Here is a 142,953-nt window from a genome sequence, read left to right as displayed (position 1 = left end):
CAGATGTAACACTTTCCATAATGCCCAGCACACTTAATTAACATTTTCCCATTGTTCTCTTAAGCCTAGGTACTCTAAAAAGCATAAATCAAGCCCTGAACACAGCATTCGCCCATTTCTATGGTGTAAATAATCTCCCCGGGGCTGATTTCAGGCTGGAGCGCCCCGCAGCGTAACCACCACTGTGCGGGTCCTGGCAGGTCCATTAGGACGTGGTCAGCTTTGACCACTATTGCCTCTGCTTTCAGTACAAGCTTAATTGTAGGCTTGCCTGCGTTTATTTATTTATTTTAATGGCCGTGTTTAACAGCTGGCTCATAGATTTGCTGGAAGCTCATCAGGGTGCTCTCCCAAGCCAGGGCAGGCAGCTCCAGCCCACCCAGCCAGCGCCACCTTGGGGGGTGGGCTGAAGAGGCAGGGACAGGAGGACTGAGAAGAAAGGCCAGAGAAGAGACAGAAGAGAAGCCGGCTGGGCCCTGGGGGCACTATGAAGCTTCCAGCCTTGGGAGCCGTGGCCACCCCTCTGGTTGCTGCACGGTCTGCCCAGCACCCCGGAGCTCCCTGAGAGCGGCGCCCGGGAGGGGTGGGACAAAGGGGCCAGAGTCCAAGTGTCCGAGGGTGCCAGCCCTGCAGAGGGCCGGAGCAGGAGCGACACCAGCCCGCTCAGCCGCCTTCCTGCTCAGCCCTGGAAGGGTCGGAAGGGGTCTGAGAACGGGGTCGTGATTCTGCCCAGACACGCAGCGCGGCCTCTCAGGCTGGAGAAGCTGCCCTGGGCTGCTCTCCCTCCAGGGTAGCAGAGCAGAGAGTCAGCCTGGGCCGGGGCCAGCCCACGCCTCTTGGTCTGACCTGGGTGGTCCGCACCTGGCAAGTGGACAGCCAGGAGTCGGGCAGAGCCTGCGGAAGGAGGAGGTCCCGGCCGTGCTCTGGAATGTTCCAGCACGCAGATTAGCTCCCTCCTGTGCCTTCTCAGTCCGAGCTGGCAGAAGCAGCCACCTGTTCCCCACCTCCCCGCCCCCAAGAGACCACAAAGGAAGGAGAAGGGATTCCCAGCCCTGGCATCCTCGGGGCCCTTCCAAGCTCTCCTCGCGGGGGCCATGGCCGGCAGGGGCCCTTCTGGAAGCCGCACCCTCCCGGCCAGTGCGGGCGGGGGCTGCCCTGCGCCGCCCTGCTGTCCGCGGGGACCTGCTCTCCGCCACCGTCCGCAGGGCGGGTGGGCAGCCGAGCCGGGGCTCCTGCGGCGCGGGCGGGGAGGACAGAGCCGGAGCCGGAGCCGACAGAGCCACGGGGAAGGACAGGGCGCTGGAGCGGACGGAGCCGCCCCAGCCGGAGCAGGTGAGCGCTCCCCGGGGCTGGGAACCAGCCCAGCCACCGAGGGCCGGGCAGGAGGGAGGGACTGCTGCTGGGGCCGGGCGGTGACCTTGGCTCCGACCTCTCCCATTCAAAGCCGGCCTCTGGAACGAAGGCTTCTGGGGGGGAGGTGGAGGAGAAGGGCCAGGATCTGAACTGATTGGACCTGCCGCCAGGGGGGTGTGGTGAGGGTCTCCTTTCCAGGGGCGGCAGGCCAGAAGGGCACCTGGCCAGGCTCCCCTTCCCCGGGGCAGGGCTGGGAGGCCCAACACTCCTTGTCCTGGGCACAGGTGCTCACCCCTAGGGAGCTAAAGCACGGGAGAGTGCACTGGGGGTGGGGGTCAGAGGCCCTGGACCCTGGGGGAGCGGCCCAGGGAGAGCAGGGAGGGCCGCAGGGAGCACAGGGAAGTGTTTGCTGAGCGCCCACTCGGTACTTCTCACCCGCTATCGCACTTAGCAGTCTCAGTTTATCCATCCATCCATCCATCCACCCACCCACCCACCCGGGCCCTCTGCCGAGCTGTGGCCTCAGGGGAGGGAGCCGGTGTCTGCCAACTCTCACCCTGCAGTTCGGAGGGAATGGGGAAGAGGTTGTGCTGTTTCTCCTTCCTGTCCCCAGTGATCAGAATTAAACTAGCAATATGCTACCGGATCAGAGAGAGATCCCCGAGCCCCACCGTCCGCACTCCAAGGGCCCCTTCTGTACGCACAGCGCGTGCACGCCAGTCATAACAAGGACGCCTCCTAGTCTCCTTGCAGGTTTTAGTTTGGAATCACCTCTTCCAGGTAGGCTACCAGGACTGCACCCTTGTAGATTGGTGCTTTTGTACTCTGGGCTCCCAAGGCGTGGCCCCTCCCTGGCCATTAGCCTTCAATAGTAGTGGTTATCAGTATTGTCATAGCTGCCTTTGGGGGGGGGGTACTGGGGACTGAGCCTAGGAGCTATTTTCTATGTATGTATGTATGTATGTATGTATGTGCAGTACTGGGGATGGAACCCAGAGGCACTCTACCTCCAAGCTACAATCCCAGCCCTATTTTTTCTTCTTTATTTTGAAACCGAGTCTTACTAGTTGCTGAGAGCCTCACTAAGTAGCTGAGGCTGGCCGCGAACCGCGATCCTCCTGTCTCAGCCTCCCAAGTACTGGGATTTACAGGTGTGCGCCACTGTGCCTGGCTTCACTGCTGTCTTTATCGTGGACTTTCCTTCTACATCAGCTTCAAAACCCTCAGGCACTCAAGTTCCATTTCTATTATGCGCGTGTCTTTCTTTGAGTGTTGTACTTTGGAGACTGGATTACTGCAGACCCTCTATTCTGGGACTAGAAATTTGCAATTCATGGCCATCCGGCACTATTTTCAGATCCCTCGTGCACCTCAAGGACACCTGGCCGGTCTGTCACTTCCTGGGCACTTTGGGTCCAAACCCTATTACCTCAGATGGACTCCAGGCGCCCCCAACTGAGGACAAAGAGGGGCTGGGCTCCGGCTCTAAAGACAGCAGCCCACTCCTGCCCCCTAGAGAAGCTCCTGCCTCCAGCCCTCCCGTCCCCTCCACTCTGGCGTGGGAGAGGGCGGGATGGGGCCTGGCCGGTGTGGGTGGAGGTCCTGGGAGGGGTCAGGCACCACTCTGCTTTTCATTTTCACCTGGACCCCGGTGGTCACATCCAGGGCACAAAAAAACAAACTGTTCTACTACAGTGCAATCCATGATTTTGTAAAGGAATTTGTGTTTCACTCCCCAAAATGGAAAATCAGTTTCCCTGTCACAAAAGGTAGACAAATAAAAACAAGGAAATCAGCTGAGCGTGGGGATTGGGAGGCTGAGACCGGAGGCTCACAGGTTTGAGGCCAGCCTTACAGAACAATTTAGAAAGACCCTTGGCAACTTAGTGAGACCCTGTTTTGAAATAAAAATAAATAAAAAAGGACTGGGAGTTGTAACTGGGAGGTAGAATGCCCTTGGATTCAATTCAAAGCAAGTAACCAAACAAAAACAGAAGCAAAAAAATAGGGGAAGCCAAGCAGTGCCAGTGAGCGTTAGCACGGTGGCCTGCGAGCTCGTGGAGGCCGGCTTTCGAGGTTACAGAGCGGGGAGAGCCCCAGTTCCAGTGGTGTCAAAGACGTGCTCGCCCCCAACCACGACCTTCTCTAGTGTAAGAAGATGAGGGGAGACTTGCTCAGGGAATCGTGCAAACAGCCCCTGAACGCCTTCAGTCAGCCCCCACGGAGCAGAGCGCGGCACAGAGCCCGGGGCGGAGGGAAAACAAACCTTCCGTCCATCCTGTGGGCGCCGGGGGCGGGCGGCTGCTCCTCCAGGAAGCCCACCTGGATGTGCCCGTGTCCCCTTGACAAGCTGGACCGCTCACGCGGCGCACTTTTTATAATGATGAATTGTCTTCTATCCAGAGAGTAAATTTATTTTATTATTTATTTATTTGTGGATCTGGGGATGGAACCCAGGGGCATTCGACCTCCGAGCTATACCCCAGCCCTATTTTTTATTCTTTATTTTGAAACAGGGTCTCACTGAGTTGCTGGAGGGGGGTCCTCGCTAAGTAGCTGAGGCTGTCCACGAACCGCGATCCTCAGGTCTCAGCCTTCCAAATGCTGGGATTACAAGCCCAGCTCAGAGAGTAAATTTAATAATAATAATAATAATAATAATAATAATAATAATAATAAAAAATTCCTGCATTTGCTTTGCTGGCCTCGCCCCCGCCCAGGGCCCGGAGCACCAATGTTCCAGGGGAGGTTAATGGAAACCTGGGTGAGTCTCCTTACCCTGGGCCTCACTGGCCCCTTGCAGAAAGCCTTTCTTCCCTTCTCTCGCCCTCCCCGCTCTCATGCACATCCCACACCAGCGATCCTTCCGCCCTACGGAGGGGCCGGCTTCTCCAGGAAGCCTTTTGCAACCACCCGGCCCACCCGAGCGCTCCTGCCTCCCAAATTTTAATCCCCGGCAAGGCCCATGTCTAGGGGACATTCAGTCCCATGGTCAGGGCTCCCTGCATTTCCGGAGGGCAAGGAGATGAGCAACATGTATACCACAGGTGCCCAATAAGTGCTGTGGAGTAACGGGACCGTTCCACTCGGTGTACCCTTCGAGGCGCAGGCGGGGTGTAGCTCAGTGGTGGAGTGCTGGCCCGCACCCGGAGGCCCTGGGCTCCTCCCGCAACACCATAAAAGCGCGACGTGGGGCCCGCAGCAGAGTCCCACAGAGGTGCTGACTTGAAGCAACGCAGGTTAACGAGGGGAGGATCCTGGCGGCCAGAAATGGGTCTTGGTGCTAAAACTCAACGTGTGGACAAGGGCTGGGTTCTGTGTGAAGGCTCGAGGAGGCTGCGTTTCGCCACCTTTTCCAGCATAGAGACGTGGCCCGCACCTGTTGGCTACTAGTCCCTTTCCACAGAGTGTGTGTGTGTGTGTGTGTGTGTGTGTGTGTGTGTGTGCGCGCGCGCGTGTGTTGCTGGGAATTGAATCCAGAGGCACTCTACCCTCAAGCTACACCCCCAACCCTATTTTATTTTATTTATTTATTTATTTACTTTTTGCAGTACTGGGGATGAAACCCAGGGGCATTCTACCTCCAAGCTATACCCCTGCCCTATTTTTTATTCTTTATTTTGAAACGGGGTCTCACTAAGTTGCAAGGGACCTCACTAAGTAGCTGAGGCTGTCCGCGAACCGCGATCCTCCTATCTCAGCTTCCCGAATGCTGGGATTACAAGTGTGCACCACCACACTTAGCTCTATTTTCTTTTGTATGTATGTATGTATGTATGTATGTATGTATGTATTTATTTGGTGGTACTGGGGTTCCTGGAAACCCTTCTACCTCTGGCCTACACTCCCGGACACCTATTTTTTATATTTTTATTTGGAAACAGAGTCTCTTAAGCCAGTGAGGCTGGCTTCGAACCTGTGCAATCCTCCTGTCTCTGCCTCCCAACAGCGGAGATTACAAGTGTGTGCCACCACGCCTGGCTCTTTTCTTTTTTTAAATAAAAAGTTTAGTGAAGCAGGGCCTCGCTAAGTTGTGGAGGGCCTTGCTAAGTTGCCGAGGCTGGCTGCGAGCCTGCGATCCTCCTGTCTCAGCCTCCCAAGTACTAGGATCACGAGTGTGTGCACCACCACGCCCAGCTCCCCTCCCACCTTTGAAATCAGCAGTGGTTGGTCCAGTCTGTCCATCACTGTACCACTCTGACATCCTCCCTTCCCTGCCTCCTTCTTGGGCTCCTGTGATTACATCGGGTCCACTAGGATGATCCAAGGTGACTTCCCCACCTCAAAATCCCTAACGCAATCCACACCTAAGTCCCCGTTACCACGTATGGTGGCATGGTCACAGGTTCGAGGCATTTGGCGACTTTGGGGTCACTATCTGTGTAGGACAGCTGTCCCCAGCAGCACATTGGCTGGGGGTGTGTTAACAGTGGTGGACGTTTACCGGGCCCTTGGCATGACCGGGAACTGTTGGCTGCCTTCCATTTTTCTATATTTTAGAGGAGCCGCCAAGAGGGTGATGCACTCAGCCAGCGGCAGGGCTGGGATTGGGGCCCCTGCAGCCTGGCTCCCAGCAGCAGCAGCCTGACATCCAGGCGGCCCTGCCCTCTGGTACCATCACTGCTCGCAAGCCACCAGCTGGCCACCTGGGAACAGGCCAGGCAAGGGCCAAAGCCCTGCTCCAGGCCGGGGGAGGGGGCTTCCCCAGGAGGTCTACGTACAAATTCTCTGCTGGCCCTCCCCGTTTCCATCCTTTCCCGCCGCTCTACGCCCCTTAGGGGCACCTAAGCCATTATCCCAGAGGCTGGAGGGGGACTTCCAATGGTCCAGGCACTGAAATCTAGAAAAGGCCCTGTGTGCCCCAGACCCCCCAGATCCATCCCTGTTCTCTCCGGTCTCCGTGTACCAAAGTCATCGGAGACCCAGAGAGAAAAATCTTATGCAGGAAATCAAGGAAGATCAGAGGCCACAGGCTCGGCTCAGTCACAAAGGCGCCTTCTACATGTGAAGCCGCGCAGAACACACAGGCCTCTGTAGGCCCTGGACGAAGGCGGGATTGCTCGCCATGGCCGGAGCACTTCCGGGGGGAACGTATTTCCAAGAGCGTTAGGCTTATTAAGTCACTTGGTACAAGTGTACAATGGCCTGTTGTACTAGCACCCCATTTTACAAATAAGGTAATAGAGGCACAGAAAGTCTTCTTACTTGCCCAAGGCCACATGGCCAGTAAGTGCGGGAGCCAGGATTTCACCCACTTTCCATAAGCAGAGAACCCAGGCTGAGGCTGGCGAGGCTGGCTGCTCAGGCAGCAGAGCTCCCTTTGTGCCTTTCCCATCCAACCTGCTCTCTTTGAACCTGCCAGACAGGGCTTCTGGTTCCTAAGTCAATCAGATTTCAGGAGGGCGCCTTTATATCTCATACATGTGATCCTCCTGTCTCAGCCTCCCAAGTACTGGGATTCTAAGCTTGTGCCATCAGGTCTGGCTGATTTATATTTTATATTTGATTCTAATGCTCAACTTTATAGTGACCCCAATTATTATTATTATTATTATTATTATTATTAATTTTGGCACTGAGGATTGAACCCAAGGGCATTCTATCTCTGAGTGACAGCCCTAGCCTTTTTATTTTAATTTTGAAATGGGGTCTCAATACGTTACTGAGGGTCTTACTAAATTGATGAGACTGTCCTCAAACCTGCAATCCTCCTGTCTCAGCCTCCCAAGTCCTGGGATTACAGGAGTGTGCCGCCATGCCTAACTTACTAACCCACTTTTACAGAAGAACTTTTTCAGCCCTCCATAACTTTTTCGGCTAGCAAACAACAGATCTGATACTTCAGATCTGTTCAGATGCTAAAGTCCCCTAACACCTCCTCCTCCCAAACCAGCTCAGCCTGAGAAAACCCAGCCTGCAGGCTCCCTCTAGGAGTCCCAAGTACATCCAGGGCTGTGACAGGCCCTCGCCGCCCCAGGATGGGTGCACTTCCACTGTGCCTGCACCTGAGCCGGCTCCCCACAGGCCTCGGAGCTTCCTGCCTTGGGTGTCCCCATTAGTCACCATCCGTCTGGGAGCCCCTGGATTATCTGAGTGGGAACAGAAACAACCGTGTGGTGTTCGTCAGGTCTTACTATTAATCAGCTCAGGCCCCAGCCTGCTGGAGTGCGGCTGCTGCCAGGGATAATTCCCAGAACAACCAGCCTCCAGCTGCCCGAGATGCTCCCAGGAGGGAGGGACTGACTCAGCAAGGGCGAGTGTTTCTCAGAAGGAAAGCTGTCCACCTGTGTGCGCAGCCGGTGACAGGAGGCCCGGGCAGCACGAGAGGCTTGGGCCGCGCAGGGACAGAGATGAGTTGGTGCTGGAGTCCGGGAGGAAGCAGGGACTCATTGTATTGTCTGGAGAAGAAGAGAGAGATTTTTTCTGAGGCTGGCCAGCTGCGTTAAATGGAAAAGCAGCAGTGTCTGTAAAAAACAATCGTCTGCACATTCTTAATTCCCGCTCACGCCTGCAATCGTGCAAGTTTGCGGCGAAGCTGCACTGGCTTCTGTGTCCATCAGTCTTGCCGGGAAGTGGGGGTTTTTGGGGAGTTTTGCATGCAGGTGTGGACGGGGTTAAGGACACTGGCAGGCGAGGCCAGCTCTTGGGACTAGCAAGTCTGGCAAGCTGGGAAGACCCCCTGGACCTGCAGGAGGACGGGAGAGAGGACTGCAGGAGGGAGATGCGGCCGGCGCTGCCAGCCAAGGGCACAGCCCACTTGAAGCCAGCCTGGCAGAGGTCCACACCCCTCCCATCCTCTGGCCTTCCTTTAGCGGTTCTTGCTGGCCAACGGCAGCACTGGCCAGAGAGCGGGCTGGCACAGTCCTAGGGTGCGGGATAGAGAGTGGATGTGGATAGGCAAAAAGAAATCCGCAGCAGCTCCCAGCGCCCCGCCCCCTTCCCACATCCCTTTGGCCACCGTTTTCCGGACACCTGCAGGGTGTCATCCTGAGTCTGACAGTGGGAACACGCAGTAAGCCAGTCCTCAAGCTCAGCTCAAGACGCTGCCTGTAGGCAAAATGCCAAGACAAAACAACCCACAGGCGACTGCAGAAGAAATGGATGCGAACGTCACTTCTACCAGGAGCGGAGAATCTCTGACCACGTCTCTGGAGCCCAGCCCAGGGTGGGAGAGGAGCTCTGTGGGCAAGAAAGACAGTTATTAGTGCAGCGTTTCAGATCAGCGTTCCAAGAGCATGGGCCATAATTTACCGTTCTCTAGGCCCTGGAAGGTTCTGGAATGCACGCTTCCTTTTTAACTCAGCCGTTTGTTGTTTATAAGGCTGATGCCAGGTTTTATAGACAAAACAACAAATTCCGCTACCCCTGCCAAAGACTGGACATCCTGACACCAAGAACCAGAGCGGAGCCCAGCAAAAGACAGCAGAAACGGCACTGCGGTGTGTTTCTTTGCTTTTCTGATTCCAGAAGTTTCTTAGGGAGAGTAGTCAGAAATGCCAAGCCTGTGTTCCACCAGCCAGTTTCACATCTTTAAGTAACTAGAATAAGGGCTGCGCTGTTCGGTCTCTGAGAAGTAGAGTATGGAAGCGAAAGTAACTTGATTTAAGGGCATCTGGGCAGTGAAAGGTACTGGATGGATGTGTGCGAGCCTTTGCAAACAGAGGTAGCGAAAGAGGGTAGTGAAATAGAAAAAGAGACGCAGACTGGGCGTGGGGTGCACGCCTGTGATCTCAGTACTTGGGAGGCTGAGACAGGAGAATCACTGGTTCAAGGCCAGCCTCAGCAACTTAGCAAGGCCCTCAGCAACTTAGCTGGACCCTGTTTCAAAATAAAAAATAGAGCTGGGGATGTGGCTCCATGGTAGAAAGCTTGCCTAGCATGCGCAAGACCCTAGCTTCAGATCCTCAGAACTACAAAATTTAAAAAATAATAACAAAAATGAGGAGAGAAAGATCAGTTCACGGCACTGTGCCTGGCGGGGGCCCCACAGGATTCACTTGTAGTGTGTGTGTGTGTGTGTGTGTGTGTGTGTGTGTGTGCGCGTTGCTGGGGGTGGAACCCATTGGCATTCTACCTCCGAGCTCCACCCCCAGCCCTATTGTTTATTCTTTATTTTGAAACAGAGTCTCACTAAATTGCAGAGGGCACCACTAAGTAGCTGAGGCTGGCCTCCAACCCGGATCCTCCTGTCTCAGCCTCCCAAGTACTGGGATTACAAGTGTGCGCCACCACGCCCGGCTTGTAGTAAACTTCTTAAAGAGTATGTGCTGGACTCGAGAGTCAGAATTCTGGATCTGGCAACTTGACAGTGGGCGTAAGGGACAGGACCAGGAAGAACATAAAAACCGTGAGAAGCAGCTTCGGGGACGGAGCTCCACTCGAGTCCTGGCGAAGTCCCTTGAGCACCGAGAGGCTGTAGGCAATTCGTGGAGCCTCGGCTTCCTGATGTGGGAAATGGAGGTGGCGCTGCCTGTGGTTGGGATGGAAAGAGGTCATGCGTGAGCACCGAGGGCGCAGTGGGCGTCCGAATACCTAGGGTATTTGGAGAGGACGAGGGTAACGATGACCGCAGCTAATATCCGTGAGCCCTGCTATGTGCTGGGGGATGCGCTAAGGGCTGGGGTTGACTTAACTCGCGGACTCAGCCCCTTCTCCATGCGCTGTCCCCCTTTGGTCGACAAGGAGATAGGCACTGGGAGGCTAGGGGACTTGTCCGAGGTCACCCTGCAAGTAAGCAGCAGAGCGGGGACTCAGAGAACCTGTGGCTTGGCTTGCAAAGCCCAACTCTTAACCGTATTTAGTGTGGCAATTAAAAAAAAAAAGCACATACACACGCACATTTTCGGGCATGAACTGTGTCCATCCGGAAGACTCCACTGGGAAATTTAGCAAGAAGGAGGGATTTTGAAATGGGGTCCAGCAGAGGGCCCCGACCCAACCTCTGAAAGTGCCTGTTGGGAGTTTGCCAGGCTAGTGCTCGGCAAGAAAGTACCCCCACCCACCGCTCCTCTGGCCCTGCTCCCCCCAGGCTCACCTAGGGAGCAGGGCCCGGAGCCGCCCTAAGGGCTGGTCTCCCTCCCTCCCTTAGCAGCCTCTCTTCCCTTCCCCTACAACTCCACTCCCAGCCAGCTGTCCCGAGCCCACCAAGCTTGCCCCGCAGCCCTGCGCAGAAATGGGGGCGCCCTGCTCTGGGCAGGGCACTGGGTCCAGGACAAGGGCCTTGCAGACAGAGAGCTGTGGGCCTTGATCCTGGCAGGCGGTGCAGGGAATGCTGGGGAGGGCGCCGTGGGGGTACAGGGGGTCCTCATTCTCTTGTCCACTGGGACAACCAAGAAGGCGCCCTAGGAGAGGTGGCTTTTGTGTAACCTGGGGCAGGGCTCAGCAGCCGGCACCCAGGAGGCCTTCTGAGAGGAGAGAGCTCCAGGGTGTGGAGGAGCAGACGGTGCTGCGGGAAGAGGAAGGGGCTGCGGGTAGGATGCAGGGTGATGCGGGCTCTGCCCCTCACTGCCTGGATCCCGGTCCCCACCCCTTCATCTCACACCGGTGTGACCTGGTGTGACCTGACCTCTCTGAGCCTCGTGCCTCCGTGTGTGAAATGGAAGTAATAGCAATATCTTTCCTATAGGGGATCAAGAGAACCTAGGCATTGAAGTGCACGGAACCTTGCCGTGCACACGGCAGGTGCTCCGTGCATGCCGAGGTGTGGCTACTGTTACTCTAGCATCTGTGTGGCAGGAGGCACTAAGGCCCCTGGACTTCTCAGCCGGGGTGGGCACCGAGGCCACTCCGCCTGCCCTCCCGGCTGGCTCAGGCTGCGGACCCAGGTCGCCGGTGTGCGGGGTGGGGGCGGTGCTGCACCCCCCCCCCCCTGCCTTCCTGGCAGGCGCCTGCCTGTGGCCTGCGGTCGGTGTGAACGGCAGGGCGTGCACTCGCAGGTCTGGGTGTGCCCGCCGGCGTTGGGGGCCGGAGGAATCGGAACAGAGCGAGGGCCCGGCTTCCCGAGGAGGAGGCAGGGCCCCCGGCGGCCCCAGGCCACTCCTGCCGGCCGCGTTAAGGCTCCGGCTCCCGATGTCGCCGCGCAGGTACGTGTCCCGCGGGCCCGGCCTTGCAGCCAGCTGCGATCGCCGTCCCCGCGGCCCCGGCCGGGTCCGGGGCTCCGCGCGGTCCCGCAGGCGCCACGAGGATGCGTGCACGCGCGGGCCGGTGCGGGAGCAGCCGCGCGTGCGCGTGCGCTTGGCGGGGGGCGGGCGGGCTGCAGGCCCGAGACCACCCGGGGGCCGTCCCCGCGCCCGGAGTCCGCGTCTCGCTCCTGGGTGGGGTGTCTCCGCTTGTGGTCGCCGCCAGGTTTAGCTGCCGCCCCCTCGGCTGGCCACCTGGTAATTACGCCCTCCACCCCCCAAAAAACCCTAAGACCGCCAGCCCTTTTCCCATTGCTGGGCTGCACGGTTGACCCAAACACCCCTTTCAAAGGAGGCTTTTCCTTTCTGCATCTGCGTGGTCAGCTCGCTGCTGTCGTGCCCAGCGGCACCCCTGACATCAAGGGAGGGGAAGCCCACTCTTCAATCAAGTAGCGCAGCTGCCCCGGTGGTCCTCAGGCAGGACGGGGCTGCGGTGGCCAGAGCAGGGAGCAGGCCCCGGGATTTAGTAGTGGGCAGGGGAGGGCAGACAGCCGAGGTGTGCGGCCTTGGGCAGGCCGCTGGCTTGCGGCTTAAAACCCAGATAAGAAATATGAGAAATACTAACCCTGGCCACCTCACGGGTTGTGAGCAGAAAGATGAGAGACTGGGTTGAAAAGACCCAAGAGAGAAGATAGCGTGGTGGCCTCAACCCCCCCCCCAAAGCCCAGGACAGCTTCCAGGAGGAGGTGAGTTCCTGAGCGTGGCGGCAGTGGACAGCAATGCCGTCCACCCTATCGACTAGAGGATTCGCAGTCCAGAGCAGAGTTCTAGAACCAGATGGCCTGCATTCAAATCTCACCTCTTCCCGTTAGAGCTTCCGCCTTGGCTAAGCCATCTCTTTTCTTTTTGTGGTACTGGGGATTGAACCCTGGGGTGCTCTAGGACGGGGCTACTTTTGATTTTGAAACAGGGTCTCACTAACTTGCTGAGACTGGTCTCACACTTATAATCCTCCTGTCTCAGCCTCCCAAGTACTGGGATGCCATCATCTCAGCCACTATTTATCCCTCCCTTCTCTCTCTCTCTCTCTCTCTCTCCCCCCTCTCTCCTCTCTTCTCTCTCTCCTCTCTCCTCTTTCTCTCCTTTCTTTCTCTCCTCTTCTCTTCTCTCTCTCCCCTGCTCCCCCGCTAAGTAAGGATGGAGCCCAGGGACCCCTGCATGCTAAGCGCCCACTCTTCTATTGAGCTACAACCCAGCACAAATCACCTCTTTTCCAGTCTTAGTTTCTCCTAGGAAATGTTCACACCGGTAGAATTTGCCTCCCTAAGGTGGCTGTGAGATCAGGCCAAGTTCTTGCCTGGAAAGCCTCACTGTGCCTCTGGGTGTCAGCTCTGAGGATTCTGGGTTTGACTGTGGTATTGCACCCTTCCAGGTAAGGCCTGTGGCAGGGAGAGAAGACTCCCCTAACAGAAGAGGCTGGAGGAGGGCGCCCTTCACGCCAGCACAGGAGGGTGGTGGAGAGTGTGAGTTTTACCATCACACCTCCCGTGTTGGCCTCAGAGGAGGGACTTTCTTACCCTTCTGAGCTTTCATAGCCCAGAGGGGAAATGGAGATAATTATAGCCACCTCATAGAATTGTTATAAAAATTAAAGTCAGATAACTATACGAATGAATCCCACACATGATAGGCCCTAAAGTGATTTAGGGTAAAAATGATATTCTAGTTATTCATTGCTGCATAACAAACCACTTTAATTTTATTTATTTATTTATTTATTTATTTATTTTGCGGTACTGGGGATGGAACCCAGAGTCATCATACCTCCAAGAGACACCCCCAGCCCTATTTTTTATTCTGGATTTTGAAACAGGGTCTCACTGAGTTGCAAAGGGCCTCACTAAGTAGCTGAGGCTGTCCTCAAACCGCGATCCTTCTGTCTCAGCCTCCCAAATGCTGAGGTTACAAGCATGAACCACCACACCCGGATAACAAACCACTTTAAAAGACATTCACTTAGGCTGGGCGTGGTGGCGCACACTTGTAATCTCCGCAGTTGGGAGGCTGCGACAGGAGGATCGTGATATGAGGACAGCCTCAGCTACTACTTAGTGAGGCCCTTTGCAACTCAGTGAGACCCTGTTTCAAAATAAAGAATAAAAAAATAGGGCTGGAGGTGTTGCCCAGAGGTAGAATGCCCCTGGGTTCCATCCCCAGTACTTAAAAAAAAAAAAAAAAAAAAAAGACATTCACTTAAAAAAATGCTCATTTAGCTGGGCGTGGTGGCGCATGCTTATAATCCCAGCATGCAGGATACTGAGACCTGGAGGATCGCGGTTCGCGGACAGCCTCAGCTACTTAGTGAGGCCCTATGCAATTCAGTGAGACTCGGTTTCAAAATAAAAGAATAAAAAATAGGGCAGAGGGTGTGGCTCGGAGGTCGAATGCCCCTGGGTTCCATCCCCAGACCCGAAAAAAAAAAAAAAATGCTCCTTTAGCTGGGCATGGTAGTGCACACCTGTAATCCCAGTCCTTGGAAGACTGAGACAGGAGGATTGCAATTTTGAGGACAGCTTCAGCAGATAGACTCTCAGCAACTTAGTGAGACCTTGTCTCAAAATAAAATAAATAAATAAATAAAATAGGTCTGGGGTGTAGCTCAAAGGCAGAATGCTCCTGGGTTCAATCCCCAGTACCACCAAGCAAAAGAAAGAAAGAGAAAGAAGAAAGAAAGAAAGAAAGAAAGAAAGAAAGAAAGAAAGAAGAAAGGAGGAAAGAAAGAGAAGGCTCATTTCTTCTGCTCACAAGCCTGTGGTTGGAGTAGGGCTGGGTGGGGATGCCTGCCCTCTGCTCCTTGGTAGCCTCAGCTGAGCTGACCCTCCAGGGGTGGAGGCCCTCTCCCATGACCACCCACTACGGGAGGCGGTTGGCCCTGGCTTGCAGTTGGGAGCCCAGCTGGGGCTGTGAGCCAGGGTGTTGGTTTCTCCTGTGCTGCCTCATGGCTTGGCACTTAGGTTTCAAGAGCAGCTATCCCAAGAGACAGAGAGTGGGAGCTGCGGGTCTCTTCAGGCCTGGACTCGGGATCTGGGTCTGTTACATTCTGCTGGTCACACCCTCACAGAGCCTAGCTCCATTCAAGAGGAGGGGACTTAGATCCCTCTGTCAACGAGATGAGTGCCAAATACTTTACAACCATCTTGGATCCCCTATGACTTGGAAGTCTTCCCTTTTATTCTTCCTTGTTTCTTTTTCTGAGAGCCACAAATGGGCTCATCTTCTTGCAAAGACACAGGGCTTCTTCCAGCAGAGATACGGGTGTCCATGTCAAGGCCCTTATCACAGAACCAGTGTCTCTGGTCCTGACTCAGGGCTGAGGGAGCAGGTGTCCTTCATGGGCTGCTTCCAGGGAGCCTCTCAGGCTTTGGTCCCCATCTCTGCCAGCGTCATGCCTTCAGCACAAGAAAGAGAAGCCAGGGAGAGAGTAATTTGGCCTTGGGCTGTTAGCGTCTACCGGGTGGCTGGGGCCCAATGTCCTGAGCATCCTTCCCTGGACAAGTCTGCTTATTTTCAAGAGAGTGGCTGTCTGGTGGTTCCACAGTGATTGATGTGATACATTATTAGGTTATTAATTGACGGAGTGGAGCAGTCTGGGTGGGCAGACAGGAGGCGGGAGTGGTGGGCCCCGGGTTGCCATGGCAACCCCGAGGCCTGTGGCTGGGAGCCAGAAGGGTGCCTCAGGCAGCTCTGACCTGCTCAGACCACAGTCCTTCCCGCCGGGCAGCAGGCTTCCGTGGTGATGTGTTTCTGCACAGGGCCAGCCACCCACACCCTTTGAGTCAATTTCCACCGTCTTCCTGTTGCCTCGTTCATATCCTGTCTGTCTCCCCCAGGTCACAGGCTTCTAACTTCGGCTTCAGCCATGCTGGCAGAAATGGAACTTAGATCCTCTTTTTCACTCCAACAGTGGACATGCTGGTGTGCATTTCCCTTGGGAACAAAACAGGCCCAGCTCCTCCTTCCTCAGGAAACTCACTGGGTGAAGGGGGAGATGGCGTTCACACGAGGCGTCACACGCTGCACGCTGTGAATCCCGTATCACCACCAGCACCACCATTAGCATTGCTATTGGTACTGAGGACTGAACCCAAGGGCACCCTGCCTCCAAGCTCTACCCCCAGCTCTTTTTTGTTTTGAAACAGGGCCTTTTTCAAGTTGCTGAGGGCCTTACTAAATTGCCGAGGCTGGTCTCCAACATCATCCTCCTGCCTCAGCCTCCCAATACTGGGATTACAGGTGTGCACCACCACTGCCCGCTCACATTCATTATTCAGATGCACCGAGCTCAGAGCTCGAGGCGAATCCAATGCTTCCGCTTGCCAGCCGCGTGGCCCTGCGTCTCTCTTCTGTGGTAAAGCTGGGTGATCAGTTTTGCCTGGCAGGGTTGCAGTGGGACATTTTCTAAGTAGTCTGGGAGAAGCCTGGCACCTGGCACATGGTGGTAAGTCCAGGCATGGAAGTACCCACCCTGCATCCCTTTGCCCAGTCCCCACCTGTCATTTGGAACTCCTGGCCACTCTCCTTCTGAGTGAGGAGCCCTGGCCCAGCTCTCCAGCCACAGTGAGAAAACACCCAGGATGGAAAGGAGCCAGAAGGGACAGGGTCCATGCCGTGGTGTGGACGGGACAGAGGCTCAATTGGCGTCAGGGAACGCTATGTGAGGAGGTGGTGCTGGGTCTGGGCCTTAAAGCGTCCATGTGCGTCAGAAGCCCTGGGGGATTGCTACAGATGCAGCCTCCTGGGCCTCAGCCTTAAGAGATCCCGACTCAGTGAGTCCAGGGCCGGGCCTGGGAATCTGCATCGGGTTGGGGAGAATACTGATACAGTTGGCCCAGGCTCACCTGAAAAAGGGTGCTTTGAGGATTTGGGGGGTGGGGTCTGACCTTAAAGGTTGGGAAGCCTCTGGAAGCTGGAAAAGGCAGGGGAACGAATTCCTCCGGACTCCCCGGAAGGAGCAGGGCCCTGCCGACACTCTGACTTTAGCCCGGTTACGACCCACCTCAGACTTCCGACTGCCAGGACTGTAAGATAAGACTGGTTTTAAGCCGCCGAGTGTGTGGCGATTTGCCACAGCAGCCGTCCACCATAAGTGCGGTGTCTGTGTGTGGCGTCGAGCAGCCCTGGGTGCAAATCGCTGCACTTCTGTGCCAGTTGCACGTGGTCTCTAGTCTCATGTGCCTTGCCTATAACACAGGAACAATCCCTGCCATGTAGAGTTGAGGCGAAGATGAAAGCGGGGAGAGGCCAGAAGGCTCTCAGTACAGTGCCCGGCCCCAGCATGCGCTCAGGAAGATGATCCAGGAGGCACTCAGTGAAGTGCTTGGTCTCAGCACTCGCTCAGGAATGGTGCTGGCTGCTCTGCTCTGAGCTGCTCCGGGCCCTTCTCTAGCGCTGGAGGTCCTGGAGTCTGGCGCCTTGGTAAATTCTCTTCTCTTCCTCCTCTTGGCCCCTGACCCTTCCCGCCGCGCCATCCTTAACTCTGACTTGCCCCCTTTTGGACTTGCAACAATGCAGCACCGCCAGGTGTCCAGGCGACCTCTGCAGAGACTCCCGGATCTGAGTGCGCGCTAAAGTGTAGGTAGGGCTGCAGTCTGGGGACACAAGCGCCCCGAGCCAAACTGCAGATGGCTAATTATAGGCATTGTTTATAATTGTCGGAGCCCCTGGGGAGCCTCCCAGCCCTTGCTTCTCAAGTCAGCTGTCATTTGAGCACCTCAGAACCCTCCTGGGGAATAAGGAGGTGGTCCCAAGCCAATGCCTGACCAGCTGGGCCTCCAAGGAATCAGACGGTGGGGCAGGATGGCCATCCTCGTGGTCCTTACGGCCATCTGCACCACCGGCGGCATGCATCCTCACTAACTCGCTCCCAGGGGGCGTGTGATTCTCACGGTTCCTGAGTGGGGAGGTGGCAACGCCCCTATTTCAGCTGTAGGGCTGGGCCAGAGCTTCTGGTCTTAACCTCCATCCTGGGCTGGCCTCCAGGTGACCAGGGTCTGCCTCCTGCGTTGCAGGCCTTGCTTGGTGCCACCCACGCGGAGCAGACGGAGGCCCTCTCTAAGCTGACTCCCAGCTGCCTAGACCTCTGGGGAGGCCAGCGGGGGAGCCCTGGGGCTCTCGAAGCAGCTTCCAGGTCAGCAGAGAAAGTCTACAGCCCTCCGGAGCCAGCCCCCTGAGATGTTTGTGCTGGAGCACGATGGGACATCCAGGGCTCAGTCCAACCTTCTGGGGCTGCCACCTGGGGGGGCCGTGGTGCTTCATGACTGCCATCACTGGGGTGGAAGGGGAGAATGAGCGAGCGGGGGCAAATGGCTACCTGGCCAGACCCAGGCACTTCCGGGACCCGGAGCCGCAGGGGGCGTGGCCCTGTAGGTGGGCGAGGTCACGGATGTGGGCGGGGTGCGGGTCTCAGGCGCCGGCTCCTTCCCAGGTCCTCACCTGTGGTCAGTGGTTTCTCAAATTCTGCCACTTCGGGCTGAAGGGAAGAAACCTAAAGGTGGGGAGTAGGGCAGAACATCCAGGGAAGGACGGGACACAGCGCCATCAGTGTTTCCGCAGGTGTAGACAGTGAGGTACAGATGGCCCACATCCCTGTGTCCTGTTAGGCCAGAGGAGTGAGCTGGGGGTAGCCAGGCAGTCACCATGGGTCCTGCACTCCCATGCCCCAGCCCTCCCGTGTGACATCAGGGAGAGTCAAGCACACCCCGCCACTCGGGAGCAGCCCCTGTGTCTAAGCTGGGCCCGCTGTGCTAGAATAGGCGGCCGCCTCGCCTGTAGCTGGAGACGGCTAACGTGGGGGACGCTTGAGAAGACCTTCCACAGGGCTGCCCTTGCTTGAGGGGATCCCACCAATACCACCCTGACCGGACGTGAGCAGGTCATTCTTGGTGGTAGTGGGCATTGAACCCAGGGGCGCTCTACCCCAGACCTTGTGGATTGGGTTCTTTCTTTTTAATTTTGAGACAGGGCCTTACTAAGTTGCTGAGGCTGGCCGTGAACCTGTAATCCTCCTGTGGCAGCCTCCTGAGTACTGGGATTACGGTGTGCATCACTACACCTGGCTAGCAATTCGCTCTTTGGAGATGATGGGTTCCACAGATCTCTTGTCAGAGCAGGAGAACTTGTGTCCTCCAGGACCCCAAGCATGGCGTGTGTTGTCTTCCTGGCTCAGGGCACTCTCCAAGGGGCCAAAGGAACAAGCCCCCGATGGACTGGATCATTCGTGTCAGGTCCTGGTCCAGAGCCTCCGCCCTCAGAGCCTGGTTTTCCCCACCTGTAAAACAGGGTCGGGAGGCTCCAGTGGTTCTTGCAAGTCCTGTACTGCCATTGATAAGGAGGGTCAGTGGGTGCTCCTGAGAGCTGAGAAGCCCGCCAGGCTCAGCCCTGAGCTCGCTCCCTGCTCTGTCTGGTCCACAGTTTAAAATACTCATGTTCCGTGACCCCTGCCTGGACCCTTAACTCCACTGCGCCCCGCTTGCAGAGCAGATCTGATCAGCCTTGGGCCAGAGTGGTAATTTCCTGCCCCGATAGCACTTACAGTCATTAGGGAGTTTTGAAAAACATCTGGGAAGGCACAATTTAATTAGCTTGGGGTGCCTGGACATTTGTGTTCTATATGGGCTCTGGGGTATTTTCTAAGCCTTATGACCAGGGCCAAGACCCACTGACCCAGATGTTGGCTGCTGGGCACAAGGGTAAAGCGAGAACAGTCACCTTCCTGTCGTCCCTTTGTCCTTGTGTGTGTCCACATTGGACCACTAAGCAGCACAGACTCTAGGTACCTGGGCGAGGGCCGGAGTTGCTCCAGGAAAGACCTGAAAGAGGGGCTCCATATCCTGGCTCTCCTCGTATCCAGCAGGTGCCCGGAGGTGTTTCCATGGATAGGATAATTGCAGCTGTCTCCCTTTTGGCACCCCCTACACCCCCAGGGCACCTGTCCCCAGCTGGGGTCTTAGCGTTCTGGCAGGGTTGCTCCCTGGGCCATGAGGAAGGAGGGTGGAGAGTGCCTGGAGCAAGTCGCTCTGCCCGCCGCCCTCAGCCCTCATCCTCCTGCTGGCGTGTGGTTCCTCGGCAACGGCCCAGCCTGACACCAGATGGAGTTCACATGATTCTGCCTCAGCTCAGGAATGGGCAGCCGCCAGCTGGGGACTTTCTACAAGGAGCTAGGAGGTTGGGTCTGCGGGAAATCGCAGGAGAGCTCATCTGGGCTGCAGGCTTGCCCGGGCTCTGCGGAGCCACAGCTGGAGCCCAGCTGTGGAGGTTGGAGGGCAGAGCCCAGCTGGGCGGGGAATCAGAGCAGATTCATCCCGGATCGGCCCTCCAGAAGACCCCATCCTGATTCCAGGAGCTGCCTGCTCCCTGCCAGCTCCTCGCCTTGACTGCAGAGACCACGCTGCCTTCCTGGGAGCAGAGGCTCCAGGGGAGTCGGGGCAGTGCCGGCAGGAGACCATCCTGCTGTTTCTAACCTGACCCATTGGTGGATCAATTTAGTAGTAGCTCATGACCTGATTTATAAAGAAATGAAATAAAATAGACAGCGTCAGCATGCACGGCCAGGAGCGGGTAAGTGTTGCTTGCAGAAAGTTTGACGTGTGTGTATCTGTCTCTCCGTGATGGATCATAAAGCTAATAGTATCTTTTCCTATGATTTGTGGTCAACAAAGCTTAAAGGCAGCAGACCTGCTGCATGGGCCACTGGGTTCTGTATTCTGATCCATCCTAACTGTACTGTGTGAGCTTAAACAGCTGGTTTGTCCTCTCTGGGCTACAGGTTCTGTGAAGTGGGTTAAGAATTCCAGCTCTGCCCACTCACAGGGACATTGTGAGCCCCAATGAGACTGAGTTTTAAGGTGGTTATAAAGGAAGCCGGGCGCGGTGGCACACCTTTGTAACCCCAGCATTTGGGAGGCTGAGACTGGAGGATCATGGTTTGTGGACAGCCTCGGCTACTTAGTGAGACCCTTTGCAACTCAGCGAGACCCTGTTTCAAAATAAAGACTAAAAAATAGGGCTGGGGGGGGGTGTAGCTCGGAGGTAGAATGCCCCTGGGTTTTATCCCCCGTGCTTAAAAAAAAAAAAAAAATGTTACAAGGGCTTTAGAACCGAGACTGTGGTCCTTGTCATTGCAGAAGGGTGGCTATTTGGCAGAAGGATGGGCGCCAAAACGCAGCCTGATTTCTACACCTTCTTACATGGAAGCAGCCTCTGATATTAGCTCTTTTAGGAGAGGAAACGGTCCTGTGTGAGATGTGGAGAGGATTGGTCAGCTTGAGGGACGGGAAGCTGGGCCCACAGGAAAGTCCCCAGCTTGTGGGCCGGGGCGCCCGAGCAGTCCCTGGCGCTGTGAGTAACTGCCTGCGTGCCCGAGTGCACCGCACAGGAGAAAGGGGCGGTGAGCTAGATTGCTGTGTCTGTGCCAGCTGCAGTCCAGGGCCTGGGCTCCTCCATCCCCTCACCTGGAACCTGCAAAACACCCTTAGCTGAGCTCAAACAAATGCTTCCTTCCTGTCGAGGGCTCAATTTCTCTTAGTCGTTAGAGTCCAGGGAAATGTCAATGTCGACCGAAGATGTGCTTCTAGGCATGGAGTCACTTTCTGGGCAGTTTTCTCAATTTCTTAGCTGGATGACACAATGTCATTTTCAATTTTGTTCCACAACCCCCTCCGCCCGGGGAGACCACAGACCAAGTGCACAATAGGTTTTCTTTTCTCAGCGGGTGTGGCAGAAATAGTTGAGCATCCTCCAGGTGCAGGAGGCTGGTCCAGGATGGAGGCTGCTGGCCCTTGCAGGGCGTCTCGAGGCTTGGAGGTCAGAGAGTGAGGTGTACTGGAGAGCGGGGGCTAGCTGGAGTCAAAACCTGGCTTCCACGTCCCAACAGTGGAATCATGAGCAGGTTGGCTCACCGTTTTGAGCCTTAATTTTTTTTTTTATCTGTAAAGTGGGGGGCAGTGAGTGTATTGCCAAAAGGGAGAACAAACGTATAGAAACGAGCGTGGTGAGTGGAGGGCTCTGGACAGATGAGGCTTGGTCTTTCCATCGCATCTGTCTTCCACTTACAGAACACTTCTGTGTCCATTGTGGTCTTTGCTTTCTGAGGATTGAGTTCATTCCAAAGTCCAGGTAGAGAAGGGCACTCCTGGCAAGGTGTACTTTCCATCTGAGGGGGGGGGTGTCTGTCCTCAGGAGTGGTAGAGGGGTGCGCTGGCTGTGACAAAGGCTGGGTGAAAAATCAGCACCCTCTGCCCCATTCACGTGCCTAAGCAGAGAGGAGGCCGTGGAATTTCTTCCTCCTCACTGTCCTGTTTCTACCTACGACATCTTTGCTCCAGCACCCAGCCTCCAAACCCCATCCACCACCTAGCCACTCTCCCACCTCGGCTCACCCATCTGCCCACCCATTCACTCATCCGTCTACCCCTCACTCATCAGCTCATCCACCAATCTCCACACCCACTTAGCTACACACCCTTTCACCTCCCACGTATTCATCTATCCACCTACTCACTCATCTGTTTGTCTGTCTACCCCACACCCATCAGTGTACCCACCCACCCACCTCTCTCCCCATCCATTCATCCACCAAGTAACTCTTAAAGGAGCCAGGCGTGGTGGCGCACGCTTGTAATCCCCGCGCTTGGGAGGCTGAGACAGGAGGATCGCGCAGGTTCGAAGCCAGCCTCAGCTACTGAGTGAGGCTCTCAGCAACTTAGTGAGACCCTGTTTCCAAATAAAGTATAAAATAGGTCTGGGAGTATAGCCCGGAGGTAGAAAAGCCCCTGGGTTCCACCTCTAGTACCAGAAAGAAAGAAAGAAAGAAAAAAAGCTCTTAAGGACCAGGCGCTGGGGAACCTCTCGTTTTCCTCTGGGTGCTCCCCACGTCCTTTGTAATTAGGCGTCAGTCTCCACAGCTTCTTGTAGTCCCCTCTTTGGCCAGGTCGTGCCATGCTGAGCTGCTTTCAGTTCCCCGAAGGCACTCATTCTCTCCCTCTTGTCTCTAACCTGTCACATTTCCCACAGGCAGACAGCTCCCCTGCTTGGGCAGCCCTTCCTCCTCCTCTTGGTCTTAGGGCAACTGTCACTGCTCAGGATAAGCTTTCTTGGCTGGGTTAGGCCACCTCCAATGAATTCCCATAAAATCATGTTTTGTTTTGTTTTGTTTTGTTTTTTGTACTGGGTACCCTTCTACCTCCGGGCTACACTCCCAGACCTATTTTATATTTTTTTATTTGGAAACAGAGTCTCTTAAGCCAGCAAGGCTGGCCTCGAACCTGCGTGATCCTCCTGTCTCCGCCTCCCAAGCGCGGGGATTACAAGCGTACGCCACCACGCCTGGCAATCCTGCGCTCTTTTTATGAGCTAGTTTCATTTATCTTCTCCCTCCATCATAAGAACGCAACCTGACTGTAGGCTCTGGTGTTGAGGGTATCGGCTTCCATATGTTAGATATTCAATGAGTAAATATTTTTATATGAACGACTACTTGGATGAGTGGGTAAATGGATGGATGGGTGTAAGGGTATGTATGTTTAGATAGATGGATAGATGAACAGATGGATGATGGATAGATGGACAGATGAGTGGTTGGATGGATGGATGGATGAATGGATGGATGGATGATTGGAGAGCCATGGGAGCAGGGTTTACATTTATGTTTCAGAGGACAGCTGGAAGAGGGAGATGGGCAGCCAGATAGGAGGCTGCTGCACTGACTCCAGGGAGGAAGCCTTGACCAAGCCAAGGGTGCTGGGGAGAGAGCTGAGGAACAGGAGGTGGATGTGGCCAATACTTAGGACTTGAAAATGGCAGGCCGTGGTAATTGATGCTGTAGCTGAGAATGACCTGAGTGATTGGACGGACAGGTGGGGGCATTGCTTTCAAAAACAGATTAGTGGAGAAAATGGTAGGCCCAGGATGGGCCTCACGAGCATGTCCTGTGAGATGTCAGGAGCTGTTTATGCAACCTTGAGCCTGGGAGAGGCCCGGGAGTCTTCAGTGTGTCATGGGGTTGAGACCGCAGAGGAGATGCCAATCCACAGAGGCTGCATGGAGTGAAAAGGGTGACCCAGCACTTAGTGTGTGGGGAGGTGCCGCAGCACCACCAGACACTGATTGGCACATGTGGTGTGTTATTCCTGTCTTCCGTACGTGGAGGTTTCCTGAGGGTGGGGGCCCTTTCTTGTTCATCTCTAAGTCCCTTGTGTCTAACCTGGTGCTGTGAACATTGTACCTTCTCTACAAATACTCAGCTCAGGAAACCCAACGGTGCTGGACAGTCAGGAAAGCTGCATCGTCTCTCTGGACCTTAGTTTTCTCATGTCTACAATAACACGGCTGTTGTGAAGCTGGGACAGGAAATCAGAAGTAAAACGCTCTTGTACAACTGAAATATTTGGCAAATAAAAGGTGTAGGCTTTTGGATGGGTTCGGTCACTGGTTCTTGAAAGCCTGTATCAGTCTGGACATGCCCAGGGACCGTGTCCCATTTCTGCCTACAGGTTCTGCTGGGTCCTAAGTTCCCTTTCCAGCTCTCAGCCCCCTCCTTGGGGACTTGTGCAGGACACATGCTCAGGAGCTGGGCCCAAGACCTTCTGGACCGTCCTCATGCCCTGCTACTCAGAGTGTGGTCCATGGCTCAGCAGTTTGGCCGCCTCCACATCACCTGGGAGCGTTTTCAAAACGTGAAATCTTAGCCAGGCGTGGTGGCGCACGCTCGTAATCCCCGTGCTTTGGAGGCGGAGACAGGATCGTGCAGGTTCGAAGCCAGCCTCAGATGGCTTAAGAGACCCTGTTTCCAAATATAAAATAGGTCTGGGGGGGATAGCCTGGAGGTAGAAGGCTCCTGGGTTCCACCCGCAGTACCACCAAAAAAAAAAAAAAGTGAAATTTTTGCCGGGTGTGGTAGTGCACACTTGTGATCCCAGCATTCAGAAGGCTGAGATAGGAGGATCATGGTTCAAGGACAGCCTCTGCTTCTTAGTGAGGTCCTTTGCAATTCAGTGAGACCCTGTTTCAAAATAAAGAATAAAAAATAGGGCTGAGAGTATATATAGTTCAGAGGTAGAATGCCTCTGGGTTTCATCCCCAGTACCGCAAAAGAAAAAAAAAAGAAAAAACATGAAATCTTGAGTCTGCCCTAGACACACTGAATCTGGAAACTAAAGATGAGGCCTCATCATCTGTCTTAATAAACTTTTGAGGGATGCTGATACCCTGAGTTCAAGAACTGCTGTTTTTTTTTTTGTTTTTTTTTTTGCTCCAAAATAAATGTAGGAAGTACTTTAATCCATCATAGCAAATGTTTCTTCTTGAACCTGCAGGCTTGAATACTTCTGATTTTGGTTGCCATAATTAACTTACTGCTGGCCTAGGGAAGAGGAAGCTCTGAACCGCGCCCCACCCCGCGCGGCCCTGCACTCACCGCCGTAAACAGCGGCCTTCAGGCCCGGTGACTGCCAGGGAATTTCCAGGACCTGACGGGACATGTTTTCATGGGGGCTTCATCTGCTATGTTTTGCTGGGGCCTGGGGAGCCTGTGCTTTGAATAGATGGTCTCTTCCTGTACGTCCTGCCTCTCACCAGGAATGAATATAGAAGTGAAAGCAAAAGATAAACAAGGCTACTCGAGTGCCCGGCAAGTGGGGCTGTGAAATGGTGCAGCCAGCGTGGAAAATAGGAAGGTGGCTCCTCCGAGAACTGGACAGACAGCTGCGATATGGCCCCGTCGCTTGAGTCCTGGTTTGGAACCTAGACTAGAAAATGGGAACTCCAGCAGATTTGTGCCCATCCATGTTCAGAGCAGTATTTTTCAAAATAGCCAAAAGACGGGAACTGCCCAGATGCCCACTGACGGGTGAATGGACGAACAGAAGGTGGTGTGTGCCCGTCACTACATTTTACTCAACCATAAGAAGGCAGGAAGCCGGTGTGGGGGCGCACGCTTGTAATCCCAGCATTTGGGAGGCTGAGACAGGAGGATCGCGCAGGTTCGAAGCCAGTTCAGCTACTTAGTGAGACCCTGTTTCCAAATAAAATATAAAATATAGGTCTGGGAGTGTAGCCGAGAGGTAGAAGGCCCTTGGGTTCCAACCCCAGTACCACCACCACCCCCCAAAAATAAAGGAGGCAGGAAATTCTGACCCATGCTACAACATGGATGATGAATCGTGCGTGTGTGTGTGTGTGTATGTGTGTGTGTGTGGTACTGGGGATGGAACCCTTCTACCTCCAAGCTACACTCCCAGACCTATTTTATATTTTTTATTTGGAAACAGGGTCTCTTAAGCCAGCGAGGGGCTTCGAACCTGCGCGATCCTCCTGTCTCCGCCTCCCATCACCGGGATTATAAGCGTGCACCGCCACGCCCGACAACATGGATGAATCTTTCAGAGAGTATGTTAAATGAAAAAAGCCAGCCACGACAGCACAAATACTGTGTGTTCCATCTATACTCAGTCCCTAGAGCAGCCAAAATCATAAAGACAGAAAATAGAATGGTGATTGCCTTGGCTGGAGCATTAGTATTTTTCTTTTTCTTTCTTTTTTTTTTTTTTTTTTTGCGGGTCTGGGGATGGAACCCAGGGGCATTCGACCTCCATTTTTTAAATTTTTTGTGGTACTGGGGTTCCTGGAAGCCCTTCTACCTCCGAGCTACACTCCCAGACCTATTTTTGTACTTTTTTTATTTGGAAACAGGGTCTCTTAAGCCAGCGTGGCTGGCTTCAAACCTGCGCCATCCTCCTGTCTCCACCTCCCAAGCGCGGGGATTACAAGCGTGCACCACCACACCCGGCTTTTCTTTCTTTATTTTGAAACAGGGTCTCACTAAGTTGCAGAGGGCCTCACTAAGTAGTGGCTAAGGCTGTCAGGATCCTCTGGTCTCAGCCTCCGGAATGCTGGGATTACAAGTGTGCACCCCCATGCCCAGCCCTGGAGCATTAGTATTTAATGGGTGTGGACCCTCACCTTCCTAAGGTGGAGACGGGGTGGTGGTGGCTGCACCACAAAGCAAATGTATTCCAAGTGCTGAGCTGTCGCCTGAAAATGGTCAGGATGCTAAGTGGCGTGGCGTGTGTGTGTTTGTGTGCGCACAAATTAAAATAATGTATGTGTTTATATATAATATATAAAATACATGCATGTGTGTATATATATGTATATACACATACACAGTACATGTGTGTGCGTGCACAAATTAAAATATATGTGTGTGTATATATAATATACATAATATATTATATATATGCATGTGTGTATATATGGATATATACACACACCGTGAGTGCGTGGGGTATGGTGCTGGGGATTGAACTATTTTACCACAGCTAAAACAACAAGAAGCAGGTAAGGCAGTACATGCCCGAGACCCCGGTACTTGGGAGGTTAAGAGGAGGATCGCAGGTTTGAGGCCATCCTTAGCAACTTCACAGGAGTGTGGGTAGAAAAGAAAACGCCGAAAGGCTCCTTTAAGGAGTGATGGGGAAAAGAGGTTACACAATGCCGGTTTAGACCCAGTGAAGTTTTCCAGCCGAGAAAGAACAAGTGGTTCAGGCCTTTATCATGCGGAGTTTATAATGTGGATCTACAACAAAACATTTTATTCTGTCTCGCTCACACTTTATGTGCGCGTCCGAAGTCTGCCCAGTTCTCAGCAATGTGAACTTTTCATTGGTTCTTGTAAAATTATTGCGTGTGTGTGCATGTGCGTATGTGTGTGCGTGCGTGCGTGCGTGTGTGTGTGTGTGTGTGTGTGTGTATTACTAGAGATTGAACTCAGGGGCCTTCTACTTCCAAGATATAACCCCTAGTCCTTTTTACTTTTTTTTATTTTTTATTTTTTTGAAGTACTGAGGATGGAACCCAGGGGCATTCTACCTTCGAGCTACACCCCCAGCCCTATTTTTTATTCTTTATTTTGAAACAGGGCCTCCCTGAGTTGCAAAGGGCCTCACTAAGTAGCTGAGGCTGTCTTCGAACTGCAATCCTCCTGTCTTAGCCTCCCAAATGCTGGGATTACAAGCGTGTGCCATCATGCCCGACTTACTTTTTTTTTTTTTTTTTTTGGTGGTACTGGGGGGTGGAACCCAGAGTCTTTCTACCTCTGGACTACACTCCCAGACCTATTTTCTATTTTATTTAGAAACAGGGTCTCACTAAGTTGCTGAGAGCCTCACTCAGTAGCTGAGGCTGGCTTCGAACCTGTGCGATCCTCCTGTCTCAGCCTCCCAAGCGCGGGGATTACAAGTGTGCACCACCACTCCTGGCTTACTGATTTTGAAACAGGGTTTCGCAAGGTTGCTGAGAGCCTCACTAAGTAGCAGAGGCTGTCCTGTAACCTGTGATCCTCCTGTCTCAGCCCCCCAAGTACTGGTATTTTTTACAGGCATGCTCCAGCACACCCAGCCAGGTTAAAACTATCTTTCTTTCTTTTCTTTTAAATTTTATTTATATGTGGAACATATTGAAAATGGTATACATTCAGGCTGTGCTTGGTACCCTCTTCCCTCCCCCCATTCCCCTTCCCTCCCAACAATGAGTGTCCAGTTAACCATGCTATATTCATACTTTTACGCATATTCAAATGTAGCTCCTCCATTAATCAACCTCAGCCTTCTTCCTCTCCTCTCCTCCCATTCTAGCTTTGCTGAGGTTTCCCCTCCATTATCTGGAGTCCCTCTGGTATCCCCAGTGCTCCCTAATTTGGGCATACTAGAGAAAACCTATGTCCCTTCTCCACCATCTTTAACTCCCCTCTTGCCTTTGGGGAAATAAAATGCCCTGCATTTTATATCTGCTACTTGATGTGGTCCTGATACTGGCAAGGAAACTGAGGCTCAGAAAGGTAAGTCACGCTCACACAACCTGGTCGTGGCTGCCCCTGGCCTGGTACTCTTGTCCCTCAGCCCCTGGTCCAGACTTTCCCCAGCTCCATGGAGGAGGGGAGAGATAGCACTTGCCGAGAAGCATCCAGAAACTCGGGCGGTGCCCTGTCAAGAGGATCTGCATCTTGTTAAAGCAAACTAGGACACGGAAGAGGCTGGGCCTCCCCTGAGGCTGTCTGGAGGGGCACCAGGAGGGGCTGTGGCCTCGGTGTTAATGGACCTAATTCACAGTCCCAGGAGCAAGGAGGGAAAATGTGAGCCATGCTTCTTACTGTAGACAGGGCCCCTCGTTTCCACTAGTATCCTAAGCCTTTCCAACCTTTGACTTGCAGGCGTTTGCCCACCCCCAATGAAGCCCAGCCCTTAATATAGCTGCAGCAGCCACCATCTGTAACCAAAATGGCGGTGGGGAGACAGGCCCAGCCTCCGAGTCCATGAAGGCCGTGGCTTCTTCTGGCCCAAAGATGAGGAATGTCACCGTGGACAACTCCTCGCTGGGCTGCACCATCGACCACAGCATCCACCAGACGCTGGCGCCGGTGGTGTACGGCACGGTGCTGGTGGTGGGCTTCCCCGCCAACTGCCTGTCTCTGTACTTCGGCTACCTGCAGATCAAGGCCCGCAACGAGCTGGGCGTGTACCTGTGCAACCTGACGGTGGCCGACCTCTTCTACATCTGCTCGCTCCCCTTCTGGCTGCAGTACGTGCTGCAGCAAGACAACTGGTCCCACAGCGACCTGTCCTGCCAGGTGTGCGGCATTCTTCTCTACGAGAACATCTACATCAGCGTGGGCTTCCTCTGCTGCATCTCCATTGACCGCTACCTGGCCGTGGCCCACCCCTTCCGCTTCCACCAGTTCCGCACCCTGAAGGCGGCCGTGGGCGTCAGCGTGGTCATCTGGGCCAAGGAGCTGCTGACCAGCGTCTACTTCCTCATGCACAAGGAGGTCATCGAGGACGAGGACCGCCACCGCGTCTGCTTCGAGCACTACCCCCTCGAGGCCTGGCAGCGCGGCATCAACTACTACCGCTTCCTGGTGGGCTTCCTCTTCCCCATCTGCCTGCTGCTGGCCTCCTACCAGGGCATCCTGCGGGCCGTGCGCCGGAGCCACGGCACCCAGAAGAGCCGCAAGGACCAGATCCAGCGGCTGGTGCTCAGCACCGTGGTCATCTTCCTGGCCTGCTTCCTGCCCTACCACGTGCTGCTGCTGGTGCGCAGCCTCTGGGAAGCCAGCTGTGACTTCGCCAAGGCCATCTTCAACGCCTACCACTTCTCCCTCCTCCTCACCAGCTTCAACTGCGTCGCCGACCCCGTGCTGTATTGCTTCGTCAGCGAGACCACGCACAGGGACCTGGCCCGCCTCCGCGGGGCCTGCCTGACCTTCCTCACCTGCTCCAGGACCGGCCGCCCCAGGGAGGCCTACCCGCTGGGTGCCCCCGAGGTGTCTGGGAAAAGCGGGGCGCAGGGCGAGGAGCCGGACTTGTTAACTAAGCTGCACACAGCCGCCCAGGGCCCGAACTCGCCCAGGATGGGAGGGTCCCCCATGGGTGGGCTGGCCTAGCCTGGGTCACCCACCTGAGCGGGGGCAGGTGAGGCCTGAGCCTTCACCTCTGGCCTCCTGGTCCTGAGCTTGCTCTCCGGCTGCCCCTGCGTTGCCACGGGCAGGCGCCTCCTGCTGGAGGGAACCGTGGCCCGGGCTGCAGCCAGGCGCCCCTGGCCCCTGGAAGCCTCTAGCTGCTGAGCTCGGTGGCACCTGGCCTCCGAGTACGGGAAGGAGCCTGTCAGCTCCCACTCCTGGCTGGGGCTGCTGCTGGGAGGTAGACAGGGCACTGTCACCGTGACCTGGTGATGCGACACATGACGCTGTATTCTCTCCACGAAAGCTCAAGCCCTTCTCCCCAAATAGGCTGACAAGGGAAGATCAGTGGGAAGAAGGAAAGTGGGGGGCTTGGGCACTGCCTGTAGGGGGCAGCAGGCAGGACAGAATCCCCAGCTCCAGACACATCACACTTTTAAAGCAGATTCTCCAAGCCCCAAGACTGATGGCAAATGAACCTCGTGGCTCCCCGGGGAGGTTCCTGGGGCCCTTCAAAATGGCAGAGCTGAAGGTACTGAAGTGTTGGTACTGAAGCCAGGGTGTCCTTAACCACGTTCCTGACACAAATTGCAATTAATTCGCTTTCTGTCTCCACCTGCCCAGAGCGGCCAGGAGCTGGGGGAGGTGAGGAGAAAGAGAATAGTAAAAGTGCCCGTGTTTCCACGATAGCGATGGGCTAAGGCCATGTGACTGCTGGCAGTGCCCCCGGCCCCCTGACATGCGCACTGTGGAGTGCCCAGCAGTCTAAGAGAGGCATGTGACATTTCCCTAGGGTTCCCAGAGGCAGCCAACCAAGCAAAACAGAGGCCTTCATCCTGGTGTCTCAGCCACGGGCCGGGGTTGAGCTCCACTCTGGTTTAAAAGGCTCTTTTGACTAGGAGAGGCAGCCTCGTGGTCACCTTGCCTCTGTTCTCATCTGGCTTCTCTTCCAGATATCCCACCTCATCTACCTGGGGATGGCAGAGGGCCCTGGACTCTGTAACCTGGGCACGGGCAGTGGGCATTTGTTGTCCTGGAGGGCTGGGTCCAAGGCTCATCACTAGCAGCTTTGTGTCTGGCCACGTTGGGGTACCCCTTTTACCCCTAGCACACACACTGATTTCTCTGGTTCAATTTTTTTTTTTTTTTTTGCAGGTCCGGGGATGGAACCCAGGGGCATTCTACCTTTGAGCTATATGCCCAGCCCTATTTTTTATTTCTTAGTTTGAAACAAAGTCTCACTCTGTTGTGGAGGGCCTCATTAAGTAGCTGAGGTTGTCCGCCAACCAAGATCCTCCTGTCTCAGCCTTCCAAATGCTGGGATTACAAGCGTGTGCCACCAGGCCCCACTCTCTGGTTCAATTTTGCAGCAAACATTTCTGCACTGTGAGGGGTCTTTGGGGTCCTTCAGCCTCATCCTACTCTTTATGACCAGGAATTGGCTCCGGCAATGTGCCAAGCACAGCTCTGCCCTGGTGAATGTACCAGGGCCCAGAGGAGCTGCCTGCTGATCCAAGATAACTCCTGCCTTAGTCTGGCTGGGGACCTGGGGCTGGCTCTCACTTCCCAGAGCATGCTGGGATTCCAGTCCCTTCAAACCAAGGGGTTAGTTAGACTTAATCCTGGGGAAAGACTGGGGCAGGGAGTAGGCAGAGGTTGGCATCCAGAACATTTCTGGAATGTGCTAAAGGGGGGTGGGCAGGCCGACTCCCATCCCCCATGTCTCTTCTGCCTTCTCCCCAGCCTCCAAGATGTTGACCCTTTGCCCTGTGTCTCTTAACCATTCCACCAGAGGTGGATATACCCAGGGAAGGGTGGTGACTGTCGTGTCGGGGTTACACTTGACTTTGACCGGGAAGCCCCTCTTCCAGCTGCTTGGAGACCTCTGATTATCTGGGGGGTTCTCTTCACCTTCCTGGAGTACAAAGTGGCCAAGGTTGAAGGGGCAGAAAAAGCTGTAGAGCCAGGAAGAGCCCACCCACCCCAGCCTGGGATCTTGCTGGGCGACGGCATTGGCTGAGCCCTCTTCTCCTCATTCCCCAGTGTTCCTCCTACTTTGGCCTTAAACATGGGCACTCTCATTGGCACGGACTGGGATGAGCCGAGGGCAGTTCCATTTACTATCGAGAGTTGTATTTTTGTATTGTCCTTTCTTTGATGTCGCATATACGTGTGTTGGACTGCGTGATGGATTTATGTCTGCAAATAAAGCCAAGTAACCAGCCCAGCGGGAGTGTGCTACAGTCCTTCTGGGGATGGAGGGGGCGTTCTCCTGACACCAGGGGAATCTAGAGGGCCCTTGAAACACCCAAATCAGTTGGCAAGGTCCAGGGATAGAGCATCTCAGAGAACACCCAGAGCCGCTAAAAGGTTTGCCCTTGCCCACCGGACATGCGCCCAAGAACAGAGCCCTCAAGGACCTCTCTCCCTCCTCATGATGAGCGTCATTCAGATGCTGAGAATGCTGTTGCAAACCCGCTCTGGGATTTACGTTCCTTGTGTGGCTTGGAGAATGGCGCTCATTTCCTCTGCCTTTGGCCACATGACCCTCTGAACCTGCGGAGTGGCTGCTTCTCAGTCAAGGGAGGGCTTGCTCAGAGCATCTCCTCACTAGAGGACAGTGCCAAGGCAGAAGGGCCCCTGGTCTTTAAACTCTTTGGGGATTTCCCCAACGACTGGGTGTCATCTGGGGAGGCCACATTTGCTGATCAGCCTCTTCAGGCTGGAGCATCCGCCAGTGGTGGGCTCCAGTCTATCAGGAAGGATTAACTGCATCCCATGGGAATGGAAATTTGACTTAGGCCACTTAATCCCTCTCTGGGTCAGGCTCCCGCAGTCCTGGAAGAGCAGATCTTTCTTCCAAACAGACTAAGGAAGGCCACGACTGGGGATTAAGACTTCTTTCTCTCCTGAAAGTATGGATGGGGGAAAAAAAGTCCATCTGGTTTGGACGAAAGGTGGCAAGAGCCATTAAGATTCCTTTCTTGTTCGCCAGGATTGCTTAGTAAGACGCGGGCTCATCTTCCTGTTTATACACACTGGTCTGTGGGTTGGCCCGAGGAGAGTGGGAGAGATCTTCAGATGTGTTTCAGGGGAGAGAAACACATCCCCATCTGCTGCTTTCCCCGGGCTGGCACGACCAAGAGAAAGCCAGGATGTGACCCTCTTGGCACCATGCTTTTCTGGAAAACCCACTGCTTCCGGTTGGTGATTCTGCAGCCTCCATTTCTAGAATTCATCTGGCAAGACAGGCTCTTTGATGGCCTTCACCCTAGGGTCACAACAATGCTCAGTGCTCTGGGAAAATATGGGGGGGTAGGAGGTTCAATCTCATTTGCGTTCACTGAGCAACTTTTAAAAGAACACTGCTAGAGCAGACATTAGGAATTAGACATTAGCCAAGAGCTCATGATATCCAGCTCCCTCACCATCAAGCATCCCCACCACCTCCCTCAAAAGGGATGCTCCAGTCCCTCCACGAATACCACCAATGACAGTTAACTCACTACTGTCCAAGACAAGTCATCCCAGTGCTGGGCAGAAATATTAACTCCTAATGAGCCAAAGAAGAGCCACTTTACCCACTAGCCTTAATTGTGGCTGCTGGAACCACTTGGCCCTTCAGGTGCTAGTATCTGAAGACAACTCTCATATCCTACTTTCTCAGAAGCTGGTACTAGGCAAGGCTGGATTATACCCCCCAAATTACAGTGCCTTAAGACAAGGGACTGGGCGGGTGGCTCAGTGGTAAGGAATGTGCTTAGTTAGCATGCGTGTAACCCTAAGGCTAAGCAAGCCCCAGCTCCATAAAAAAATGAACAAAAACACCCAATAAAAGTTTCTCTCTTGTTCACATAAAGTCCAGTGAGAGGCTGCTTTCTGGCAAGTTTTCCCCCAAGTGATGGGAGTGATTCAGGATCCTTCCATGAAGAGGTTCCATCTTCTTGGGTTTCCCCTTCCCATCTGTACTGGTAGAGGAAGTAGTGAAGAGAATCTCACAGGGCTTTGCAGCCAAGCCTGGAAGTGCTTGATGTCCCTGTCGCTCACACTCCATTGGCCAGATTCCAGCCACATGACTCCAACTTAACTGCAAGGGAGGCTGGGGAATGTAGTTTTCATATGCATGCAAGAAGAGAAGGCCCAGAGCTGGGCGTGGTGGCGCACCCTTATAATCCCAGCATTCCGGAGATGAGACAGGAGGATCACAGTTCGCGGACAGCCTCACTACTATGCCCTTTGCAACTCGGTGAGACCCTGTTTCAAAATAATAAGAAAATAGGGCTAGGGGTGTAGCTCGAAGGTAGAATGCCTCCGGGTTCCGTCCCTAGTACCACAAATAAATAAATATAAGAAGAGAAGGCATAATTGGCGCTTGTCTGACCAGTCTCTGACAGTCTCTACTTAAGTGGCCTCTACTTAACAGGATTTGAAGTGCTCACCTTTCTGAACCTTATTGAAACAAAATCCACTGATGGGGTGTGTCCATACAGCGCCTAAGGAGATGCAGCCTTCCTGGGCCTGAGCGGCCTACGGCCTAAGGCAAAACTTTTTTTTTTTTTTTTTTTGGTGGTACTGGGGTTCCTGGAAGCCCTTCTACCTCCGGGCTACACTCCCAGACCTATTTTTACATTTTCATTTGGAAACAGGGTCTCCTAAGCCAGCGCGCGCGGCTGGCTTCGAACCTGCGCGATCCTCCTGTCTCTGCCTCCCAAGCGCGGGGATTACAAGCGTGCGCCACCACGCCCGGCAAGGCAAAACTTTAAGTAAAGTGACTCAGCAAAAAAGGGGCAAAGATGGCGCCTGGAGGAAGCTAGGAAGGCGTGGTTTCCCCATTCATTATGGGTGGGGAGACTGAGCGGGTTTTTCCCCTTTCTACCTTTAAAGGAGCTTTCTGCACACATGAATGGCTCATGTACTGGCCTGGGATTGGCTGTAAACTACGTGCCATGTGGGGTGGGCAGGAAGCTTCGAATGCCATGTGCTGGGTCAGGCTGGGGTTGGCGGTCGGCAGGTCATGCGGCAGGAGGTGACCTCAGAGGGATGCCTCTCTCAGCTGAGCATCGGGACAGCTTTTGCCCAGAGGACATCCAGGGGCCAACAAGCCCTGACCCCTTACCAGCTCACTTGCCTTCAGGTCCCACTTTCTGCAGGGTCTGGGTGGAATGTGCCACCTCAATATGTCCAGGGTTCCCCACTTGCCTTTGGGTAGCCACAGAGTATCCTAAGAACTGCTTATCAGCATCCGGGGTTGCCATGTGTCCCACAGATCCCTTCTGGTTGGCACCAGGTCCATGTCTCACCCTGGCTGACCCTGCCCTTCCCTGTAAGTCACCTCTCATCCCCTTGCGAACAGATTCTCCAGGTTACGGCCACGCTCACCACCCCATCATGGACGAGGACGCTGGCCCTTCCTCCAAGAACAGACAAGGCTGGGACAAATTTAAGCAAAGCCAAGCAAAACTTTACTAAAGATCTGAGCAAAAAAGGAAACAATTTAAAACTGGATTGTGGAAACAGCGGTCCCTGGCTGGATGTTGCCGAGGGGACTTCTCCCTGCCCTCCTTGGTGTCTTGGCCCCTGCTGTGTGGGCATGTGCTTGCCTCTCCCTTCAGAGGGACTTCGGATGCCCCGCCCAGGCTAGGACCCAGATTCTCATCCTGGAATCCGCCAGGTCTCAGCCTCTTTCCCAAATCATCTTTCCGTACTTTTTTGTCCACAGTGAGGGTAACCTATTGCACAGTTATGCCTCAGACTTCTCTACGCTGGAACAGCATCCTGCTACTACTATTGCAAAACCAAAGGCCTCCGAGTGTCTTCCCCCAAAATATGAGTCAAAATGATGCTGGCATCTTTTGCATAGTGATGGTTTCTCTCTTGCAGCCATCAAGATTTAAAAAATGTCAGGGTACCACCTTCATCAGAAGTCCTTATGAATTGAAACTTTACAGTCCCAAATCAGGGTTGATTGTAGCTGGAGGGAAAAAAAATTGTAGCTGGCCCACGAAGCTGTAAAGCTGAGGTGGGTTTGCTGCACCTTGAGGTCACGGGCGGAGGGCTGAGTGCTCATTTGGGGTCTAACGCCTGCGGCCACACCAGCAAAAGCAAGGACCCTGCGGGGACCTTCTGCCAGATGACAAAGGAGAACTGGAGAGAGACCACCCCAACTACTTCGGCCCGGGGGCTTCATCTTGCCCCTGTAGGGAGAACTGGAAGTTAACCCCAGGGTCACTCGACTATATGCTTCTGTTCTAACGCAGTGCAAAATCTAGAGCTCATTTCGATACCATGCGCTCCTTCTTCACATATGCCCCATAAAAAACCTAACTAGACATGTTTAAGGAAATGAAATAAAACTAGGCAGGCCTGGCAAACACTGGGAGCCCTGGCTGGGGAGCCGGGTCTCCGACCAGATGAGTCAGCCCTTGTTCAGCAGGGCACCGCGCAGGACGCCGTCCTGCGACAAGATGTGGGAATGAAACGCGATATGGTTGGTGACTCAGTTTCTGATTTTGTTGGAAAATGTGCAGCAGGAAGTTGTGAAAGAGATAAGGGCGAGCTGACCCAGTTATCCCGGAGGATCTGGGGAGCAGCCCAAGTCCTGGCAGGCCTGCGCTGCCCTCGGGCTCCAGGGGGTAGCTGCGTCCTGCGCAGGGAGGCCGAGGTGACCGGCTCCAGGGTGGAGGTGAGCAGATGGGAAGGGGCAGAAATGTCAGCGGGCAGAGGGAGGTGATGGTCAGAGGCGTCTTTGGCCCAAGTAAACAGAAGGCTATTTGCAAAAGAAAGCATTTCAAATGTGGAAATACTGTGGTGGTGGTGAGTAAATCTTCCATAAAGCCCAAGAGCATTGTAAATACAATATTCCACATTTGTACGTGTGTGTGTGTGTGTGTGTGTGTGTGTTAGTGAGGATTGAAACTAGGTGCTCAACCTCTGAGCTGCACCCCCCAGCCCCTTTTATTTTTATTTATTTTTTTGTGGGTCTGGGAATGGAACCCAGGGACATTCTACCTCTGAGCTCCACCCCCAGCCCTTATTTTTTATTCTTTATTTTGAAACAGGATCTCACCGAGTTGCAAAGGGCCTAAGTAGCTGTGGCTGGCTGGGAACTGCGATCCTCCTGTCTCAGCCTCCCAAATTCTGGGATTACAAGCCTGTGCCACCACGCCCGCCCGGCTACCCTTTTTATTTTTTGAGACAGGGTCTTACTCAGTGGCTGGCCTTGGACCTGTGAACCTCTCAACCTCCTGGCCTTGAACCTCCTCCTCTCTCAGCCTCCCAAGAACTGAGACTCCAGGTCCAGCTCACATTGGTCTATTCTATCCGTAAGGAGCCCAGAGGGTTATTCCTGGTCTTGGTGATGCCTGTCACTGAGCTCAGCCTAGGACTTCATTATCCCCTGATGTCCTCATAAGGACAAGGAGACCAGGGTGGCTGGAGAAGCTTGGGGGAAGGAGGGTTGAAAATGTTTTAGAGCAGCCGGCATGGTGGCGCACGCTTGTAATCCCAGCATCTGGAAGGCTGAGGCCGGGGGATCGCGGTTCACGGACAGCCTCAGCTACTTAGTGAGGCCATCTGCAACTCAGTGAGACCCGGTTTCAAAATAAAGAATAAAAAATAGGGCAGGGGCTGTAGCTCAGAGGTTGAATGCCCCTGGGTTCCATCCCCAGACCCGCAAAAAAAAAAAAAAAAAAAAAAAAAAAAATTTTTTTTTTAGAGCATTAGGAAGAAAAGTACAAAGCTGAAGCCCCATAGAAACGTCTCTGGTCCATACCGTCAGCACTCTCCCCTCCCAGGAGGTGGCAGGAGGTCTCCTAGGCCAGTGGACCGTCCCTTGCTCATCAGGGACAGTGTTAATCTGCAAGGCTGCTGTGGGAAGCAGCTGGGGCTCTCGGGGAACCCCTGCCTAGATGCAGGCTTGGCCATTACACAGGGACTTTTTTGCATGCATTTAACGTGGTTGGTCACGCATGCACCGTGGTGATGTCCACCAGCTTCTGGATCATGTCAGCGTGGACCCGGTGGAAGGGCAGCCCATCCACCTCCATGCCTATGACGCCCGTGATGCCACTCCGGACTTTGTGCTGTGCCAGGATGCCCAACATCTTTTCTTCCTGGGTGGGGGGGGGAAAGATGAGGTAGAGTTAGAAGTAGTGGAGGGGAAGGAACCAGACACGATGGTGCATGCTTCTTGTAATCTCAGTACTTGGGAGGCTGAGACATGTTTGTGGCCCATGTTTGTGGCCAGCCCCAGCTACTTAGTGAGGCCCTCTACAACTTAGTGAGACCCTGTTTTGAAATGAAAAGGGCTGGGAGTGGAGCTCAGAGGTAGAACGCCCTGTGTTTAATCCCCACCCGGCCAACACACACATGGTGGAGGGGGAGGAAAAAGAAACGTATGTATCTATAAGTTGATAAAGAGCCTTTGATTTGCTGTGTCCTTTTTTGTGTGTGTGTGGTACTGGGGCTGGAATCCAGAGGCTCTTTACCTCCAGGTTACACTCCTAGACCTATTTTCTATTTTATTTGGAAACAGGTTCTCACTAAATTGCTGAGAGCCTCACTCAGTAGCTGAGGCTGGCTTCGAACCTGCGCGGTCCTCCTGTCTCAGCCTCCCAAGTGCTTGGAATACAAGCGTGCGCCACCACGCGTGGCTTGATGTGTCTCTTTTAAAAAAATAAAATTCTGGTGAAAAACACTAACCCCACTGAAGAGTTCACCAAGAAAACAAGTCTCCTACATCACTCCTCACTGGAGCCCAGGGTGCTCCACCACCGAGCTGCACCCCAGCCCTTTTCATCTTTCATTTTGGGACAGGCTGTCACTAAGTTGTCTAGGCTGGCCTCTCACTTGAGACTTTCCTGCCTCAGCCTCCTGAGTCACCGGGATAACAGGCATGTACCGCTGTGCCCAGGGAGATCTGCATTTTCTTAACAAACCCTGAACATCACTTCTGCTCCTCCCGTGAGATATGGGCTACTTTCTGCTAACCCAGCCCCTCCCCCTGCCCAGCCACGGGGAGTCTGCGTCTGCTAGGGACCTGATAGTGTCAGGACTCCCCTCCCCGCTCCTCCTGAGACCCCACTTGTACCAGTATTGGGAAAGGGTTTCAAAATATATCAATGTGCCAGTATTGGGAAATATTCTAAAAATGTATCTGAAAATAACTTCAGTATTAAAAGAAAAAAGCCAGAAGCTTCAGGGAAAGGGCTGCAGGATTCCAGGCACCAAGGGTAATTATCAAGAGAATAGAGGAAGCCCAGAAGCCCAGAGTCTTTTACATTTTAAAGATAAATAAAAGATGTGGGGGATGCCAGGAGCCTCCTAGAGATCCCAAGATAGTCAACTAACACCTTTTGGGGTATAACCAACAACTTGGGGTCTGTGCCAGAGACAGGGCAGGTCTACAGGAAGGAATCCCTACATCAAAAGACCCGTCCCGGAGAAAGGGCGGATCTAGTCTGGTCAGAAGACTGGGTATAAAGCTACTCTGTATCCAAAAGACTTGGGTGACTTCCCTTCAAGTCACCCCACTGTGTCACCCTTTATGGCGCAGTGCTTTTCTCTGTCCTATCTTTCCATCTTTGTAATAATAAAATCGTTTAAGCTTACAGAGTCCGGGCTAGTGTTTTCTATACCTAGCTCAGAACAAGAACCCGTGGCTACATCTCTCACCGTAACAGTTTGGGGAGCCCAACAGGGCCCCCGGAACAGTTTCCCCACCGTAACACCACTGTTGGCCTCTGGGGTGCGTGCTAAGCCTGTGGCTGCCCCTAGAGGTGTGCCCCGGCATGGATGTGGGGCGTCTGAAGAGAGCAGGCCCTCAGAGAAGACACAGTGCAGGGCCCAGCAGACAGGCAGAGGCTCTGGCATCAGACAGAGCTGGTGTGGGTCTCTCCTGGCGGGTGGTTTGTCCTGTCTGGATGTCCTGGGGTCCTCTCTGTAAAACAGGATATTGCTGATAATGGCACTCTGACGCCTGCTTCAGAGGCTGTGGTGGAGATGAAATGGGTTCACAGAAGCAAAGCGCCTCGAGGGGTCCTGGGTGCAGACCAGATGCTCACAAGGTGAGGCTGAGTATTAACGGAGGGCTGGGACTCCAGACCTTCTACCCAGAGGTTTCTCCTTTGCTCACTTGCTGGTTAAAGTTAGAGTTCCTTCCTTCCCTCTCCCTCTAGAAATAATATCTCTAAGTAAGAACCCCTTGCCTAAGACACTGATGTGCCTGTGCCCCTCCCTGGATGAATAGCGCAGATCCCTCAGTGGGGTTAGTGTCTTCAACCCTTGGTCCCTTGTCAGGCAGGAGAGGTCAAGGTACAACACATCCTCCCACTCTGGCCTCCGCAGGCAGGCGGGAGGTGAGTGGGCAGACACGAGGGGCACTCACCGTCCTGCTCACTCACCCAGAGGCCCAGGGGTGAAGGTGACAGCGTCCTTGCCCTATGAAGTTCCCAGTCTAGATGGGTGACCAGAGGCCATGGTACATGGGGGTCACACAGAGCAGGGACACCCAGTCCAGGTCATGGGGCGGCTCAGGGGACATTTTATGTGGAACGATTATTATGGAGTGAATGTTTATGTCTCCCCCTCAATCTGTACATTGGAAGCCCTTGATGTGATGGTATTTGATTTGGGGGTCTTAGGGAGAATATAAGGTTGAGATGATATTATGAGGATGGGGCCCTGTAATGGAATTAGTGTCCTTATAAGAAGAATAACCAGAGCTCAAGCTCTATCTCTCTCCACCACATAGGGATGCGGTGATGAGGTGCCAGGAAAAGAGCCTGAGCGGGAATCCACCTGCTGGTGCCTTGACTTGGACTTCAGCCTCTCACTGCTGTGGTTTGAGCCCCCAGAGAGCAATGTTGTGTTACAGGAGCCTGAGCTGATCAAGACTGGGCTGCAGTGGGAGGCAATGAGGGTGTGCCAAGTGTGGGTCCTTGAGGACACTCAATCTGCAAAATAATGGGGCAAGTGTTGGCAAATGTCAACGGGGCAAGCCTCTTTGCAGCTGGCTCCAGAGCCTGCATTTCTGTTCTGCCCTGGGGGCCAAGGCGGACACTCCCTTGTAGGAGGGGGCTGAACTTCCCTTTCCCACACAAGCTCTTTGTTTGAGTGCGGCCCAGGGGCTACCCAGCCCAGAATGGCATTTCCCACCCTTTGTCAGGTTTTATTAACTCTCCGCTTCTCCCCACTGGTCATATCCTCTGTTTGTGGGGGACACACCTGGGACCACAGGCCGTTTCCTCCCAGCACGCTGCCCGCCTAGCGGTTCTCATCCTTCTGGGACCCAGGGAGGGCCTTGGAGTCCTCGGTGCCCATGATCAACCCACAGATCAGGAACTGGCACTCAGCCGCTAAGAGGCACAGGGACCAGTGGGGCCTACGGCGGCTCCCTGCAAATTTCCAGGAATACTGAATGCTCACACCCTTTCCCAAGAGGCCCAGGGGAGAAAGGGTAGGAGCAGCCGGAGGCTGCTGTGTCCATCCAGGCTGAAGCAGACAGCAGGCAAGAGAGGGGCTGCTGAGGACCAAAATGAGGCAGTGTGGACAGGGCTGGGGCCTGAATTCAGTGTGGTTAGGGAAAGAGGCCCCATGGCATCTTCAGGCTTCAAGGCTGAGTATGTGGGCACCTGCTATTAAGTCACACTGGAGTGTGGCAGACTGATATTTAGAGGATGCATAGTTGCTTTCAAAGTGGCATGAGAAGCCAAATGCATACCTGCAGTGCCAATAGCTTGGGAGGATGAAGCGGGAGGGTTGGAGCCCAGGAGCTGGAGACCCTGTCTCAACAAATCAAAACCAAATGGGGTGGGAGAAGGGGCTTCCTGGGGAGTCGGAAGTGCTTTTTGTACCTTGATCTTGGTGGTAGTTGTATGGGCGTGTGTGTATATAAAGGTGTATCCAACCACGAACTTCAGGTTTATGCATTTGACTGTATGTTGGTTATACTTCAATTTAAAAAATGTCACAAGATGTGGTGACACACGCTTGTAATCCCATTGCTTGGGAGGCTGAGATAGGAGGATCTTGGGTTCAAGGTCAGCTTCAGCAACTTGTCAAGACCCTGTTTCAAAATTAAAAAATAAGCTGGGTATGGTGGCGCATGCTTGTAATCCCAGCATGGGAGGCTGAGGCAGGAGGATCGCGGTTTGCAGACAGCCTCCGCTACTTAGCGAGGCCCTTTGCAACTCAGTGAGACCCTGTTTCAATAAAAAATAGATACCTGCATACTGCACTGCTTCACGTCCCTGCCCCTTTGCTTACGTGGGTCCTGCCACCTGGGGGGCCCTTTCTCCTCTTCCTTTTCTGCTACCTCCTCCAGACAGTGTCCCTGGGCCCTCTGGAGGAACTAAGTGCTGTTCTCTGTGCCCCACGGCACGTGCTGTCTACACTGCCAACCTGGCTCCTGAGCTCACCTGCCATGCGTCACTGCCTCCCCAGGGGCCAAGTGTGAGTCCACACCGTCCCCAGGAGGAGCTCGACAAATGTGCTTCTGCTTTAAAATGGCCGTTGGAAGGGTGATGCATTGTTAATATATCTATGAGGGACGGGGTGGAAATGCAAAAGGGAGAGTTTTCCATCCCCGGAGGGTGAGTGTTGGGCTGTGTGGATTCGCTGGGTGGGGCTCAGCTTTTTGTGTGTGTGTGAATCAGGAATCATGTGGGAGGCAGCCTCTTAGGGGTTATTTTTTCCAGTGCAGGTCCAAGAAGTGCAAAGAAAGCACCGCAGGTTCTCTGGACCCCCTGGAGAACACCAAGCCCCCCTCCAGTTGCCCAAGCCCCTGCCCCAGGGGCAGAGTCTGGAGACAGAGAGACCTGGACGGCTCTCAGCTCTGCCTCCTGGCTGGGTGGTCTGGGCAAGCCACCTGCCTCTTGGTGCCCTGGCTGCCTTCTCTGTAAAATGGGCACAACAGCAATCCCGGGAGATGTCTGAATTAAACAGGTGGGAACCAGGAGGGAGAGACAGACAGTCAGACAGACAGACAGACGGGCTCGAGGAAGCATGAAAGACAGAGAAGAGGCAGCGGGCACTCAGGGTGTGGAGGCTTGTAGGAAGGAGGGGCCCTGGCTGGCTGGAGGACTGTCAGAACCATCCCCCTCTCAGCTGCTGTTCCCCAGGCGACAGGAAGCTCACTGTTTCTAGGACCGGGGCTCCCTCTTGCTGGTGGGGCAGCTGGCCAGGGCCAGCTCTTCCTTATGAAGCTGGCACCTACTCTCAGAACATCTGCCTCTCGGCCTGCTTTCGTCTCTCAGGTGGCCGAAGGGTGTCTGTCCCCTGGAAGCCGTCCGGGTGTGAGCGGCCCCAGGTGCCTGAGCATTCTCTCTCAGGCCAAACACCCAGAGCCCTCTACTGTGTATTACCGTATTTCTGGCCCGCTCCCAGCCAGGTGCTCACAGGTAAAGTCGTATCTGTCCTGGGCCTTGGCTCCAATTTCCCATGTTCCAAATTACCCTGGCAGATTCCTCCGGGAGCTGCCCTGTTGGGACTGAGGCAACCCGTGTCCCTTAAGTCGGGCCCACCAGCTTCTCCAGGTGGGGCAGGTCTGACCTGCCAGGAGCACCCGATGAGGAGGTGAGTTTGAATCTGGAATTAGTGTCAGGGCAGGCCCGGCTCCAGGAGGGCTGTGGAAGCGGAGGCCTGAGGAAGGGATGGCTGGCCAGGCCGGATGTCCACCTCGCTGCTCACCCTGGGCTTGGGAGCAGGACTGCCAGCACCATGTGGGGGCTGACCACCTCTTGCTCGTGTTCCTCGCCTGCACCCGAGTTCACCTATGTGCGGATGCTACAGGACACACCCAAGACCACACCTGGGGCTTCAGGTTGTAGATTCTGCAGAGCTCAGATGAGGCACCTGGGGGCTCCTATTCCCTGGCTCAGAGCCTCGCGGTGGCTCCCCAAAGCCTCTCGGGTTAGGAAGTCATGGAGCCCTTGGGTGTGCCTAACATGACCTCCCTCTTCCAGGGCTACTTAGAGAAGGGGGTGGAACCTTGGATCCTTGCCCAGTAAAGTACACACACAGCAACAATTTTGAAAACCACATTGGGATTTCTCAGGCTCCATCCTTGTGAGCTGGGCTCCAAAGCCTTCCTCTGACTCCTACAATACCCCTCCCCTCGCCTCAGGCTCAGCTCACCTGAGAGGCTTTAGTGCCCTCCGTGGGCTGTCAGCTCCTTGAAGGGGACCATAAGGATGCCCACTGGCCACAAGCACATGGCGTCTTCCAGGGCTCCGTCCAACAGTTGCTGACAACTCAATTTTTTTTGGTGTGTGTGGTACTGGGGTTCCTGGAAGCCCGTCTATCTCCGGGCTACACTCCCAGACCTATTTTATATTTTTGAAACAGGGTCTCTTACGCCAGCATGGCTGGCTTTGAACCTGCACGATCCTCCTGTCTCCGCCTCCCAAGCACGGGGATTACAAGTGTGCGCCACCACGCCTGGCGACAACCTGATTTTAGAGACAGAGAAACCGGGTTTGGGGAGAGTAAGCAAGTTGCAGAAAGATAAACAAGAAGAGAAAGGAAAAAGGTCTTGAATAGGACTTAGGATCTGCAGGTCAAGTCCCCCCCCCCCCCCCCCCCCCCCGCAGGCTGGGAGACTGCCTCGAGGCCAGCTCTTCCCCCAGCTTTTTAGTTTGCTTTGCTTTGTGGCACTGGGGCCTGAACCGGGGATGCTCTACTTCTGAGACGCATCACCAGCCCTTTTCATTTTCTTTTGAGATGGGGTCTAAGTTGCCCAGGCTGGCCTTTAACTTATGATCCTCCTTCCTCAGTCTCCAAGAAGCTGGGATTTCAGACACGCGCCCCTGTGTGTAGCTTCCTCAGGCTCCTGATGAGCTCTGTGGTGCTGGCCCTCAGCTCTGGCTTAGAACGCCAGGCCTAGTTACTCCTCACCAGGTGGAAAAGGTGCTTCTGTGCCAGTGGCCCGCTGGGGCGTGTTACCTTCGCGACAGATGGCAGGGCCTGAGTCCAGCTCTGCTCCACATGAGCTCTGGAGGGCCCACCTGTCTTCCTCAGGTACTGCCCATGGACCTCACAGGAGTTCAGGATGTACAGTGCACAGGCCAAGGCATAGCCTCCCCAGTTAGAAACGCCTAGAAAACAACAAAGATTCCTTCACACAAGCAGAATGGTCCTTCAGTCCAGCGCTCCATCAGCCTGTGTCTGGGAAGCCTGTGTCTCGGAGCACGGTCCCCAAACCAGAGGCACCAGTATTGCCCGTAAACTCATTATAAGGCAAATTCTTGGGCCTCAGCCGGACCTAATGAAGCAAAATTCAGCAAGAGAGGAGGGGAGAGTCGGAGTTGTAATGAGCCCCCAGGTAAGTCAGATTCAAGCTGAAGAGAGAGGTATTGCTCTAAACCATCTGAGTTATATGCTGCTAACCACCATCAGAGAAAAAGATTCCCGCGCTAACCCTAGGAACCCGGCTGCTTGGAAGGCTGTCCTCTGTGGCTGAAGGACTCCTGAGAAGCCTGTTCAAGCATCAGGAAGAAAGAAGAAGCCAGGTGTGGTGACCGACACGTGCCCGTAATTCCAGTACTTGGGAGGCTGAGACAGGAGAATTGCAGGTTCAAGGTCAGCCTCAGCAACTTAGTGAGACCCTCAGTAAGTTAGAGAGACCCTGTTCAAAAATAAAAAAGGGAAGAGGAGCTCTGGACCTGAACAGAGAGGGGTGTACACAGCCGGCTGCAAGACCATTTGTCAGTGAGACATTTGCAAAGGATTATGGTAGCCCTGAGGAGAGGCCACTAGCTTTGATGGGCTCGGGGTCATTATCCAGCCCTGTAGGCTGGGTAGAAGTCTGTAGGGGAGGAATGGAGAAGTGGGAATTTCAGGTAAACACAGAAATGAATCCCAGTGAGTATAAAGACACATGGAGTAAACTTACAAAGGATATGCCAAAATATGGCCGGCAAGGGCCATGTGATAATAATAAGAGTGTATTTTGCTGATCCTAGATGTATTTTGTTACATGCACATCTCTGAATTTGTCTAGTGCCTTATTGATCAGTCCTATATTACAGTTGCCATTGCTTGTGTTTTCTTTCTTTTCTTTTTTTTTTTTTTTTTTTGCGGTACTGGGGTTGGAACCTAGGAGCATTCTACCTCCGAGCTACACCCCAGTCCTATTTTTTATTCTTTATTTTGAAACAAGGTCTCACTAAGTTGCAGAAGGCCTTGCTAAGTAGCTGCGGCTATCCATAAACCATGATCCTCCTGGCTCAGCCTCCCAAGTACTGGGATCACAAGATGCACCACCACGCCTGGCCTGCGTTTTCCTTTCTTAGTGGCACATAAAATAATGGTGATGTTGTCACCAATGGCATCTTCTATACAGTGGAAGAAAGTAACTTGCTTTAGTTGACTATTTACAGTCTAGGGCACTGTCATAAAGGCAAGACATCAGTTAGCTCTTTACAACAAGCCTAGGAGGTGGAAGTATTGTTATTTCCATTTGCATAACTGGGAAACAGACACGGAGTCTATACAGCTAGGTTATGGATCTGGAATACGACTCAGGATGCTACCTCTAGAAGCGATGTTCTTTTTCCTTTTAAACCTAACTTAAAAAAAATTGTTTTTTTTGGCACTAGGGACTGAACCCAGGAGCATTCCACCTCCAACCTACATCACTCATCCTTTTTATTTTTTAATTAATTAATGTATTTATTTTGTGGTACTGGGGATTATAAATTTCTCTCTCTCTCTCTCTCTCTCTCTCTCTCTCTTTCTTTTTCTTTCTCTCTTCTTTCCTTTTGTGGTAGCTTTCTACCTCTAACCTACACTCCCAGACCTATTTTCTATTTTGTTTTATTAAAGAGTTCAAAATGCACATGGACCAGGTTTAAATGATATAAAGTGGATATTTGTTGAGAATGCAGCTGACACACAAAACTAGAACTTCTGGTTGTGCTCTGGTGGGACGATGGCATTTTTGCCTGCTCCCGTCTCACTAAGTTGCTGAGAGCCTTACTAAGTAGCTGAGGCTGGCTTCGAAACTGCAATCCTCCTGTCTCAGCCTCCCAAGTACTGGGATTTTAAGTGTGTACCCCCACGCCTAGCACTTATTTTTTATTTTGAAACAGGGTCTCACTACGTGTCTGAAGCTGACCTCAAATCTTTGATCCTCCTGTCTTAGTCTCCCAAGTACTGAGATCACAGGCATGAGCCGCTCTTTAATTGTGGCAAGAAGCCTATAACACAGATGTAGGAAAGCCTATAACACAGATGTCTCCCATGCCCATCGACATGGGAGATGCCTGAGACCTCCCAGGTATGGGGATCCCTCCTCAGCACACGCAGCCAATGCTGTGGCAGTGGGGGAACGAGCCGGGGCTCCTCTCAGCTCTTCCAGACTCACGGTACCACTGGCAGGCAGCATCAGGTCCTCCGAGTTGAGGGCTCAGCCCCAAGACTGCCCTCCTATGAACTGGGGTGCCCCCAATCCCGCCCTGGGTTTGGCTAACTTGTTCCAGCAGCTCACAGAACTCAGAGAAACACTGGTTTATTATAAAGGTTAAGAGATGCACAGGGCAGGACATGTGGAAGGAGGCGCAGAGCTCCATGCCCTCCCCAGGAGCACCACACCTCGAAGTTTAAATGATACCCTCCAGGCACCTTCCCAGGCTCTCTGGAAGCTCTCTCACCCGGAAGCTCTCTGAACCCTGACCTTTGGGTTTCTATGGAGATCCGATGTTAGTGAACTGGGTGGGGAGACCCAGCAAGACCTGCCTATTTAGGGTCTTCTTGGCCTCTCCGGGCAGCTAGTCTTCTGCCTAGGTATTCGGCAGAACTCCTTGGAATGAGGAGGGTGTGATGGCTTATCAGACAGAGTAGGTCAGAGAATTTCTTTATAGCCAGTTAAAGGTGGAAGAAGATTATAATAGTGCCTATGGGCCACCTTAGGAAAGAGAAACCCTAGTTTCTATGGCCTGCCCGGGAGAGGAAGCTATGAGTCAGGAACTCTGGGTAAATATATATAATTATCACAGTAGTATTTGTCATCGTACCCGTTTTAAGTGTACGGTTCAGCAGTTAAGTACATCCACACTGCTGTGCAGCTCCAGAACCCATCCTCAACCTCCGTACAAATGTGGGAAACAAAAACATGCTTGAGAAGTAATATTAAAGAGTTTAAAATGCACATGGACCAGGTTTAAATGATATAAAGTGGATATTTGTTGAGAATGCAGCTGACACACAATACTAGAACTGCTGTATGCCGGGCGTGGTGGCGCACGCTTGTAATCCCCACGCTTGGGAGGCAGAGACAGGAGGATCGCGCAGGTTCGAAGCCAGCCGCGCGCGCTGGCTTAGGAGACCCTGTTTCCAAATAAAAATGTAAAAATAGGTCTGGGAGTGTAGCCCGGAAGTAGAAGGGCTTCCAGGAACCCCAGTACCACCAAAAAACAAACAAACAAACAAACAAAAAAAACAAAAAAGAACTGCTGTTTGTGCTCTGGTGGGAGGATGGCATTTTTGCCTGCTCCCGTCACCCTTCACCACCTGCTTTTAAGGATGTCTATAGTACTGCTCGGACATCATCTTCTCAATGAAAACCATTAACCCATGCTGTACTTAGTCAATCATAGATGGAGGGGACCTTTTCATATCTCCCAGTCCCAAACCACTTCCTCTCTTTGGAGGACTCGACCAGCTCCTAAGTTCCTGCATCAGTGATGCAGCTGGCTAAGCCCTTGGGATGTAATCAGTCAGTTAGACAGCCTACATTCTGGGTGATGGGTAAACCTGAGAAAATCTGAGGCCTTCCAAAGAGGCTCTCCAAAGGCTGCCTTCCAATGGGAGGCCTGAGGGGGGTTCGTCCTTTCTCTTCTGCACATCCCAGGAGAAAAGCAATCCAGAGTGGGAACCAGAGCTCTAGGGTTCAGCAAAATTTACTAGGAAATAGATAATTCCCATATACCCTCAGCCCTCACACACACACACAATCACCTCTCTCTCATTGTCAACACCTGCACCGGAATGGTGGGCTTGTCACAATCAAGGAACTTACATCAACACAACACAGTCACCCACAGTCCAGAGTTCACGTTATGGTTCACTCTCCACATCACGCACATGTAACAGGACACAACACGCGCCCACCGCCATAGTGCTGTCTAGAAGGGTTTCATGGCCTTGAACGTTCCACCTATTCACCTCTCCTTCCTGCTCGGCACTGGCAACCACTGAGCTCTCCAGACCATCTTGGCGGAGTCTCTTACGCTCTTATGGTACATAGCCTCTTTGGGCTGGTTTCTTTTATTTAGTAATATGCTTTTATGTTTTCTCTCTTCTTGGCTTGATAGCTTATTTCTTTTTAGCAATGAACAATATTCCCCCCACTCTCCTTCGTGTGTGTGTGTGTGTGTGTGTGTGTGTATGTGTGGCATATTGGGGACTGAATCTAGTGGCATCCTACCTCTGAGGACTCCCCTAGCCTTTTTATTTATTTATTTATTTATTTATTTATTTATTTAATTTATTTTTTTGAAACAGGATCTCACTAGGTTGCTGGGAGTTTCGCGACATTTCTGGGGCTGTCCTTGAACCTGCAATCCTCCGTCTCAGCCTCCCAAGTACTGGGATTACAGGTATGTGCCACCACGCCCAGCTTTATTCCACTGTCTGAAGGCACCACAGTTTACGTATCCACTCCCTTACCAAAGGACATTTTGGTTGCTTCCAAGGTTTGGCAATTTTATGAATAAAGCCACTGTGAACATCTGTGTGCAGGTTTTTGTGCAGACATGAGTTTTTCATTTCATTTGAGTAAATCCCAAGGAGCATGACTGCTGGATTGATTGCAGAGTATGTTTAGTTTTATAAGAAACTACCAAACCGTCTTCCAAAGCAGCCTTACTGTATTGCGCCTCCACCAGCAAGAACTGAGAGTTCCTGTTTCTCCACGTCCTCGCCAGCATTTGACGGTGTCACCATTTGGGACCGTGGTCATTATGCGAGTTGTGTAATAGTAGCCCATTGCGCTTTTACTTTGGAATTCCACGGTGGCGTGGGCTGCTGAACACTTTCCGTATCGATACTTGCCATCTGCCGGTCTCCCTGGCGAGGCGTCTGTTCCGGCTTCTTGCTCACTTATTAATTTGTTTGTTTTCTTATTGTTGGGTTCTAGGACTTCTTTGACTATTTGAGTAACAGTCCTTTACCAGATGTATCTTTTGCAAATATTTTCTTCCACTCTATGACTTGTCTTCTCATTCACTGGACTTGTCTTTTGCAGAGAAGTTTTACATTTTAGTGAAGTCCAGCTTATCCCTTGTTCCCCTCATGGATTGTGCCTTTGGGATTGTATCGATAGTCAGAATCATACTCAAGGCCATCTAGATTTTCTCTTAAGTTATCTTCTAGAAGTTTCATAGCTTTGTGCTTTACATTTAGGTCTATGACTCATTTTGTGTTTATTTTTGTAAAGTACACAAATTCCATGTCTAGATTCACATGTTTTTTTTTTTTTTTGCACTTTTTTTTTTTTTATCAGGTCTAGGGATGAAACTCAGGGGCATTTGACCTCTGAGCTCCACCTTCTGCCCTATTTTTTATTCTTTATTTTGAAACAGGGTCTCACTGAGTTGCAGAGGGCCTCACTAAGTAGCTGAGGCTGTCTGCGAACCACGATTCTCTGGTCTCAGCCTCCCGAATGCTGGGATTACAAGCGTGCGCCACCACGCCCGGCTAGATTCACATTTTTTACACATAGGTGTTTGGTTGTTCCAACACCATTTGTTGAAAAGACTACCTTTGTTCCATGGATTTCTTTTGTTTCTTTATCAAAGATCATGGCTATATTCATGTGGGTCTTTTTCTGGGCTTCTCTCTTCTGCTCTACCCGTCCCTGTGTCTATTTCCTCACCAGTACCACAGTGCCTTGATTACTGAAGCTTTATACTAAGTCCTACAGTCAGGTAGTGTTAGTCCCTATGTTCGCTCTTCTAATACTGAGTTGAATCTTCTAAGTCTTTTCCATCTTCACATAAATTTTAGAATAAATTTGTTGAAATAACTTGCTGTGATTTTGCTTGGTGTTGCACTGAATTTATTATAGGTCAAGTTAAAAGAACTGACATCTTGATAATATTATCTTCCTATCCTCTCTATTTTGTTGTTTGATATCTTTCATCAAAGTTTTGTATTTTTTATATGGATGGTATATATATTTATATATATATATATGTTGTTTTGTTGTTTGGTTTATATTTATTTTATTTTATTTCATTTATTATTTTTTTTGGTGGTACTGGGGGTGGAACCCAGAGGCTTTCTACCTCCGGGCTATACTCCCAGACCCATTTTATATTTATTTGAAACAGGGTCTCACTAAGTTGCCGAGAGCCTCACTAAGTAGCTGAGGCTAGCTTCGAACCTGCGCGATCCTCCTGTCTCAGCCTCCCAAGCGCGGGGATTACAAGCGTGCGCCACCACGCCCGGCGTTAGGTTTATATTTAAATATTTCGTTTTCAGGGTGCCAATATAAATGGCAATGCATTTTTTCATTTCAAATTCTACTTGTTTATTGCTGGTATATATATAAAAGTAATTGAGTTTATTTATTAGCTTAAGGGTTTTATTGTTTTTTTTTTCTTTTAATGCTGGTCTTGAACCTGCAATCCATCTGTATCACCCTACTAAATACTGGGATTACAGCCATGTGCCCACCATGCCTGACTTGCTTTTTCTTTTTTTTGGTCCACTGTGACAATCTCTGTTATTGTTTCTTAGTTTTGTTTTGAGACATGGTCTTGCTATGTTGTATAGGCTGGCCTTGAACTCCTGGGCTCAGAAAATCCTCCTCTCAGCCTCACGAGTAGTTAGGACTACAGGCACAAAGACATTGCATCTGACTCAATTTCTGTTTTCTAATTGGTGTATTAGACCCTTGACATTTAAGATGTTATTGATATAGTTGGATTAATAGTTGTTACTGTTTTTTGTTGTCTTTATTTCATTTTTACTTCTTTTTGTTTTCTGCCTTTTGTGCTTCTAAAGGAGCATTTTATGTCATTGTATTTTTATCTCCTTTTTAGCATATCAGTTATGCCATTTTCTCCCTCTTTTAATTCTTTTAGCGGCTGCCCTGGAGTTTGCAATATACCTTTACAATGAATCCAAGATCGCCCTCCAATAGCATTATACCCCTTCATGGGTGTCACAAGCACATTATAAGAACAAAGCATTCCTAACTCCCCCTTCCCATCCCTTACACTGCACATCTGTATTTTTGCATGTTGTCTACTTTTCCCACAAAATCACTTAACATATTAGATGATTTTTTGAATCCTGTTCTGCTCATCCCAGCATTTCTGACGTGGCTGACTCTGGTCTGGTGCTCGCTTGCACTCTTCACACTGTGTTTTTGTGTTCTAGTGTGTCTTGTAAATTCTGGCTGAAAGGTGCACACGGCATACTTGGTAAAAAGAACTGCGGTAACTTGGCCTTTAGTAGGGTAGAGGTATGATAGGAGGGAAAGGGTTCTACAGCCTTGTGATTAGGTCTCTTGGGAAGCTTATTAGTCATTTTTCATTACTATAATTAAATGACAGAGGCAGCCTACTTTATAAGGACTAGATTTATTTTGGCTCCTGGTTTTGGAGACTAGAAGTCTAAACAGGATGGCGCAGACTCAAGCCATCTCCCATGTACTGTACTCCTGCCCCGCTTCATCACATCATGTCAGGGGCATGTGTGTGTCTCTGCCTATGTCTGTGTGGTCTCTCTCTCTCCTTTAAAAGCCACCAGGATTTAACTGTGGGTGCTCCACCTCAGTGACCTAATCTAATCTAGCCACTTATCTAAGGCCCTACCTTCAAACACAGGCAGTTAGATGTTTCCACCCTCTTAATGCTATTTACATTAGAGTTACGACTCTGGGATTAAATGCCTTTTCGAGTTTGGGGGGACAGACTGTGTTTAAACCACCGAGCAAGAGCCCCTGGGCTGTGAACTTCACTGGTGCTTCTCTCCCTGGGCTATGAACTTCACTGGTGCTTCTCGGGTCTGTCCACCCCCTTTAAGTGGGAAAGAATAACCACAGCGGGCTGGAGCTGGGAGTTTCCCTTTCTTGGGCAGGTTAGGCTCTGATGAAACCCTAGCCCCTTGTGGTTGGATCGGTTCTCCTGAGGGCAGAACTTGTTAAGAACAGAATGCTCGGTTATCTTTCAAAACAGTTCCCTTTTCCTCCCCACCACCAGAAGCAGGAGGGGATTTTCCTCTGATGTTCACTGTGGGAACGCGGCTGGGCTCCTGGGGTTCGCCTGGGTCCACAGGAGCCTGCGGCACCGTGCCGCTCGCAGCTCAGGGCTTCCCACCCTGGCGCTGGTTCCCAGGGGTTTCGCTGCCTCCCCTTCAGGCTGGTTTTGATCCTGACCTAAGAGCGAGCCTTTCTCCAGATCTGTCACCTTTCCTGAAGTTTGAGGTGAGGTCAAAGGAAGAAAGCCAGGCCTTGGAGGCCTTAGACACAGGAGGGCAGAAGCAAGGAGCCCCAGGAGAAGCTGAGAGAGGCGAGGTGGGAAGCCTCTGGCACCCTGCAAACATTTGCTAGGTCAAGTCCTGTCCACCATGCGGTACCAAAACCCTGAGACACCTCCTAGCCACTGATTCCAAGGGGCCTGCCTGACGTCCTCTCCTCTCCCTATTATATGGCCCCCAGGGCTCTCATCACAGCGCCATCTGATATATCTGTTAGGTCACTGTCAGTCTCTCAAATCTAGGATGGGAGTTCTATGGAACAGAGTCTTGGCCATTGTAACCCCAGCACCCAGAACACGCAACACGGAGCCCATGTTTACTGAACATCTGAATGAGGGGCCAGGGGCTGGGACCACGTCTCCTCCCTGCCCTGGAGCCCTCCAGACCCCCTGGCAGAGAAGAGCTTCAGGTCTGGTCAGCACCAAGCCGGGTCCCTCGCTGTGGGCAGCCCACCACGTACTCACCAGCGATGACGGCAAAGTCAGCCCCCACATCGCAGGCGATGACGTCCCCATTTCGGATGTGCTTCTTCACGGCCTCCTTGACTTTGCCCATCCCAAGCTCGTTGCCTCCATCACCAACTCCTAAAGGGAAGGACTGAGTCAGTACGCAGGAGGGGCAAAATGGCGGGCGGTTGTGGGCAAGGCATCCTCTCTGCGGGCCTGCTCACCTCTGGGAGGGTCACTGATTCCTGAGCCCAAAGGGTCTTGAATTGTGGAACCAATAACAAGACCCAGCCAGGACTGAGCAGAGGAGACTTGGATTCTCGGCCAAGAATAGAAGTGGGAGGTAAATTCACAGGTCAATTCCCACTCCTTGGGGCTCAGGTGGTTGTCTGGCCCTCACTCTGGCCGCCATCTTAGAGCCAAGCAGTTTCAGCCATCCTACCTGAAGAGGAACTTCTGACCTTCAGGGTGCCTTGTCCTCAAAGACGAGCAAGATCAGAGCTAGGTAAAACCTCCACTAAGCTACCTAGGCCTTCAGGAGCAGAGCAGGGGAGGGGAGGGCCAAGTGCTTGGCCCTGGATATACTTTCAGACAACCAGGAGATGTTGAGTCCCCGCCAGGTCTTCTAGAAACTTCTCTAGTTAGAAATGAGTCCAATTTTGAACTCACCCGAGTGTGGGCACGTCCCCTATTCGGGCCACCTTCTCCAGTCGCAGGTGGCGCGCCCTCTCTGTGAGTGGTGCTGGGCCCACGGGAGCCGGGTGTGTGACACTCAGGAACTCCCCTTGGGTGTCTTCTCCTCACTGGGCTCTACTAGTGTGACCAGACATTTCACTGGTGGAAGTGAACTACTCTTCTTAAAAGGATTCTGCTTCAAGACTGTGAAATGTGCAGTTCTAACCTACCCCAAAGGGGTGCCTGGTCAACCTGTGAAGTCCCCGACCAGACATGCTCCAGGAGGCCTGGTTAGCATGTGAAAGAGAACTCAGAGCCTGTGTGCTGGTCTGTAATCCCAGTGCTTGAGAGGCAGAGACAGGAGTACCGCAGGTTCCTGGCCAGCCTCAGCACTTTACCAAGGCCCTCTGCAACTTAGTGAGACCCTATTTCAAAATCAAAAGTAAAATAAAGTTGTAGGGGTGTAGCTCAGAGGTAGAATGCTGTTGAGTTCAAAACAAAACAAATTAAAGAGAGAGAGAGAGAGAGAGAGAGAGAGAGAGAGAGAGAGAGAGAGAGATCAGTCCAGAGCCCTGTCTGATAACCAGTGTCAGAGGACTTGATACTTAGCATAATAAATGGTGCTAGAATACTTAAGTGTTAGGCATAATTTCATTCGTTGGTGAAATGGTGTTTAATAGAAAGTTTCACTAAAAATAATTAACACGCACTTTCACCCTTGCAGAAACAAAATTTTTTAAAAACATGGCAATCTCCACAGTCCTTGGGGGATACTCTAAGCCTATAAGACACTATTTGGTCTTGTGTCTGGTACTTTTGGAGAAGTCTATAGACCGGGCATGATGTGCCTACAGACCCGCTCTGAGGCAGCAGGATCAGCCTGGGCAATAGCAGAACTGCCTCAGTAACCTTTCATGAAAGGCATAAATCCCTGTGCTCCAGGGACAGACCAGGCCCCCCGCAGGATGGGGGAGTCACCGCATTTGAATCTGCTTCTATTAGACCTCGGGATGTGTACAACTCTGCCAGAGGCTCACGTTCATTGAAGGGTCGTGGAGACAGGAGCCAGAGCTGACCCATCTCAAGCACCGGAGACCAGGCTCGGCCCAAAGAATGAGAACAATGACCAAATGCCTTCCGTTCACACCCTGATGATTCTTTCTCAGAACAGTTTTCTAGACCAACAGCAGCCCGTGAAGGACAGAGAGTTGAACTTCCAGGTGTGGAAGTTCCCAGGGGTCTTCTAAGGGGGTAGTTTGGAGCCATGAAAGAACAGCTCCCCCTGCTTCCTCTGGGATCTTGGGCTGTCACCGAACTGGCTGAGGTTCATTCAGTGGGGGATGAGAGGGGTGTTCCAGCAGCTCCTTCTCCACCCTGGGAAGGTCCCCCACAGGTCTGGTGTCCTCTGTCTTCCCGGCCTCAAGTGACAGGTGCATGTGCCATTCCCACAGCCTCTTCTGGGAAAGGGGAGATTTGCAGACGGCTTTCTAATCAGCCCTGGAGGCTTTCATGGTCTGTCAAAACCTCAAAAGTCAAAGGAGACTAATGAATCTGGGAAACACTCTATTGTTTGGGTGGAGAGAGTAAACAGACCCAGAAAGACAGACAAGCCTTAATTACCCCAAGGCCCCGGAGACCTACCCTCAGAGGGAGGAAAGAGGGTTCTCCTGGGGGGCTACTAAACCTTCTGGAAATTCACAAACACAATGCGATTCCAAAACAGTTTAGGGCCCCAGGAGCCTGGACTCTCAGAATTCTACCAGCAGTAATAATTAGCTACGCAACCTCACGATGCCTCCTGGGACCCATTTTTGGAAGGTATGCTGTCTTCTGGCCTTAGAGGATTGTTTTATTTTTGTGGTTTATTTCGTTTTTGTTTTGTTTTGTTTTGTTGGTACTGGGATCAAACCTGAGGGCACTCTACCTCTGAGCTCTACCCCCAGCCCTTTTACTTTTTTATTTTGGAAGAGGGTCTCTCTGGGTTGCTGAGGCTGGCCTCAAGCCTGTGATTCTTCTGCTTAGCCTCTTCCCACACCACCAAGGACTGCACCACCACACCTGGCTTTACGATGGTTTTAAGAGGCTTAATGCAATGGCTGTGAAACCTTTTAGAAAACTGTAAAGTTCTGTGCAAATACTAGTTATCACATAATTGCATTTTTTTGTGTGTGGTACTAGGGATGGAACCTAGGGGCATTCTACCTCCGAGCTATACCCCTAGCCCTATTTTTTATTCTTTATTGTGAAACAGGGTCTCACTGAGTTGCAGAGGGCCTCACTAAGTAGACTGACTGCGAACCACCATTCTCCTGTATTAGCTTCCCAAATGCTGGGATTGCAAGCGTGGGCTACCATGTCCAGCTACATACCTGCATTATTAACAATGGTTATACTACACTCATCATCCATTTGCTAATCAGTAAATTAATGTGTCTTATAAAATCACATGCTCCATCCTATGGGACCAAATTAATATGCTGTGTCTTTATTTATTATTGCTATTATTTTATTATTATTTTGTACTTACTTTTATTATCGATTTTGTTACTTTAGGGTCTGAAAAAGAGATCCGCTCTGTAAGCATCAATTCCCTTTCTTGCTGTGGGGATGTCGCGTTCTATATGGCAATTTATAGTGTCTTCAATGATCATAAAAAACCCATAATAAGCCCATAATAAACAAGAACGTCTGGGATGGACAGCAGTGGTGCCCGCCAGCTCCTTCCTGCCCTGAGCCCAATACTCAGCTGACGTGTCCCTGGAATCCTGAGCACCGCCTGCTTACCAGTTGATGAGATTCCAGGAATCCTCTGGGCTGCGAGGAACAGGTCGTCGATGGGGTCCACTAAGTGCTTGACGTTCATTTTCCTCGAATTGTAGTAATTGCCGTCAGCAGCTCTTCCGGAGCGCTCGATGGCCACCAAGTGGTCAAATCTGCCGGGAAGCAAGGGTGGTGGTCCTCAGGGGAGTACGCCACCCTCTTGGTGTGTATGTGTGAAGGACCCCTGGTGCTTTCTTGGACCCCACCATCCCCAGGAACCCGGCTGAACACCTGCTCAGTGTGGCCTCTGCTGGGGCTGGGCTGTCACGTCGGACTGTTAGCAATGGCCTCATTGGGTCAAAGGCCTGGGAGTGGGAGGCCAGTGGTTAGGGGGCTGGGGCGACCCAGCTGGCCACATGCCTGTCCCCAGCAGTGCCGGCTCAGGGCCCTGAGCAAGGGCTGCTACTGGCCGCTACTGCCCCCTGCTGGGGCTCACTCACTTTACAGACGTGAAACAAAAGGATTTGAAATAGAAACTAAGGAATCAAACAGAGGATGAACTTCTTTAGAGAGAAAGTGATGGAGAAATCAGGGGCACGGGTGGTGTGACACTCAGGTGACAGCTGAGCCCTGGCATCCAGGTCCCTTCCAGGTCCTGCTGACCTGTCCAAAGTTGTGCAACCTTTCTCTTTTTCTTTCTTTGCTTTTTCTTTTTTTATTTTTGTGATGGGTATCGAACCCAGGGACATTCTACATTTATGCCCTCAGCTCTATTTTATTTTTTATTTGAAAACAAGGTCTCACTAAGTTGCTGAAAATCATGCTTAGTTGCTGAGACTGGCCTCAAACCTGGAATTTTCCTGTCTCAGCCCCCTCCCCCCCACCACCGGTGTTCTGGGATCACAAGCATGTGCCACTGTGCCTGACTGTTTGCACAACCTTCTAACCCTTATCTGCATCTGCGGGGTGGGTGGTAGTAGCACTGCTCTCATCCAGCACTGAAAGGGTTAAAGGAGGAACACACACACACACACACACACACACACACACACACACCAATAAGAGGCTCTTGTCGCAGAGCCCACCGACTGGGGGCTTGGTAAGAGCCCGCCGACTGGGGGCTTGGTAAGAGCCAGCCAGGGCTGCGGTTGGTCTTACTTTGGGCAGAAACTTTGTTTGGAGAATCCAGTTGAAGAAGATGAAATTTACTTTTGCATCTCTCTAAATACCCCCAGGATAGTTTTTCAAAATCTCAAGTCTGTTATCAAAAGAGTATGGCCTGAAAAATTAAAAACAGAAATACCGTATGATCCAGCAATCGCACTTCTGGGATTAGTTTTATTACTGAAGAATTGAAAGGGGGGGTCTTGAAGAGATATTTGCATATCCATGTTCTCAGCAGAATTATTCACAATAGGCACAGGTGGAAGCAGCCCACTGAACCCACTGCGGAACAAGTGGGTAAACATGTACTGGACAATTATTCAGCCTTAAAAGGAAGGAAACGCATACACACGCTACAACCTGGCTGAACTTGAAAACATAATGCTGGGTGAAATAAGCTGGTCACAGCCGGGCGTGGTGGCGCACGCTTGTAATCCCAGCATTCGGGAGGCTGAGACAGGAGGATCGAGGTTCAAGGACAGCCTCAGCTACTTAGTGAGACCCTTTGCAACTCAGTGAGACCCTGTTTCAAAATAAAGAATAAAAAAAAATAGGGCTGGGGGTGTCACTTGGAGGTAGAATGCCTCTGGGTTCGCTGGTAGAATGCCTCTGGGTTCGCTGGGCGTGGCGGCGCACGCTTGTAATCCCCACACTTGGGAGGCAGAGACAGGAGGATGGCGCAGTTTCAAAGCCAGCCGCGCGTGCTGGCTTAAGAGACCCTGTTTCCAAATAAAAATGTAAAAATAGGTCTGGGAGTGTAGCCCGGAGGTAGAAGGGCTTCCAGGAACCTCAGTACCCCCCCCCCAAAAAAAAAGAATGCCTCTGGGTTCCATTCCCAGTACCAAATAAATAAATAAATAAATAAGCTAGTCACAAAAAGATATTGTCAGAAAGTAGAATCGTGGTTGCCAAGGCCTGGGAGCAGGGGCATTGGGAGTTAGTGTTTAACTCCCAGCTTGTAAAAGCTGTTTTATAGCAGAATCTCCATGGCTGTGCACATCCTTTGGTGACGGGGACTGTGGACCATCACTCATGCTGGAGAGGGTGGGCCACTGAGCAGGTCTTCAGTGCACTCCCGCTACTGCCCTGCAGGGCGTGGCAGTCACTGAGAGCAGAATCGACAGGAGGAAGGAGCTTTGACCCTTCATCTCCTTTAGACCAGACTCGGTGGTCATGAAGAAGTTGTTAGAACAAGAGCTGCCAAGCTAGGCGTGGTGGCGCACGCTTGTAATTCTCGTACTCGGGAGGCTGAGACAGGAGGATCACAGGTTCCAGCAAGTGAAGCCTCAGCTACTTAGTGAGGCCCTCTGTAAGGTGACATCTTTTTTCTTTTCTTTCTTTTTTTTTCCCCCATGGTGCTGGAGGTTGAACCCAGAGGCATTCTACCTTCAAGCTATACCCCAGCCCGATTTTTATTTCTTATTTAGAAACAGGGTCTCACTAGGTTGATGAAAGTCTCATTACTTGCTGAGGCTTTCCTTGAGCTTGCAATCCTGTCTCAGTCTCCCAAGTACAGGGCTTACAAGCATGTGCACCATGCCCTCTGTGAGCCTCTGTTTCTAAATAAAAAATAAAATAGGGTAGGGGGTATACACACCTGGGTTAAATCCCCAGCATCACACACACACACACACACACACACACACACACACACACACACACACGAAAAGTATGAGAACTGCCAAGATCAGCACGTTGCCCCCTGTTCTGGGGAAAGAACTGTTTCTGGACTTGTCCCTTGAGGAGACTTAGCAGCATGTGCTGTGGAGGAGTACTGGTGTTTTAGTCTAGAAGGATCCACTTAGCTGTGGTTGACGGCATTCACACCTGCAAAGCCCGCTAGGTGGGAGGAGCTAACTCCTCCTCCATGGGAAGAGCAGGATCCCCTCTCCCCATAGCAGAGCCGGCCTGCTTTCTCCAGGCTGTGTACTGAGCAGCACCTACAGTACCTGCCAGTGTGCCCCGCCAAGGGGCTTCTAGCTCTCCCATTGAGGAAGACCTCAGTCTGCTTTCCAGATGTTGGAGGAACAGAAAGCCTAGAATGTACTGCATACACTCTTGCAGCTCGTGGCAGCATATCAGATCCTCAGTCTGATGTTCAGCCCTTGCTGACCCAGGATCCTCATTATGAACTCCTAGTTCTACCATTTGAGATGCAATGGAGCCTTGTCCTCAAGGCCCACTGACACTGTGTTTTTACATTCTAAGTAGATATCTATTAGTGGGTTATGAAATAAATTTTCTAGGCCAGATCAGCAGTGTGTGTGTGTGTGTGTGTGTGTGTGTGTGTGTGTGTGTGTGTTTACTGGGATGCATTCTACCTCTGAGCTACACCCCTAGCCCTTTTTATTTTTTTGTTTTCAAACAGGATTTCACTAGGTTGTTGAAAGTCTTGCTCTATTACTGAGGCTGGCCTCAAACCTGTGATCTTCTGATCTCAGTCTCCTAACTATTGTGATTACAAGCATGCTCTACCACATCTGGCCCAGATCAGCATTTTTTTTTTTTATGGTACTGGGGATTGAAACCAGGGGGTTTTACCTCTGAACTACATCTCCAATCCTATTTTATTTTTTATTTTAAAATAAAAAGGGTCTAAGTTGCTGAGGGCCTCACTAATTTGCTGAGGCTACCTATGAACCAGCAATCCTCCTGTTTCAGCCTCCCAAGTACTGGGATTACAGGCGTGTACCCCTATGCTCAGCCCAGATCAACATTTTTTGAAAAATGGAATAGAAAAGACGGGAACAGAAGGAATCATAGTACATTGTATGTAGTCGATCTGAATCTTGAAACACTATAAAGGTCCATGCTGTTTTCTGAAACATCTATTTCCATTTCATTTTGGGCATGTCTGATCATTGCAACTGTGAGTCATGACCTACAGTTTGAGAGATTGCTAGCTTTTTTTTTTTTTAAAGTCTCTTATCTTCTCTCTTCCATTAGAAAGACAAGCCATCTCTCTCTACTGCCCTGGACCTGCTCTCTCCAGAGATGCTCTGTGAAGCCCCAGCACACGGTGAGACACCCCAGCCTCTTGCTAGCACGGCCCAGCGGAACCCCTGTCTCTCTCAGGGACTGGGATGTGCAGACGCTCTGCTGGTAGCTTTAAGAGCACCCCCGTGTACTTCACCTGGGATGGGATATACGTACCGAGGTGACTCGGGGTCCCCATCTTTGCACAGAAATGCTTGAGCTGCGTCCACTGATCCACCCTGGTAAGTTAATATTGGGATCTGTGTTTTCAGAACACCTTGAAAAAAAAAGCAAAGGGCGGACACGGCAGTCAGCCCTGGTGTTGTGGTTTGGAAGCTCACCTTTACTTTTTAGAATCTCCTCTGTGGGTCGTCATGGCTGGCGTTGAACAACAACCCTCTGTGAGCCACTCAGGTCAGCCAAGGTGGCACCAAGGGTATTAAGTTTACTTTCAGTCCTGAATAGGCTCAGGGCTTTAGGGCAGACCAGCCTGTGTGTGTGTGTGTGTGTGTGTGTGTGTGTGTGTGTGTGTGTGCGCATGCGTGCTACCTGATGCTGTGTGAACAGAGGGTCCCTGCTGGCCGCTGTTGCCAAGGGTGCCGGGTACGCGTCCCCGTGCCCATGGAGACCACGTGCCAGCCCTCTGCTGAGCACGCCACAGGCACATTGCCATTTAATCTTCACAGTTCTGTTCCATAAAACCATTGTCATTCTCATTTTAAGGGAGAGGAAAACTGAGCCTTAGAGACGCTAAATAACTTGGGCAAAAGCAAGCGTTTCCAAATCAGTGTTCGGACTCCAGTTCTCAGCCCTAATCCTCACCTGTCCCGCTCTCCCCTGCCTCACTGCACACCTTCAGGGAAGGTCAAGGACCCCCGAGGGGAAGCCCCAGAGCCTGGGCCCTGGCTGAGGGGATCTGACTCTTAAAAATAGCACTTTTGGCCCGGGATGGCGGTCCACATCTGTAATCCAAGTACTTGGGAGGCTGAGACAGGAGGATGGCAGGTTTGAAGCTGGCCTCAGCAACTTAGCGAGACTCTGTCCAAATAAAAAATAAAATAGGGGCTAGAGGTTGGCTTGGAGGTAGAATGCCCCTAGGTTCAATCTCCAGCACCACGAAACAATCACTCAAAGAAAGAGAAAGAAAGGAAGGAAGGAAGGAAGGAGGAAAGAAAGAAAGAAACAACCACAGCACTTCTGGCTACCAAAATAAGATAAATTATAGAATATGTAGAAAATAGCCAGGCGTGGTGGCGCATGCTTATAATCCCAGCACTTGGGAGGCTGAGGCAGGATGATGTGGGTTTGAAACCAGCCTTAGCTACTTTGTGAGGCCCTTAGCACTTTAGTGACCCTGTGTCCAAGTAAAAATATAAAATAGGTCTGGGAGTGTAGCCCAGAGGTAGAAAGCCCCTGGGTTCCATCCTCAGCAACACACACACACACACACACACACACACACACACAGACCCTGTTTCCAAGTAAAAATATAAAAAATAGGTCTGGGAGTATAGCCCAGAGGTAGAAGGGCTTCCAGGAACCCCAGTACCACCAAAAAACAAATAAATTAATTAATTAAATAAAATTTTAAAAATAAAGAATAAAGGCCGGGCATGGTGGCACACGCTTGTAATCCCTGTGCTTGGGAGGCGAGACAGGAGGATTGCGCAGGTTTGAAGCCAGCCAGGTTGGCTTAAGAGACAATGTTTCCAAATAAAAAGTATAAAATAGGTCTGGGAGTTTAGCCCGGAAGTAGAAGGGCTTCCAGGAACCCCAGAACCACCAAAAAACAAAATAAAATAAAAAATAAATAAAAATAAAGAATAAAAATCAGGCTGGAGGTGTAGCTCGGAGGTAGAATGCCCCTGGGTTCAGTCTCCAGTAAAACACACACACACACACACACACACACACACACACACACACACACACACACGAGATCATTTTCACTAAAAGGCCAAATTGCTCTTACTTTCTTCATTCTAATGTATCAAAAGTCCTGCAGGGCTGGGCGTGGTGGCGCTGTAATCCCAGCATTTGGGAGGCTGAGACAGGAGGATTATGGTTCAAGGCCAGCCTCAGCTACTACTTAGTGAGGTCCTTTGCAACTCAGTGAGACCCTGTTTCAAAATAAGAATAAAAAATAGGGCTGTGAATGTAGCTCACATGTAGAATGCCACTGAGTTCTATCCCCAGTACTGAAAAAATAAAAGTAAAAATGTCCTGCAAACTCTTGTAGAGCACCCACCCCCGCTTGGCACCCTGTGGCCGAGCGAGCTGCCCGTGGAGCCCAGCCCAGTGTTCCCTGGGGCCGCCAGGCACCCAGCTGCTTCTGGGAAAGTGGTGGCTAAAAATAGCCCCTGCACACTTGTTGGACCAAGACAACAGGCCCCATGGCTTCTGTTGCCTTCCCACCTGCCCCCCACTCCTCCCTCGTCACGAGGGGCCCAGGGTGCAGCTGCGGGTCCTTTGCTCAGTCCCCCTCCTTCCTGATCTCCTCCAGTGTCCTGACTTAGAGGCCCTGAGAGGCCAAAGGCCTCCAGTGTGTCCACGCGCCCAGACAGCTCGCCTCCCGAGCCCGTCTTGTGTGTCTGACTCCTACTCAGCTTCTCCACTTGAGTGTCTAATAAACACTGGGTGTGATAGGTTCCAGCCTGCGCTGGGTAAAATAAATGTCAAATGTGGCAAAATGCAGAGAACACAAATCTGCTCATTTTAACCTTTCTTGGGGAAGCACCGGGGATTGAACCCCGGGGCGCCGTGGCTCTGAGCTGTAGCCCTGGCTTTTTTTTTTTTTGGTGGTACTGGGGTTCCTGGAAGCCCTTCCACCTCAGGGCTACACTCCCAGACCTATTTTTATATTTTCATTTTGGAAACAGGGTCTCCTAAGCCAGCGCGCGGGGCTGGCTTCGAACCTGCACGATCCTCCTGTCTCCGCCTCCCAAGCGCGGGGATTACAAGCGTGCGCCACCACGCCCGGCGAGCCCTGGCCCTTTTTATTTCTTGTTTTGAAACACGGTCTCTCTAGATTGCTGAGAATTTTGCTATATTGCTGATGCTGGCCTTGAACCTACAATCCTCCTGTCTCAGCCTCCCAAGTACTGGGATTACAAGGTGCCACCGCACTCAGCTTAACTGGCTAAGTATACAGTTGAGTGGCGTTAAATGCATTCAGATTGTGCAACTAACAGCACCTCCACCTCCAGGACTCTTTAATCTTTAATCTTCCCGAACTGAAACTCTACATTCATCCAGCAATAATTCCCTTCCTCTCCTCTGCCAAGCCCCTACATCCACCTTCTGTCTCTATGAATAGGACAACTCTAGGAGCCTCATGTAGGTGGAATCATACCATGGTCCTCTTGTGACTGGCTTATTTTCCCTGCCACGATGCCCTCAAGGTTCATACATGTGGCATGTACCAGAATGTCCTCCCTTTTCAAGGCCAAATGATATTTCGCTGCATGTATAGACTCCATTTTGCATATTTATCCATCTGTCTCTGGACACTCAAGTTGTTTCCGTGATTTTGCTACTGAGAACAGTGCTGCTACGAGAAGAGGTGGGTAAGGACCTCTTGAGGACCTGCTCTGACTTTGGGAAGTGACTGCCCAGGAGTGGAATTGCTGAATCCAAAGGTAATACTAAGCCAGGCGTGGTGGCGCACGCTTGCAATCCCAGCACTTGGGAGGCGGAGACCGGAGGATCGTGGTTCGCGGACAGCCTCAGCTGCTTAGTGAGGCCCTCTGCAACTCAGTGAGACCTTGTTTCAAAAACTAAAGAATAAAAATAGGGCAGGGGCTATAGCTCGGAGGTTGAATGCCCCTGGGTTCCATCCCCAGACCCGCAAAAAAAAAAAAAAAGGTGATACTAGTCTTAATTTTTTTTTTTTTTTTTTTTTTTTGGTGGTACTGGGGATAGAATCCAGGGACCTTCTACCTCCAGGCTACACTCCCAGGCCTATTTTATATCTTATTTGGAAACAGGGTCTCTTAAGCCAGCAGAGGCTGGCTTCAAACCTGTGCAATCCTCCTGTCTCAGCCTCCCAAGTGCGGGGATTACAAGCGTACGCCACCACGCCTGGCTAGTCTTAATTTTTAAGCCACTGCCGTACTGTTTTACAGAACATCGGCACAATTTTATAATCCTACTAACAGTGCACTAACGTCAAATCTGGACTCTCTCTCTTTCTCTTTTGGGGTGTGTGTGTGTGTGTGTGTGTGTGTGTGTATGTGTGTGTGTGTGTGTTAAACTGCCAAGACATCCTGCTGCCTCGGCATCTATGTGTTGAAGACCCCACTCCACATAGTAAAACTCGGCAAAAAGCCCCGAGAAAGAGGTATCGTCTCTGGCAAAAAATATCCCCCACTTTAGATATCCTTCATAACTATTATTCTCTTGGTATTCTTTTAACTCTCTACACGAATTGCTCTGATGATGTGAGATCAGAAATTGAGTCCGTGGAAATAAACGTCCTTGGCTTTGCTCAATAGTAAGGAAAAAACTGGCCAGAACTCAGATGCTGTGATAAGCATTCCAGCTGCAGCAATCACAAAGGGTCTCCGATCCTCACTCCTATCACTAGGTTAAGCTATTAACTCCGGTAACCGATAGCTCAGTTTAAGGAAACTTTGTTTACCCTTGAGACCCTGCCTAGAAACTTTGGGTGTGACTTCAAAGCAATTTGACTGAAGGACAGCTTAATTGCCAAAATACAATAGAGCCAAGGAGAAAGATTGTTGACCTTCACGCCCAGTGTGAGCATTCCCCAAAACAGGGAGAATGCCGCATGGCTAGAAATGAAAATGACAAAATAAAGGACAGATATTCTAAATATATATGTATGAAGGAAAGGAAATACCGTAAGAGTAAGAAAGCACTTTTTCATGAAGAAGAGCTTATCATAAGAACGTCCCGACTGGGAAAGAAAGGAATTAGAAAGTTAGAAGCAGGTTGCAGAGGGTTTGTGATAAGGAAATGGATTATTAGAGACCAATAGGCCTTTAATAGGCTTTTTGTCTAAAAAAGAGTGTTCAGCAGTCAAGGAAATACATCTGACAACTAAATCCAAGAACTTCACAGTGTTATTTGTGGTGTCTTATTTGCCAAGCTGTGTTGTGAGTTTTTGTAAGCTTTCAGACTTCAGAAGGCAAGGCGGATGAGATCTGAGAGACGCCCATCGCATCTCCCTGGACGCCACATCTCCCCATGCTTGTCATTTGGATATAGATGGAAACTTCAAAAAAGAAAGCAAAAGAAGATTCCATGAGAAGGCGTATTCTCCAAGCCCTGGGCCTTGGGCGTGCCTGTATTGCCTTTGGAATTTACCTTTGGACCTGCCCTGCTGCGATATCGGAGGAGTTAATCTCCTAAATGCTGGACTAGTCATTTACTTTGTTTATATGTAATTTACTCTTGTTTTGCTGTGATTGCCCCCCTTCCCTTTCCTTTTTCTCCTATTATTAATCTCACTGGTGAAGGGTATAAATTTCTCTGGGTTCCTGTAATAAATTGTCATTGGCTCAAGAAGCCTTTGTCCACCTCAAATTCTTTCCCAAGCGCCGTACCTAAAAACTTAGGGAATTCATAGAGGGGAAAGAATTGCTGCAGATAGCCTTCTGCAGAACTCCGCCTGCCTTTTGCCCCATCTTTCTGAGGATTTGACCGGGAGCTGACAATAACGACCCAACTGAGATTAGTCGGCAACATTAAACCAGGGATTCTCTGCCACTGAGCCATACCCCAGCCCTTTTAATTTTATTTATTTACATTTATTAATTTAATTTAATTTAGTATTTGTTCTACCTCTGAGCCACACTCCCAACCCTTTTTATTTTTTATTTTGAAACAGGGTGTTGCTAAGTTGCTAAGACTGGCCTCGAACTTGTAGCCCTCCTGTCTCAGCCTCCACAGTACTGGGATTACAGGCATGCACCACCACGCCCGGCATGTACCACATGCTTTTAAAACGTGTTGTAGTGTGCGCCATACTCCAATACAGCACGTGCTCCGTGAGGGCAAGGCCGTCGTGAGTTTTGCTCATGGCTGGGCCACAAGAGCCACACGGTGCCAACACATCGTAGGTGTTCAATAAACACTTGTTGCCTGAGATGGAGTCTGCCTATGCTGATACAGCCTTTTTGGAACTGTCAACATAATGGGTGCTTAAGGCTGGCCATACTGGGGTTGAAGCACTTCTTAAAAGTGAGAAAGAAAACACATTCTCTGAAGAATGCATTTTTCGTGGTGCTGGGGATTGAACCCAGGAGAATTCTACCTCCAAGCTGTACCCCCCTCCCCATCCTTTTTATTGTTTGGAAATAGGGTCTTGATAAGTTGCTCAAGCTGGCCTCAAACCCGTGATCCCTCTGTGTCTCTACCTCCCAAGTGCCGGGATTATATGCATGCGCCAACCAGGTCCAGCAAGAGGGAGACAGATAGGTAGGGAAGTGGGCTGGTTTCACCAGCTTCCAGCTTCTGCCTGGGGAGCCCTTCCTGCAAGTGGGAGGAGGGTGCTGAGCAGGCTGCACACTGCCCAGCCCCTCCTGGCAAACTGACCTCAGGGCCGCTGTCTCCAACACCTGTGGTCTACCAGCCATGGAGATGGCTGCAGGTGTGCCCCTGCCCATCTGGACTGGGTGGCATGCTGCTGTCTGCATCTATCCACCTCTTGACTCCCCAACTCCAGTGGCCCAGGGCTGTGCTGGGTTGCTGACAGTACTTTGCTGCCCTGGGTGGGCAGTGGGTACACAGGAGGGACCATGGGCTTTGCAGCCGGGCAGACCTGAGCTTCAATTCCAGCTCACCCTTCCTGCCTGGGCAGATTGCCTGGACCTCTGGGAACCTCCGGCTCTTTCTCTATGACATGGGCATGATGTTGTTTATGGCAAGGGGTTTTGCTGAGCTCTGCTGAGGGCACAGCCCTGTACCTGGCGGCCAGGCAGAAGCGCCACACGCTCTGATTCCCTCCAGCCCCCTCCCACAAAGGCCTTGGGGGGGGGAACGGACTGAGCCCGTGTCGCTGCTCACCCTGCTCGATGGCGTCCTCCACAAGCTTTGTATGTAAGCTCAAGGCTCTCTGGTCGACGACCATGGAGGCCTGCTTCCCCAGGGCCTGAAGGAGGGCGGCCAGAGCGATGGCTCCTGGGGGGCCATCCGTCTCCTCCGGGGGCTCATGGTTGAAATGTGTGGGGAAGCCGGTGGTGATCAGCACTGAGTGGGCGTGGGACAGCGCCAGCGCGGCCTTCACCAGCTCATCTTGACGGAACAGGTGCTTGATCCCGCGGTTACCTGGAATCACAAAACAGAGTCATGTGTTTAAAGTGGGAATGGCCGGGTGTGGTGGCGCACGCTTGTAATCCCCGCGCTTGGGAGGCAGAGACAGGAGGATCGCGCAGGTTCGAAGCATGCCACGCGCGCTGGCTTAGGAGACCCTGTTTCCAAATAAAAATGTAAAAATAGGTCTGGGAGTGTAGCCCGGAGGTAGAAGGCTTCCAGGAACCCCAGTTCCACCAAAAAATAAATAAATAAATAAATAAATAAAGTGGGGATGGGTGCTAGGAGTAGTTTGGGCTTTTTGATTGTCTGTCTTTCTTTCTTTCTCTCTCTTTCTTTCTTTCTTTCTTTCTTTCTTTCTTTCTTTCTTAACCAGTCCTGGGAATGGAACCCTAGGCCTTGTGCAATCTAGGCAAGCCCTCTGCCAACGAGCTATATTCCCAGCCCTTCTTACTTTTTATTTTGAAACAGGGTCTCACTAAATTGCCTGGGCTGGCCTTGAACTTTCACTCCTTCTGCCCCAGCCTCTCGAGTCACTAAGATTACAGGTGTGCCTGGTCTTTATTTTTTTAATTTTTTATTTTTTTGCAATACTAAGGATTGAACCCAGGGATCTTCTACCTCCGAGCTATACCCCTAGCCCTATTTTATTCTTCATCTTGAAACAAAGTCTCTCTAGTTTTTTCTTTTTTAAAAATAAGTCAATTGGAGCTGGGCGTGGTGGTGCATGCTTATAATCCCAGCATTTGGGAGGCTGAGACGGGAGGATCGCAGTTCACGGCCAGCTTCAGCTGCTTAGGGAGGCTCTCTGCCTCTCAGTGATACCCTGTTTCAAAGTACAGAATAAAAAATAGGGCTGGGGGTATAGCTTGGAGGTAGAATGCCCCTAAGTTCAATCCCCAGTACTGCAGAGAGAGAGAGAGAGAGAGAGAGAGAGAGAGAGAGAGAGAGAAAGAGAGAGAGAGAGAAAGAAAGAAACAGAAGTCAATTGGAGGAGCTAGGCATGATGGTGAATGCCTGTCATCCTAGTTCTTGGGAGGCCGAGACAGGAGAAATGCAGGTTCGAGGTTAGAATGTGATAACTTAGCAAGATCCTGTTTCAGAATAGAAAGTAATAAGGGCGGAGGGTGTAGCTCAGAGGTACAGGTAACCTGGGTTCAATCCCCAGGACCACCCCAAACAACCACAATACAAGGAGTCAATTGGAAGGATGTGGCAGAGACTGACTTGTTCACCAGAACGTATTCTCGTCCTCCCACCCCAGCAGTGAAGGGTTACCAGGCAACTGGCTGAACGTGAGTACACAGGGATGTGATGGCGCTGCCTCTGGCCTGGCCCTGAGATTCCTCTGAGCCTTTCCAAGCTCTTCCCTTTTCTTGGAGGGGGAGTGCTGACCACTGGAGCCCCATCTCATGATGTGATGCCAGAGTGACTGGGTGGAACAGAAAAAGGTCCCTGGAAGAGCCGCCCTGGCTCACTACGCAAGGGAGGCATAAACTTCCACTGTACTTGAGCAAAGTATAGCGGGCTTGCTTGTTACAGCAGTTTGGCAAACCCTGACAGATACATGAATATAGAAGGAGGAAGATACATAGTACTGTATACACTGGGGAGTTTCCAAAATAAGACCCAAGCCCAGGACTTGGGTGGGAGTATGCCAGAGAGAGGTGACCCCAGAAAATTCATAAGAAAGTGGGGGAGAGGGAGAGACACTATAGGATTGTGGTGAGCAGGTTGACTCCCAGGGCAATTGGAGCTCCGACCTGCTTGAGGTCTTCTAAGCAACTGTAGGTCACACCCTCAGAAGTGTCCTTCCACTGGGCGCGGTGGCACACGCTTGTAATCCCAGCATTCGGGGTGGAGGAGGCCGGAGGATTGAGGTTCCCGTACAGGCTCGGCTACTTGGCGAGGCCCTTCACAATTCAGTGAGACCCCGGCTGCAGCTTGAGTCACAGGTGGCTGTGGGACATGAATGATGCCGAGGTGTGTGGACAGAGGAATAGTCCCAGATTTGAATCTGGAGGATTGTTTGTTTGTTTGTTTGTTTATTTGCGGTACTGGGGATGGAACCCAGCAACATTCTACCTCCAAGCTACACTCCCAGCCCTATTTTTTATTCTTTATTTTGAAACAGGTTCTCACTGAGCTGCAAAGAGCCTCAGTAAGTAGCTGAGGCTGTTCACGAACCACGATCCTCCTGTCTCAGCCTCCCGAATGCTGAGGTTACAAGCGTGGGCCCCCCACGCCCAGCTGGGTTTTTGTTTTAGATTCCCCAGGAATCTGTATTTGTACGGGAGACAGCAACCTACTTCTAGCATCCAGCACCCCTAGTAAACAATCAAGGGTTACGGACACAAATTTGGTGGTAAGGATGTACACTCTGCAGCATTATCTGTGGGGTCAAATAGTTATTCATGTAACGGGATTCCACGCAGGCATTAAAAGAGAGGCTGCAGAAGACTGCTCATGGCACGGGAAGATGTTCACGGTACGTTAAAGCGAAAAGAGCAAATCCTAAAAGAGTGCCACCGGAGGATTCTGGGACGTCTATGACGTCTCTCCATACATGCAGAAGCTTGAGAGTAAAGGAAGAATCTCTAGAGGAAAAAACTTTAAACTTTCTTTCCATCGACATGAGGCTGCCGATACCGGCTAGTTTCAATGTGATTCCGCTAAGTCTTAGCTTTCGTATATTCTCTGATGCTTCTACAATGAATGTAAAGTATCCTTAGATGGGAGAAGAGTAACAACACCTGAAAGAAAGAAAATGGGATGTCGACTATTTCACAGGGTGTGGCGAGTACTGAGGGGAGAGAGAATCTGCTCAACCGGTAGCCAGATGAACATCTGTGATGATTTTATTTTCGGTGCAAAAATCATTACTATAAAAACCCCTTCACCTTCTGCAGGAACCTCAAAGGCAAGGCAACGTCCTTTTTACATTTTTTGGTACTTGGGATTGAACCCGGTGACGCTTTCCCTCGCAGCGACACCCCCAGCCCTATTTTATGTTTTGTTTTGAAACAAGGTCTAAGTTGCTGAGGGTGTTACTGAGTTGCTCAACCCCGCCATCCTCCTGTCTCAGTCTTCCAAGTACTGAGATTACAGGTGTGCACCCACACCGGCTCATGTCCGTTTAAAAGTGACCGAGTGGCTCTCTTGTGCCCGTGAATAATGTTGGGTGCCCTGTACACTGTCCTTAATCTTACATCAGCTTATTTAATTTAGCAGGAGTCAAAATCATCTATTGTTTTTGAGATTGTGAACAGCCCTTAAGAGATGAAATCGGCACATCCAGACGGTCATAAATCCTCCCTCTCCACCTCCTCTTCCAGCCTCGCTCAGTCTGGAGCACCACCGGCTGGCTCGTGTCTGCCCTTCTCAGAGCACGCCTGGTAAGCAGTGATGCCCTGCGTCTCCAGTAAATTTACTTCCAAGTCCACTTTGTAAATTGTAAGCCAATGGCAGAGTTAATCATTCTCCCTCCCTCACGACCCTGTGCTAAGTGGGAGAGACATCAGCTCGGATCAGAATGTTTGTGAGGGAGAAGACATGGTGGAAATTTTTAAAAATATCCACCTAGAGCTGGGTTTGGTGGTACATGCCTGTTATCCCAGTACTTGGGAGGCTGAGGCAGGAGGATCGCAGGTTCAAGGCCAGCCTCGGCAACTTAGTGAGGCCCTTAGGAATAGAGCAAGACCCTTTTTCCAAATAAAAAATAAACAGGGCTGGGGGTGTAGCTCAGAGGTAGGATGCCCCGGGTTCAATCCCCAGTAACACACATACACACACTCTCTCTCTCTCCTTCCCTCTCCCTCTCTCTCTCTCTCCCTCCCTCCCTCTCCACCCCCATCCAGGGGCTGGGGATGTAGCTGAGTCTAGTATGCCTGAGGTCCTAGACTCGATCCCCAGTACCATGGGGAAAATATCCACCAGAAGATCAACCATGTAAGAGACTATGTCTCCCCTGCCATGGGCCTGTCCAAGAGGCATGTCTGTGGTGAATGCATATCCTGAATTGATTGTGTCTTTGTAAGTAAAGTGCACCAGTACTGGGAATGGCCTAGGAAGATTTGAGAAAGCTATGATCATTAATATATTTCAAAAATTGGGTGAGGGGTAAATCTCTGCAAGGACTTGGTTTCTGCCTAAAAGCAGGCAACTATTCCAATGTAAATTAACCTAGCTTAAAGTAATGAACAAGTCAATAGGAGAGGAGAACACGCCTTTCTCTGTCTAAAGACAGATCTACATGATGATCTAGGGAGGATGGAGCAGGGTTTGACCTTAGTCCTTCATGAAAGGAGATACCTCACCACACCTTATCAGGGAGGTACCTTACAGGGACATTCACTATGTCAGAATCAAGTAAACAAGATGGAGGTCATGGGTATAAAAGGCTGAGTCCACGTGTAATCCCTTTGGTGTATTCATTTCGAGTCACCCCCCTCATGCCATTTTGGCATGGGGCTGTATTTCTATTTTCTGTATTTCTATCTTTCTAATAAACTTCTTTAAATCTTCAGCAACTGTCCAAGCTATGCATATTTATTCTTAGCTTAGGACAAGAACCTGCGGTAATTTTCTGTTTTTGGTCGTTTTGGGTTTTGTTGTGGTTTGAGGGAAATTGTGTCCGGGACCCTAACAGGGGTCCCTGGGAACAGTTTCCCCAAAACCATACTCTCCCAATCCGTATCATACAGGAAGCCATATTCTCTACAGAATGAATAAATGAACTAACAACCCAGCACAGAGCTTGGCCCAGGGGTTTAGCAGCAAATTTAGTAGCTGCAGACTCCGTGTCACTGGAAGACGACCTTCGCTCCCAGTCCCAGGAGGAAGAAGCTGCCATTTCCGAGGCTGGCCTTGTCTGTCAGCTCCCAGGCTGTCCGCTCACGGCCCTGCTGGGCATAGTCTCTAAAAGTCACCGGGCGCAGCTCTGCCTGGCCCTGGGACTCTGGCCTACAGTTTCTGAGGGCCTCACTAAGTTGCCGAGGCTGGCCTCGAACAAACCCCAGGCTGCTCAGCTCTCTGTGCTCCGTCCACTAGCATGGATCCCGCAAACCAATTGGGGCCAGCAGGGGCCCTTCTAAAGCTCTGCAGGTATCCAAGGGGTGCCAGCACTCCAGCTTTGGGGTCACAGCCCACGAGCAGGTGCAGAAGGACTGGGTGTGAGCCAGGGGACTCTAGAACGCTCTTTTAACCGCCCAGGTAAGGCTGTGACATACCACTTCAACCCCAATTTGACCTTGGCCAACACTTAGAAATCATGGACACTGGAGTCATTAGACCTGGGTTCCGGTTCATTGGGAGGATTTGATAAGATGGCCATGTAAGTGCTTTTACCATGACGCCTCGCAGCACAGAGTAAAACTCAGTAGATGATAGCTGTTATCCTCAGTACGAGTCACAACTCCAGGAGGAAAGTACAACTCTCAGTCACATTATCACACTAATGGGGAAACTGAGGCAGAGGCTACATGGTTGTTCTCTCAGGAGTTGTGTGTGTGTGTGTGTGTGTGTGTGTGTGTGTGGCTCCGGGCTACACCCCCGACCTATTTTTTATATTTTATTTGGAAACAGGGTCTCACTAAGTTGCTGAGAGCCTCACTAAGTAGCTGAGGCTGGCTTCGAGCCTGTGCGATCCTCCTGTCTCAGCCTCCCAAGTGCTGAGATTACAAGTGTGCCCCACCACGCCGGCTTCTCAGGAGTTTTTGCTGACAGAGGAAATCAAAGTACCACGCACAACAGTGGGTGAGAGAGCGCCACCTACTGGCCACTTGGGATAAGAAATTTGGCTCTTAAATGTAGATGGAGCCAGAAGTGAAAAGCTCTCAAGGAGCTTTCGGCAAACCTTTCTGAGTAGAACCAGCAGGTCCCTAGGTGATCCTAGGTGATCCCAGCCCTGACCCGGGCCCAGAAAGCTGGTGGCTCAGAAGGGCTGTCCTTTCCCAGGGACACAATATACAACATATAGTTTGACTACCGAGTCTTGTTTACTGGGATTCCCAAAGGAGAAGCAGTCCAGCCCCCACACCTACCTCTGCTCTCAGTATATATAAAATGTATTCTGCGCCCAACCCTGGGGCAATAGCATAAAAAGGAAAGGTCAGCTACAGTGTTAAATACATGGGTAGCTTTTAAAAAATGTTGGCAAGAAGCCGGGCCTAGTGGTACACGCTTGTAATCCCAGTACTTGGGAGGCTGAGACAGGAGGATTGCAGGTTCAAGGCCAGCCTCAGCTACTTAGTGAGGCCCTCCAAAACTTAGTGAGACCTTTTTTTCAAATAAAGAATAAAAAAAATAGAGCTGGGAGTGTAGCTCGGAGGTAGACTGCCCCTGGGATCCATTCCCAGTATAGAAAAAAAAAATGTTGGCAAGACATAGGAGGCTGAGGGAGGAGGATCACAGGTTTGTAGCCAGCCTCAGCAACTTGGCTAAACCCTGTTTCAAGCTGGGCGTGGTGGCGCACGCTTGTAATCCCCGCACTTGGGAGGCTGAGACAGGAGGATCGCATGGGTTCGAAGCCAGCCTCAGCTACTTAGTGAGGCTCTCAGCAACTTAGTGAGACCCTGTTTTCTAATAAAACATAAAATAGGTCTGAGAGTATAGCCCGGAGGTAGAAAGCCTCTGGGTTCCACCCCCAGTACCACCAAAAAAACCCAAAAAAACAAAAAAACAAAAAAACAAAAAAACAAAACCCTGTTTCAAAAAAAAAAAAACAGGACTGTGTGTATGGCTCAGAATTATACTGCCCTTGGGTTAAATCCCCAGCAACACACACACACACACACACACACACACACACTGGCAGTCATCTACTCAGGAACCATTCTCCCTCTCTCTTACCTGTCTGGCCTATTTAGTCCTGGGTGTCAACTTACCCAGCTAATAAATGCGTTCTTAAGTGCCCTCATGTGTTTAGTGTTACAATTTAGAATAACAAGCCAGGCACTGTGGCGCATGCCCGTCATCCCGGTACTTGGGAGGCTGAGACAGGTTCAAGGCCAGCCTCAGAAACTTAACAAAACTCTTAGCAACCTATCAAGACCCTATTTCAAAACAAAAATAAAAAAGGGTTGGGGGTGTAACTTGGAGGTAGAATGCCTCTGGGTTCCATCCCTACTATCACGAGAAACCAAAAACTAAAGTTTACCCATGATACCAATGTTAGTGTCTTAATCATTTACTTTTATATATATATTTTTTGGTCCAAACACAATATAAGTGCCAGGTGTAGTGGTTCATGCCTACAATCCCAGTACTTGGGAGGCTGAGACAGGAGGATCACAAGTTCAAGACCAGCCTCAGCAACTTAGTGAGATTCTCAGCAACCTAGCAAGATCCTATTTAAAAAATAAACAATAATGCCAGCCGTGGTGGCACACGCTTGGTGGCACATGCTTGTAATCCCCGCGCTTGGGAGGCGGAGACAGGAGGATCGCGCAGGTTTAAAGCCAGCCGTGCTGGCTTAAGAGACCTTGTTTCCAAATAAAAAAAGTATAAAAATAGGTCTGGGAGAGTAGCCCAGAGGTAGAAGGGCTTCCAGGAACCCCAGTACCACCAAAAAACCCCAAACAAACAAACAATAAAATGGGTTGGTGGTACAGCTCAAAGGCAGAATGCCCCTGGGTTCAATCCCTAGCACCAAACAAAAACAAAACAAGGAAACCCCACACAGTATGGGAGCCATTTGAAGGCTCGTACTGCGGATACAGTTTGCATCCTGTCTATCTCTGTCTTTGTTTATTGTGGATATATTGGTGATTGAACCCGGGGCCTCATGCAAGCCAGGAAAGCGCTCTTCCACTGAGATCCACCCCAGCCCTGTGCTCTTCCCTTTTCTCTGGACATCACAGTGGTGAGGAGCGTCTCCAGGTCATCAGGAATCCTCTGCTCTCACCTGGGTCCACGGCAACCGTCAGTTCTAGCTCTCTGATCTTCCCAATGGCTGAAGCCGATGCGATGCTGTAGTGCAAAGGGTCTTGGGAAATGTGATGGACCTCTGGGGTCGGCTCGGGTGTGGGAGAGCTGGTTGGAGTCTTCGTGTCCTTCAGGTCGGTCATCACTGTGCAAGCCGGCATGCTGGTGAAAGCCAGTGGAGCCCCTGCAACACACCACAGCAGAGACTGAGCCCGGCAGCCCCCTGGAGCCCAGCGCGTGCCCATCCTGTCCACGGCGGGCGGGAAGGTGGCGCCCGTGCAGCAGCTCTGGGCCTTGTGCCGGCACCAAGATTAGAACCAGGGGGCTGACGACTAAAGCTCCATTTAAACAGTGGCCTCCAGGTTTTAGAAGGTGCAGATACAGCCCTGGCTGGAGCCAGCTGGCGGGAGATATTCCATCAGCTGAAGCCATCAGCGTCAGGGAGTAGTTACAGGGCTCTTACAACACAAGGGTGCCGTCTCCCTCTACCTTCTAGCAAATGTTTAGATTTTCCGGGAACTCTGCGAACTGATTTCCGGTTTCTCTCCCATCTTACTTTGCATATGTTAATTTTGTTCTTTAAGGAAACTTCCCCCTACTAGATTACAGGCCAGAGAGATCTGTAGCATTATTATCAGGAGTGGCTTTCACATGGTAAACACTTGTGTTTGAGATGCAAACTTACCCTCTCTACACCTGTTTCCTCAATTGTAAAATAAGAATAAAGCCTCCTATGGCTGTCATCAGTACTAAACAAGATAATAATATACACGTGTTTAGCGAAGTGTCTGATAATGGCCATTTGTATTGTGGAACCAGACATGGGGTCCAGCTTCCATCTGTACACCTGCTCCTGGTGCTTCCTACTGACGAGACTTTATTTACCCTTTCTGCCTTCTGTAGCGACTTTTTTTTTTTTTTTTTTGGTGGTACTGGGGTTCCTGGAAGCCCTTCTACCTCCAGGCTACACTCCCCAGACCTCTTTTTATATTTTTATATGGAAACAGGGTCTCCTAAGCCAGCGCACGCGGCTGGCTTCGAACCTGCGCGATTCTCCTGTCTCCGCCTCCCAAGCCTGGGGATTACAAGCGTGCGCCACCACGCCCGGCCTGTAGTGACTTTTTTTCCTTCAAGACTCTACCTCCACTCGGCTATCTGCTCCCGGATACCCGGGACCAATATGTATTCATCTGAGTCCCCCTGCAGTGCCGGGCACATGATCAGTCTTCAAAACGTACACATGAGTAAGTGACAACACCTTGGGTTTCACAGAGACGGAAACTTTCTTCAGTTGAACAGAGGGCAGAGGCAGCCAACACTTCAAAAGGAAAATCTACTGACCGATGTGGAACTCCTACGCTCGATACATAAAGGATGGATGGATCCGAGAGATGCAATCATTGTTCTTCTGTATCTTAGTTGGCGTCTAAAATCGGTCACTCTAGAGCCTGGCACATGTCAGGACAGTCAGCTGCATGCAGCACAAGGCTTCGTGCAGCGATTAATTTGTGGTGTGCAGCGATTAGTCTATTGTGAACTGAAGTTGACCTATTGAAGTTAAAGGAGGTTCAAGTTTGTCCCTGACTGATGATGTCATTTCTTTTCATTTATAATCAAGTGTTATAAATGAAATGAAATTTGTAATATTTAATTTTGCCCCCAGAATTAAAGGTCTGGAGCGTGCTGGGATGTCCACAACAGTGAGACTTCTGCAGGGCACCCCCTGCTGATGGCGGCAAAGCAGCGAGACCACCGTGCTGGGGTACGTGCACCATGAGTGGACGTGGGCATACTGTGTACGCCTCAAATGACCGCAGGCTCCGTGAGGACTCCATCTGGTCCCACGAAGCTTTGACTTCCCAAGATCTGGGCTCGTGCCTGGCACAGTAGGTGCTCATAGACATATATTAAATAAATGAGGAAGTGGAATCCCACGGGTCTTGGATACTACATCTGATGGCTAAACTCTCACGAATGCTTCTAAAATAGAAAAAAACACTCAATTCTAGTCTCTCTAGGACAAGTGAGGCTGACCTGGACAGAATTTTTCAGTGCCTACGACAATGGGCTGTGATGATTATCATTATTATTGTGTGTGCATGTGACATGTGTTAGTTACTAGGGATTGAACCCAAGGGTATTTTAACTCTGAGCTACACTCCCAGCCCTTTTAAAAATTTTATATTGAAACAGGGTCTCACTAGCTTGTTGAGAGTCCCATATCTCTAGGAGGCTAATCTGAAGCCTGCAATCCTTCTAACTCAGCTTCTCAAGTACGAATCGCTATTATTTTCCATTATTATTATTATTATTATTATTATTATTATTATTATTATTATTATTTTTGGTGGTACTGGGGTTCCTGGAAGCCCATCTACCTCCGGGCTACACTCCCAGACCTATTTTTCTTTTATATTTTGAAACAGGGTCTCGTAAGCCAGTGTGGCTGGCTTCGAACCGGCGCGATCCTCCTGTCTCCGCCTCCCAAGCGGGGATTACAAGCGTGCGCCACCACGCCCAGCTTCCACTATTATTTTTAATAGTTAAATAACATTCTAATCTTACTAGGAACTGGTGAGGCACCCTCATGTGTCTTTTCATTGTAATAGCACTCTAACCCTTTGAAAAAGGATGTACTGCCAGGTGTGGAGGCACACACTTGTAATCCCAGTATTCCGGAGGCTGAGACGGGAGGATTGTGGTTCGCGGACAGCCTCAGCTACTTAGTGAGGCCGTCCACAACTTAGTGCGACCTTGTTTCAAAAATAAAGCCGGGCGTGGTGGCACACACTTGTAATCCCAGTGCTTGGGAGGCTGAGACAGGAGGATCGCACAGGTTCCAAGCCAGCCTCAGCTACTTAATGAGGCTCTCAGCAATTTAGTGAGACCCTGTTTCCAAATAAAGTATAAAATAGGTCTGGGAGTATAACCTGGAGGTAGAAAAGCCCCTGGGTTCCACCCTCAGTACCACAAAAATAAGTAAATAAATGAATAAATAAATAAATAAATAAATAAATAAGCCGGGAATGATGGCACACGCTTGTAATCCCAGCATTTGGGAGGCTGAGACAGGAGGATCTGGGTTCGCCGCTAGCCTCAGCTACTTAGTGAGGCCCTTTGCAACTTAGTGAGATCCTGTTTTGAAATAAAGAATAATAAAAAAAAGGGCTGTGTATAGTTTGGAGGTAGAATTCCCCAGCATTGCAAAATAAATAAATACAAACAAGTAAATAAAAAAATAGGGCTGGGTGTAGCTCAGAGCTAAAATGCCTCGGGGTTCAATCCCAGTACCAACAAAGAAAAAAAAAAAGAATGCACTGATAGTGGAATTGTTTTCAATTGCCTCGTAATTATAATAAGCCTTCCCTATCATCCAACTGTGGATGGAAAATATTTAAAAGGAAAAAGCACATCTGTACTGATCGTGTACAGACGTTTTTCTTGTCATTATTCTGTAAACATGCAGTGTAACAACTGTTTACACAGCGTTTACATTGATTTAGGTGTCATAAGTAATTTAGAGATGGCTTGAAGAAGGCAAGAGGATGTGCACAGGTTATATTAAGATATGACCATTTAAAGCCGGGCGTGGTGACGCACGCTTGTAATCCCCATGCTTGGGAGGCTGAGACAGGAGGATCGCACAGGTTCGAAACCAGCCTCAGCTACTTAGTGAGGCTCTCGGCAACGTAGTGAGACCCTGTGTCCAAATAAAATATAAAATAGCCCTGGGAGTAATAGCCCAGAGGTAGAAAGCCTCTGGGTTCCACCTCTAGTACCACAAAAATAAATAAATAAATAAATAAATAAATAAATAAATAAAAGGAAATACATTTAGTCAATACATATTTGCACTAAAAGACAAACTGCTCTGGTGAGGAGACCTCGCCCTGCGATGAACAGAAGGAAACCAGAGACGTTCACTGCAGGCCGTAGGCGCATGTGTTGAGTCTCGTTTCTGCCTTTATTTTTTAATGTTATTGCCCTCTAAGCCCATGCTTCTGAGAACCTGAGATCCTCTGGCTCCATCCTGGGTTGGAGTAGTTAACCCCTTTTCTCCCAACATACCGCAGCTGCTGACAGCTTCGAGACTGGTCAGTGGAGAGGGCCAGAACACTGGGACGGCCCCCGGCGGGCACTCCACAGCAGCCCCGTAGTCGGCTTTGGAAAGCGCTTTGATCCCCAGCAGGCCTGCAGATGGAGAAAGAAAATATCATCTCCCTAGCAGGCATCATCTAAGTTGAGGAGATCATGGTTCTTTCTCTAAAAAGGAACTCTAGGACTTCTGGGAAGATGGCAACCGAGAAAAGCAGGGCTTAAGAGCCCCGCTAACAACCAATCTCCATTACCACAAAATCAGCGCCTTTCATAGCCAGAAAACACCATCACCAGAGAAACAAAAAAATCACCAGGCTCCAGAGAGAAAGCGGACTGAGAACAGAGCTCAGAGCCACAGAGGAGATACACCGGCCTCACGCCCGAGGACGCGGTAGCAGCGCCATACTGCCGGTGGCAGCAGCGAGTTCACCGGACGGCTACAGCAAGCCGAGGTGAGCTGCTGCGGAACAGCCAGGCGGGATTTTTCAGCGCAGGGAGCATCTAAAGCTCCCAGTGGCTGAGCTCAGCACACACTGCAGGGACTCAGAGTGGAAATCAAAACCAAGAAGAAATAAGCCAGCCTCACGGCCGAGGCCGTAGCAGTGGCGCCATATTGCCACCGGTGGCAGCAGCAGCAAATTCACCAAGTCCAGTACAGCTACATCTGCGAACTCAAGAACAGTGAGTCAAATTGCGGGCCCCAGAGGAGAAATCCCAGTACTGTACTCCCTGGGACTTGACCCAGTGGGGGAGGGGCGGTGGCAGAGGTATCACACCATAGGAGAACGTGCAACCTGGCACCCCCCATAGTTTAAAGCAGCCTCTATCGACTCTCTGGGTCGGAGACTCTGTGATACAACCCAGTAAATGAGTAGTGGGGTCTGAGATACTACAGACTCAAGATCCAGAGCACCTTAAGTGAAGTCGTAGTGACCCAAGGGAAGAACCCAGAGAAGGCACAAACTTCCGAAATCATGGGAAAGAGGAATAACACTGGAGCAATGAATGCCCACAACTCCACAACATCAGAACCCGATAAAACAGAAAATCAGAGATTTCTAGAAGATCAAATCAGGAAAATAACTGTAGAAATAATAGAGGTGCTTCGAAAAGAACTCAAGAGAGAGCCAAAAAGAGATAAAGGATACAATTAATGAAGTAAAGGCCTCAATTCAAAGCACAAACAACCGATTAGAACACATGGAGAACAGAATCTCGCTCTTAGAAGATGATCATTTCAAAAATGAACGCATAGTTTCTAATCTAGGAAAAAATATCCAACAGCAGGAATCTGACACTGAAGAAATATGGGCCCATTTTAAGAGAGCTAACCTAAGAATAATTGGAATAGAGGAGGGAAAAGAAAGTGAAACCAAAGGGATCAACAACCTCTTCAAGGAAGTAATAGCAGAAAATTTTCCAAACATAGAGCAAGAGGTTTATACACAGATCCAGGAAACTTATAGAACTCCCTTTAGACAGGATTGGAGAAGAGGATCCCCACGCCACATAATTGTCAAAATGACCAATGTGGAAGCCAAGCAGAGAATCTTAAAGGCAACAAAAACAAAGGGCCAAGTGACATTCAGAGGCAAACCAATTAGAATCACTCCAGACTTCCCAAACCAAGTCATGAGAGCCAGAAGGCCTTGGAGTAACATATTCCAAACTCTGAAAGAAAACAACTTCCAGCCAAAAATTTTCTACCCAGCAAAACTTTCTATCAAATTAGATGGAAAAATAAGAAGCTTCCATGACAAACAGAAACTGAAAGAATTTATGTCTTCAAAACCAGCACTAGAGAAAATACTCAAAGAGATTAACTACAAAGAAGAAATAGGGAACACACACCAGAACCAGAGAAACAAGATTTTCCATCCAACAGACAACTAAGATTGGTTATCTGTGGAGATTCATTATTTATGTTAGTCTTTTACCTATCTCTAAATTGTATTGTTTGCCTTTATTGTTGTTAATTTTTAGGATTTCTAGTTGGAATATTAATATACCTTCAGATATAGCATTTGGAAATATTTTATCCCATTCTATTAGTAACTGTTAACTCTGTTTACATTGTCTTTGGATATACAATATTTTTTTATTTTTTAGGGAGTTTGTATACTCTTCTGTTGCCTGTGCCATTGAAATCATATCCAGGAAATCACTGCCAATTTCAATGTTGTGAGGTTTTATGACCCAGATTTTCTCCTAAAAGTTTATAGTCTTAAGATTTATATTTAGGTCTTTTATCTATTTTGAGTTAATACTTGTATATGGAATTAGGTAAGGGTCCAATTTTATTCTTTTCCATGTAATTATTATTTTTTAACAATATTTAGTTAAAAGATTATTATTTCCACCACCAAATGTTCGTGGAAACCTTGTCAAAAATAACTTAATAATATAGGGAAGAATTTAGCTCTAGGCTTGTATTTAACTCCAATGGTTTATATATCTGCCTTTACTACTACACTGTTTCAATTATTGTAGCTTTATATGGTTTGAAATCAGAAAATATATAGCTTCTAGCTTTGTTCTTTTTCAAGATTGTTTTGGGTATCTAGAGTCCATATTCCATATTAGGATATATTTTTTTTCTGAAAAATAAATATATAAATATATGATAGTTTCACCTAAAAAAAATAGAAAAAAATATTCTCTGGTAAGAAAGAAAGCAAAAAGAAATATTGAAATGTTATATTTAAGTCATCAAAAGCTTGGTATCAGACAAATGAAACTGTTATGTGAGATTATCATTTTTAATTTTGGATAAATTGCTATAATACTAGATGTCAACCACTAAGCCAAGCATGGGAAGGAGGGATGGGGAGAGAATGGGGTGGGGATCGGGTGGGGGCTGACTGGGCGATGTGTGCATGTATGTCTACAAAAGTTTGTATCCCACTATGATGTATGAATACAGTGCACCAATAAAAAAAAAAAAGGAACTCTAGTCATAGGGGCTATTTTTTTTTTTTTTTTTTGTACTGGAGATTGAACCCATGGGCATTCTACTTCTGAGGTACATCCCCAGCACTATTTATTATTATTTTTTTTTATTCTTTATTTTGAAACAGGGTGTCACTGAGTTGCAGAGGACCTAAGTAGCTGAGGCTGTCTGTGAACCACAATCTTCCTGTCTCAGCCTCCCAAATGCTGGGATTACAAGTGTGCGCCACCATGCCTGGCTCCGAGTTCTCACTAAGTTGTCGAGGCTGGCCTTGAGACTGCTATCCTCCTGTCTCAGCCTCCCAAGTTCTGGAATTACAGGTGTATGCTACCTCTCCCAGCTTTAGGGTTATCTTAAATGATATTTAGGAGGAAGAGTAGGAAACTAGGAATTGAGGTTCTAACAACTCAGGACACTACATAACTAATGGTCAGTGTTGGCCAGTAGGTTCCAGAACCCAGAATCTCAAACTTTTTGATGTGATTTCCCTAAAAGGATGAGTTTAGTTAATGCCACACTTTTACGGACCTAACCGACAAAGCCAGGGTTCGTGAGTTTGTCTCCACACAGCCTGAGTCACCTCCCACACACGTGGCCTCTGTCGCTTACCACCCACCGCACGCTGGGCGGTTACTAAAGTGCTCACCAGGACAGCAAAGATGGGTGTGTTGCGTCCAACCTGTCCCTACCACAGATAAATCAAGTCTCCAGCTGAGCTTTCCAGGGCCGTGCTGAGTTGATGGTCTCCAAACGATGAAAGCAGCAAGCGCGGGTGTCTTCCCAGGACGCCAGCTTTTGTGTGATTTTGTCTGCCGCAGGGCTGAGCAACTTAAGGTCCTGGGACTCTGGCTTTTGCCCAGGGCCCATCCCAAGCTCTCTTATCAGGCCCTCGGAGAGCTTCGAGTTCCAAATTTTAGGCTTCCCTCCTTGGGCCTGTTCACTCACTTTTGGCCTAAGTGAATACTCTGGAATACAATGGATTCCAGTTCACAGGCAGGTCTGGGTAGGAACCTTCTTGTGCCAATGACCAGCAGCCCATGGTAGAGGTCGACTTGAGCTCCACTCTTGGGACAGAGAGTGCTGCGACGCTCTGCTTCCCCCACCCCAAGTTTACGTGACGATCACTGGAGCTCAGATCTCCAGTGGGTGGGCAGGCTGTTCCAAGGGCAGCACCTTCACGCCTGAGGGCGTCTGGGAGCCCAGCCCTGCTTCTGCTCAGGGAGCCTCTTGCCCCCTCCCAGAGCTGTCACTCTCCTGAAGCCCCTGAGACACAGCAAGACCAAGAGCTGCCGTGAGACTCAGGAGCAAGGGTGGACACTGACCTGGGTCGCCCACGTGAATGGGCCGTCCTTGAGCTCCGCCCAGGGACCAGGTGGCCTGCAGCAGTCTCTCCAGCTTGTCCTTGGGGACGGGCCTCATCGTGACCACCAGAGGGCAGCAGAAGCCAGCGACCGAGGCACAAGGAATAGCTGTCTGTCAAATCCAGGGAAGATTACAACCATGGAATTAGCACAGGCCTGTCCAGGCCCCGAGCGCCCAGAGCTCAAATCAGCTGAATGAAGGAGAGGTCTCAGCAGCTGGTATCAAAACACACTTGTACTTCTAGGTGACTGTCTAGATGGGGAAGTTTGCTGCTAAGTGTTGGTTTAAAACAGGGGATCCAGCGCCGGGCGCGGTGGTGCACGCTTGTAATCCCCGCGCTTGGAAGGCGGAGACAGGAGGATAGCGCTGGTTCAGAGTCAGCCTCGCTGGCTTAAGAGACCCTGTTTCCAAAATAAAAAAATATATATAAAATAGGTTTGGGAGTGTTGCCCGGAGGTAGAAGGGCTTCCAGGAATCCCAGTACCACCAAAAAACAAAACAAAAACAAACAAACAAAAAAAAAAAACAGGGGATCCTAGCCAGGCATGGTGGTGAATACTTGTAATTCTAGTACTTGGGAGACTGAGATAGGGGGATTGTGTAGGTTCGAAGCCAGCCTTAGCTACCTAGTGAGGCTCTCAGCAACTTAGTGAGACCCTGTTTCCACATAAAATATAAAAATAGATCTGAGAGTATAGCCCAGAGGTAGAAAGCCTCTGAGTTCCATTCCCAGTACCACCAAACAAAAACAAACAGGGGATCCTAACTTCTCCTGCACCACAAGCCCTTTGGTGGTCTCCTGTGGCATGGGACCCCTGGCCAAAGTCATGTTTCCAACCACATCAAAGAAAACTCATGGGCTTTCGAAGGACACCGATTATTATGCAAGCGTAGCTATCCAGTTCTGGGAAAATAGGCTATAGCAATATGCTGCTTCTTAAGCAAAATGGCAGCAGATCTGGAACCAGGGTAATTCTGAAGCAGCGATCAACGTGGAGGCCATTTTTGAGATACCAGGGAGATCATGTGATATGGAGTTATCTGCGATTTGTTTTGGGAGTCGCAACATTACAGGGCGTCTGATGAGATAGTCATTATTCACTGACATTCTAGGGGGAGGAAATGCTAAAAATACATTTTTCCCATCCAATTTCACGGACCCTCTGAATTTTCTCTCTGGGCCTCGAGGGGCCTGTGCATCTTAGGCAAAGAACTTGGGAGCAAATGGTAGGCAGGGGTCCACTAAGGAGCAGGAAACCCAGGCGGAGCTGTCGCCCTCTCCGACTCCATTCCACATGGACAGGCTTGTCCCCAGCCCGCTGAGCCCTGCCCTGCTCAAGCCGCACAGCACAACCCTGGTGACCTTCACTGGGGAGTTTTTCCCTCCAGAGTGGTTTCTGGTTGCTGCTGTGGGGCTTAGGAAGGACTATGGATGTGGCCAGGACTCTGATCCACTGGGACAGCCTTGTTGGTCCTAAAGACCTGGGTGTTACCACACTGTCAGTGGCAAATGAAACTTCTCTGTGCCCGCCAGCCCAGTGTCTACATAACAGCAGCCGGGAGAGGGAGAGACCTGCCACGCCATACAAAAAGCCAGCAGCGCCTCCATCTGGGGAGGCTTCATCCTGCCCAGGCTACCAACAGAACCCTTGAGGACAGCAGGTCATCTTTCCCTGCAGCAGAGGGGAGCCTGAAAGCCATTTGGTACCATGGGATGGGGCGGTGACGTGGCCCGAAAGGCCCACAGCCACTGCGTCAAGCACTCACCACGGACACTTAGGTGTCTCTGTGCAAAGGAGTCCTTCCCCAGCTGCACCTCTCTCAGTGAGTGACATTTTACGGAGGGGGCAGGCGTTCTGGGTTGCACTTGGCTTTGGGACTTGGGCAGGTTTCTCTCTCTTTCTAAGCCTCTGATTCCCTGTCTAAAATGAGAAGCTGTGTGGGATAGGCCACGAGGCCCAGCTCTTACCTGCTACAAATGATGGTGTGTTCTCGGGCTGGACCCTGCCATGGGTCCTGGCCAGGAGCTGCGGCCCCGTCCCCACCCCGTCTCCCTTCCAGAACGCCACTGGGGCGCAGTTGGCCGCAAAGGGCAGCACAGACTGTGGGTGGCCTTGTTTCTGATCAGAGGCAGTTCAGGCCTCTTTGGCAGGAACCCAGACCAGGACATTTTAATAAATGTTCCAGAGCTCAGGTTGACATCTCCGAGTCCTCCACAAATAACGAAACCCGGAGCCTGGCTGTTTGCACTGGCTGGCCATCGATCTGCTGGTGAAGGCTCAGACTTTTCCAAAGAAATATCCAGAGAGGGGTCAGTAGAATGCGGGCCTGGGTCTCACCCGAGACAGGTGTGGGATGTGAGGAAAGCTCAGAGGCACAGCAGGGGAAGCCACATATCAGGTCAGCCCACTGCACCGTGACCTTCTTCTGTAGTCATCTCCAGCCACAAATAGGGCCCAGCTTTCTGGACAGAGACATCATAGCAGCGAGGGGCTGGCCGGGGCTCTGCCACAAATCCCTGGGTATTAACAAAGCCAGCCACATTCTCCTTGAAGCGATGTGCCCCCGAACGAAAGAGGAGTCTCAAAAATCTCACTGAGGTGGCTTGATTAAAGAGCCCGACAAATTCCAGACAGGTTTGGTTGATGCAGCTGGAATAACCCACCAAGAAGGGCCAGGTCATTTTAGCTGTCACGGCAGTATCGGGGGTGGGTAGCAACGAAGCAGGCTCAGAGAAGTTGATGGCTTATCCTGAGATGCACAGCTGGGAAGTGGCTGAGCTAGCACTTCGACTGCCTGCCTTCTGTACCAGCATTCCCCCCACCACAGCAAAATGCAAGTTGACCCACGCTTTCTGTTCTTTCTGCCCTTGGTGGGAGGTGTCCCTACCTTGTACGCCCCCGTGTGGCTGAGACCCTGCAGATTTCCTCTGGGGAGCCCTGCTTTCTCCAAAGCTGCATCCAGGGAGAAGCTGCAGTCCAATACAAAGGTCACCATGTCCTTCAGCTGCTCCGAGTACTCCTCCAGCGAGGTCAGGCAGCCTGTGCAGATACCGGATTCGTATTTCCGGAACTGTGGACAGTCCTTCCTGGGGACACAAAGCAAAGCACGCAGACCCCCAGACGCTCAGTGTGGCCATGCATTTTTTAAAGGGCAGGGAAGAGGGAAGGTGCCGGATGTTTAGTGCTGGAATTTCAGGCACTGGTGCCAAGGTAGGGAGCGGAGTTTTCAGCAGGGGGCTATGCTGGCATCCTTGAAAGGTGACCAGATCGGAGGTTATTAAATCAGCTCATATATAATGTAGCCCCCGTTATAGTTTTCATAACCCCAACCCAGTCAGTCAAAATAGTAAGAACAAAATGAAATAGAACAATGGTGTCCTCTCTGCCATGGAGGTGGGGCCGGCGGGTCATGTGGATGAGAAGAAACTTTCAAGGGAGGGCGTCTGGACTCTTTAGGAAACTTCTGTAGGGCTGAGAGCTATCTATGTTTACAAGTCTGTCCTTCTGCAGTGTCCCAGAGTCAAGGACTGACCTGGTCCTGCTTGCTGGGCAATGCTAGGTGATGGGCTGTGAAGATGTAGGACACCACCCCAGACCTCCAACAGCTCCTAACCCTAAGGGTGGGATGGCACTGAAGACAGATACGTGCGATACAGACAGCCAGTGTTGGGGACCAAGTAGAAGCTGGGCCTGCTGGTGCATGCTTGTAATCCCAGTACTTGGGAGGCTGAGACAGGAGGATCCTGGGTTTAAAGCCAGCCTCTGCATCTTTGTGAGGTCCTTGGCACCTTAATGAGAACTTCTTTTAAAAGAAAAGAAAAGAAAAAGAAAAAGGCTGGGGATGTAGCTTGGAGGTAGAACGCCCTTGGGTTCAATCCCTGGCACCCAAACAAAAACTAAAACCCAAACAAAAAACACAACAGAGAGTGTAGGCAGAGGAGAAGAGACAAATACATTCTCTCCCACTTTTTTTTTTTTTTTTTTGCGGGTCTGGGGATGGAACCCAGGGGCATTTGACCTCCGAGTTACACCCCTGCCCTATTTTTTATTCTTTATTTTGAAACCGGGTCTCACTGAGTTGCAGAGGGCCTCACTAAGTAGCTGAGGTTGTCTACGAACCGCGATCCTCCAGGTCTCAGCCTCCCGAATGCTGGGATTACAAGCGTGCCCACCACGCCCGGCTTTCTCTCCCACTTTTATGGTCTGTATCTGGAATGTCTCTACAAGGCCCTGTGTTGAAGGCGTGGTCCTCAGCCTGTGGCACAATTAGAGGTGGTGGAACCTTTAAGAGGTGGAGCCTAGAGAGAGGAAGTTAGGTCACTGGGGGCATACCCTTGACTGGGGTAACAGGATCATGGCCTCTCTTCTCTTTCTTTACTCACCAGCCACCAGGAGGTGAACAGCTTTGCTTCTACACACATTTTCTGCCATGAGAATCTGCCCAAAGGCAACAGAGCTGGCCAACCAGGGGATGAAACCTCTAAAACCATGAGCCCAAATAGACATTTCCTCCTGATAAGTTGTTTATGTCAGGTTATTTTGTTATAGTAATGGAAAGCTGACCACACACTCAGGTCAGAGAAAGTGCTGGATCTTTAGGTGTTTGCCAGCTGGGTGTGGCATTCATCCATCCAGATGGAGCAGGGTGTGACGAGCGTGGAGGCATCAAGCCCTGGGGCCACTGAGGGTCTGCTTTTGGAGTCTCTAAGAGTGCCAGGGAAAAATGTGAAGGGCAGCCTTGGCCCAGATGGTCCCTGCAGGACCCTCCCATCCCCGAAGTCCACAGAATCATAAACACAGGTTGTCCCTGGGAATCCTTCTGTCTGGGGAGAAGGTTGGGAACGGCTGGAGTGTCAGGGTCAGGGGAGAGGCTGAGCTGGGTCACCAGGGGTCGCGAGATGGGGCCGAGCCACAGGCCATGGGAGACACTGAGGAATTTTACATCAGTGTCAGGTGATTAGATTTAGAAAAGGCCTCACTGGCTGGAGAGTAGAAGATGTAAAGTAGGGTAAAGCGAAGGTGGGGCAAGGTGAGGATAGCAGTGGAGATGCCTGACCGTCCAGGAGAGGGAAGGTATGCAGGAATGAGAACTTGCTGGAGAGGCCTTGTGGAGACACAGTCCCCAGGGCCACTTACCAGACAAGTTAGACATGTATAATAATCGGTGGGGTTACATTCCAAGACCCCAGTGGATATCTGAAACTAGCTAGCTCCAAATCCTGGATATGCTATTTTTTCCTATGTGTTTTTTTCCCTATGTGTACACACTGTGTTAGTCAGCTTTCAGACACTGTGACAAAATACCCGAGGTCATCACCTTACAAGGGAAAGATTTTCATTTGCACCTCTCAGAGTTCGTGGTCGCTTGGCCGTCACTAGGGAACTCTGAGGCACGGGTAGCATGTGATGAAGCAGAGATGCTTGGCTTCTGGAAGCCAGAAAGAAGAGCGAGCTTGCTTTTATAACAAAGCCTCTCGCTTGACCCTTCATGCATGAATCCACCGACGAAGTAATTCATTGATGAGGTCAGAGTGGGTATAATCTTACATTTATGTATTTATTTGGTACTGGGGATTAAACACAGGGACATTCTACCTCTAAGATATATCCCCTGCCCTATTATTTATTTATTTATCTATTTATTTATTGTTTCAAAACAGGGCCTTGCTAGGTTACTGAAAGTCTTGCTACATTGCTGAGGCTGCTCTTCAACCTGCAATCCTTCTGTCTCAGCTTTCCAAAAACTGGGACTACAGTTATATACCACCACAACAGGCTCAGAGTTCTCATGACTCATTCACCTTCCAGAGACCCCCACCTCTGCACACTGCTGCCTCGGGGACCAACACATCAACCCATGAGCACTGGGGGGACACTAAAGATCCAGACCACAGCACACGCCTAGGATGAGGTTTAATTTAACTATGATGAGGCACCGGAAGAGATTGGCAATGATAACTAGGAATAAAACATAGCAATTATAACAAAAGAGTGCAAGAAAAGTCACTTAAGACTTTGAAAAAAAATGTGTGTGTGTGTGTGTGTGTGTGTGTGTGTGTGTGTGTGTGTGTGTGGTTCTGGAGGTAGAACCCAGGGACTTTACCTCTGGGCTATATTCCCAGACCTATTTTTCTATTTTATTTGGAAACAGGGTCTCACTAAGTTGATGAGAGCCTCACTAAGTAGCTGAGACTGGCTCTGAACCTGTGCGATCCTCCTGGTCTCAGCCTCCCAAGCTCTGGGATTACAAGCATGCGCCACCACGCCCGGCTAAGACTTTGAATTTTTACTTCTGGAATTTTCCACTTAATACTTTCAGATCTCAGTTGACTCTGGGTAACTAATGGAAATGTGGCAATAGAAGGGGACAATGGCAGGGTAAAGGTCTGGGTAAAGGCACGACATGGTGTTATCGAGTCTGTCTCTGGAGGCTAGTGAGGTGTTTTCTTCCTAATCCTGGGCATAAACTTTCTGGTGTGGGAGACAAAGTGACAGATGGTGTGACCATGGACTCTCTCCAGGCCTGGTCTTCCTTAGAAACCACAAACGTTTTACCCTGGGGAGAGGCAAGGGATGGGGCCAAAGAAGAGGGGATGGAGCAGGAATGGTGGGGAGGGCTGCTTGCCCTTGAGTGAGAGCTATGAGTGAGGCCAGGCACTTGGGGCCCCTGCAGCTGGACAGAGAGGTCCCCGATAACAGAAACGTCTGGCCACTCCCAAGCATTATCTCCTGTTGACACAGGCTTTACCTGCCGTCAGGACCAGCGTCTGCAGTGGGCAGCCTCAACTTCTCTGGCTCTCGTTGGCCCAGCAGGGGTAGAGGACCACTGTTGATCTGGCAGAACTTTTCAAAGGCTGGCGCCAGGGACCTGGGCAGGACCACCAGGCTGGCTGGCTGGAACCCTGGGTTGGGGGGAGAAGAGACCAATGTACACTCAGTTGCTGGTTTTTTTTTTTTTTTTTTTTTTTTGTGTGTGTGTGATATTAGGGATGGAACCCAGGGGCATCCTACTTCCGAGCTACACCCCCAGCCCTATTTTTTTTTTTTTTTTGGTGGTGGTACTGGGGTTCTTGGAAATCCTTCTACCTTCAGGCTACACTCCCAGACCTATCTTATTATTTTTTAAATTTGGAAACAGGGTCTCTTAAGCCAGCGAGGCTGGCTTCAAACCTGCATGATTCTCCTGTCTCCACCTCCCAAGAGCGGGGACTACAAGCATGTGCTACCAAGCCGCAGGACATCTCAGCCCTATTTTTAATTCTTATTTTGAAACAGTGTCCCACTGGGTTGCAAAGGGCCTCACTAAGTAGCTGAGGCTGTCGCGAACCTTGATCCTCTATCTCAGCCTCCCAAATGCTGGGATTACAAGTGGGCACCACCACACGTGGCTTTGTATGTGCTTTTAAAATTATAATTAGGAGTTAAAAATTATTTTAAAAAGTAGAGTTTTACCCTCAAAGCTCTAAGAAACTATGCTCTGAAAAGAACCTTCCCTTCCTTCCTTCCTTCCTTCCTTCCTTCCTTCCTTCCTTCCTTCCTTCCTTCCTCCCTTCCTTCCTTCCGTAGCACTAGGGATGAAACCCAGGGCATCTACCTCCGAGCCATACCGCTAGCCCTATTTCTTATTCTTTATTTTTTTAATTATTATTATTTTTGGTGGTACTGGGGTTTCTGGAAGCCCTTATACCTCCAGGCTACACTCCCAGATCTATTTTTACATTTTTATTTGGAAACAGGGACTCCTAAGCCAGCGCGCGTGGCTGGCTTCGAACCTGCGCGATCCTCCTCTCTCTGCCTCCCAAGTGCGGGGATTACAAGCGTGCGGCACCACGACCGGCCTCTTATTCTTTATTTTGAAACAAGATCTCACTAGTTGCAGAGGCCTCACTAAGTAGCTGAGGCTGGCCGTGAACCGTGATCCTCCGGTCTCAGCCTCCCAAACGCTGATAGGACAAGCGCATGCCACCATGCCCAGTTAGTTGCTGCCTTTTTAATTTCACTCTTTTTTTTTGGTTGCTTGTTTGTGGTGCTGGGGATGGAACCCAGGGCCTTGTGCATTCTGGGTAAGCACTTTACCAGCCCTCCAATTTATGTTTCATTAAAGGGTTATAGATGTCCAGAAAGGCGTACTTAAGTGTGCCACTTGGTGAATTTTCACAAAATGAACACACCCATATAATCAGCTTCCAGATCAAGCAGCAGAGCCTATGGGCACCCCTGAAACACCCCCTCCTGCCTGTGCCGCACCACCCCTGCAGGGTGACCACCACGCTGACTTCTAACCCGCGCCTCTCCTTTGTCTGTCCTGGGACCTCTTGTAATGGACTCACACGCACGTGTGTGTTCGGTCCGGCTTCCTTCACTCAACATTACATTTGGGAGATCCAGCCATATCGCTGCTTTTAACAACAGTCAGTTTGCACGCACCCACGTGTGTATTCATACAACTCGTCTACTGCTGGTGGGTGCTTGAGGGGTTTCCAGTTTGGGCTCATTACACATGGTGCTGCCATGAATATTTTGTTTTGTTTTGTTTTGCAATACTGGGGATGGAACCCAGGGACATTCTACCTCTGTGCTACACCCCAGCCTTACTTTTTATTCTTTATTTTGAAACAGTGTCTCACTAAGCAGCTGAGGCTGTCGCCAATCCTGTGATCCTCCTGTCTCAGCCTCCCAAATGCTGGAATTACAAGCGTGCACCACCATGCCCGCCGTGCCGTGAACATTTTAGAACACGCGTTTTGGGTACGTTTCTGTGCATTTTGGTTTGGCGAATGCTCAGGGCTCCGGGTAAATACACAGTCAGTCTTTGTAGGTACTGCTGAGATGTTTTCCAAGGTGGTGGGTCCAGCTTGCACCCTCCCAGAGGAGGGTGTCTCCAACCCATGGGTTCCGGTCTTTTCCAGTTTAGTTGTTCTGACAGCCATGTTGCCAGGTCACACTGCCATTGTAATTTGCATTCCCTGATGACTAAGGGTGGGACTGAGTGGCCTTTCATCGGTGTTAATGACCACTGGTAAGTCTTTTGGGGAAGAAAGAAGTGTTGGTGTTGTTTATGTGTGCGTACTGGGGATTGGACCCAGATGCAGTCTACCACCAAGCTACACCCCTGGCCCTATTTTTCATTATTTTAAATTTGGAGATAGGGTCTTATTAAGTAGCTGAGGCTGGCCTTGAACCTGCAATCCTCTGGTTTTGGCCTCCCAAGTACTGGGATTGCAGGTATGCACCACCATGTCTGGCTTGTTGATGTCGCTTGTCTTGCCAGGTTGACTCTTTTCTTGTGTGTATGTGGTGGTGAGGATGTGGCAGTGAATCCACAGGGGTTCTACCTCTGAACTACACCCGCAACACCTTTAAAATTTAAAAAAAAAATTTGAAACAGGATTTTACTAAGTTGCTGAGATTGGCCTCAAAGCTGACGTCCTCTTGTCTGTCTCTCAAGTACTGAGATTATGGGGCATGCACCACCAGTCAAATACTGGGATTATGGGGTGTGCACCACCACGCCCAGCTGCTGCAGACCGACTGCTGACTGAGAGGCTCACAGAATCGGATTCAGTCTTAACAGATCCATGGAGGAAGATGCACCGGCTCCCATAGCCTGCTCTCAGGGGCAGCCAGCCATCCTCTGGAATGGAAGTCCTTCCGTTTTGAAGGCGAACAAATGTGGACGGGAATCCCAATTCTGCCCCTGAGCAGCTCTGTGGCCCAGGGCAGGTCAATTGCACCTCTCAGGCTGAGTTTTCCCTTCTGTAAAATGGTAGAAATCAAGCCAGGCACAGTGGCGCACACCTGTAATCCCAGAACTTGTTAGGCTGAGACAGGAGGACTGTGGGTACCACAGTTGCCCAGCCTCAGCAACTTAGGCTGAGGACCTCCGTAGCGAGGCTCTCAGTAGTGAGACCCTGTTCTCCCACCCCCCAAAAAACTGGGGGTGTAGCTTGGGGGTATAATGCTCCTGGGTTCAATTCTTAGTACCACAAGCAATAAAAAAACAAAACAAGACAAGAAACACCACCAAAATGGCAGTAATCATACCTATCTCAAAAAGATGGTAACGAGTTTAAGTATATAAACTACTTAACACAACAGTACTCAGGAACTAAAGTCATTCAGTACAAACCTGCACACACATTTAAAACTGTGGGACCGCCAGACGTGGTGGCGCACGCTTGTAATCCCTGTGCTTGGGAGGCAAAGACAGGAGGATCGCGCAGGTTCGAAGCGAGCCGCGCTGGCTTAAAAGACCCTGTTTCAAAATAAAAATAGGTCTGGGAGTATAGCCCGGAGGAGCCCCAGTACCACCAAAAATAAAATAAAATAAAATAAAATAAAATAAAACTGTGGGACAGAAAAAGTATTTATTGATTATATTAAAAGATGTTTATGGCAGGATGTGGTGGCACATGCCTGTAATCCTAGTACTTGGGAGGCTGAGACAGGAGAGTCACAGGTTCAAGGGTAGCCTTAGTAACTTAGTGAGACGCTGTTTCCAAACAAAAAACAAAACAAAAAAAAGGACTGGGAGTATAGCTTGGAGGTTGAATGGCCCTGGGTTCAATCCCCAGTAACATACACACACACACACACACACACACACACGAACATTAGATAGAATGGCTGCTATAATCTTCCCACACGAGGATGCTCTGGACTCCCCCAGCTGCCCAAAGCCCATGGAAGCTGCCCCGTGTCTGAAGCCAGCCCAGCACGGCCCCGAATGGTCCACTGAGGAGGAGGGAGGACGGCAGCTTCGCCTCCCCTGCCCTACCATGCTTCCTCCAAGCCAATGGTGAGGACAAATTGAATTTTTAACCCAATAAATTAGGGAGGCGTTAGGTACACAAAGCTTCTTTGTTTTCTTTTAATTAAATGTCCAGTGGGACACTATGTTTAGGTTCTGCTTTTTCTACCGCTGGCAATGAAGGGAGAAGTCTGAGTTGCCCCCACCAGTAACAGGAACCGGAATAGAGGCCTCCGTGGGCCCGTTTTGGAGGGGGCAGACCACAGAGGCCGTTGGGGTCTGTGCGTGGGCCTCTCGGGCTCCATCTAACTCCCTCTTCTGTGTGTGTGGGGAGGAGGGATAACAGGATTGAACCCAGGGGCACTGTACCTCTAGACCTTTTTAATTTTTTTTTTTTTAATTTTGAAACAGGGTCTTGCTATGCCATTGAGGCTGGCCTCAAACCTGCGATCTAGTCTCAGCCTCCCACATACTGGAATGCCAGGCGTGAACCAGCATACCTGGCTCTAACTTCTTCTTTGTGGAGAGAAATGAAGCAGTTTCTCTGTGTCTTTTACTCCAAAATCAAAAATTTGTAAACTTAATAACAAGAGGGGGGGAAGACCTTTCAGCATTCCTCATGTGATTGAAACCCCCAGAAGACAGTTCCCAGAGGGTGTTTCCCAGCTGTTTGGTCAAATAAGCATCTCTCCCTGCACAGCGTTCCCAAGCAGAGGGTGAGGGCAGGGAGCCCTTAGCGCAGGTGGCCCTCCTGATGGTCCAGAGGGATCCCATTGCTATTTCCATCTTGGAGAGGAGGCTTGGAGGGGTCATACAGTTTGCTTACAGCTCTGAGGCTGGTAGGGGGCAAAGCTGGGATCCTTGCTGCCTGACCTGAGGCTTGAGGCCTGGCTGCTGGGCACTGTGCCTCCCTGAGGGCCCAGCAGCAGTCCATCAGGGGTTAAGCCAGTGTTTGCTCACTGCATATAATGGCTTGTGGCAGACGGTTACCTCGGCGGCCCTGTCTATGAATTATGCTTCCTGGTGTGTGTGTGTGTGTGTGTGTGTGTGTGTGTGTGTGTGTGTTACTGCAGATTGAACCCAAAGGCATTCTACCTTTGAGCTACACCCTCAGTCTGATTTTATATCTTATTTGAAAACAGGGTCTCAGTAAGTTGATGAGAGTTTCACTACTTGCTGAGTCTGTCTTCGAACCTGCGATCCTCCTGTCTCAGCCTCCCAAGTGCTGAAATCACAGGCGCCCACCACCACGCCCTGCTCGCTGTCTGACATCGACCCCCCACTTAGCCCCTTCCCTGAGGACGCTGGTCTTGGCCTTATGATTTGCTCTGGACCTGGCGAGTATGACGCAAACAGAGGCTTGGTGTATGTGCTTGCACACTAAGGTCTACCTTGTGGGACTCTCTCTCTTGGAGTGCTGAGCTCCCATGGAATGAAGTTTAGTTGCCAGTGCTGGGGAGTTTCCACAGAGAGAAAGAAATATTAGGCCCAGCTGTTCCAGCCATCACTGAACACCAGACTCTGGGGGAAGTCTGCTGGGTGGTCCCTCCCCAGCAGGTACCTGTGGACGGAAGGACGACTCCCCTCAAACCCAACCTTGGTTTTAGAGTTTTGTGAGTATTATGGTTTTAAGCCCCCAGGTTTTGGGGTGCTTTGTTAGGCGATAACAGATAATCAGTAAAACCGTTCATAACAAGAGGCCATACAGGTCAATCAAGGAAATGAAAACAAAACTGTCTTGTCTAGTCCTTTATACAATGCTGCTGGTTTCCCGCAGGCATTCCCGCCAGAACCAGAAAAGTCTGTTTGCAGCTGGGCGAGGTGGCGCACGCTTGTAATCCCCGCGCTTGGGAGGCTGAGACAGGAGGATCGCACAGGTTCGAAGCCAGCCTTGGCTACTGAGTGAGGCTCTCAGCAACTTAGTGAGACCCTGTTTCCAAATAAAGTATAAAATAGGTCTGGGAGTGTAGGTCGGAGGTAGAAAAGCCCCTGGGCTCCACCCCCAGGACCACACACACACAAAAGTCGTTTTTTTATGGTGAAATTTTTCTCGTTTGTTTTTTTTTCCTATTCAGAGATAAATTTTCAATATGTTACCACCAATTTTCCGGTTCATACATAACTATTTTCAACATAATGAGAATCAAGTTACTACATTCTTTAAAACTAAGGAATGCAAACTAGCAGGGCGTGGTGGCGCACACCTGTAATCCCAGTACTAGGGAGGCTGAGACAGGAGGATCACAGGTTTATGGCCAGCCTCAGTTATTAAGTGAGGCCTCTGCAACATAGTGAGACCTTGTTTCAAAATAAAGAATAAAATATAGGGCTGGGGTGTAGCTTGGAAGTAAAATGCCCCTGGGTTCCATACCCAGCACCCCCCTACACACACAAAAGCAAGCAAGCAAGCCATTTAAAAAAATCATCCCTGTGCCAGGCGTGGTGGCGCACGCTTGTAATCCCAGCATTTGGGAGGCTGAGACTGGAGGATCGTGGTTTGTGGACAGCCTCAGCTACCTAGTGAGGCCCTCTGCAACTTAGTGAGACCCTGTTTCAAAATAAAGAATAAAAAATAGGGCAGGGGGTATAGCTTGGTGGTTGAATGTCCCTGGGTTCCATCCCCATACCGCCCCGCCAAAAAAAAAAAAAAAAGAAAAAAGAAAAAAAAATCATCTCTGCATCAGTGAGGAGATACTCATAGGAAGTCTGCTCCCACACTGTTTATTAGCAAATTTTGCTGGGACTTTGATCAATGAGAAATTCACAGGTTTTCTCTTGTAGTACCTCTCAGAGACTTGGCTGTCCTCCTGAGAAAAAAAAAGAAGGACAAATGGGTGCTGCCCAGAGATTAGCCCATCCAGGTGGGGAGACGTGGTCTGAATCAAAATCAGATTAGAGTACGGTGTAATCTTTGCCCAGGAGAGAAGGTGCCGCGTTGTCTGAAGCCCTGAGCGGTTCTCCTTATGGACCTGAGGGGACCAAGAAGAAGCGGGCCATTCTCTACCTCCCATGAGGTTTCTGAACCTTGATCTGGCCCCAGGCTGCAGATTCTTCCAGGAAGTTAAGTGGCAGCCAGGGCTCACAGCATTCTGCTCTTACTTTTTGCTCTTGTGCTGAAGCTAAAATTCTTGGGGCTGTCTGGGCTCACGTGGCGAGGAGCTCCGGGATTCACGTGTGTAGACAGCATCTTCCAATACTTACCCCCAGCCATGCTGGGCGCGTTTCTGATGTTTGCTTTCGCTCGTAGAATCAAGCTCTTTATGGCAGAGGGCAGGCGGGATCTCAGGAGTGTGAAGGGTGACATGCCATCCTGAATGGGCCCTGGGGATTCTGGACGACAGGAAGAAGGAAACAGGTTAGAAAGTGCAGACCCCCTCCCCGGGGTGCAGTCAGGTCAGACCCCACCCCTGCCCCTCTGGACTGGGTGGGAGCAAGTTCTCCTGGTCAGGTCTCAATTCCTTCCTTCCTTCTCTCCCTCCCTCCTTTTCTTTCTTATTTTAATTAATTAATTAATTAGTTAATTTATTTTATATTTGTGGTGCTAGGGATTAAACTCAAAGACATTCTGTCTCCAAGCTATACCCCCCAGCCCTATTTTATTTTACATTTGGAGACAGGGTCTCACTAAGTTTCTGAGAGCCTCCCTAAGTTGCCGAGGCTGGCCTTGAACCTGTAATATTCTTGTCTCAGCTTCCCAAGTACTGAGATTGCAGGTGTGCACTGGACCGCAGTTTTCTAGTGAGGAATTCCTAATGCTCAGTGACTCTGTTTATGCCCCCTCCTGACCCAAGTGTCCTCCTGCCCTTTCAGAAAGCCTTTTTTTTTTTTTTTTGTGGTACTAGGGTTCCTTGAAACCCTTCTACCTCCGGTCTACACTCCCAGACCTATTTTTATACTTTTTATTTGGAAACAGGGTCTCTTAAGCCAGCGCGGCTGGCTTGGAACCCACGAGACCCTCCTGTCTCCACCTCCCAAGCATGGGGATTACAAGCGTGCACTATCACGCCCGGCTCGGAATCCCTGTTTTTTGTGGCAGGGCCAACAAGCTCACACGTGGCCTCCCTCTTCGAGCCTTCTTTGAACCACGCATTTAGGCCTGGAGTCACTGCGGCCTCAAATTATATTTGACCCTGAACTTCTTACTCTTCCCAGTGCCTGGGAGGCAGCGTCATGTCTTAGACTTCTTCCCCAGGCTCCCGAGCACCTATTAAAACCCAAGCACAGCTGGGCATGGTGTCACATGCCTGTAATCTCAACGCTCGGGAGGCTGAAACTTGAAGATCGCAGGTTCAAGAACAGCCTCAGCAAGTAGTGAGACTCTCATCAACCTCGTGAGGCCCTGTTTCAAAAATAAAAATAAAAAAATAGGTCTGGGATGTAGGTTGGAGGTAGAATGTCCCTGGGTTCAGTATCCACTAACACACACACACACACACACACACACACACACACACACACACACCCCAGACATGTAGCAACACTTAGAATCACAGATTTAATAGTAGGACGATTATCTGTCTATGGATGACTTTTATTTAGATTTAGGTTCCTAGAAGGTAGGAATTTTGCATTTTCTTCCTTTTAGGTACTATGGTTTATACAGACTTTTTTCTTTTTTTGGTGGTACTGGGGTTCCTGGAAGCCCTTCTACCTCCGGGCTACACTTCCAGACCTATTTTATATTTTTATGTGGAAACAGGGTCTCTTAAGCCAGCGCGGCTGGCTTCGAACCTGCGCGATCCTCCTGTCTCCGCCTCCCAAGTGCGGGAGCCTTACAAGCCTCCCAAGCCTTACAAATGTGCGCCACCACAACCAGCCTATATTATACTTTTTATTTGGAAACAGGGTCTCTTAAACCAGCGGGGCTGACTTCGAACCTGAGCGATCCTCCTGTCTCTGCCTCCCAAGAGCAGGGATTACAAGCGTGCGCCACCACGCCCGGCATTATACAGACTTTTCATGAATGAAAAAAATAGTGTAGATAGTAAACATTGTATGTGCTTTTTTTTTTTTTTTTCAGGTCTGGGAATTGAACCCAGGGCATTCTACCTTTGAGCTACATCCCCAGCCCTATTTTTTGTTTCTTTATTTTGAAACAGGGTCTCACTGAGTTGCAAAGGGCCTTACTAAGTAGCTGAGGCTGTCCACAAACCACAATCCTCCTGTCTCAGCCTCTCAAATGCTGGGATTACAAGCATGCACCATCACGCCCAGCTTTGTATGTGCTTTTAAAATTGCAGTTAGGGCCAGGTGTGGTGACACACGCTTATAATCCCTGTGCTTGGGAGGTGGAGACAGGAGGATCACACAGGTTTGAAGCCAGCTGCGCTGGCTTAAGAGACCCTGTTTCCAAATAAAAATATATATTAAAAAAATAGGTCTGGGAATGTAGCCCAGAGGTAGAAGGGCTTCCAGGAACCCCAGTACCACCAAAAAAATAAAAAATAAATAAAAATAAAATTGCAGTTAGGAGTTAAAAATTATTTTAAAAAGTAGGGGTGGCCTTTAAGCTCTAAGAAATTATGCTCAGAAAGAAATTTTTTATTTATTATTATTATTATTATTATTATTATTATTATTATTATACTAGGGATGAAACCCAGGGGCATTCTACCTCCGAGCTACACCCCCAGCCTTATTTTTTATTCTTTATTTTGAAACAGGGTCTCACTAAGTTGCAGAGGCCTCACTAAGTAGCTGAGGCTGGCTGTGAACTGCGATCCCCCTGTCTTAGCCTCCCAAGCCCTAGGATTACAAACATGTGCCACCACGCCCAGTGGAAAGAAATCTTCTAAGTTGATTCCTTATAGTCTAGACAGAATGGCTCCAATGTGTTAGCAAAATCTAGGCCAAAGGTGACTGGAGATATGGCTCACTGGTAGAGCACTTACCTCGCCTGTGCAAGGTCCTGGGGTCAGCCCCTGTCATTTTTATCAAAATAGACCCAGTGCCTTGCACAATAATACCAAAGTAGAAGTCAGTTTGTTGAGTGATTGGTTGACTGCAGAATGGACTAGAACATGATTTAAGGGCAGTTTCATAGTGAGGATTCTGGACGGGCCTGCTTTTCTACCAGTCTATCTGAAGAGAAGTACCCAATAGGATTCTAAACCACCACCAATTTATGTTTTCAACTCTAATCTCATAGATTTAAAAAAATATATAAGCACCAGGCCATTTTAACAAAGACTTTGAGATTGCATAAAATCTCTAACAAGCAAAACAAAATGCTCTGGGAGGGGGAGAGAGAGGTCCTTAAGCCAGGCTGAGTGCTTTAATAGCTGCAGGAATGCAGAGAACACAGAGGACAGGACAGTTAGTCCTGCTTACCCTAACTGGAGTGCCAGGGCCGGGCAGGGTCAGGTGAGGTTGGACTCCGTACCCGGTGGAGTCTGCTATGACCAGAGGCAGAGGCTATGCCAGGACAAGCCCGGGTCTGCCAGCTGCACGAACAGCCTGCCTGGGCTGGGCAGGCCTGACCCCCGGCCAAGCAGGCCGGTCACCGGCTAAGGTCCCGTTTCTCCCAGGGTCACTGCAGCGAACTTAGCACCTCAGCTGGGTACTCAGCAAAGGCCAAAGAGGAACCATTCTGTAACCATGATGGGGACCGCAGCAGGAGCCTTCTGCTAACTGTGCTCGCTTCTTGAGGACCAAATGGAGTTTGCCCAAACCCACTGAAATGAGACACCCCACATTAACTTCACCCCACCTTGACTCCAGGAGGCAGCAGGTGCAAGCTGGGTGTTATTTGGGAAATTAATTATAGTCTGAAGAGCAACGCCTAAGGGCTGCTGCCTTTCCTTTCCTTTCTTTCTTTATTGTTTTAATATAAATATAAGCGGATTCTTGGTTATTTTCTTGGCCTGGAGATAAGTAAATCCACCCAGAAACCTGCCCCATGAGAGGCATGCTGGGAGTATGCCCCTGTGCACACTCGGGGGGAGAGAAGACTGAAGACCTACCTGACGGAGTCACCCCTGGAAGGCGGGGGTCAGGCAGAGCACCGAGCACATGCTCATGGCCCCTGTCAAAGAAAAGTCCTCGAGGTACTGAGCAGAGAATGCCCACCTATAATAAATGGTAGCAACCTCCACCACACACATGTACCCATGTATCGCGTACTGTGCTAGGGCCTTCACACACCTGACTATAGCCCCCCACAAAAGACTTCAGTTGACCCCATTATAGATGAGGAAACCAGGCCTCAGAGCAGCCAAAGAAGTTACCTAAAGCTCCTATATAATTGATAGGTAGAGCCCAAGTCCAAAAGCAGGTCTAAGTTCATGCTTGCTTGATATCTCTCCTCCTCTCTCCAGATAGACAGATGATAGACAGATGCACTCATATGTCTATGTATCCATCCATCCATCCATCCATCCATCCATCCATCCATCCATCCATCCGCCGACCCGTCTTGTGGTGTTGGGAATCACGTCATAGGAATAGCAGGACCATCCCATGTTCCCCACAAGCTGCTGTAGGGCCAGAGCCTCTTGAGTCCATAGCTTCCTCTTGGGACTGAGCCCTGAATGTCTCAGGCCTTCCACCATGACTCCGGAGAGCCCACTGTGGGGACCCAGATGACCCTCAAGAGATGACATCCAAACAGTGAGCCTAGCCTGGGCCCCAAGAAACCACGTTTCTGTTGAGAGCGTTTCCTCTTCTCTTTAGAGAAGAACAGACTATCAACTCAAAATATATTGTTCCTTAACACCCAGAGGTGGCCCCGCAGATAATCGAGCCCTTAGCAGGATCTGGCACGCCCACAACTCCAGTGTAAAAATATCTCATCCATGCCTGTCAGAGATGACTGAAATCCCACCATTATAAAGTCATTTCTCCGCTTTACTCAAGCAATCCAATTTCAGGAATGTATTCCACAGATGTTCTCAAATAGTGGGTGAAATGATAGAGCACATGAGAGAACTATTTGCAATAAAAATAGTTTAGAAATACCTTGATAGATTAAACACACTGAAGACTGGCCAAAGAGGAGAGCAGCTAGATAAATGATGGTAAATATTGTAGTCTATTTTCTTTTGCAGTAACAAAACGCCTGAGGCTGAGTAACGCATACAGGGTAGGAGTTGATCTGGCTCGCTCTTCCGGAGGGTGGAGTCCAAGGGCACAGCACCAGCACCATATGGGCATCGAGTGAGGGGCTTTGGCGCTGCATACAGCAGGGTGGAGGGCACTGCGTGCACAGCACACTGCTGGCTAGGTTCTGTCCTCCTCTACTTAGAAAGTCGCCAATGCCCTCCTGGGGCCCCACCCTGACGACCTCATTCAGTTCCAGTTATCTCCTAAAGGGCTCGCCTGTGCGATCCTCCCATTTCAGCCTCCCAAGTACTGGGATTACAAGCGTGCGCCACCATGCCTGGCTTATTTATCCTTTATTTTGAAACAGGGTCTCACTGAATTGCAAAGGGCCTCACTGAGTAGCTGAAGCTGTCCTCGAATCACAATCCTCCTGTCTCAGCCTCCCAAATGCTAGGATTACAAGCGTGCGCCACCACGCCTGATTATATTTTCTTTATTTGGAAATAAATTCGCACTAAATTGCTGGAGATTGAATCCAGGGACATTCTACCTGCAAGCTACAAGCCCAAGATCTATTTTCTTTTTTATTTTAATTTTATTTTTTTTTGTAGTACTGGGGAAGGAACCCAGGGGCATTGTACCTCTGAGCTATACCCCGAGTCCTATTTTTTTTTTTAGTATTTTTATTTTTACTTATTTATTTTTTGGTGGTACTAAAAATGGAACCCAGGGGCTTTCTATCGCCAATCTACACTCCCAGACCTATTTTTATTTTTAAATATTTTATTTGTAAACAGGGTCTCACTAAGTTGCTGAGAGCCTCACTAAGTAGCTGAGGCTGGCTTCAAACCTGTGCTATCCTCCTGTCTCAGCCTCCCAAGCATGGGGATTACAAGCATGTGCCACTAGGCCCGCACCCTATTTTCTTTTTTATTTGGAAACAGGATCTCATTAAATTGCTGAGGCTGGCCTCAAATCTGCAATCCTTCTGTCTCATCCTCCTAAGTACTGGAATTATGGCACCATGCCCAGCTTCTATTATTATTATTATTATTATTATTATTATCATTTAATGAGGCAACTCCCGCTGAGCACAGTGGCACAGGCCTGTATTCCCAGTACTTGGGAGGCAGAGACGAGAAGGCCTTAGGTTTGAGGCCAAAGCATGATAATTTAGCAAGATCCTGTTTCAAAATAAAAAATAAAATAGGAGCCGGGGTGGCGCACGCTTGTAATCCCAGCATTCGGGAGGCTGAGACCGGAGGATTGCAGTTCACGGACAGTTTCAGCTACTTAGTGAGGCCCTCTGCAACTCAGTGAGACCCTGTTTCAAAATAAAGAATAAAAAATAGGGCAGGGGGTGTCACTCGGAGGTCGAATGCCCTGGGTTCCATTTCCAGTACCGCAATAAATAATAAATAAATAAACAAATAAATAAATAAAAATAGGCCTGGGGTACAAGTCAGAGGTAGAATATTCCTGGGTTCAATCCCAAGTAACACACACACACACACACACACACACACACACACACACACACACACTCTCTCTCTCTCTCTCTCTCTCTCTCTCTCTCTCTCTCTCTCAAACAACCTCCCAAAGACCTAAAAGGAAAAGGCAAGGGAGAGAATTCTATAAGGACTGGCACACCCAGGTTCCCTTCAGGTCCACATGGGGCCACGCTTGATGTGAATGGTGCCCCAGAGGGGACACTGGAGACCAGGACCGGGCAGGACGGCGGCTCTTCCCGCCCCATGTGAGTGACCCCCTCTGAACTGCACCGTGGGGCGGCTGTCTTGCACCTTGCAAATAATACAACATGTCCATGTTATCTAATAAAAATGGAGCTTGATTTAAAATACAAGAAGAGTAAAATCCGGTCTTGTTTAAAGAAATAAAACATTGCAATAAAATTTAGTCATCCTTAGAGTTCTGGGGTACACAGTGTTCACCCAGGAGGAGGAAACCATGGTGACAGCCACAGCTAGTGCTTATTGAGTGCTGGCCACTTGGTGCTAGGTGTCTCTGACAATTTTGGGGACTAATCATGACTGCCTGTGAAGTGGCCCTGCCCCCGGTTGGCAGAGAGGGAACCTGGGCAAGTGAGATAAGCCACGTGGGCTGGGTTGAGTGGCTGGGAGTGATGGGGCCTGGATTTGAACCCAGTGGCCCAGCTGACTCTTGTGTCACCACCTCAAAGGACCTCAGGGGAGTAGGGAAGAAGACAGATGTCATTTATTTGTTCCCATTAGGAATACCCATTGGGTATTACCTACCTAACATGCCAGGGCACTGTGCTGAACTCTGGCAAAGGAAATGCACAAAGCAGGCCGGATTCCTGTGCCCGGGCAGGTCACGATCTGGTGAGGGAGGGGTAACAATAAATAGGAACCCTAAAAAAAGGGTGTTTTCTAGAAGATGCAGCTGCAGGGGCTGGGGGGCAGCAGAAGGGTGTCAGAAGTGCCCTCCATTGGCATGAAAACCAAGGCTGCCTCTTACGCATCCTCCTTTACTTTGGCTCGAAACTTGGACCGAGGCTAAAATTCCTTCTTAAAATAGTAGTTTGATTTGACCCATGTCAAACCTTAGCCTCTGACTATTTCAAAACCCAAGGTCTGACCTGGTGTGGCGGTACATGCCAAGGAAGTGTGATCCCAGCTCCCCTGGAGACTGAAGCAGGAGGATTACAAGTTCATGTCCAGCCCAGGCAATTTAGCAAGACCTTATCTCAAGACAGAAAAAGAAATCCCAAGGACTTAGAGTGTAGCTGCTGTGAGCTATACTCTAACAGACACTAAATTACCTTCTAGACCTGCCCCCTTCCCCCAGACCTCCTCCCCTCACCCCCAGCCTCCACGCTGCCAATCCTCTCACTTCTTCTCTCCCTCACCTACAGAGTCCACCTTGGCCAAACTCATCTACTCACCTTCTTTATGCTACCAACAATCCCTTTCCTGGCCTGCTGCTGGTTCTAGGACTCATGGCTGTTTCCTGTGTCACATGCATGTCCTCCTCGGCTTGTTTCCATGTCCTCAGGGCCTCCCAGCCTTTGTCTACCTTAAAGCCTCCACCCTGCACAGGCCAATTCCAGCCAGCCAGGCCCACTCAGTTCTGCAGAGGGGCTTGCCCCACCCTTCACCCCAGTTTACACGCACCCCAAGGACACAAACCCTCTACAGCACTCTTCCCTCAGGCCTAAACACTTCCCCCCTCTGTTCTGGTCCCTGAGATAACCCCACTTAATCTCTCAAGGAGAGCACAGACTGCTCCTCTCTACCTGTTTGGTTTTTTTTTTTTTTTTTTTTTTTTTTGGTGGTGGTGGTACTGGGTGGTACTTTTTTTAAATTTGGAATTTGGAAACAAGGTCTCTTAAGCCAGCACAGCTGGCTTCGAACCTGTGTGATCCTCCTGTCTCTGCCTCCCAAGTGTGGGGATTACAAGTGTGCGCCACCACGCCCGGCTCTACCTCCGTTTTAATTGCTGGGGCACTGGGGACACAGAGGAGGGAAGAGGAGATGGCTTTGGTGTGTGCTCTGAAGTAGAGTGGCTTGGACATTGTTTGGGGCCTAATACAAGTTCCTTCTCTTAAACCAGCTATACTCCCACTCCTACTAAGCCACCAGCCAGAAACATGATTCGTGTTCAGGTACAATCATTCATCTGTCCACCCATCTATCCACCCAACCATCTATCCATCTATCTATCCATCCATCCATCCATCCATCCATCCATCCATCCATCCATCCATCTACCTGTCTGTCTGTCTGTCTGTCTATCTATCTATCTATCTATCCATTTACCTGTCCATCTTTTCTACCTACCTACCTACCTACCATCCATCCATTCATCCATCCACATCCTTCCATCTATCTATCCATCCATCCATCTATCCACATCCATCCATCCATTCACATCCATCCATCCATCTGTCTGTCTATCTATCTATCCATTTACCTGTCCATCTTTTCTACCTACCTACCTACCATCCATCTATCCATCCATCCACATCCTTCCATCTATCTATCCATCCATCCATCTATCCACATCCATCCATCCATCTATCCACATCCATCCATCCATTCACATCCATCCGTCTGTCTGTCTATTTATCTATCTATCTATCTATCCATTTACCTGTCCATCTTTTCTACCTACCTACTACCTATCATCCATCCATCCATCCATCCATCCATCCACATCCTTCCATCTATCTATCCATCCATCCATCTATCCACATCCATCCATCCATCCATCCATCCATCCATCCATCCAACAAGAATCAAGGTAAAAAAAAAACAGACTCAGGACAGGCTGCCTGGCTCTACACTTAGGAGGGGGTTATTAACCTCTTGAGGCCTATTTTCTCATTTATAAAATAGAACCAGAAATGTTAGCACCTCACTGAGCTATAGTCAGGGCTAATAAGTTAGGACACTGCCTGGCCTGGTCCCCAGTTAGTGCCGTGGAAGTGCTGCCTACATCTGTCACTCTGCGCAGTATGCCGGTGGTGAGTAGACAGTCACAGCCTAGCTCACACGGCTTTACCAGCCCAGGGGACTGATATTAAAAACATAATTTCCATCGTGTCTATCTCCTGGGGGAAGACAGGAAAGTAAACAGTTAACACTGTGCACTTAGAGCTTCTGGGCTGCAAGGGGGAGGGGCAGGGGAGAAGGAGAAGGGGCCAAGTCTAAAATGATGAGTAGAGGGTCTATGAGCAGAGGGGAGGGCCCCCTAGAGCCGGGACAGCGGGAGCAGCAGCAGTGAGGCATGTGGGGGGACCCAGCTTGGCTGACAGAGCGATCCCGGGGGAGGGAAGGCAGGAGGGGCTGGGAGGGGAGCAGAGGAGGGCCAGGAGGGGTCCTGAGGCCTGGCATCTGGACAGCCTTCCTTCCAGACAAGAACCTGGCAGGGGCAGGCTGCCCCCACCCTTGGTGTGTCCCGATAGACCAAAGACCCGTCAGTTCTGGGCACATTTGGGGGAGCAGCCAAGGTCACTCCTGTGAAACAACACACACACACACACACACACACACACACACACACACACACACATTTGATTGTCCTCATTTCCTTTCAGTTCCACAAGGGCAGGACTTTTTTCTAATCTGTCTTGTTCATGGACGTATCTTTCGCACCCACAGCAGTGCCAGGTACGTGGAAGCACCTGCTCCATGTCTCCTGTTGGGCCAAGGGCAGAGCGAGAGGTGCTCGCAAAGGCCCCCGAGATACGGCAGCCACGGAGGCAGGGGAGAACCAGCACGGCCCAGAAGCCAAGGGCAGTAGGTGTTTCGCGAGGAGTTGGTGGATCGTGAAGGTCATGGAAGACGCAGAGCCACAGCCCCCACTGGGCTTTGCAACCTGTGTTCTTCCTCCCACACCACCCTCACGAAGCCACCAGGGCTTCAACAAGACAGCAAGCAGCTGACATTTAGGCAGGATTGTATTGGGGACCTTGAGGGAGGTGTTTGCGCGCGCGCGCGCACACACACACACACACACACACACAGTGGAAGATCTAGTCCATTTCCTTGAAGTTCATAGTCTAGCCAAGAAGAGCACATTATTCCCAAGAAAAACAATTCACAGTGTTACAAAGCTCCATTTCTGGTTCCTGTAGCTGTCCCCTGGATCGCTTCCCCGGAGTCCTACACTTGACAATGGAGGAAGAGAACGAGTAGGCGTGCAGACCTCGTCTCTACTCATTAATTTTTGTGGTGGGAGTTGCTCAGTGTTTGCCAAGAGAGTTGCTGGTGGTAGCCTAAATACAACTGCGGATTTGCAAAATAAATGTTGCCGTAAGGAAGAAGGCCTCCTAACTGTACAAACATTTCATTAAAAAACGTCATTACAATAACAGAGACAAAAGATTGGGGGAATGCTGGCAGTCATAATTAGCATTTGTCTTCTTAATAGGTCAGATACAAGTGTTCCCAAATATGCAGAGGATTGGTAACAAACTATGTTTTCAGTCAAGACGAATGGTGGTTGCTTCTCCTTCCTTCTCATAAACAATTCAGTCCTAAAGCCAGTTATTGGAGCAAAGGGAGGCAGGAGTCCCTGGAAGGAGACTGGATAGGAAGCCATGGTGGTCCAAAGCAGGGGGTCAGAGCCCAAGTGTTCTGGTCAGCATTTTTACAGCTATTATCTAAAGCACTGACCACATAACTAAGAGGAAGGTTTATTAGCTCCCAATTTTCCTTGGAGATTTTGGGATTCAGTCCATGTGAGGCCGGGGATCGCAGATCCCAGGGCATGGTGGTGGGAGGTGGAGAGGGGAGAGCACATGAGCTACACTCTTCACATCATGGAGGCCAGAAGCAAGAGAGAAAGAGAGCAGGGGGAGGGGGAACCTTATATAAACCCTACGGCTGCACCTCCTGGGCTCTGCTCCCTCCAGCCACACCTACCAGCCCGGGCCACCACCACTGCAGGGATCGCACCCCTCCTGACTCAATCACATCAGCTGCAAACATTAATAAATGAGCTGTCTAGGGGACACTTTATATATGACTGTAACACCAAGTGACATAAGGATATCCCAGGAAAGAGGAACCAGCCCATAGTGTCCCAGCCTGATAAAGAAGAGGGGTGTGTCCATGTATATGGGTGATACTTTACCATAATATAAAATTGAAATTAAATCTTTTTTTTTTGTGTGTGTGTGTGTAACTAGGGATTGAATCCAGGGGCATTCTACCTCGGAGCTATACCCACAGCCCTATATTTTTATTCTTTATTTTGAAACAGGGTTTCACTGAGTTGCAAAGGGACTCACTGAGTAGCTGAAGCTGTCCTCGAACCGCAATCCTCCTGTTTCAGCCTCCCAAATGCTGGGATTACAAGCGTGTTCCACCACGCCCGGCTAAGATCTAAGATACATTCACTTTGAATGTTTAGTTTCAAATTGTTAGTGTGGAAACTGACATCAAACTTGGTGTGTGTCTTGAATCGAATGTCAAATATTCTCTATCCCCCTCCCCCGTTCCTATTTCAACTCCATGTAAAGGAGCTGCTCTGGGGAAGGAAAGTTTGGTGTGTGTTTCACAGGGCCAAACACTAACTTTATGACTCTGAAACTTTGGCAAGAACTTTGTTTGTCTGCCTAACACGACTGAATGTCCATTCTTAGAGAGTTATAGAATAGTTGAGCGCCTCATTCTTCAAAGTGAATCTGAGTTTGGTTACTCTGCCAAGCCAAGCAACCCAGGGGCAAAACTCCAAGGTATGACTGCTGTGGGCAAGGAGGGCTGAACCTCCTGTTTCAGAGTCGGCTTGGCCTGGAGAACTAGAGCACATGTGTTTGCTTATTTAATACAGAGTTTCTGCAGCAGCTCCAGTGGGCCAAATTCCTGTAACCACGAAATATGACCCAGGAATCCACATGGCACTTGAGTGCCCATGCTGCCAGCGGTACATGCGGGGTCACATGGTTCCCCGGGCAAGGCCTAAGATAAACCAGGCAGTTGCTTTAATAGGGGCGTGACCTGCAAGCCTCCTTCAAGGCTACCAGAGCCTTCCTCTGCGGTTGGAGGGAGGAGGCACTATGCATTTCAATGTCTAAGAAAGGGCTTGAGTGGTACTGACCTGGAGATAGCACCACAGCACAGGAGACACTCTTAACCAAACAGCAAAGCACACGCTCTCAGTCACTGGACTACTGTTTTTGTTTTTGTATTTTTCTCATACCAAATGCCACTCATATCCCAGCATTTGGGAGGCTGAAGCGGGAGGATCGCAGTTCATGGCCGGCCCCAGCTACTTCGTGAGGCCCTTTGCAACTCATTGAGACCCTGTTTCAAAATAAAGAATAAAAAATAGGGCTGGAGGTTGTTGCTCAGAGGTAGAGTGCCCCTGGGTTCCATCCCCAGTATTGAAAAAAAAAAAAAAGCTACTCATACCAAAACAGACATTTGATTAGCATCTTCCAGTTCTATGACTTTCATAAATTGTAACTATTTAAACAATTGTTTATGAGTTAATGGTATTATTATTAAGTTTTTGTTTTGTTAGGTATATCTGTATGTGCTTCTTTAAGTAAGAGTAAAATTAATTTCAGTTGGATAATACTTACAACTATTGTTCTCAGAGCCATATGTTAGTCCAGAATTTTATTTTCCCTGCCCTGAAAAGCAAGGTACCTGACAGCATATGTATGGAAACATACACATATGTGTGTGTGCATCTTTAATGATATATATGTATTTTTGTGTGTGTGGTCCTGGGGATTGAACCCAGGGGCATTCTCCCTCTGAGCTACACCTCCAGCCCTATTTATTTATTTTTATCTGGAAACAGGATCTTGCTAAGTTGCTGAAAGGCCGGCTGTGAACCTACAATCCTCCTGTCTCAGCCTCCCAAGTGTGGGATTATAAGAGTGTGCCACCACGCCTGGTTTAATTATATATAATTAAATACATATTTAATTATTTAATATATGTTTGATTATGTACACACATATATTAATATATTTAATTTTACATAATCAAATATATATGTATAAAAAAGAACCCCGTTACAGAAGCAGATTTTAGGAGACAGGTATAATAATAAATTCCTTTAACCTTAACCCTCCCACGCTTGGTCTAATGTAAGATGTAGGTTTAAATGGTGTATGTATATATGGATTACATTTCAGAAGACATGTCATGAATCTAAATAAAAATGAACTAACAGAGGTAGAAGGCCTCTGAGTTCAGCCTTCAGTACCAAAAAGAAAAGCTCAGCTCTGACCAGGTTCACTTGGGTACCGGTTGGCAGCCTCACAGAGATGGTTATATAAGCGCCAAGGGATGGCTCCAGCTATTGTTTCAAAAGGTCCTTTAGTCCACTACAACTGCACCCCCAAAATAGCTGAGGCTCGGGCTCACGCTGTACTGTCTGGGGTTCCACACACCGAGAAGCCACACCACAGGCAGGGTCAGGCCCTGTCCTGTTTACTGGCTTAGATCTTCTGAGATTTCATTTTATGAGTATTTCTGAGCACCAAATGTTCGGGACTCGGTCCCTGCCCCATAAATTTTTTATTGCCCTTTGCATAAAGCCAGCCAACTGTTCCACATTCGGGTAGGACGGAGAGCTTGTGCTCCCAGCGGTGAGGACAGGAAGGCTGGCGGTGTTAAGTTTTAAGGTCACTACTGGCAGTAATGATCACTGTGCTGGGCTAGAGCAAAAGTTCCTTTCAATTTTTTTGTTCTAAAGATTGAACCCAGGGGCATTCTAACTCCAAGCTACATCCCAGCCCTATTTATTTATTTATTTATTTATTTATTTATTTATTTATTTTCTTGTGGTAATAGAGATGGAATACAGGGGCATTTCTACCTCCAAGCTACACCCTAGACCTATTTTTTTATTCTTTATTTTGAAACAGGGTCTCACTGAGTTGCAGAGGGCCTCACTAAGTAGCTGAGGCTGTCGGCGAACCGTGATCCTCCTGTCTCAGCCTCCCAAAGGTTGGGATTACAAGTGTGAGCCACCACCGGCTATTTTTTGTTTTGAAACAGCATCTTGTTAGGTTGCTGAGAATTTTCCAGGGCTGCTGAGGCTGTCCTTGAACCTACAATCGGCCTGTCTCAGCCTCCCCAGTATTGGATTACAGGTGTGCACCACCATGCCCCACTAGAAAAGAACTTCTCAGGTAAGTGCCCCGGAGGACTCAGAGAGAAGATCCAGGAGTGCTCTGGGGAAAAGGTGCAGCCCCGAAGAGGTTGCACAATCCCAAGAGACCCTGAGAAGCCCGTGGGAGCCACTCACTCAGTCTCAGGCCCCTCCCCGTGCACAGCTGGCAGACCCGGGGAGCAGAGCCCCGGGACTCTCCCTGGTGCGTTGCCATGGGAACGGTTCGGCACCCGTGCTGGGAGGCGCACACCATCCATTTCTATGGTTCCTATCACCATGGCACCTACTTGCTCTGAAAAACACAGCTAAAAACAGAACCTCGAGGGGAGGGGGCAGCCCACCCCACTGCAGGCACCTTCTGCAGCGAGTGCCATACCTTGCGACTGCTCACACGGGCCTTTTCCACTCTGAAGTTCTGCGTCTTTGTTGTCTGTGACCTTAAAAACTAGGCTTGCCAGCCTACCCAACAGCCGCAGCATTGTGAGGGCGGTGTCGCTGAGGTTCCAGGAAGTTCCCACTCGACCAGGTCCTCCAGGGAGCTCACCCAGGAAAGGGCATGTTCAGGGCCCTATGCCGGGTGTTTTGGGGAGAGGGAAGAAGCAAGGAGTGGGGGGAGACAGGCTGACATCATGTGTGGTGAAGGCTCAAGGAAAGACCCGTGTTTACTCCAACAATGGGGATCATGGGCCTTCCGGGGACACACTGGAAACTCTCCAGAGACCCAAAAGGCTGGGTCACCGCACCGCAGGGTTTCCTGAAGTGATTGGTTATGCTTCCCGGCAGAGCGCCCAGCCCCGTCTCTACAGTCAGACAGCACCTGACTCTGAGTACTGACTCAGCCATTCTCCAGCACCCGGACCCGCTAGGAGACGAGACGGCACACCTCACAGGCACCGGCTGCTTGCTCTGGCTTCGGCCTGCGTGGCCCTTCCTTGGGATCTCATCTGTAAAAGGGGGAGAATAACAGCACCTCCCTCAAAGGCGTCCCGTGGCGAGAGAGGACATAAAGCAGTGCGGGCACTTGTAACATCAGAGGTTCAATAACTGCTGGAGATGGGGAGTGCGCAGGAGCGCGGCAGTGACCCACAGGACCGCAAGGTCCTGCGCAGCTCGCTGTCCCAGCCTGTCTCACCGTCCTCTGTCCAGGCCTGGCAGGTATAAGAGCAATCCTCTGCCTCCGGGCTCCCACACGCATCGGTGCGGCGTGGCAAATGTAGCTGAGAACAAGCTCCTACTTATCTGCAGGTGACACCATGTAGAAAGGTCATCAGCCTGGCCACCTGATATGACACACGGGGCAGAGAACGCTCATGTCCTAGCCAGGTGTGGTGGCGCAGCTGTAATCTCGGTACTTGGGAGGCTGAGACGGGAGGATCACAGGTTTGAGGCCATTCTCAAGCAACATCCTCAATAACTGTTTCAAAATAACAAAATAAAGCTCGATGTGGTGGCACCGGTTTGCAATCCCAGTACATGGGAGGCTAAGAAAGGAGGATCGTGGCCATCATCAAGGCCAGCCTCAGCAAGTTTGTACATCTCTCAGCAACTGTTTCAAATGAAACAAATATATAGAGCTAGGGGTGTGTCTGGAGGTAGAATGACCCTGGGTTCTATCCCCAATACTACAATAAACAAGCAAGCAAGCAAACAAACAGAGATTAAAAAATGAAAAGGACTGAGGGTGTATGTAGCTCAGTCATAGAATGCCCCTGGGTTTCATCTCTAGTACCACGCATAAACAAAACTGAATCCTGATGTTCCGGGCAGAATCCCAACATGGTTACTTGCTTGTGGGCTTTGGTGCCAATAGCCTGAGGGCTCGTGTCTTCTCTTTGCTCGCTTATTACCTAAGTGGCTCTGGGTAAGTGGCTCGGTGTGGTGGCACCGGTTTGCAATCCCAGTACATGGGAGTCTAAGAAAGGAGGATCGCGGCCATCATCAAGGCCAGCCTCAGCAAGTTTGTAAGTCTCTCAGCAACTTGGCGAGACCCTGTTTCAAATGAAACACTTTCCTTTCTTTACCCATCTGCAAAACAGGGCTTTGGCTCCTGTCTCAGAAGGAGGTTGGAGCTTTTAAGAAACATAGAAAGAGCCTCTGCCCAGAGCTGGCACACAGTAGGCTTTCAGTAACTGTGGCCTCTCTTCTTGTTTAATCCCCACATCAAGTCATTTAAAGCAGAGTAAATACTCCATTGAGTGAATAAAGAATTAGCCTCCCTCTATAATAGGAGGAAAAAGATTCACTTTCTAAATGTGCTAGTAATGCTGGTAAACACTGTAGAAAATCTCCTAGGCTGGGGCTAAGACAGTCCCTTCCAGTGCCCCCAGCCCTAACTCCCAAGAAAAAAAGCACATTCTGTGCCAGTCAATCATTGGGCTGCTTTCATATACAACTTGCTCTTTCCCGCATTTTATTTTATAAAAGCAACATCCCTGTTATGGCCATTGTGGCTGTCGCCCTCCTAACCCCACTCCTCTAGAACTCTCAATTTCCATCTAAGTATCCATGTGCTGCCAAGGAACTGGACTCCTACTCCAAGAGTCTAGGGTTCGAACACTGTAACTCAAGCTAAGCCAATCAGCTAACTGCATTGCCCTTCTTGCAGGGATTGGTTGATGTGATCTAAGATGGTCCAATCAGAATGACTTTCAGGACTCTTCCTAGTAATGGAAGACAAAAGGTGAGTGGGCCAAGAGGCCAGGGACTCGTCCAGCCATTTTACCATGCTAAGCAAAGCTGGCATGTTGAACCGGCACATAAATGAGTACCAACTGAAACAACTGTAGCCGGAGCCATGAGGACATTATGAATACCCAGCCAGGACTGCATCTAAAACTCACCCTATCCCTATTCCTAGTTCTATGAGTCAACAAATTCCATTTACTTACATCAATCCAAATTGGCTTTTCTGAAATGCTGGATGAAAGTAGCTGGGACACGGCTCTCTTCCTGCAGGTTTAGGGTCCTTGCCACATTGAAACTCAATACCAATTCTCATTCGTTCTCTCTCTAATTTGTTGAGGGTCTCACTAAGTTGCTGAGACTGGCCTTGAACCTGTGATCTTTTCTCAGCCTCCCAAATCCTAGACTTACAGTTGTGTGCCACCATGCCCAGCCCAATGTCAGTCCTTGAAGGCACATCTGTCCCTTTACTTAATTCTATTTTCTCCCTTATCCCCGGGCCCCTATGAGCATTTTTAAGTATCTACCAAGAACCTGATTCTAGCAACAAAACTCATTGAGACCGATAGTGTCTCCATTTGCGTATCAAGGACCCTGAGTCACCAAAAGATGTGAAATCATTTCCTCAAATGCTACATACACATTTAGTAGCTGGTAGAGTCAGGACTAGAAAACAGACCCCTTTGACAAGGCTATTAATAAGTTTTGACTTTTTTAAAGTATCATTTCATTTCTCTATTTGGATTATAAGTTTCTTTAGCACAAGGCTATTTTTTCTTCCTACTCTGACCATCCACTATGGAGTGTCTGTCAGCAAATGGTAGACAGAATCTCCCATAACCAGAAACGCCCTGTCCCAGAGGCTTGACAATGCTCAGAGGTCTGCTAAGCACTTTAAAAAGCCCCAGGCACTAAGTGTTTGACATATGTCATCCTTTTCAAAAACCATTCATTGTATTTACAATATTCTTAGACTCAAGGGCCCGTGGCTTCTTGCCAAGGCCGAAGAGTGCAACCTGCTGGGATGAGAAGTGAAGGGTGTACACAGAGAAGCAGATGTAGAGGGCAGTGGGCCCGCACGGCTGCATGTCTGAGTGGGAAGGACATGGCCTCTCCCAGTACTGAGGAGGCTGATATAGGAGGACTGCGGGTTCCAAGCTAGCCTCAGCAACTTAGCGAGACCCTGTTTCAAAATAAAAAATACAAAGGGCTGGGAGTGTAGCTCTGAGGTAGAATGTCCCTGGGTTCAGTCCCCAGTGAAAGAAAGAAAGAAAGAAAGAAAGAAAGAAAGAAAGAAAGAAAGAAAGAAAGAAAGAGAAAGAGAGAGGAGTGATGTAGAATAGAAGAAATGAGTAGGTAGAAAGGAGAAGAACAGGAAAAAAAAGTAAAATGTAACTTTGATATAAGAACCTGGAGCTGAAGTGCTTCAGCCTCTCGTCCACAAACCAGTTCTCTTTTCCAGGCCTGACTCTCCCCAATTCCTGGAAACCTGTAGAACTTAGAGTTAACTAAAAGAAACTATAATTGCCCTGTGCATTGATGACAAGGCAGATACGATATTTTGAGAAACTTATAATTTAGGGCACTCCAGTTTATCTGTCAGTCAGCTAATGAGGACCCCAATCAGCCTGAGGACCCTAAGGTTGACCAGATCACCAGACCACCAGGAAGCGCCTCGGGACTACTGGACTGAGATCGTCCACCCTGAAGCTGACCGGATCACCAGACCTCCATAAACTGCCTTGGGGACTATGGGACGAGATCATCCTCACACCTCCTCGAGCCCACCCCTCACCCAAGTCCCCTCTAAGAAGAGGACCCTGAACTCCACAAAATGCCTTCCTCATCTTGACGTGGCCGCATTCTCCCTTGAATGTGTATTTCCTCCCCTTTCCCCAAATAAACCTCTGTCCATGTCTCTGACTGGCACGCGCTGAAATTCTTTTCCGTCACATTAGCCAAGGACCCCGCCGATCCTGAGCTCCTGAGCTGAGGGCTCATCCCCCCACTCCCCGACAGAAGGAGGAGGAAGAGGAGGAGGAAAAAGAAAGGGCATGGCCTCTGGGTTTAATTCTTGACTACCTCTTACTATATGGATGGCGTCTTGGACAAGTTACTTTGAGTATTTGTGTCTCAGTGTTTTCATTTGTCAAATAAAGAGACAATCCCAACACCTCCGTGGGTTTTTAGAAGATTAAACTGTGTCAGTGAAACAGCACAGAGCAATGCCAGGTGGCGCAGGCTTGCTCCTTCTGCACTCAGGGTCCGCCTTCGCTGAGGCTGGCCAGTGGCTGCCCTCACTGGCCTGCAGGCCCCCTGCTCGGTGGATGGTGCCAAAGTAAGATTCAGAGGTTCAAGAAAAAACAATGGCCATCGGATGGGGAGAAGTTTCCATCCCATTCCTTGCCCAACATAGGTATGCTGCTGCACAGCCAGAGCCTGCCAAGAAGTGATTATAGCCCAGACCACTTTGTTTCCTCGCAAGTTCACTGCGCTTAGATTATAGCTAAGCCTTTTCCCTTTTGTCTCTGCCCGGCAAGGCATGAACACTTCTAAATCTGACAGCCTGAGCATCAGGCCTGACTTATTAAAAAGAAAAGAGATTTGCAAGGGGTTCAGTATGCGTTTTCAATTAAGATAGGAAAGTGTTCCTTAGAACAGCTAAAACTTCCATTCGATTTTGGGTATTATCAAATCACCAGCGTGGATTTTTGCTCAGGGGTCCATCGGCAAAGAGGTCTGTTATATCTCTTCAGGCAAATGGAACTGAGTTGTGCTTCTCAGGGGCTTAGGTGGGAGTGGGGAGGCCTAGGGACAGGAAGGGATAAGACATCTTTGCATTTAATCACCCTCTTCGGGTCACCTCTGTGCTCAAGGAAGGGGGGTAAGACCAGCTTGTTGTTCCACTCAGGGTGAGGCTTCTGTTGTTGAACACTTTCATCCTTCTGTGGGAAGCATCTATTTTTGAGTGGGAAGTTTCTGTTTGGTAGAGGCCGTGTTCTCGAAGTGGAGCTCCCCAGAACATCTGCGTCTGAATCCTGGAGCACTTTGTTAAAAATGCACATTTCTGGCTCCACATCATTTCTGCTGAATTAGGCTGTACAGAAGATTGGGAGCTTGGGGCAGCAGTTGGGAGCACATGTTTAAACTATGCAAAGTGATGGGTACCTGTAATCCCAGCAATTTAGTGGGGAAGTTGAAAGAAACAGGCAGGGCCAGAGGGCCAAGGTGGCGTGATAATAGAATCAGATATTTCCCGTCAAAGGAGTAGCTAACCTTAAACTCCGTTTTGTAACCTGGTAGAAACTTACATACCTTTGTAAAATAGCATCTCTTAAAAAATTGCAAGTGTCAACCCTTTCCCTATTGTCCTGGGTAGTTGACCAGGAAGAAAGGAAGCTGTAACTCCCACCAGTTGGAGTGCGGCATAGAAGCTTTGAGTCATGGATATAAAGCCCACTGGGCTCTTAGTCGGTGTGCTCTTTCCTGCCCAGGAGCATACTTTTTTTTTGCAAAAAAAAAAAAAAAAAAAAAAAAAAAAGAATCACCTTGCCCCAATTTTTTGAATAGATACATTTTTTTTAACACCATGAAAATTTATTTCTAAGAAATTTGGTGCCCAATGTGGAGTGCAGCGCCTCTCCAGAGTGATGAGAATCCCTTTGGGGGAATGCATCCTACCAACTTATCACAGTAGCTTTGGGACAAAGAGAAACCATCATCTCTGGAGCCGGCAACAAACTTTCGGGCAAAAATTGTGAACCAACCAGCGAGGGCTTTAATAGATTCCGTGGTGACCAGATAACTCCACGCGTGGACCCAATTATGAGCTCTTTGGGAGAAGCAAGTAACACCTAGATGGTCAGAGCATCCTGGAGGCTGTATTTGTGTTCTCGAATGAGACATAGGAAGTGTAAAGTCTGGATCTGTGGTTTGGTTATATCCTTGGTGCTTTAAATGGCATAAGGCGACCTCCACACAGGAACCTGCCGGGGGTTATATTGGCCCACCAGTATCTAAGAAGCACCCACAGTAGATATATTTGCCCCGAGAGAGGGAGATGGCCAGGGAAGGACAAAGCCGGAAAGGAATATTGGAAACCTCCAGCAGGGGGAGTCGAGATTTCAGTCGAGCATTTAGTAGAGGTTACACAACTAGGCAAAGCAAGATGGGAAATAAGAGTTCTTCACCCAGTGAGAAGGTTCCCAGGGAGGGAGAGGCACTAGACAAGACTCCTTCAGATAGTTCCCTGGGGCATATGCTCCAATACTGGAAAGACAGTCCTAGGAAAGCAGGAATAAAGAAACACCAAATGATAAAACGCTGCTGTTCCGTTTGGACACAAGAACCCATCCTCAAACCATCAGTATTCTGCCCAAATTTTGGTTTTAATGAAGACTGGGTTTAACAATTTTCAGTCGAATGTATCAGTGACAAAAGTCCTTTTACCCAGGAAAAAACAGATTATATGCTTTGCTGGAGGAAGGGACCTTTGTCTTATTCCCTAGAAAGACATAAATAAACAAAAACAAGGGCAAAAATGGCAACTGGGAACCCCTTGACTGTTTAACTCCTCCAGGTATTTCAGGGAATCAAAAACCTGACCCACCTCAAGCCATTGTGGAGGGAAGAGAAGGGAGGGAATCCACACCCTCATTAGACCAGGACAGCATTCTAATAAAGACCTAAAGGGGACGAGCTCGTCGGGCGTGGTGGCGCACGCTTGTAATCCCCGTGTTTGGGAGGCGGAGACAGGAGGATCACGCAGGGTTCGAGGCCAGCCATGCTGACTTAAGAGACCCTGTTTCCAAATAAAAATATAACAAAATAGGTCTGGGAGTGTAGCCCGGAGGTAGAAGGGTTTCCAGGAACCCCAGTACCACCACCAAAAAAAAAAAAAAAAAAAAAAAAAAAAAAAAAAAAAAAAAGGGGGACAAGCTCAAGCCAGCCTGGGAGGGACCCTATCAGGTGCTACTTAGGACCAAAACAGCTGTTCACACAGTGCAAGAATGCTGGACTTGTTCCAACCTATTGTAGGGCCCCATTTCTTATTCAGAAAAACAATGAACCATCCTTTCAACACTCAGAGCCCCCTCAAGTTCATTGTAAAAAGACTCTAAATTCATTCTGGTTTTTGTTTCTGTTAAGCTTCTAGATATGAGGTAACTCTTATTCAGCCCAATCAACCATTACTATACTCATACGGAAAAAAAACCCTAAATATAAAGATTAATGTAGGTCAAGTCCTATAGAACCAGTCTGGGTAAGAACGCAAAATATTCCAAAGCAATTCCCTTGCTCTGAGGCAAGGTCCAGTAGACCACCCCACCGTATAGAACTGCTCCAATTTTGAGGGGGTTAAAGAGAAAATGACCATGCCTGGAGAGGTTCCCCTTGACACCTGTGGTAACTTACATTAATCCAGTTCTTGTTACCCAGGAAAGTTAGCAGTTTCCCTCGAACACTGGTCTGGTCTCTGAGCAGATATATCAGGAAGTAATCCTATGAAGAGGCTTGCTGTTAGACTAGTTAATAATTCAACCTCAGCTGCTAATGTTAATCCCTCAACCCCAAGTCCAAACTCTGCCCAGGCCAATATAGTAAAATAAAGGATTTACCAGATGAAAGAAGTTAAGATAGGAAATGGGGAAATAAATGCCTGCTCGAAACGGATTAGAAATTCTGTCAGCACTTTTAAACGAAAGTGATTGTTATATGTGTAGGGCAGGCAGGCCAGAGGCTCGAGTGGTACCATTTCCATTCCGATGGGCCTCAGACTCAGTGGGCATGAGATGTAGGAAAACCCTCCTCGGGACAATCTAGCACAGGGCAAAAATCTTGTAAAGACCCTGTTTCTCCTATTTGCAGTGATTCAGAATCCAAAACAAGAGCCCCCAAAACTGTCAAGCCTCCGGTGTCAAATACTAACTATACCTTGTGCCTCTCAAGGTGGGAGAGACATCAGTGATTTGGGACAATGTCACTGCGGCAGTGAATCTGATCCTTTGAGGAGCCAATCAGTCTGCACCTGCGGCTGGCTGAGCAGACGCCTGGCAGTGCTGTGGAGGACCCTAACGTGAGACCCTACGTGCTCATTGGAGTGAACTTGCCCTCGAGTACAGCTGGCTACCCCTTTCACTTAGGACCCCCAATACAGGGCCAGAGGGCTATCCCTCAACCCTCTGCGGGTCACTCGACCCTCACACATGTGTTGACTTCCCCGGGGTCCCAAGGGCTGGTCCCAACGAATCTAAGGCTAAAATATGTGTAGTAAAAACCGTAAGGGAGAACACGGAAGACAGAACATAGAATTCTGTATAGTAGCCGGGCGTGTGGTGCAGGGTTTTAATTCCAGTACTTACGAGGGTGAGACAGGAGGATTGCAGGTTTGCGGCCAGCCTCAGAAACACAGTGAGATCCTGTTTTAAAATGAAGAATAAAATGGGGCTGGAGGTGCAGCTTGCAGGTACAATGCCCCTGGGTTCCATTCCCAGTACAAAAACAAAAACAAAACATCTGTATAGTTCCCTCAGGTAGAGAGAGGGAAGGGAACCTGACTAGAAAGAAGCAGCAAAGCTTCTAAGAAACTGACTCTGTTCTACGTCTTATCTTAGGTAGAGATGCAGGCATCTGTTTTGCAATGTTTTACGCTGAACAAAATCATATATATACAAGCCCTTAGGGGATGGTGAAGGTGGAGGGGGCGCCAGGTGCCGGAGGTGAAGGCAAAGGCCAGGCCGGAGGGACGGGAGCCCGCGAACCCAGGGCCTGCTCAGCCGTGCAGACCGCAGGCTTGTTTTTCTCTCCTCAGCACACTTTTCTTTTCGGAAACTGACTTGTCCCCAACTTAGGGGGACTGTGGTTCACGTGACATTTCCTGCCATACCAACAGCAGGCTCTGTTATGGTTTAGATGGTGCTGTGGGATCTTTTTCTTATTCAACTAAAATTTGTTGAATAGAAAAATTAAAATGAATAGGCAGCTCAGTGCAGCTTTAACAAATCTTTATTGCAAAACAAGTGGGAAATAGAGAAGGAAAAAGCAGCGTGCAGGCATGCACACTGGAGAGCCCGAAAATGGAGCTCTGCCCCTCCTGGGACCCCAGCCCTTGGAGATTTGTGTGTGTGTATGTGTGTGTGTGTGTGTGTGTGTGTGTGTGTGTGTGTCACTGGGGGTGGAGCCCAGGAGCTTTTCTACCTCTGGGCTATACTCCCAGACCTATTTTATACTTTATTTGGAAACAGGGTCTCACTAAGTAGCTGAGGCTGGCTTCGAACCTGTGCGATCCTCTTGTCTCAGCCTCCCAAGCACTGGGATTACAAATATGCGCCACCACCCCCGGCAGTAGATTTTGTATTGGTATCCTCTTATCCACGTTACCAAGGCAATGGGCTAGTGGCTGATTCCTTAGCCAGCTGGTGCCTCTTTGTCTCCGGACAACGCACTTACTAAGTGCAGGGGTCAAGAATCTACCTGGCCTTTGTCTCTATTGTATTAGGCGGTACTGGCTGCTCATCAACTATGGGTGCTTTGAAGCAGCACCAGGAGTTTACCTTTCCTATGCCCAGGCCAGGTCGCAGAGGAGAGGGGGTAAACAGAGGCACTGATCGCCTCCATATATTTTTAGGGCTAAAGGCTTTAATTGTCTCTAAGGCTTTTACTATAGGTTAATCATTAGAATGAAGGGCAAGGAGAGAGAGATGGACTCTGCATTGTAACAGCTGCCGCCCCTCCCTGCCTGAGTGCCTGCGCAGCACCTTGGCTCTGATTACTTTTTACACTTTGGAAATTAATACCAAAGCAATTTCCAACTGGCACAAAATGATAAATGGAAACACCGTCAGCATTGAGCAAAATGTGCTATCATTTTCACGTGGTGCATACCTGTGAGGCTGAGGCAGGAGGATCACACGGTGAAGGTCGGCCTGCCTGGGAAATCAGTGCGACCCTGCCTCAAACTGAAAAAGATAAAAAGGTCTGAGGGTAAAACTCAGAGGTAGAATACCTCTGGGTTCAATCTTTAGTGGTGAAAAGGAAAGAAAGAGAGGTGGACGGAAGGAGAAGAAAGGATGGAAGGAAAGTGAGAGAGAGAGAGAAAGGCCACTTGCATTTAGTGATGGAGAGAAGAAGGGGAGATAGCAGATTGCAGCCGCTCAGCCAATAATGTACTGAGCAGGTAGGAGCCATGCAGCCTGTATTAAAGGCTGAGTTCCTCCTCCAGCCCAGGCTGCCTGGAGCACGCTCTCTGGAAGATCCTCCTTGCCCACTGCCCTCCCTGGGGGACAGCAGAGAGGATGGCGTTTTGGGAGAGAGGGCTGAGGGGCCTAGTGGTTGAGCCTCTGCTATGGTTTGCCTGGGGCATCTCTGAGTCTTTTAAGCTCCTCGTCAGTTGCTGGGTGATTAGTTTCTGATAATTCCATGAGCTGCCAACCAAAGCCCCGTCAAGTCACATTCTGGCATCTGGACCCTGCCTGTGCCAGCTCTCCTGTAGTGCTTTTTGTACTCTGCCCTCCCCCAGCGTTCACAGAGCGTCCTTGGCTTCAGACACACCTGTCTGCCTGGACACACCTGGCCAAAGGATGAGGTACCTGATCTGGCCTCTCGCCCTTGGGCTGACTCCCAGGGGCAGCTGCTTGCCTGCAGGGGCCGGCGGAAGCTGAGCATGAGGCCTCTGCGTCTGCGTCTTGTTCTCCCAGCCTTGCCTGCACCGCTAGTCTGGGGCAGGGAATGGGACTTTTGCAATCCTGGAATATAACATCGCGGCGCTCAGCTGAGTGAATTACTGGCTGCCTGCAGAAAGAGGATCCTGGGCTTTGTTTTCCTCAATTCAGAAGCAGTCAGCTGGGACTGAGGTGTGTCTCTATCAAGCGTATTGAAGACGTGGCCGACACACCTTGGTATCCTGATTACTTTTTTTCTCTCTCCTTTTCTTTTCAGGAGTCTGCTGTCCTTTCAGCATCCCTGACTCGCCAGGTTGGATAGGGGAGGGTGTAGCTCCCTCGCCCCACCTGGCAGACGTTGCTGTCTTCCTCCTCAGAGAGGGCCTCCACGCTTCCCTGCTCCACGCTTCAACACAACCAGCTAATTCCAAATCGTAGGGATTGTCACTTGCAAAACCTTGCTGTTATTAATTCCAAGGTACTGAAGGCATTTTTTTTTTTTTTAAGCAGCTGAGTTTAGGAGAGATCCAGGCAAGGAATTGCGATGGCCTCCATAGATGGGATGATTCCAGAAAACGCTGGGACTTTGACTCCTTCTTGCCCCGTCTTTCTGTCCTGCGTGGCTCCTCTCACCCATTCTGGTTTCATTTCCAGGCCAATTTCCACGTAGCTCCCTGTTTACAGCAGGGGTCCAGGTAGCGAGCGGTTTGCCTCTTTCCTGGTTGTGTTCACAGAAGGCTCGATGGTGCTGACCGGGCTCACCTGGTGTACCAGTATTGGGAAGAGGCTTCAAACTGTATTAAAGTATCAGTATTGAGAAAGATTTTCAATTTTTTTTTTTTTTGGTGGTACTGGGGTTCCTGGAAGCCCTTCTACCTCCGGGCTACACTCCCAGACCTATTTTTTTATTTGGAAACAGGGTCTCTTAAGCCAGCGCGGCAGACTTCAAACCTGCGTGATCCTCCTGTCTCCGCCTCCCAAGCACAGGGCTTACAAGCGTGCGCCACCACGGCCCGGCAGATTTTCAATTTTATTTTATTTTATTTTATTTTATTTTATTTTATTTTATTTTGCGGGTCTGAGGATGGAACCCAGGGGCATTCGACCTCCAAGCTACACCCCCTGCCCTATTTTTTATTCTTTATTTTGAAACAGGGTCTCACTAAGTTGAGGAGGGCCTCACTAAGTAGTGAAACGGGGGTTTCTTGAGAGAAAACCCCGGCGAGTTCTTATCTACGGTGTGCGAAGAATGACACCCGCAGACCTCAGGAAGGGGAGTAAAAGGTTTATTGGAAGCAACAGGGAATGGGGGGAGAGTGGCTGAACACCCTCAAAGGGGCTGGAACTCTGGGTCCAGCAGCTGCCTTCAGCACAATACTTGAGAGTAGCCCAAGCCGAATTGCCTTCAGGTGCAGGCTGCTTTCTTCCAGAGTCCGCACGATCTGCCAGAAGGGAATAGAGAAAAGTGGCCGAACACCCCATAGGGGCGGTCGGAACTCTGGGGTTCAGTAACTGCCTTCAGGGTCACTACCCGAGTGTCGCCCGAGCCAAGTGCCCATCAGTTGCAAACTACTTTCTCCCAGAGTCCACGCGATCTGCCAGAAAAGAGGTACAGGTCACTCCTAGGGGCCTGGTCAGCCATGATGTCCAGCAGAGGCCTTCAGGTCACTACTTGAGAGTCGCCCAAGCCACGTGCCCTCAGATGCACTCTGCCTTCTCTCAGGGCCAACACGACCTGTGAGAGAGAGAACAGCTCCCCAAAAGGGGAGGGGGTCCCGAGCGGGAAAGTCCCCCCTTTTTCCATCCGACTGGCCAATGCCTGACCGCTTGCAAGTCTGTTTTTGGTTAGGGTGACTTTTGGGATTCCAAGGAGAATTTGCATAGGGTATTTGCAAGTCCTTTGAAGGGTCTCCTTTCAGGAATGCCAGACTTGCTCGGTGTGTTTGTTGATTAGGAAACTCAGGATGGCTTTGTGAAGCTCTGGCCTTCTTATCTCTGAGCCTTTGGAGTTTCAGGCATTTGTCGCCCCTCAGGAAACTCAGGAAATTAACTTTTTTCTACCAAGGCCTTTTCCCTATCTGCCTATTTCCTTTCTATCTCCTCAGTAGCTGAGGCTGTCCACGAACGGTGATCCTCCGGTCTCAGCCTCTCGAATGCTGGGATTACAAGCGTGCGCCACCACACCCGACTAGATTTTCAATTTTAAAATATGTCTTTGGTAGTAAAAGAAGCCAGAAGCTTTGGGGAAAAGGGGTGCAGATTTCCAGGCACCGTGGGAATAGAAGAAGCCCAAGAGCCTAGGACCTTTTTCACATTTCTAAAGACAGGCAAACTTCCTCGAGGATGTGAGGAAATCCCAGATTCCAGATAAGCAACTTAACACATTCTGGAGCATAATAAAAGGTGTGGGGGTCTGTGTCAGAGACAGAGCTCCCCCCCTGTCCCAGAGGGGGCAGATCTGGTTGGGTTAGAGATAGAGCAGGATATCTACATATCAAACGACCTGCCACAGATCTGGTTGGGCTAGTTATAAAGATACTCCATGTCCAGGAACCTTCGAACCACCCCCGGTGCCACTCCTGAATGGCAGGGGCTGTAACTGCCTTCTGTATTTCTATCTCTTTAATAAACTCCTTTAAATGTCTAGCAAGAGTCCTGACCAGTGCACATCTGTCCTGAGTTGGGACAAGAACCCACGGTATTTTATGGGAATTGTTTCCGGAGGTCTAACAAAGGTCCCCGGGGACAGTTTCCCTAAAGGGTAACAGTCACCTCTAAACCGTAACATCTTAAACCCTAACACCTGGGGCCTCTGCTCACCCCTGCCCTGGCATCTCTGAGGTCAGATGAGTGGCAGTACCCTGATTGGCCAGCTGGAGTCATGAGCATGTGCCTGTACTGGAAAACTGCTTTGGTATTAATTTCCAAAGTGTAAAAAGTAGTCGGGGCCTGGGTGCTGCGCAGGCACTCAGACAGGGAGGGGCGGCAGCTGTTACAATGCAGAGCCTCTTTCTCTCCTTGCCCTTTGTTCTAATAATTAACCTATAGTAAAAGCCTTAGCGACAAAGCCTTTAGACCTAAAAATATATGGAGACGATCAGTGCCTCTGTTTACCCCCTCTCCTCTGTGACCTGGCCTGGGTATAGAAAAGGTAAACTCCCTGTGCAGCTTCAAAGCACCCATAGTTGATGAGCAGCCAGTACCACCCAATACAATAGAGGCAAAGGCCGGGTAGATTCTTGACCCCTGCACTTAGTAAGTGTGTTGTCCGGAGACAAAGAGGCACCAGCTGGCTAAGGAATCAGCCACTAGCCCATCGCCTTGGTAACACCGATAAGATACCAATATAAAATCTATATAAAGACTGGGGTCCCGAAAAGGGGTCAGAGTTCCATTTCGGGGCTCCCCAGCATGTGTGCCAGCATGCTTTTTCCTTCTCTTCTCTATTCCCTACTGATTCTGTAAAAAAGACTTGTTAAAGCTGCACCGAGCTGCCTATTGGTTTTAATTTTCCTATTCAACAAACTTAAGTTGAATGAGATAAAAACCCCACAGCATCATTTAAACCATATCAATTTAATTATTGGCTGACAGGTGAAGAGCAACACCCAGACCTGACCAAGAAGGAGACATGCCAGTCAATTTTGCTTCTATGTAGGCGGCAAGTACCCACGGAGTGGTGTTGTCGGGGTCAGCAGGATAATTTCTGTGGGTTCTTGGCTTCCATGGTGAAAGAATTTCAGTATGAGCCAGTCAGATAAAGGCAGAGGTTTAATTCAAGAAAAGCAAATACACATTTAGGGGGAATGCAGCCATCTTGAAAGCATGAGAACGGCCACAGAGAGAGGCAAAGAATGGCAGAGGGCTCCTCAGATCTAATCTTTCCTCTTTTTGGATAGGGCCTACCAGAGAGGTGGTGGCCAGGGGCACGTGGCAGGAAATGGCCACGTGGAATGGGAGCCTTCTTATTTGAAGCTTTAGGTGGAGATTTCCTTTGAGATAGGACTCCCCCTGGAGAGGAGATGGGAAGTCTGGCTGTAGGGGTTCAGGTCTCTTCCACAAAGAGGTGTGACTTTTTCTGGGATCTATTCATTGAGGCAAATGGAACTCAGACAAAAGGTGAAGCTGTCTCAGGATTTAATCCCCTCAGGAATTTCTGACATGGAGCCAGCCCATTATGATTTGAAAGCATGGACCTAACTTTATTATTATCATTTTTTTAAGAATAAATAAGCTCTGTTAAAAATGAAACTAAAGATTTCGGTTTTTAAAACTGTATTTTTCCTTTTGTTCCCAATTTGTCTCCTTTCTACCTAAAATTTTATTCTTTCTATTCTACCTCAGTGTGGTACATTTCTGAATTGTTTTCTATGGAAAAGGCCATACAGATAGATAGATGTTGGGTAGTCCAGGAGTGGAGTGTCTGAGTTATTTTTTCTGTCCTGTAGTGGGTTGACTTATAATTCCCCAAAAAGATATGTCCAACTCCTAAACGCTGGTTCCTGTGAATGGGACCTTATTTGGAAAAAGAGTCTTTACAGGTGCCGTTATGTGAAGGACTCCGAGAGAAATGTCAGGGATTGAGTGGGCCCTAAATTCAAGGAGAGGCTAAGACAGGAGCAACCAGAAGGAAGCCTAAGAAGATGGAGTCCAGCTTGGAATAATAAGGTTGAGGGTCGCCTGGGGCCACAGAGGCTGGGCGAGACCAGAGGACCGTCCCTGGAGCCTTCCAAGGGAGTATGGTTTGCCTACGCACTGATTTAGAACTCCTGACTTCCAGAACCCTGAGATAATACATTTCTGCTATATTTTGGAGGGGGTGAGGTGGTGATTTGTTGTGACAAGCCTAAGAAACTATTACATGTCCAGATTTATTTTTCTTCTTTGCACTAGTGATTGAACCTAGGGGCATTCTATCTCTGAGCTACATCCTCAGCCCTTTTCAAATTTTTTTTTGTTTTGAAATAGGGTCGTGTTATGTGCTGAGAATGTTGGTAAATTGCCGATGCTGGCCCCAGCCTGCTCTCTTCCTGTCTCAGCCTTCCAAGTATTGGGATTACAGGCTGTCTTCAACCATGAAAATTTTAAGACTGTCCCTCCCTGAAGTGGAAGGACTGTCGGTAACCATCTCAGACCTAGGTGATCAGTCAAAATAGCCCATCCATGATCAAAATGGTTTTTGTTTTTGTTTTTGCAGACCTGGGGATGGAACCCAGAGGCATTCTACCTCTGAACTATACCCCGAGCCCTATTTTGTATTTTTGTTTTGAAACAGGGGTTTGCTAAGTTTCTGAGGTTTGTCCTGAACCTGCAATCCTCTTGTCTCAGCCTCCTAAGTACTGGGGCAGGTCTTGATGTTCTCATCCCAACCCTGCACGCAACCAAACCCCAATAAATTCTCCCCATTCTTTCCTCTTCTTCTTCTCCTCCTCCTCCTCCTCCTCCTCCTCCTCCTCCTCTTCCTCCTCCTCCTTCTTCCTTAAATCACTTTGAGGCAGAACCTCAGCCATTCCAGAGAGAAGATTTGGCAGTAAGTAAATTTCAAGTATGACAGGTAAAAATTTCCTTGGAACAATGAAGGCTTTTGCAAAATGTACCAGTAATGGGAAATGGCTTCAAAATGTATTAATGTACCAGTATCGGCCCGGAGCTTGGGGTGGGGGGGAAGGCCGCAGAATTCCAGGCACCAAGGGTATTTAGCAAGAGAATAGAGGAAGCCCAGAAGCCCAGGGTCTTTTACATTTTAAAGATAAACAAAAGATGTGGGGGATGCCAGGAGCTTCCTAGAGATCCCAGACTCTGATAGTCAACTAACACCTTTTGGGGTATAACCAACAACTTGGGGTCTGTGCCAGAGACAGGGCAGGTCTACAGGAAGGAATCCCTACATCAAAAGACCCGCCCCGGAGAAAGGGCGGATCTAGTCTGGTCAGAAGACTGGGTATAAAGCTACTCTGCATCCAAAAGACTTGGGTGACTTCCCTTCAAGTCACCCCACTGTGTCACCCTTTATGGCGCAGTGCTTTTCTCTGTCCTATCTTTCCATCTTTGTAATAATAAAATTGTTTAAGCTTACAGAGTCCGGGCTAGTGTTTTCTATACCTAGCTCAGAACAAGAACCCGTGGCTACATCTCTCACCGTAACAGTTTGGGGAGCCCAACAGGGCCCCCGGAACACTTGCACTACTGTTACACAAAACATTAAGAGTGTTTCCAGTGGCGCAGTCATAACAAGTCACTGGCATCCCCAACCCTGCCTCGATCCCACGCTTCGCTTGGTCCTTGCAAAGTGGCCTCAGCGTCCCCATGGTAGAGGAAAGCCACACATCTTGACAGCAAGTCTAATCTGCTCAGATTATCAAACAGCCCCCCCACAGGACCCATTCTGTACCCCCAGTCTCAAGTCCTACACTCTGTCAACCCCATGGAAAACTCAGACAGAAGGGGAGACAGCAGGGAGGAGGGATGGAGGTGCTTCCAGGAGAGAATTATTAAGGAACAGCTACTTCACCCTCGTTGGCTGGATATTCAGCTCCTGCAAGTCTGACTCTTAAAGCCAAACAAGGTTCTGTTAGAAAGTCACAAGCAACTGTGCATGGTGGTGCATGCCTGGAATCCCAGTGGTCGGGAGGCTGAGGCAGGAGGACAGCAGGTTCAAAGCCAGCCTGAGTAACTTAGTGAGATCCTATTTCAAAATATAAAAATGAAAAGGGCTGGGGACGTGGCTCAGTGGTACACAGCCCCTGGGTCAATCTCTAGCACATAAAATAAAGCAAAGAAAAACAAAAGAAAAGAAAAAATTGGAAACACCCTGACAGGTTGTTACAATGGACCTTAACGTGATCCATCAGCTCTGTAAGAAAGTTTCTGAATAAAATATGTTTGCTCTTTAACACTCACAGACCGCCTTCTGCTTTTCCCCACGGAGCTGCTAATGGGGAAACTGGCGCATTTAAGTGGGGTGACAGTCCCAGGCAGTCACAGGACCTGGGAGGTGGTGCATGAGCCGAGGTTTGACAGACAAGTGGAAATTAGCACTGGGAAGAAGGTTGAAGGCGCAAACCTAGAACACCCGAGAGGTGGGCACCTGGGATACAGGGTGGAGGGGCCGAGAAGACAGCAGAAGGGTCATGTGGTTAAATTGAAGAAGTGTGAACGTCCCCGGGAGCCCTAGGAGCACAGAGGAGCCAGAGGGTGCCAGGAGCAGACAGCCTCGGAGGGAAGATCCTGCCGGCCTTGGGTGGAGGGTGAAAGGTGCAGAAGCAGACCCCTGAGGGACCCTCACCGGAGCTGCACAAGAAGCCACCAGACTTCCCCGATGGCCAGGCACTGCGAGGAAGGGGGACCCAAGGAACTGGAAGAGGGAGACCCACCAGTTGCGCTACCTGACTGGATGCAAAGGGTGTGAGAGGAGGAGGAATCCGCGGTTCTTATGGGACTTCTTTTCCCTGGCCTGGGCAACTGGCTAGCTGTGGCCTTCGTGAAAACAGAGGATACAGGAAGGCAAGTCTTAGAAGAGACTCATGAGGTGTTTGGCTTCCACATGCTAAGTAGGAAGAACCCACGAGACAGCCACAAGCAGAGGTCCCTACAGGGCTAGAGAGCAGCCCCAGATGCCAGGGGGAGGACCTGTGTGGAGGAGGGGGAGCTGGGAGCCACCAGCTGTAATCATGCGGTTCCAAAGGAGAGGGCAGAGGGCAAGAAAGGCAGCGAGTGGAACCGGACAACTCAGCCAAGGAGAGGAAAAAATGACCGCAAAATAGAGCAGAGCCGGGCGTGGTGGCACAGCCAGTAACCCCAGCCCTTGGGAGGTGGCAACAGGAGGACTGATCGCAGGTTCTATGCCAGAAATTTAGCAAAACCCTCAGCAACTTAGTGATACCCAGTTTCAAAATAAAAAGGGCAGGGGGTGCAGCTCAAGCCAGGGAGAGAGAGTGGCTCAAGGATGCAGGGTGCCGCAGTTCCAAGGCCCAGAGAACAAGGTCCGGTCAAGGAGGAAAGGTGCCCAGTGGCCTGGAGGACGCTGTCTCTCACGACTTCAGGCTGGGTAGTTTGGTCAGGGGGAGAGAAACCTGAGTGCCAGTGGGTGGCAGTGGGTGGCAGTGGGCTGAAGGGATGGGGGCAGTGTAGACAGTCAGTGTAGACAATTCTTCTAAGAATGGAAAGAAAAGTTAGACACATAGGCAGCCTGGGAGGCTGAATATGCTCGGTGCCGATGAGATGTGTTGGAGAAGAGGCTGGAGGTGGGGTTGAGGGAGCGGTGGGCGCGGGAGGCTCTGGGACATGGGAGGGCACTGGAGCACAGGCAGGGAGCACCTTAGGCATGGAGGGTGGGAGAGGGGAGGAGGAAGAGGAGGCAAGCAGAGCGGCTGCCGGGAGGACTCTGGGGCCTGGATGGTATCTGTCTTGTCTCTGTCAGCATGGATTGTCAACACTGATGATAGAGATCATGAAACGGGTTGAGGAAGCCAGGCGTGGTGCCACAAGCCTGTTAAGCTGAGACAGGAGGCTCACAGATTCGAGGACAGCCTCAGCAACGTAGCGAGACTGTGTTTCAAAAAAGAAGCCAGGTGTGGTGGCGCACGTGTAATCCCAGCACTTGGGAGGCTGAGACAGGAGGATCACGGTTCGCAGACAGACTCAGCTACTTAGTGAGGCCCTTCGCAACTCAGCGAGACCCTGTTTCAAAATAAAGAATAAAAAATAGGGCTGGGCATGTAGCCTGGAGATAGAATGTCTTTGAGTTAAAAATCCAGTGCCACCAAAAAAAAAAAGGAAAAAGGGACAGTCAAGGGAAATATCAATGCAAAGAGGCAGGGAAACATCTAGAGACATCTGGAAGGGTTTCTGGGACAGACAACACATGGTGGTACAGCAGCAGCTGGCACCCAGGAGGAAGGGTAGGGCAGGAGTGTTCTAGAAGTAGGGCTCAGCTTGGGCAGGGGGTTCACAAAGGAAGGTTAGTGGACAAGAGTGGTCACAAGCGGATGCAGGGTAGACACATGGCATCTGCCCCTGCGCTGACAAGAGTCACCAGCTCAGGTGCTCAGCACAGAGGCCAACACCATCCTGTGCATGGACTCCACTACACCTTCTGCAAAGGAAGTGACTGCAGACAAATGGGGGCTCCGGTGTGGGTTCAGACTGAGCCTCGCCATGTCCCTCCAGAGCTCAACTTTTTTGTCTAAAATGTATGAGAAAAATATGCTTCGTAAGCTCGCAAGGATTAAATGAGACCATGGAGGTCTGGGACTCTTGCTAGGTGGTAAACTCCATTAGGCGTGAGCCTTGGCATTTTGTGCCCTTACTTCTGCTTCCGGAAGGTGCCAGGACCACAGCAGGCACTTCACAAACATAAGTTTCCTTTGTCATGTTGGGAAATATTTCTCAAAGCACCTTCTCTGGCCCTTGGGTGAGCTCTGCTCTGACTGCTGATATTCCCTCCCTTGACCTGTCCAATCTCAAGTACTTGCAATAATGAGAAGGGAACATTTGATCTACACATACTCTCACCGGATCAGGCTGTTATTTAACTTGGCAATTTCAGGAGATTATGTGGGTTGAACTCCAAGATTAATAGAGATTCAGAAACTCATTTCTGCGTGTCTCACCACCAAACAAGTGACTTGGTGTGCTAGTCAGCTTTCCACTACTGCAACAAATGTCTGATATAAGTAAACTTAAAAAGCGGAAAGGTCCGTTTGGACTCACTGTCTCAGAGTTTTCAGTCCATGGTTTCTTGGCCCCATTGGTTTTGGGCCTATGGTGGTGCAGGACATCAGAGAGGGGCATTGGATGGAGGAGACTGCTCACCTCATGGTAACTGGGAACCAAAAGAGAGAAGAAGGGGCCGGGGTCCCAATTTCCTCTTCACGGGCACACCCCCAGTGATCTTCCTTCCATCAGGCTCCACCTCTTAAAAGTTTCCTTATTTCCCAATAGCACCACAGCTGGTTACAAAGCCTTTAACACATGAGGTTTGTGGGGAGCACATATCTACAACATCACACTTGGTTTTCTTAAATCACAGTCGGCTGGCCTATAGACAATTCCAGGTGATGGGGGAGAAGGTCCACTCCTCAACACAAGTACCGGTGGATCCCAGAGGAATGGAAAGAATACCCTTCCTTTCTTATGAGCCTCCAAGACCAGAAGAGACCATGCCTCTCTAGAGATGAGGGACCAGGGAGTCCACAACGCATGTGGAGGATGTTGTTAAAAGATCTATAGAGGCTGGGCGTGGTGGCGCACGCTTGTAATCCCCGTGCTTGGGAGGCAGAGACAGGAGGATCACGCAGGTTCGAAGCCAGCCGCGCGCACTGGCTTAGGAGACCCTGTTTCCAAATAAAAATGTAAAAATAGGTCTGGGAGTGTAGCCCAGAGGTAGAAGGGCTTCCAGGAACTCTAGTACCACCAAAATAAATAAATAAATAAAAGATATATAGACACAAAGGAGCCCAATGCCACTCTTGCCTGGAGGTTTGGGCAGGGAGGGAACAGGCACTGTTGACAGGGACGGACTGTGAATAGTTGGTGAGTCTGACCAGCCTACAGGGGCTGATCGCACTGCCACGGGAGCCAAAAGCCATCCTTAGACTGTGCTGAAGAAGAGACCAGAGGTGAGCTGGGCCTCCAGCAGCCAAGAAGCGGAGCGCAGGTGGGCTGCACAGCTGTCGGGACACATCAACAGCTTCAAATTCTAGCCCAAAGTGCATGTCCATGGGAGCATGGAGCAAAGACCACTTAGCTCTTCCCAATTTCCAGACTCCCTTTTGTGCTTTTAGTAAGAGAACCCCTGCAGTTGAGTTGGGCAGATTTACTTGATCCAGCTAGAGATGACATTTCCTGGACTCCCTTTCAGGAGTGAAAGGCTAGTGCCACCTCTGAATGTTATCATTTAGGAGGGGATGCTTGCTCTCCACCTCCTTTTCCTTCTCTTTGACAGGCAGGAACAGAAAGTAGAAGTGAGCTAACTCCTACTTAGCAGAAAAGGAAACAAGGGGTAGAGGGAACCGGGTTTCTCGAATCACCCTGTGGACCAGAGTCATCTCCCCGCCCTGGACTCACTGGCTACTTCTTGGCCATCAGGTGAAAAAGAAATCATCTTCCACCCTTACTGAACCAATGTATTTTTGAGCTCTTTTTGTTACAACTTAGCCTATGCCCTCACTAATGGAGTGTTTCCCAAAGGTAAATAATGTCAGATGATAATAAAGGTAATAATGTTAGGTAATAGTGTTAGGTAATAATAAAAGTAAGAAAAGTTAAGTAATAATAAAGATAATAACATTAGGTAATAATAAAAGTAATAATGTTAGAATGGAGAGTAATACTTATTTAATGTTTACTACAAGCCAGGAATTATTCTAAACTCTTCCTACATACTATCCCATTTATTTATTTATTTATTTATTTATTTATTTATTTATTTATTTATTTATTTATCTATCAGTATTGGGGATGGAACCCAGGGGCATTCTACCTCTGAGCTATACTCCCAGCCCTATTTTTTTAATCCTTTATTTTGAATCAAGGTCTCACCAAGTTGCAGAGGGCCTCACTAAGAAGCTGAGATTGTCTGCAAACCCGCAATCCTTCTGTCTGAGCCTCCCAAGTCCTGAGATGACAAGCATGTGTCACCACGCCCAGCTTCATACTACCCCATTTAATCCACACACCATACTCGTGGGTGGTCAGACCAAAGTCTAACCCAAGCGTGCTGGAATTAGATCATATTCTCAGTCACTTCTCAAAACACCGCTTTGTACAATTTCATGTAGTAAAAAGGACACAGGTGTCCAGCACAGTGGCACATGCCTGTAATCCCAGTACTTGGGAGGCTGAGGCAGGAGGATCACAGGTTCGAGGACAGCCTCAGCAATGTAGTGAGAGCCTCAGCAACTTAGTGGGAGTCCATTTCAAAAGTTTATTGTTTGTGGGACCAGGGATTGATCCCAGGGGCGTTCTCCTCTGGGTATTATATCCCCAGCCCTATTTTATGTTTTATTTTGAAACAAGGTCTCACTTACGTTGCTGAGGCTGGCCTCTACCTGTGATCCTCTTTTCTCAGCCTCCCCCGTACCGGGATTACAGGTGTGTACCACCACACCTGGCTTTCATTCCAAAAATTAAAAAAAAAAGGTCTGGATTTTGTAGCTTGAAAGTAGGATAACCTGGGTTCAATCCCCAGTACAACAATAAAAACAAACAAACAAACAAACAAGACACAGCTTCATTTTCCAGAGACCCAAGCCTGAATGTTAACCTCAGAATTGCTGGCGGCTCAGAGCACACCATTTAGCTTCTCCACAAGTCAGTTTCCTCCCAGAGCTGGCGGGAAGGAGAATCAAACTGCAGACCCCATGGAGTTTTAGAAAGAGAAAACGAATTCATGGATGTGTAAGAGAAGCTTTGACAGCTACGTATTGTGGCATAAATGATAGATTGCCTTAAAGCAATTTGGGAAATCCTTAAAACCAAAATAACAAAATGCACTCTATTTTTTTTTTTTTTTACACAAATACCATCTTAGCAATTTGGCTGAGTGCCCTCAAAGGCTGCGAAATCTGTCAAGGAAAGATAGATGATTGGCTTTCCGGATCTGTCATCAGGAGAGATTGATTGAAATCCATCAAGAGGGCATACCTTCGTGGCTGGCGCACACACTGAGCATGGGCACAGATACACACGCTCCTGGCACCAGCAAGGTGGGTGGTGGGGCGACCTTGGCCAACTGGCAGCTCCCGTTGTCACCGATCTTTCAGATTTATATGTGAAATCTCCAAAATTCCACCCACCCACCTCCTGGGACCCAGTCCTCCCACTGGAATTAACATCTGACTTTAGAGGTTTGTCAGCCGGGCGTGGGGGCGCACGCTTATAAACCCAGCACTTGGGAGGCTGAGAACGGAGGATCACGGTTCGCGGACAGCCTCAGCTACTTAGTGAGGCCCTCTGCAACTCAGTGAGACCCGGTTTCAAAATAGAGAATAAGCCAGGCGTGGTGGCGCACGCTTGTAATCTCCGCGCTTGGGAGGCGGAGACAGGAGGATCGCGCAGGTTTGAAGTCAGCCCCACTGGCTTAAGAGACCCTGTTTCCAAATAAAAATTTTAAAAAAAAAAAGGTCTGGAGATGTAGCCCAGAGGTAGAAGGATTTCCAGGAACCCCAGTACCACAAAAAAAAAAAAAAAAAAAAAAATATATATATATATATATATATATATAGAGAGAGAGAGAGAGAGAGAATAAAAAATAGGGCTGGGGGTGTAGCTTGGAGGTAGAATGCCCCTGGGTTCCACCCCCAGACCTGTAATAATAATAATAATAATAATAATAATAATAATGATAATAATAATAATAATAATAAATAGGCTTTGTCATAATTATATGCAAAGAAGCCCCAGTTTGGTTTCTTGCCTCTAACTCCACCGCCCTGCCCAGCCTCACCCCTGCCTTTCCCCGCCTTGGGCCTCAGCCTCACCCCACTGCCAGCGGCGCGGGCTTGCCCTTGCTTCCTGGTCGGCCTCCCCTTCCTTCCTTTAGCTTGTTCAGTACTCAGCTGCCAGTTGATGCCAACATTCTTCTTCCTGCCCTCAAAGCTGCCCCCCCCCCAAAAAAAAAAAACCACAGGCAGCGCTGCATGTGCTCACATGCAGTGAGACGGGCCGCAGGTAGCTCTCCATCCATCGTCCACAGTCAAGGAGGCGGCGGGAGGCAGGGAGGCTCGACTGATCAAGAGAGGGCCTCCCCACGGTCACAGGGCTCTGCCTTTCGCATCGGGTGGCACACAGGTCAGAAGAACGCTGCCGCAGTGGCCCGTGCCATGCTGGGGCCCAAATGGAGACCAAGACAAGCAACCTCTGGGGCCGGGGCGGGAGGCAGGGAGGCTCGACTGATCAAGAGAGGGCCTCCCCACGGTCACAGGGCTCTGCCTTTCGCATCGGGTGGCACACAGGTCAGAAGAACGCTGCCGCAGTGGCCCGTGCCATGCTGGGGCCCAAATGGAGACCAAGACAAGCAACCTCTGGGGCCGGAGAATGCTTCCGAGGTTCCCAGAGCCCTGCTCCTGCCGGGTGGGGCAGCCGGCACTGCTGGTCACCACCTCGCCTCCAGCTCCGGGCAGGGTGGGACTTTTGAGACCTGCGGGTGTCCAGGAAACTCTGGACCTCGAGTCCCCTGCCGTCACCACCCAGCTGGGGCCATAGCATCACCTCTTGTCCCCAGCAGCGTGGCTGGGGCTGGCGGGCACCTCGGCCAGTTTCAGTTTCCCTTTCTTTGCGTTCAGAAAGGGAGCCTGAGTGACAAGGGCCCACCCAGGAGGGAGCGCAGAGGAGGAGACGCTAGTCACCCATCCCGCGCTACTTGTCACGAGCCAAGTGCCAACTTTGGAAGGAGAGAGACAGACGGAGACCCCAGTGGAGAACTTCAGGGAATTCCTGCCCCGATAATCGGTTTTGTTCTGCAGCCCCCCGGGGGGTCTCCTTAGACCCTTGGGTGCCTCAGGTGGGAAGGGGGCGCGTACACATGTCTCCAGGCAGAGGAAGGAGGCTGCACTGTCTGACTTACTGTGTGTTTGGAGTGCCTGGCCTAGGGCTGCACACAGTTCCTCTCTTTGTTTCTGCAGCCCTGAGGAATACTTACTTCCTTCCCAAAGGTCTGAAGGCCCCCTTCTTCAGCTGGCCCGCACACCACCCTGGGTCTTTCTGCTGGGCTCAGGTCTACAAGCCAGGGCCAGCCCCCTGTGCCCAGGCTGTGGCAGCTCCATTCCCGGGCCCAGCTTACTCAGGTGGCCTGCTGGGCACCCCTGCGTCCTTGGCAGGCAGCCAGCCCCAGCTCTTAAAGCCACAGAGCTGCTGGCAGCCAGATGGGCCCTGCAAGGCCAGTTCTCCCTGGGGAATAGCAAAGCACGAGGCCAGGACTCAGTCGCTATCACCTAGGCAGCAAAGACATCCTGATGCCTGGATGGCAGCAATTCTGATGTAATAGATCGAAGGGCGCAGATGGAGCACGGAGGCTTTCTTAAACTCCCTGGAGTGTTCGCATTTTCAGCCAGACTTGGAATTGCCGACTGTGCCGCTCGAAAGTCTAGGTGCAGCGAAGTATGGTGGCCCAAGCCCATAATCCCGGTATTTGGGAGGCTGAGATGGAAGGACCGTAGGTTTGAGGTCAACCTCATCTACTTAGTGAGACCCTCAGTAGCTTAGTGAAACTCTCCTTTAAAATAAAAAATAAATAAATAAATAAAATAAACCGGGGCTGGGGTAGATTCTGACCTAGAAGCTCCGGGTCAGGCCGAGATTCCGCACCTCCCATGGCCTCTCTCTCAGCAGCAGGGCTGCACCGAGAGCAGTGAGGTGGGAGCGCTGGCTGGGGTGGGCGGTCTGCCGCCTGCCCTCAGAGGCCGGGGCAGATGGCTGGGCCCCGCAGGCTTCAGTTGCCTGCTCAGTGCCCTTGGCCACCTGTTCTCAGGATAAGCTGAGATAATACAAAGGAAGCAGGAGATGGTACCCAGCTCTTGTGTGGGAAATGATAATCAGCGACAGACACAAACACTCCAGAGTCGCTCAGCAAGGCAAGTTTTTACTCTGCAGAAGGGCTCAACTGATCAAAAGCCTGGTAGCAAGCGCAGGTAGCAGGAAGTCCGTGCACTGACTGGCGAGGGCTCAGGTTCACAACGTGGTGTGATTGGCTAGCTTATTTTTTGTGTGTGTGGTACTGGGGATTGAAACCAGGGGCATACTACCACGGAGCTACATCCCCAGCCCCATATATATTTTTTATTTTTCATTTTGAAACAAGTTCTCACTAAGTTGCAGAGAGCCTCACTAAGTAGCTGAGGCTGGCTGAGGACCTATGTGACCCTCCTGTCTCAGCCTCCCGAGTACTGGGATTACAAGTGTGCGCCACCACGCCCAGGCAGCGATTGGCTAGTTTAAATCCATGCATTATTAACTTTCCGACCTCCTCAGGTTACAGCACTGTGGGCTGACAGTTTCAAGATTCTGAGAGACAGAACAAACAGGATGTCATAAAGTGGAAGTTAATACAAAATGGAGATGTCTTTGTTTTTGGTTGGAAGAAAAGATATTTCTTACCCTTGGAGCATGCTAACAACACAACAACAACAACAACAACAACAACAACAACATGTTGGCCATTTGTGTGATTTTCTGCCTCCTTCCAGGGAACAGGTTCTGCTTCCTCCTACTTCAAAGCCATCAGGAATTCCCGCTTGATTCACTGTTAAGCCCAAACACACACATGGTCCTTTACCAAGTGGCCCCCGCCTGCCCCTCTGGCTTCTCCTTCTCTGCCTCCCATGAATCTCTGCACCCCAAAACGCAAGCCATGCACTAAGCCCTCGCAGGTCCTGTCAGCCACAGGTCTTGACGTGTCCCTCCCTGGTTCCTCTCTCTGGCTTCTTCCCTTCCTGAGGAGCTGGCGCAGGCCTGACCCTCTCCAGGCAGCCTTTCCTGACTTCCGAGGCCCGTGAGGAGTCCCCTCTGGGTTTCCAACCGCAAGCCAGGCCTTTCTTCCAGAAGCTCTGCCCTCAAGCATTCAGTGTTAACCTACCTGTCTGTCCAGCTCTGCCAGCTGCAGGTTCAGGGTGGGCAGCTTATCACCTGAGCGTCACCCGAGTCATAGGGAGTGTTCGATGGTATTCAAATGAGCAAGTGAGTGAAGGAATGGACGGGTTTAAGCGAAAGGTCTTTCCTTACAGAATCTGAGCCCTGATGTCCTGGTGCCTCAACCACTCAGGGTGCTATCTCCTGGAGGCAGGACCTCAGGGGCAGCCATGCAAAAGCTCATAATGATCACAGCCCCCAGCCCTTCAGCCCCAGCTTGCCTGCAGAGCCGGGTGTCCAGTGTGCTGTGTGAGATGTCATGTGTCTGGAGAACTCAATCAACGGAGTTGTTAAATGGGTCCTAGGTCACCAAGGAGTGAAAGCTCATTTACTGTGTTAAACTTTATGAGGTGACAACCAAAAGATGGAAACAACTCAAAGGTCCATTAATAGATGAAAAAACAACATATGGTGCGTACATAAAATGCAATACTCTTCAGCCATAAAAATGAATTTTTGATACATGCTGTTACATGGAAAATCCTTGAAGATCGCTATGGTCTGAATGTTTGTGTCCCCCCAGACTAATTACCAATGCCATGACGCTAGGAGGCGGAGCCTTTAGAAGGCCATTAGGTGGGATTAATACCCTTATAAAAGAGGTCTCAGAAAGCTGTCTTGAGCCAGGCATTGTGACGCACACCTGCAATCTCAGTACTTGGGAGGCCGACACAGGAGCGTCATAGGTTCAAGGCCACCTTTGGCAACTTTACAAGAACCTCTACAACTTGGCAAGACCCTGTTTCAAAATAAATAAATATGCCGGGTGTGGTGGTGCACGCTTGTAATCCCCGCGCTTGGGAGGCGGAGACAGGTGGATCACGCAGGTTTGAAGCCAGCTGCGCTGGCTTAAGAGACCCTGTTTCCAAATAAAAGATATAAAATGGGTCTGGGAGTGTAGCCCGGAGGTAGAAGGGCTTCCGGAAACCTCAGTACTACCAAAAAAAAAAAAAATACATAAAATACATAAATAAATAATAAATAAATAATGGGGCTGAGGCGGCTGTAGCTCAGAGGTAGAATGCCCCTGGGTTCCATCCACACCACCATGGGGATGGAAGAAAAAAAGGAAAAGAAAACTGTCTTGTCCCTTTTACCATGTGAAGACAGTGAGAAGGCACCACGAATCAGAAACTGGGCTTCGACCAGAGATCAAATATGCTGGCACCTTGATCTTAGACATCCCAGCTTCCAGACTGTGAGAACCAAATATCTGTTGTTTATAAAATACCCATTTTGTGGCATTTTGTTACAGCCGCCTCAACAAACTCAGACAAAGACACTCTGCGAAGTGAAGTAAGTCCAATGCAAAAGGAGAATCCTCTCCATTACTGTGACGGCAGTACCCGAGAGAACTCAGAGGAGGAAAGGTGCGTTGGCCTTGTGTTTCTGAGGTTTAGTCCATGGTAAGTTGGCTCCAAGACAGAAGCATTGCAGCAGCGAGACAGAGGAAAGCTGCTCTCGGCTAGTGGCGGCTGGA

The 142,953-nt window shown here is 50.0% G+C and overlaps 2 protein-coding genes across 2 annotated transcripts; one reads left to right on the top strand and one right to left on the bottom strand.

The window, feature by feature from the left end:
• Positions 1-28,866: 28,866 nt before the first annotated feature.
• Positions 28,867-29,964, top strand: GPR68 (G protein-coupled receptor 68; the record flags this gene model as incomplete). The annotated part of the gene is made up of 1 exon (XM_080706891.1): positions 28,867-29,964. One exon carries the CDS (start codon positions 28,867-28,869, stop codon positions 29,962-29,964), a length of 1,098 nt encoding a protein of 365 aa, XP_080563017.1.
• A 7,976-nt stretch (positions 29,965-37,940) lies between these two features.
• Positions 37,941-99,136, bottom strand: DGLUCY (D-glutamate cyclase; the record flags this gene model as incomplete). Its single annotated transcript, XM_080707189.1, has 12 exons — positions 99,046-99,136; positions 91,843-91,996; positions 87,982-88,180; positions 85,053-85,203; positions 80,751-80,873; positions 76,663-76,866; positions 68,514-68,774; positions 61,662-61,761; positions 57,369-57,517; positions 53,928-54,047; positions 44,920-45,071; positions 37,941-38,090 (listed from the first exon to the last, which is right to left on the bottom strand). The coding sequence occupies exons 1-12, from the start codon at positions 99,053-99,055 to the stop codon at positions 37,941-37,943; spliced, it is 1,773 nt and encodes a 590-aa protein (XP_080563315.1). The 5' UTR covers positions 99,056-99,136.
• Positions 99,137-142,953: the final 43,817 nt, after the last annotated feature.

Source organism: Muscardinus avellanarius (genome assembly GCF_963383645.1).
Source record: "Muscardinus avellanarius genome assembly, chromosome: 12".
Classification (NCBI taxonomy): Eukaryota; Metazoa; Chordata; class Mammalia; order Rodentia; family Gliridae; genus Muscardinus; species Muscardinus avellanarius.
This window is presented reverse-complemented; position numbering and strand designations above follow the sequence as displayed.